The sequence below is a fragment of the Nyctibius grandis genome, chromosome 29 (genome assembly GCF_013368605.1).
Source record: "Nyctibius grandis isolate bNycGra1 chromosome 29, bNycGra1.pri, whole genome shotgun sequence".
NCBI classification, from domain to species: domain Eukaryota; kingdom Metazoa; phylum Chordata; class Aves; order Nyctibiiformes; family Nyctibiidae; genus Nyctibius; species Nyctibius grandis.
In genome coordinates this window covers 276,770-385,094 of record NC_090686.1, presented here as the reverse complement: position 1 = coordinate 385,094, position 108,325 = coordinate 276,770, and the positions used below count along the sequence as shown (strand labels likewise).

The 108,325-nt window shown below is 57.8% G+C and overlaps 1 protein-coding gene across 1 annotated transcript; it reads right to left on the bottom strand.

Annotated features, from left to right (window-relative positions):
• Positions 1 to 39,353: 39,353 nt before the first annotated feature.
• Positions 39,354 to 99,871, bottom strand: MID2 (midline 2). The gene is made up of 10 exons (XM_068419843.1): positions 99,790 to 99,871; positions 82,139 to 82,860; positions 56,290 to 56,385; positions 52,596 to 52,703; positions 50,466 to 50,614; positions 49,877 to 50,004; positions 48,668 to 48,811; positions 44,939 to 45,100; positions 43,211 to 43,418; positions 39,354 to 42,013 (listed from the first exon to the last, which is right to left on the bottom strand). The coding sequence occupies exons 2-10, from the start codon at positions 82,802 to 82,804 to the stop codon at positions 41,611 to 41,613; spliced, it is 2,064 nt and encodes a 687-aa protein (XP_068275944.1). The 5' UTR covers positions 82,805 to 82,860; positions 99,790 to 99,871; the 3' UTR covers positions 39,354 to 41,610.
• Between the last annotated feature and the right edge of the window lie 8,454 nt (positions 99,872 to 108,325).

The following is a 108,325-nucleotide window of genomic DNA, read 5'->3' as shown; positions in this document are numbered from 1 at the left end:
GATGCTCGGGCCGGCGGCGGGGCCCAGGGGCGCATCCCGGCAGCCGGGACAGAGGGACCGGTCCCGGCGCGGGGCGGGGCGGGGAGCCTTGGGGCCGCTGCGGGCTGTCCCCGGCTGGACCCCCGGCGCCGGCACCGCTCGGGCGGGGGGCACGGGCGTCCCCGGTGCCGGCTCTTCCCTCCCGCTGCCCTTCGCGGGGCACGGCCCCCGGTGCCGGCTTTCCCCGCGGCAGGGCTGGCGTTCCCACGGCTCCCCGCCTGCTCCGGGACGTGGTGCGGGGCTGCGGGGCTGCGGCTCCCCGAGAGCAGGGCAGGAGCCCGGCAGACGCGGTGGGGAAGGCCCGTTACACTCGCGTTTTTCTGGTGTTCCTCACCCGTGGATGTGCCTGGCCCGCAGCAGCCGCTCTCTGCCTGTCCCCCGGTCCCCAGCACACACTAAAGCCAATATTTGTGCTGGCCCAGTAGCAAAAATTCCTCTCTTTGAAACGCCTGTGAGCTGCCATCCCTCTGGGGGTACTGGGATGACGCAGAGATGTCCTGGGTGCTGGTCTCCCTGGTCACTGCACCCCTTGGGGGGCTCCCCAGCCCTCAGGCAGCCCAGTTTGGGCAGGGCCTGGGCAGGGTCGGAGCTGGGGCACAGCAAAGCCACCGAGCAGAGCTGTGGGGCTGCCCTCTCCCCCAGGGAGGGTGGGCACCTGGAGGGAGATTTCACTGCAGCCTCCACAGCCTCTTGCCTCACATCCTTGGACTTCTAAGCTTCATTTTACTGCCACAGCGGGTCCGTGCATCACCCTGGGGCCACGCTGGTGAGTGCCGCAGTGCTGTGCGCCCCTGGCTGTGTCCAGGCCAAGGGACAAGCCCGGAGAGGATCGGGGTGCCCGGCCCAGGGTGATGGGTTGGGTTTTCCAGTCCTTCGGCCAGCTGCTCGCAGCGAGGCCCCAGCCGAGCGCAGGAACTCGGCATCCTGGGCAAGAGCAGCAGTGAGGGCAGGATCCCCACCAGCACTTGAGGAGCCTTTTGCTCTTCCCTAACCAGGCTAAATTTGACAGATTCTTTTTGCTCTGTTCTTCATGCCAAGATTTTTTCCTCTTCAGCAAGAAAAACGTGCATTGGCAGCAGTGACAGGCGTCACCGATGCATTCACGTGCGTACTGCCTGGGAAACCACCCAGGAGCTTTGCTGAGGCACGTCCCCTGCCAGCACCATGCAGGTCTCTGCGTGTTGCAGATGGGGAAACTGAGGCACGGGGTCACAACCTGCTGCGAGGTAAAGAGGGTGAAGTCAGCCCGATTGTCTCAGCCTGGTCAGTCCCTGATCACAAGTCACCTTCCGGGTAAGGAGAACTTCTGGAGCCCATCAGGATCACTGGGACTGGTCTAGTGGGGAAGACCGGGCTGTGCCGAGTGCGGGGAGCTCGCTCCGCTCCGCTCACCTCCCATCCCCAGCCTGCCCGCCCTTCCCGGCACTGACCTCTCCTGCTGCCAAACGAGAACGAACACACACAATGTGCCTGGTTTTGTGGCTTTTCCAACAGAGTGGGGCTTATGTCAAGATTTCCTTCCAGAGCAAAATTCAAGAGCCGGGTTCAAACCGTCCTCCCCAGCAGCCGCCACGCTCGCCCGGGCACAATCCTGCCGGCAGTCGGGTGAAGGCAGGGAGCCCTCCTGAAACACGAGTACATCCCATTTTCTTCTGGTTCCCTCTCGCTCTGCCTCGTGCTGCAGGTTGGTTACAGCAGCAGCGCTGAGGTGTGCAGCGTCTGCTTCGGCTCGTGCCCAGCTCTCGAGGCTGGCTTAGCGACTAGGAGGATTTTAAGCCTGGTAAGTGACAAGGGTTTTTGCTTTTGCTTTCTGTGTGCCTTTGGCATAATTTTCAAGCCTTTCTCTGCAAGTGGAGAGGACTGAACACCTCGCCATCGAGTGCAAGTCAGGTAATCACCTGACTCTGGGAGGCAGGGGATTCATAAAACCATCACACAGCACAAGAGCCTTAATAAATCACAAAACCTGGTTGCTTAGCGAGTTAAACTGCCTTTTTTTCTAAATGGAGTGTGTTCTCCTTAAGTCTTCTGTCAACTATTTAGCGTGAGAAAACTAAAACGACTCTTCAAGTGTGAAGTAAGCTGAATGATGAAGTCACCACATTATTATGATGATCATTACACTAAGAGCAGGGCTGGCCGGGGCAGGAGGGCTGGAAATGGGCAGCCACAGCCCTGCAATAGCTCTGGAGCTGCCAGACAAGCCCCACGGGAGAAATGCCGTGGGGAAGCGGTACGGCAGCAGCGGAGCCGGGTTATTTCCCCCCCGTTCTCTGCCGGGGCCGGACCCGTCGGCGCGGGCAGAGCCAGGCGCTGCTCCGGGGATGCGACTTGCTGTAACGGACGGGCGAAATCCCAGCGCACGGAGCCACGGGCTCGGGGTCCGGTGGGAAGCGGCTCCCTTGGCCGCCGGCCGGGCAGGAGCTCAGCCAGTTCCGCACACGCTGATCGCAACCAGCTGCCGCAGGCGAAGCCCTTCCTGCGCCGGCCCCGCTCCGCCCCGCAGCCGCGCGTCCCCTCGGGGCAAGGGGACACGGCGCGCCCGGGGTGCTGCCGCGGGTGGGCGGCTGGTGAGGGGGCAGGGGACGGGGATACCGGGATCCTGGAGGCGGGGAGCAGGGGAACCCGACCTTTCTGCTTCTGCGCTGCTCGCCCCTGCGCCCCGCGCTGCAACAGGCAGCAGCGTTTGAGCTATGAAATAGTTGCCAAAGCGCAGCGGCTCGGGCAGCTGCCGGCTTGGCCACCGCTCCGCTCCCGGCCAAGGGGAGCAGCGGGGAGGGAGCGGGAGGCACGTCGGGGAGCGCAGAGCCCCGAGCCTCGCCCGGCCGCCCTCGCCCTGCACCTGGTGGAAGGCCGAGCCGGAGCGGGGGCTGTTTGGCAGCGAGGGCTGCCAGATGTCTCCTACGGGTGGGATTTCCTCCGCGCTCTCACTTGCTGGGGTCTCCTGCCAGCTGCTGGGCAACCACCCAGCCTCGGGGTTTGCTGCAGCCTCGGAAGGGTGGCCAGCTGGGCAACCTGGGTGCCCGGTGCCCAGCGAGCAGAGGCGGGGGCTCCCAGTGCCCCCCCAGTGCCCACTGGAGGGTGCTCTCTGCCAAGGTTTGTGCCGCAGATGCTTCGAGCAGCCCTTAGCGCAGCAGCTGGGGAGAGAAAGTACGGTGGAGGCTGGAGCGGTTCTGCGGGGACCTGCAGGTGAAGTCCCTTCCCCAGGGAGGAGGCGGTGCTGGGCCCCACCGGCGCAGCGCAGGACCCTCCCCGGAGCCAGCTGCTGCCTCTCCTTTGCCCCCCGCCGCCTGCGCTGATTTGCCCTCCCAGGCCTTTGCTGCGGAGTGGCGGAGGGAGCACGGCTGCTCCATGTGCCCCAGCTGCGCGTGAACAACCCCAGCCCAGGCTGCATGGCCGTGCCTCTCACCGTGGCCTTGGGGCACGCCACCTTGGAGCCTGTGGGCTGGGCTCCCAAGTCATCTCTTGTGGTCCCTCTGGAAAGTCCCTTTCCTGCTCCTGCCCCAAACTCCAGCAGTTTTGCAGCCTCCCTGCTCGCTCCGCGCCTCCCCTGGGACTCCCCAACCACCCGACGCAGTTTTACCGAGCAGCTCCCAGCACGGGCACACGGGCTGCGGGGGCCGTGGGTCTGGTCAGACACAGTCCCGCAGCCCGGGACACCGAGGGCAGGACAGGGGACAGCACCTGGGGTCAGACTTTTCTTCCGTGCAATCCCCTTTATTTACTGAGTTACATGCAAGGTCTCCAGATCATCATGAGCAGCATGAAATATCCCCACCCAGGCAGAGGGACCGCAGCTTCTGCCTCCTCCCTGTCCTCCTGCTGAAAATTAATCGGCAGTTAGATACTCCAAGAGCATCTCCTACAACCAGGTCTTGTCACCGATGCCGTTTGCTACCAAAGCTGGATACAGCATCGCCTGTTCTTAGCTCACACATGGTCCTAATCGTTATAGTAGCTCTTTTTCTCTTTAAATTAGCTCACTCCTGCCCTGGCAGGGGCTGCTGCACGCTTTGGAGCTGGGCTTTGCACTCACTGAAACTTGTGTGTTGCACAAGTGTGTTCGTTGAAGTGGATGTTCAGCCACAAACTCATCACGCAGTTCCCTGGCTTAGGTTTCTCTGAGGTGCTTATGGGTTGTTCTGGATTCAATTAACTTCCCTCTGTGTCATCTGCGAACGGGGCTCTTCTTTCCAGCCCTTTCTCCTTTCCAGATCACTGCGGGAAACATTAACGTACGCAGCGATGAGATCCATTGTGGTAGAGTTCATGAAAAATTGAAGATTAACTCCCCGTAGTTTCCTGTCTGAGCCGTTTTTTCCCATAACGGCGTCCTCCCACCCTCTTGCCTGTCTCCAGTGCTGCACCTTGCTCAGCCCTCTGGCTGGCCCAGACAAGCCGTCCCTCCTCCTGGGAGCAGGAGCAGTGTCGGGGGTGTTTTGGAGAGACTGATACATTTTCCTTCACGGAATCCATGTCATCCCATCTGTGCTCCATTAGTCTATTTTTAATCACAACTTGAAAACATTTTCCAGGAACAAATACAAAGCTTACTGGCCTGTAATTCCTCTAGTGATGGTTTAGGTCCAGGTACAAGCTCTGCTGCCAGGTGGAGCAGGGGCTGCGTTAAAGGGGTGCATATTTTTGAAGGCAGATCAACGATTACGGTCGCCCCCTTTTTTAATCGCTTCGTTACACCCTGTTGAGTCACCATTGGGCACCTCATTGGTTTCCTTGAGCTAAAGGCTGGTGATGTTCCCCGACCCACTTCAGTGTGCTGAATCCCGCGGATGCCCCGTGCGAGGGTACGTGCGTGCGCTCGGCGTCGTGTCCTTCCTGCTTGGGAGGCTCCGTTGGGATGAAGGGCTGCACTTAAGCCAAGGAATAACGTGGATTTCTTAGGCTGTTCTGAGTGCAGCTCGTTGTACTCCCTCCAGGTTTCCTTCGACGCTGAGCCCAGCGCGTGCCGGTGCTCGGTTTGCAGCGAGCTCCTGAGCCACCCCACCGACCTGGGCTGATGCAGGGCACCAACAAAGCAGGGCTCTAGGGGGGGGTCCGTGGGGGATCTCCTGGGGGCTTCCTCCCACGGAGGAGGCATCTCTGTCGTACTCACGTGTAAAGTGCCCCAGTGCTGGGGGACAAGGTTGTGCAACGCTGCCCGTGGCCGGGCCGGGGGGGTTTCTGTGTCGGTGGCACCCCGGTGCCACCAGCCTCTGCAAAGGGACAGCAGGGCACCAGGCTGTACCCGGGGCGCAAGGCAAGGGCAGTGCTTTAAACTCTTCTCTGTGCTGTGGCCGCTCTTTGGAGGCAGAGGAATCAAGCTCCCCCTTTCCCAGGGCGTCTGACAGCGCAGGCCCCCTGCCTGGGGCTACCTCACAGAATCACTGAATCACAGAATCAATGAGGTTGGAAGAGCCCTCTGGGATCATCGAGTCCAACCATTGCCCTGACACCACCATGGCAACTAGACCAGGGCACTAAGTGCCATGTCCAGGCTTTTCTTAAACACCTCCAGAGATGGTGACTCCACCACCTCCCTGGGCAGCCCCTTCCAATGGCTAATGACCCTTGCTGAGAAGAAATGCTTCCTGATGTCCAACCTGAACCTCCCCTGGCGAAGCTTGAGGCTGTGTCCTCGTCCCTGTGACACCCCTCTTGTCCTGTTCCCAACAGAAACAGGAGGTTGTGCGGCTCCAAGAGGGATGCACGGATCTGCTCTCACCTGCCTTAACAAGGAGGCACAAGGTTGCCCTTAAGAATGAAAATCATCCTGCGCAACGTTCAGCAGCGCCTGGGAAACGTCCCCTTATTCAGACGATCCCTCTCAGTATCAAAACGTTAATTAACAACTTTGCAAAGCTCAGCTGTGTTTCCTCCCCTGTATTTTGCAGCATGTTGCTAGTTAATCTTTGGGGACACAGAACTCATTACTGGATGTGCTGGCAACGATGAGCAAGTGCTTAAATAAACTAGTGCAAAATAATAATTATCTGACAAAACCCGCAGGCAAAATTCAATCTGCGGGGCAAGAAACATGGTTCTTCCAATGGATCCGCTGTAGGTACCTGTGTCCCTCCCAAGCAGCGTCGGACAGGCCATGCTGTCGCTAACGTAGGTGTTGACAAGGTGACATAAGGCTGCTCGTGCATCGGCTGTGTCACCGTGAGCTCCGGGCCCCAGGCCATGAGTGAGCGCCGGGATGGCGAGCTGTGAGGCGGGGAAGTTGGCAGAGGAAACGTGTGACAGCGCTCAGGGACCACCGATAACTCGTGGGTTGCAGTGAATAAACATTGGTGAGGGATCTGGAAAGAGAGAGGTGCAGGAGAGTGCTGCGATCAGCCGAGGTGGGCGCTGGACGCATCCCGAATCAGCCCGAACGCACCGGGGCTGCCAGGGAACCGGGGCAAAGCAGCCTCTGAGCTGCTGCTGGGACACGGAGTGCAGAGAAAACCTTTAAAAACAAGAGAAAAAGGAACCAGTGTGCACAGCCCGGTGCTGGGGTCGGCGGCCCTGGGTGCGAGCTAGGACACGCCAGGCATGGAGCCCTCCGCCTTGAGGGACAGCGGGAGGGGGATCCTGGTGCATCCATCCAGGAGGGAAGCACAAGAGGGAAACTGAGGCACGTTGGGCGCCGAGCCTGCGATTGATGAAGAGACACTTGGTGTGTGCAGAGAGCCAGCGCCACGTGCCAGTTGTGGCCGCTGCTGCTGTCCCCAGAGGTGCACACTCAGCCCTGGGGTCAGGCGCGTCTCGGGGAGATCAGGCAGACGCCAACGCCTCGAACGCCCGTGTATCGCAGGCGTAGCTTCCCCGTGGATCCTTCAACGTGGGACGTGCAGCAGCCCAAGCGTGACTTTACATTTATATTCCGTGGCTTCAGCCCTCTTCGTATCTAAACTTTGGATGTATCGTACGTGGCTGCAAACAGCCGAGCAGCAGCAGCCCATGTACAATGCAGCAAAGCATTTAATTAAATATGGGCTAGTTTATATGCAACATATATTTCAAAGACATCCTAAATTACCAACATATTTTTTGCCTGGCTTTGTATAAATATTTATAGGGCCCGGGGGGTGAATTCTTCTCCTGGAAATAAACAGTGTTACTTTTCGATATTGAAATACATATTTCTAGAACAGAACTGAATTATTTATTCTCCTCATGTGGGATGTGTCCAGCATCAAAGCAGGCTGCAGGGGGGAGCCTTTGCCTCTGATCTCCATCCTGGGTGGCTCTGCAGAGCTCTGGCTGGGTGGCCCGGCGCGGTGGCTGGGTGTGATGGTGACAGCTTTTGGGGCCTGTCCTCTGGGTGTCACTGTGCCATCGCTCGAGAAACGCTCAGCACTGCTGCTGGGGAAGGGATTTGGCCCAGCGAGGAAAGGAAAATATTTCTCATCAGCGCTGCTGATGGCCAAGGCTTTGGCTTGCTCTGGGCGCCCTCCAGCTGCAGCCCTCACCTCCTCCTGCCGCGGTCCTTCGGGAGCCCCGTTGGGGGGACACCCCCCGTGGCCTGCCGGCTCTGCTGGGGACCCCTCCTGCCACCGGCTCTGCGTGGCACCCACACTGGCACACGGTGCGCTGCCGTGCTGGCCTCGTAGCAGGTCTGCTCATCTCCAGCTCTCCGTGTCCCACTGGAATGGCTTCCATCCTCCCCGGCGGTGGGTCTCGCTTGGCCCAGCTCCTGTAAGGCGAGGGCATCGCCAGGGGTGTTTGCCAGGTGCTTGGGGCTCCATTAATGGCTCTTCATGGTGTGCAGGAGCTCACGGGCTGGAGACCCTAATGGCACCTCATGTTTTCCTCTCCTATTGCTTCACCTCCCTCACCCAGGGACAGGGTAAGGCAGCAGCTCTTGCTCTGTGGGGTCAAACAGTGTCCACACCAGCCTGCCCGTGTAATTCAGTCACTGGTGGCAGGTAGGGTGGTGGGTGGGGTGGCAGGTAGGGTGGCAGGGAGGGTGGCAGGTAGGGTGGCAGGGAGGGTGGCATGTGGGGTGGCAGGTATGGTGGCAGGTACGGTGGCAGGTGGGGTGGCAGGGAGGGTGGCAGGGAGGGTGGAAATGCCTTCCATTTCCTTTTACAAGCAGATCCACCCGAGATGAAAGCTGGTATTCATGATTCCTTCTTCTACCTTGCAGCAGTTATATCTTTTACGGCCCAGTGGTTTTGGCCATTTCAAACTCAGGATTCCTGGTGAAAACAGCCCGAAAAAGCATTTGATGATTTAACTCTTGACAGTTTAATTCTTGGTCCCCAGTTGGCAGTAGCTGGTTTCGGTTTCAGAATTAGCAATTGTAATTGATAGCTGAGCATGGGATAACTACTCCTGGATTGAGCTCCTGTCAGCCTGCCTGACAGTCCCTTCAGTCACGAGATGATTTATGCCAGCTCAGGGCTTCACAGGTACGATTCTCCCTTTTCCTGCCTGTGAGCTGCTTTTATTTTATTCTCTTTGCCTCTTACTCTAACTCACAAATTGATGCTCATCTGCTGTCATTTATTTGTGTTAGCTTAGGATGGAGTGAACACAATGCTTGTTAGGGAGACGAACACAAGCACGAGGCGTGTGCGCACACACCTGGGGCTGGGGCAGAGACTCCCCGTCCCGCAGCTCCTGCTGGAGGGGAGCAGAGGGCACGGGTGGGACACGAGCCCGTGTTTCTGCGGGGCTGCTGCTGTGGCTGGAGGAGCCCAAAACACAGTGTGTGGGGCGGGACAAGGCACCTCGGACACGAGCCAGAGCCGTCCCGAGTGATGGGGTTTGGCTTCGCGGGTCTGTGGTGCTGTGAAAGCTGCTGCGTCCCTGCGCAGGGGTCAGCCACCGCAGCGGGGTGGGGGGCTTTCACCACCCAGGAGCGAGACCTCCATAGCCACAACAGTGGGCTCAGTGCCCCAAAGCAGCCATGGGGCAATCGATGTATTAGGAAGAGGATGAAGAACAAAACAGTGAACACCATCATGCTGTAGCACAGCCCTGGGGTCCCGGGGATGTGTCAACTCCACGGCGATAGGAGGCATGGAAATGTTGGTGGGGTGAGCAGCAGTGCGGAGCACCCTCCACACGAGACAGGAGCGGGGTGTGAGGGGCATGGCTGGGGTGACTACACATCCGTGGGCATCACCTGGCACTGGCACAAGTTAAAACAACTGAGAGACACCATGCTCCTCACACAGCCCACAGGTAACCCATGGAGCTCCTGACCACGATTTGTCCTGCCTGACTTCCATGGTGCTCTTGGCACACTCTGTCTTCCAGCTCCAGACCTCCCATGGGCGGTGTGGTGTGCCAGCCGTGGGGCTGTGGCACCACGAGCCTTGGAGGCAGTCAGCCAGGATCTCAGAGAGCATCAGGGGTTGCCAGGCTCGCCCCCGGGCAGGCACCCAGCCTGCAGGGCAGGGCAGGAGGGCGGTCAGCGGTGGCGGAAGGTGTCCTGCCCAGACATCCTTGGTTAGATGGTTTGCGGGCTACCAGGTTGGGAGGCTGGCGAGCACCTCGGCCCAGAGGCTCTGCCCCATCCGCCCCGAGGACTGGAGCTGTGGTGTGAAGCTTGGCTGGGGAGACTGCGGGACGTCACGCCAGCCAGCCCTGTGTCCTGGCCGTGCCTGCAGGCAGCCTGTGGTGCTGGCAGAGCTGCTGGCTCGCTTTGGGCTGTGAGGAGGTGCTGTCTGCTGGGCAGGGTGCGGTGGTGCGAGCTGTTGCCTGGACGTGCTCAGCACAGCCCAGAGGGAGCAGCGTGCTCCCACGAGGGAAGGCTGGTGCCCTGGCTGCTGAGGCTGGGTGCCTGCAGGCTGCGGCACGTCCCGGCTCCAGCCCCAGCTCCAGCCCCAGCTCCAGCTCTAGAATCACAGAAACCCAGAATCACTGAGGTTGGAAGAGCCCTCTGGGATCATCAAGTCCAACCATCGCCCTGACACCACCATGGCAACTAGACCAGGGCACTAAGTGCCATGTCCAGGCTTTTCTTAAACCCCTCCAGAGTTGGTGACTCCACCACCTCCCTGGGCAGCCCCTTCCAATGTCTAATGACCCTTGCTGAGAAGAAATTCTTCCTAATGTCCAGCCTGAACCTCCCCTGGCGAAGCTTGAGGCTGTGTCCTCTTGTCCTATCGCTAGTTGCCTGGGAGAAGAGACCGACTCCCACTGCGCTACAACCTCCCTTCAGGTAGTTGTAGGCTGCAATAAGGTCACCTCTGAGCCTCCTCTTCTCCAGGCTAAACACCCCCAGCTCCCTCAGCCATTCCTCATAGCCGTTCCTCCATCCCCATCCCCATCCCCAGCCCCAGCCCCAGCCCCACCTCCAGCCCCAGCCAGGGCACGCGGAGGCAGCCCCTGCCTTGCAGGGAGCCCGGGGTGGCTCAGCAAGCAGCAAAAGAGGCACCAGAAAGCACTCACTGTCGCTAACACAAAGCCAAAAAGCAAATAAAGGGCCCTTTGTCCTCCTCCTCGTTAGGCTGTGTGTCTCCCCGGTGCAGGGGAGGTAATTACCCATTTTTTCATGCTGGTGTGGGGAGTCTCCTCTTTCCCTCCCGCCTGCCCCAACACCTCATCCGCAGGGTTAATTGATGTGCACAATGGATTTCTTCTTGCCATTCCCCTTCTCTGCAAGGGCTCCATGTTGTGGGTTTTTTTTCTTTCTTTTTTTTTGCTTGTGGTGCCCACTCAATTAACCAAATAGGGGCAATTTTGCCTCTAGGGAAGGGATTATTCCCCAGGCAGTGAGCAGCTCTCAGAGACGCACGCAGACCCAGTCCCCCCCTGCCAGCCCTGCGGGGCCAGCGCAGGTGGCTCGTGCTGGCCGTGCAGGGCCGGCCACCAACGCAGAGCAGGGCACGCTTGCGGGGACCCCTCCTACTACTGGTAATAACTAATTGGGAAGATGTTATTGAATTAATACTATGGATGCCCCTCCTGAAGGTCGGGCTGGGAATAAAGTCATGTGATAGCATTTATGTTAATATTAAAATTAATTACCTGCTATTTTTATGTGTATTAATGATTTGTTTGTGATGCTCTTTATAATAATGGGAGGCCAGTGACTGATCTACCTCTGCTCTTTATGAATGTCATTAAAAAGAAAGCTCTGTAAGGCATTTGTTCACAAACAACACCCACGAGGATCTGAACCTCAGGTGGAAGGTGCGATCCGCACTGCTTGTTAAATGTCATTCACAATCACGGGCTCCCGCGTGATCTACATCAGGCTGCTGGAGTGGGATGTGGTCTCCAGGCGCGTTGCTGGGGGAGTTGCAACGGGAGGCGCAGAGTACAAGCGGCCCTCTTGAAGGTGACAAGGACCTCACCCCCCAGCCGTTTCCTAAGCGCACTGATACACGTGTTCTTTTAAATCCCGTGGCTGCAAGATGCCTTGACCTCTTAAAAGCAGAAACTGCAGCCTCAGAGCAAGGACGTGCCAAGCCGGATTTCTGCTGACACACTCTCCCGGCAGCCCCTCACCTCTCAGGCGTCTGCCAGCCCACACTGGTGTTTGAGACTTTTCACAATCTCCGTATCCAAGGGGGACGTTTAAACTCAGCGGGTTTGTTTGTGAGAACCTCCCGCAGCTCTGAGCAGGAAGGTCACCTCCAGCTCACTGCCTGTCACTGGCCGTTTGGGGCTGAGCTCTTGGGAGGTTTTGTGCAGGAGATGTGTCACTGGTGGGCTGCAGCCCTCCGGGTGACAGTGGAGTGCTCTGGCTGCGCAGCATCTGGCAGGCAGAGCATCAGGACCGTCAAGTCTCTTCCTTCTGGCTTCTCCTCCAGCCACCTGCCCTCCTCCGTAGAGATCCGAGATGTCACTGCTGATTTCAATACTCCCTGTTTATGGGGTGCTGGTGCTCTGGTGGGCTGGAGCCCCTGTGCTCCCAGCTCCAAGGAGAGCCCTGCTCAGCGCTCATCGGCTGGTCCTGGCTCCCCAGCAGCACACCCCGTGTTGTCCTTTCTTTGCCACCCCAGCTGGGCCACGTTTGTGTCCTCCACGTATGCGGAGGTGGGCGAAGAGCACTGCATGGGGGGGCTGCAAAGGCAGCACTGCCAAGGGCTGTGGGTCTGGGGGTCTGTCTCCATCCACCCCGACTCCACTGCTCCTCTGGCATGCAGCCCTCAGTGTCTTCTGATAAATACGCACATTTTTTTTTTTCTCATAACCTCTTGGTTTCTTTTGCCCAAAGGGACTGTTTTTAAGATTGATCTTTTCCCAGCCTCCTGCAGCCAAGGCGTGGAGGTGAGGTTTCTTGCAGAACAGAGATGATGGCAGCCTTGTAACACGGCTCTTTCCATGTGAGGTTGGTTGTTGAGACCCAGGAGTATGCAGGGCTGCATCCCAGTTCTGCTTGTTTAGGATCTCTGGAAAGCCAGGTTTGGAGCTAGCCCACCCCAAGGCTGCTGGGGGTGCAGTCATTGAGCTGGGCTTAACCAGGCTCCAGGGGAGGCAAGAAGCACCGATGGGGATGCGGCACGGTGGGACCTATTTCACAGGGGACGGGGCTGTCCCTCTCTGCTCTGCCCAGTGCCATCAAGGCCACTGAGCAGGAGGATGCATGGGGCTGCTCTATGGAGGCATCTCGGAGCTCCTCCTCGTCACTGTGTCATCCGCAGGAGCGAGAGCACCATTGCCTCAGTCTTGAGGGAAACAAAAGATCAGAACAGGCTTCAGAAAAGCCGCTTCTCAGCAGACTGAGACTCTGAAAAAAGAAATGGTTTTGCATAGAACTGAAGTTTTTGACTCTGTTTTAACCTCTTCTTAATGTTCTAAATACATTTTAAGGCATTTTTTTGGACTTACTCTGGGGAATCTCTTCGGGAGGGGCTCTGACATGAGCCATTTGGCGAGATCAGCAGGGATCTGTGATTTATTCTGGAGACAAGCTTGCGTTTGTGATGTTAAAACCTGTTGGAAAGTCTCACCTCTCTCTCATTCCCCTAGAAGATGTCACCTGTCCCCTCCCCACCCCTCCGTGCTGTGAAAATTTGGAAGCAGCAGCGATTGTCAGGCGCTGCCTTCGTGGCACTTATTTCTGTCACTCTTCAGCTCACCTGAGTCGTTCTGCTCTTGGCAACCGCGGTCGTTCCTCATTTACATTAAGTGATGCCCAGGCACCCCAGCAAGGTCAGGGCTGGCAGAGCCCCTGCCACGGACGACGTGCGGTCTGACAGACGGGCAGAGGAGCAGGAGACGAGCCGTGGAGGAGCGCTCGCGACCTTCCCTTTCGAGGCGATGGGGTACAGTGGCTTATGCAGAGAGGGAACAGTATTCTCTACGTCGGATCAGTATTAAATATTTCACAGCTGACGAAGCCCCGGCGTGCGTTAGCATATGGCAGAGCTGCCTCAGTTTTGGCTACTGCGAGAGGATGATTAATTAGTAAGACATTTTTATGTATGAAAGGAAAAACATTGCAATCCTTGTGGTTGGCAGCGTGCTGATGTTTTACATTTCTGTAAGGAATGGGAGGATATGCTCGTTGGCACGCTTCCCTGAAATGTTTACCAGTAAACATTTATCCTTGTTTTCTTAAATAAAAAATTGCATATTACATGTTAGAGTAATAGCGCGTTGGAAACGGGCCCTTTGGAAGGGAAATGGGATGGCGTGGTCTGCTGCTGCAGAAACGCACTTCTCTGACTTCAACTGCAAATATACAAACTGTGAGGAGGAAAGTGAAGCCTGGAAGGGGGGAGGAAGTAGGGAAGAGGTTTGTAGCAGAGCCATTAAGTGCTTCACGAAGGGGAAATGGAAATGCAGGTGTATGAGAGCACCGGCAGCACTGGAGAAGGGATTAGGGGAGTGAGCCACAGTGATAGCCAGTGATGAGACTGACGGCTGAGCCCAGAGGCACTGCAAAGCCTGGGGCTTGTGTCAAGGCCACGTCACGTGCCATTTGTTAGCGCAGAGCCTTCGCTCCGGTGAGAGGAAGATGGCTCCAAGGGACAGCTCATCACACGTGCATTTCTGTCCCTCTGGTCTCAGCAGGAGTGCAGGTGGTGCATGAAGGTGCCCAACACCAAAGAACAAAACACAACAGGCAGCAACGTCGTCTGAGCACTGGACACTCAGCAAGCTTGGTCCCGAGACAGAAAGTCTCCCCGCAGTGAACATTTGACTCCTGAAATATCAGAGGCCAGTGTCCTGGGCTGCAGAGGCTGTGGGGACAACAGAGCACAAGCTCACCCTGGGTGGGGACCCTGCATTCACCTGCCCTGGGATCCTCCTGCAGTTTCTGTGCTTCTCCAGCTGCTGGCTCCTTTTGTGACCCCGCTCCGCAGGTCCTCGCCCCGGCTGTTGAAGGAAGAAGGCTTTCTGTGCAAACTGAGCACAGGTCCAGCCTACCCCAGCCCTGCCTCCTCACAGCCTCCTCGCTGGTTTGGAGTGCATCAAAGAAAACGAGTGGCTTTAAAGCACTGACGTACTGTTGTAAGGAGGCTCCGGGTGGCAGAGGCAAGCTCAGGTACCGTATGGCTTGTGGGGTGGAGAGAGCAGCAACAGACAGCAGGACTTACAGGGCAACAGGTCCCAGAGCCTGGGAGAACCACTGGCCTCTGCTCAACAGGCGAGGGCTTTCAAACCTCCCCCAGGAACTTGTGAAGTCGTGTGCTCAGGGAGAGATCTTGCCTTTGTGAGCTCTGTGTGATGGCCGGTCCAACTCCTGTGTCAACGATCTGATCTGGGGTCAGACAGCACCAATGCCTAAACCAGCAACTTCTCTCAAGGTAAAGTGTGTCTGAATTTAGTTTCCTGAGATGGAAAAAGGTCAGCCCTCCCAAAGCAGTTCTGCAAAGCTCCGACTGCCAGGACGCGGCTCAGAGGATTGGCTGCTTTGTCTTTGGGTTAGAAAAGCACGCAATTCCCTGTCAGCTCAGGAACACGCACAGTAATTAACACACAAGGTGGCCAGAGCAGGTAAGCCCTCCAAGCTGCCCACAGACAGCGATCATAGAAGGCGGCACAAGGGAAGATGCACTTTAGCCGTGGTGTTGCTGGAAGATAAATCACCGGAGCCCAGCTTGGGAGAGGCTTGGACCGGGAATCCACCGCAGCTGCCTGAGGGACCACCAGTTCATGTCTCCAGCTCCTCTCCACCGACCACCCCACCCTCCTGCACAAACGCCGCTGCAGAAATACCCCTCCCCTTAGTGCCCCTGGGAATTTAGCAGCTCTCAAGGTCCATGGGCAAGGATTTCTCTTCGCTCGCTTCTCCCTTGTTGAATAAGCAGTGGCAAATTAGGTCATGTGGAGATAAATTGAGCATTAACTGTTCTCCCTTCAGAACTCTGCTGCAGCCTCCCCGGGGAAATAAAAACTCTTTCAAAATGTGACTTGGATCAGATTGCTTCCCCTCCGGTGCTGGAAACCTCTGGGCTTTCCAGAGATGAGCGGCTGGGAGAAAGCTCCTGGCAAAGAGCTGGGCTTTGGGGAGAGGTAAGGGCGAGCAAGGGTGGGCGAGGGTGCTGGAGTCTCCAACCTGCACTTGCAACCCTCGTGTTGCTCCCCACCATGCAGCTCTGCAGCTGCATCTCATGGCTCTGCTGCATCTCACGGCTCCGCTGCAGCGCCTGCTGCCAGCTCCCTGCTCACCCAGCGGCGTCTCTTCATGCAGACCCCAAACCACAAAGTGCTATTTCAGGCCTTCAGAACATAAATATATATAACACTCAGAGGCAAAGGGCTGAGCACGACTCAGATTGTCCTTCTGCTGTGATCTGCCTGTTCCAGGGAGGAAAGGCAGAGTCCCCAGCACAGCTGATCCGTCCCCAGGTCATCCTCATCCCTGCTGCCTCCACTGCCGCCCGTGTAAGATGATGGTGGGGGCCCGGGGTGTGAGCGGCGCAGGCAGCGCTGGGACATGGGGCAGGGTTTCCCCTCGCCATCCCTTGCCATGCAGGCAGTGTCCCTGTCTGAGCTGGCTCCTGGGCTGTGCTCCGGCCTTCGCTCTGGAGAAGAAATCCGGGCTCCAGCTGTGCTGTCCCTGCGTGCTCCCCGAATCAGTCCTTACAGCACCCTGCAGGGTGCACAAGTTGGCAGCTCAGGGAGGTGGGATCAGTGCCCTTCGCGCTCTCCTGCAGCCCCTCTCTCTCACAGCTGCTGCAGGTCCTGGAAAACGCTTCTGAGATGCCACACGCTGTGACACAAGGCGAGTGCTCCAGGGACTGTCCCTCCCCCGTGAAACTTTGCGTGGATCCGGCCTGTGCTCATACCTCCACCCCTGCTCACCGCACTGCCCTGGCAGCAGGGGCACCGCGGGGCTCGCCGAGTCCTGCCCTGCCCGGGGCACCCCGTCCCTCTGTCTCACACCGAACTGCCCCAGAGATGCCCACTGGGCACTGCTGCCCCACGGGAGTCCCAAGTGCTTCGCAAATCGGAGCTGGGAGCAAGAGCTGGGAGCAAGAGCTGCTCTCTGTCGTGCTGCCGTCAGAGCAGTCGTTTCTCCCAGATTAAGGGGAGTCTGTCTTTTGGCAGAACACCAACACTGGCAGACAGGAGAAGAAGCATCTGCTAAATCAGACCCACGCAAAGCTTTCCATGTGTCGAAGATTCAGCCCCAAGCTGAGTGTAAACGCACCGAGCTTCAAAGGCAGCTGCATGGGGCGTCACGGGATGTGCAGATGGAGCAGTGAGGAACATCTCCTCGCTCCAAAAGCACCTGGGCTGGGACTGCTGCAGCCTCCTGTCCCTCCTGGAGAAACCCGACCTATCCAGCCAAGCCCAGGGACTTTGGGATCAGTATTTCCTAGGCACAGCTCAGGCAGCGATGGGCAAAAGGCGGCAGGGAACGTGTTCCTAGGACCTCAGGGGCTACCATGAGACAAGGCAAGGAGTCTGGTACTGTGCAAAGTGGTATCAGCAGGAATAACGGGATAAAACTTGGCGAAGGCTGAGTGCCAGGGAAGGGCTCCAGACAGAGATGCCCCCGCTCCCATGCTCCCACAGGCAGCAGAGCCTTCCCCTGCACGGCACTGGTAGGCAACGGCTAGTTAAGGGCGTGTAATTTGCTGCCTGAGTGTTTATTGCCAGGGGGAATTATCCAGATTAACCACAACGGTTACTATAAAGTTCTGTAATAAAAAACCTAAATGAAATAAAAGATGGTCAAGTGATTCACTGATGGAAATCCCTCCCCTGCTCCCAATGAAAGCGCTTGCTGTAGTCTCCCTGGCATTGTTTCTTTCAGCTCCCTGACTTTAATCCATAAAACACCGTTACGGCCCGGAGGTATCTTGCAGGTTGGGAGAGCTGGGAAAGGGATAACTCCTGCCAGAGAAATAGCGAGGCACCCTTCAGGGTCAGTGAAGCTCGGGTAGAGCTGGAGAGGAGCTGCTCTATCCGTGCAGTGCGGGGCACATGAGAGAGACGTGTGGTTTTTTGATGGGGCTCTTCAAACATTTTTTTCTCAGCTTCCAGGTACTTCTGCAGTGAAAACTGGAGGCTGTTAAATCCTTTCTAGGTGGTTGCAGCAGGTTGAAAAGCTCATGTGTGTCCATAAGGGGCAGTAAATGGTGCCTTCTTCCAGCCAGCCTGCCTGCCAGCTTGGCTTCTGTGCTCCAAAACACCGTGTTTTACTCCAGAGAAGCCTTGCCCAGTGTCCCAGCACTGATGGTCCCAGCACTGATGGTCCCAGCGTGCCGTGTTGCCTACTGTGTGTGTCCCCCCTCCCTTGGCCCCTCAGATCAACAGTGCTGAGAGCAGGACCCCGTCCCGCACCTTCGCCCTGTGCCAGCACCAGCACAGGGGAGCCGGCAGCATCGCATGGACTCAGCCGCAGGAGCCTGGCCCGCTCCGTCACCCCGCCGGGGACCTCTGAGCTGTTCTGGAAATCCCTTACATTTGGCTCCTGCACTCACAAGCTGTTTGCCAGCAGCCTAGAAAGCCCCTCCGCCACCGGCAACCAGAGGACCCCTGTGCTGCACAGAGGAGGAGAAAACCCTGCGAAAGGGGTCTAGGTACCTCAGGAAACAGCTGATACCCTCTAAAAAAAGATTGCATTTCTTCTTGATGCTCTTCACCTGATCCTTTCCTCCCTCTCTTAAATCACCACACTCAGGTAGTGCTGGACTCCCAGAGCAGCAGCACTCACATGCTCTTACAGCTTCTTTGGGGGGGGCTTTGACCCTCCAGGTCAGGCTGAGCTGCCGTGGGCTCACAGGTAGCAGCATCCTGCAGCCCTGGGGGCTTAAAGCAATTCTTCCTCTGCCACAGGAACCTCCTGGGGCTTATCCCCTTCCGTGGTGCCGTCCCTTCCTTGGGGAGGTCGTGGCAAAGAGGAATGCAGCAGCTGAACAGGAGCCCAAGGAGGCTGCTGGAGAGCAGGCTAGCCCAGAGTGAGGGACCTCTTGTTGCCCCAGAGTGCCTCCAAGCCCAGGATGTCTGTCGGATGTGCCCAGGACGCCCAGGCTGAGCAGCAGGACGTGGTGTCGGCAGAGAAGGATGCTGAAAAATCCTCTCTCCTCATCCTGGAAGTCGTGAGAACCCCGGGGCATCACTGACCACGCGTGGCCTTTTGGGAGATACCCACGTTCCCTGAAATGCAGCCTCCTGGCCAAGCTGAGATGTACTTTAATGAGACTTGAGCTGGAGCAAAGCCGGTTTGAGCAGCTCGTTGGTTTTGCTCAGTTATGCAGTGCTAGGAATGGAGAGGTGCCAAGATTCTGCCAGAAACAAATGTATGTTTGCACAGATTGAAAAGGTTACCTGGTTCCACTCCATCTGAGTTGGGTTATTTACCATAAATATGTTTGCACTGGAGTTGTGAAAATTAAGGCATGTTGATTGAAAACCTTAGAGCAGATGTTGTCTCAGCATCCCCCAGGAAACTGTCACAGTCGTCTTCTCTTACTGTGGAAGTGACACTTGCTTCAGAAACAGTTTGGGAAACGAGTGTATCGCTGAGGAGGGGTTTGCGTTGTGTTGCCAGTGCAATATCGTATTCCTGTTTGATGCATTAAGCAACGTGTAAAAAATTAATCAAAACAGCATTTATTATACATGATAGTGAAGAACAGAAACAAACAGCAAGGGCTTCTGCTCCTCATTAACTGCCTTAAGGATGGCTGGAGAGAGGAGGGAAGTGCCTGTGCTTAGCAAAAAGGCTTGAAAATAGAAGTGCTGTCATCACTGACCTAAAAAGGCTCTGGCACGGACCGTGTGTGAGGTCCCACTGACAAACCCCGGCGGTGGGCAGCCGAGGGGATCGTCACGCGCTCGGGGTCTGTGTCTGCTGGGGTCCCCTCACGCCAGCAGCGAGCCTTGCTGGGTTTGGCTGTGGAGTTTGTGCCGGGGCACAGCGATTCATCTTGGGCAGCGGGTCTGACGGTGTCATGGGGTGGGGATGGATGGGGGAGACTCCACGGGCTCCTGCAGAGCCAAGCAGGGGGGCAGCGGGTGGCATCGCCACCGTATGGTACCCCCATGGCTGGCAGGTGTGATCTGCCTCGCTACAGCTGGGCAAGTGTTCACAGACCGCTTCTTACTCCCGTTTTATTTTTCCATGGCCCCTATCAGCCGTGATGCCCTGGTCTGGGTGTCACCCAGGGGAGTGACGGGTGGTGTCAGACGGACGACTGCCGGGACAAGTGGGCAGGTTTTTATGGAGAGGGTGAAAGTCCCAAGTGCAGGTGGGAACTCTTCATGGAGCCAATAAAGGGACCAGGCTCGCTCTTTGTGGTGTGCACAGATGTTGTCGAGGCTGAGAGTTGAAAGCTGAGCCCAGCTGAGCGCAGCCTGGATGGCTCCGTGATCCCGAGGAGCCGGCAGCAGAGGGATGGGGTGGCCGGGGTGCTCCTGTGCTGTGTCCCACATAAAGGCTGCCCGGAGCCAGGCCCAGCCGGGGCTGTGGGACGGTGACCCGGGTGAGCTGTTCCCTCGTCTTAAATAAACCCGCTTCGCCCGCCTGCCTTCTCCCCACGGCGTGTGGCTGGGGCTGCAGCCCTGGGTCGGCGAGCGGAGAGGGGAAGGCTGGCGTCACAATGCTTATAAATTGGGTAATATTTGAGAAAAGGCAAGGCGGTTAGAGAGAATTTTTTTTCCCCCAGCAGTAAAAAATTACATGGTAACAGAAAAAAGGAGAAAGAAAGAAATGAAAGGAGAAAAGCTGGTGGGAGGAAAATGGATCTGGAAGTCGGGTATCTCTGTGTCAGGGGGAAATCATTTTCAGAGAGAAAATTATTGCAAAATACTGCGTGAATAGGTAAAAACCCTGTCAGACAGAAAATAAAGGTAAGGGAAAGGCTGGACTGGTTGCAATTGTGACTGATTTTGACTGTAATTTTGTAAGGGTAGGAGCTGTTGGAGCAGGGTCTGGCAAGGACTGAATTCTCTTGCTCATAGGAAGAGCTCAGTGGCATGCTGCTAGAAAATGACTTATTCCTTGAAAAGTGGACTTTGAGTAAAGTTATTCAAATACCCAAGGTAGGTTGAAAAGTGTAACTGTTTAGGGGAAAGCTGAAATATTTAATTTTGAGATTTTTTTTAAAGAAAATAAACCCATTATTCTTTTGAAATTAATGTTCTGAAATGCAGCATGGTTTTTTTTTCAGATTAAAATGAAACAAAATCCCTCCAAATGAAATAATAAAACCTATTCTGGATTTCTCCAAAATGAAAATGTTACAATTTTCTTATTGAACTAAAAGCGTGTTTGTTTTTTTTTTTATTTTCTTGGTTTAATGAAAAATAACTACCTTGCAATGCTCTGGTGCGCGTGTGCTGTCAAAGCACGCGGGGGGAGTGGGTGGGTTGGGGCTTACTGCAGAGCACGAGACCTCTTTGTACTGAAGGGGAGAAAATGTTGAAAACAGACATGCCAAGAAAATGAGAGGTTATTTGTCAGCGGCTTTGTAGGTGCTGGCCGTATCGCCAGGCTTTTCATTGGAAAATCAATAATAATTGTGTCCTCTACACGCTCGCCGCGGCCAGTCGGTCTCTTGCAGACCAGTGGAGATGAGCTGGGCTTGCTTTGTTTCTGTTTTTTTCCATATTTTGCCTCAAACCTGCACTGACATGGAAGCGAGCAGCACTTCTTGACAGCTGCTGGGTTGCATTGCTGTTGGGTTTGCTGTTGTCTGTATCTGCGTGGCAACAGGTACAATTTTCCTCGCATTTAATTTCAAATGACTGTGCATCTCCACGCTTATCCCCTGTTCTTAAAATTAAAGAAAATCGTACAGATGGTGAGCTGGTCCCCAGGGGAGGGTCTTTCAGTTTCACCTGGGTCTCTGTGCACCCACTCACAGCTTCACAGACATCTCGGGTGTGACACTGTAAAGGCTGTTGCTGGTGTGCAGTGAGAGCCGTTGTGGGTTTGCGTGCCTACATGGATGATGGGGTTTTTTTTAAAGATTAGGAAAACATGCAGCTTAAATCATGGTGGGGGAGTCTGAGAACACGCAAACCTTGACAGAAGATGCCCCGTGGCTGGCTGGCTCTCCGTCACTTCTTGATGTGTTGGAGTTTTCCTTGACCACACACTGATGCCTGCAAATGGGCATCAGAGAACTGATCTTTCCAGAGCCCATTGCCCTCTGCAGACAGCCAGGGTGAGAGCTGGGCACCAGAACATACAGATTTGATGTTGTTTGACATGATCTGGAGTGTCCCCGTGGGCATCCACTGCCTTTCTGGGAGCCCTTGGGTCTCCCATAGAGCCCATGGAAATGGATAGGACATACTAAGGCTCCCACAGTGGCACAGGACTCCCGTGTTTTGGTCCCTGGTGTTTTCTTGGAAGTAAGGTGGCCTCTAGGGACCCACAGAATTTATTTCGGGATGCTGGCTCATTTAAGACTTGCCACACAGCTTGGTATCTGTCAGGTGCACGTTTTGAGAGCGGATCTCACACACGCTACTGAACAGTATTTTGCAGTTGCTTTGTTTTTTTTTTCATCCTGGAGATGCCAGACATGTTCAGGTTCAGCTTAGGCTTTGCTCTGTGAAGTCAGGTTTAATACCTATGTTTACTGCCTCTTTTATAAGGGATGCAGTTCAAGCGTGAGTGTTCTGCCCCGCAGGCGCGTTGTGCTTTCAGGTCAGGCAGCGTCTGCTCTCCTGGCGCAGACTGTCCTGCCAGCCAACAGAGGAACAAGGTCCGGAGAGGATTGCTGTGCCTGTCCAGGCTCTCAGGCAAGCCACCCAGTATGCACCGGTGTAAGTGAGCTGCAGTTAGTCTGTAGTGAAGGCCATTATTTGTGTTCAGAAGAAAAATAAATGTCACTCGACCCTGAGCTGCTCCCTCTCAGCAAAGCACCCAGGGAATATACACCCCCAGGGTGAGCACTGAGCTGTGAGAAACCCGCACTGGGTCCAGCATGCTCCTGGACACACTGCTGCGGCACGGGGCTGCAGAGGACCAGCAGACCCTGGCGCTGGTGGAGTAGGATGAGCCCAGCTGCTGCTTTGCCCGATCCGAGGGCTTCAACAGCCTCCTCTGAGCTGAGGACAAATCCTGCTCCAGGTGACAGAAGCAGTCTCCTTTCTGAGCCACCTTTCTCAGCACTTACCATCCCTCCCATGGCTGGACCGTTCTGCGTGTGCCACATTTTCATTAGCCAAACGCACGTGGACAATGTTGTAATTGGCCACGAACGTGCAAAGTCTCCTCCTGTTGCTCCTTAAACCTGGGGCTTGTGGTTAAATCCCAGATCCTGGACTCTGCATGAAGCTCTTGTCTGTGCCTCGTGCCCACCCCCACACACGTATGCTCACGGCCTCGGCATGATGCTGCTCTTCTGCCGTGTACCGCAGGCTCTGCAGCTCAGCAACCCCAGCAGGAGACCATGCCTGCGCTGGGAAGCTTTGGTGGAGGTGAGGGAAGAAATCTCAGTGGTAGTAACAAAGAACAAGATATCTGAGGACACATGCAGCCCTCCATGGAGCTGGTCTGACAGCCTGATGACAGGATAAACATCACTTGTGAAACAGGTCATGAAGTTCCTCAGCAGTGCTGTCAAGTGGTTTGGACCTCGGCTGCCTGCAGGCCCCGAGGACAGTGCTGCCTCGGTGTACAGCGCATGGCCAGTGGATTCCTTATGCTGACTTGTATATTGCTGTATAAATGTAAAAGACAGCCATACCCGCCGTCACCCAGCTGTGCCCAGCCAGCCACACCATCTGTCCCTGCCCGGGTGATTATTTTAACCAACACTAACTGGGTTCATCAGATTTCCGGAAGTTTTTTGTGAGTGCTGGGAGCTGAGTAGAAAGCCCCCCCTGCTTGCCAGCTGCCTGCCTAGTCTGGTGGCCAGGGGGCCGGCATGTGTGAAGCAGAGAGCAGCCAGATGTGAGCAGCTCGCGTGAAGCAGCTCAGTCAGCGAAGCACCGGCGTGTGCTGTGTTAATCCTGCGCTGGCAGAGAGCGAAGAGCCAGTGCAGGTGGGCACTGCCAGGGTTAGTTTATGGAGGCGAAATGCAATCGGCTGGGTTACAAATACTGAACTAAGACCTCAGGATGTGGCAAAGGTGCTGCAGGACCGTATCAATGCCTAGGGAGGACTCCAGAGATGAGTTACAGGGACGGTGCCGTGTAGCGCTGGCTCAGCGCTGCGGTGGCACGCGCTGCCTTGGGGAGGGACAGTGCAGGCATCCTTCACTGTGTGAGCCCCCGCTGTCGCTGCCAGTGGTTACGCACCCGAGAAGTAAACATCTAAACTCTTCAATAACAGACAGTAGCAGGCAGACAAATTTCCCAGAGCTGGGATGCCTTTGGGTATCTTCACAGGATCTGAGCTTGCTGCTGGGAATGGGGCCGGTTTTGTAGCAACCTGTACATAATGGAGGTGTTTTTAACATTTCTAATTCTGCTCGTCGCCACTGGCTGCGAAGGATGTAGCAGAAGAGAATCAGCTATGCCAAATGACCAGAGATCCCTGGATCTCACTGGAGAAGGGATGGAGGGCCAGCAGGAGCAAGAACAGCACTGCATCCTCCAGGGTTTAAGTTCCCCGATGCTGTCGAGCCGCAAAAGGAGCGTGCCGGACACCGGCACCGTCTCTCAGGCTTCCTAGGCAGTTTCTCCCCTTGCCAATCCCAACACAAGCGCTGGCTTAACAATGCCATTTTTGTGTCCTGCCCAGTTAGGCTGACTCTGAGACAGTCCATCACGGCGTAATCTGCTGAACATACTATCCGGGGTGATTTTATAAAGCGCTGCCTTGCTACGTGTTATGGATGGGGAATGTCATTGGTCGCAGTGTCATTCTTCAAGATCTGATGGTTTGAAAAAGATACTGTATTTGTGCTAGAAAACGTGTGATAAGACATTGCTGTTGACCTAGAAGGCGATGGCAAGGCTTTACGCTGCTGGTAAACAACACGCTCTGAAGCACAAGGTGTCACGGCGCTGATCAAAGGGCTGTCTGTGCGCTCAGAAGGGTTTCATAGATCTCACCAAAGTGATGCTCCTGTCTGCACATCACAACCAACAAGCATCGTTGCAAGGGCGCGGGTATGGCCCCAGCTGAATCAACAGAAAAACCCAAACCTGCGCTAACTCTGGCCTGGGGAAGGGCAGCATCTGTTTGCAGCCTGGAGGTGCCTGCGTGAGCATTAGTGAAACGCTCCCGGCAACACGGTTGGAATGGAGTTATCAGGGAAGCGAAGCTTTCCCAGTTGGCAACTGCTGTGGTGTTTGTGCCTGACAAATGGGCAACATGTGAGTAATTATCTAATTAACCTCTGCCCAGCAGAGGCAGCGCAGGGGAAGTGACACGTCCCTCCCGCTTCATTGAGATTCACTCTGTTTCCTGCTGGATTTTGGCAAATGAGAAGAGGAGAAACACCCTCCCACTGACCGTGGTGGTGCCAGCTGGTGCTCCCTGGTGCTGGGGACGCTCGCTGGGATGGCTCCCAGCCCTCTGCCAGGACCAAGCCTGAATCCACACTCGGAGCCAGCCGTTCCAGCTGCGGTGCTGTACCTGGGTCCCATAGAAAAGACCCGTGAGACTTTGTAATCTGAGGGGATAACAGTGGCGACATAAAGAGGGTGTGGGGGCATTGCAGTGCTGGCTGGGCACTGGGAGCTCTTAGCAGAGATCACACAGAGAAAGAGTGTTGGAAGCAGTGCCGTGGCCAGTGAAGCAGCAAGAAAACCTCAGCCCCAACGTGAGCAGATCCGCAGCTCCCGAGAAGTCCCATCACGCCTGGCAGGACTCTTGCAGGTTTCCCAGGCAGTTACTGCAGCACTTGGTGGCCATCTGCATTATAAAAACATAAGAAACCCCCCGTGTTTTGGCCACATGTGTCTCAGCCCAGCCTCAAGTCTAAAATTGTGCCTAACGGGTGTGTTTCTGCTCAGGACCACAAGCTGGGCACCAGGACTCGGGCACAAGCATCCCCTCCCGCCTGGCGCTGCCACCCCACGTTTTTGAGCTGGACAGGAGGGGACTGCTGCTCAGGACCGTGGGATTTCTTGCAGCAAGCATTTTCTTTTTCCGTGTGTCAGAGAATATAAAGTCCTCATCGTTCTTTGCCAGATGACGCACGGGTTCAGAGGCTCTTCCCCAGGCCTTGCTCATCTGTCTCCCCTCTGAAGGAAACAATCCATCCTTTCAGACTCTCTTCATGGCAGAGTGTTTCTGGACATTTATCTTCATTGTTTTTTTGCTCAGAGCCACTTGTCACCCGGTGACGTCCCCTCTGGGAAGGGGCCACCCGCGCCACACACAGCATTTTCCCAAGGCCGTTTCCTCGGCCGGGGTAATGGCTTTTGCTTTCTCAAGGATTCTGCTGTGAAACATGGCAGAAAGGCTCTTACTGCTTATGTCCTCTCAGACTTCACGTGTTAGAGCCTCTGGAGTACTTATATCAGATAATTTTTAGCTGCTTTGCACCCTTCCGTGTCACGGGAGCTGCTTTTCCCGTGGTGCGTTATTATTCCATTATTTTCAATAATAGATCAGTAATGGGGCCATTACTCACCACAGCTGCCATCTGACCGCTCTGTTGCCAGGCTGCTCTCACCCTCTCCTCGGTGGGCTGTTGCAGTGCTCCTCAGCATTCCAGCACAGCACCCTTTGGGGGGGGCTTCACGGGGACTTGTGAGCCCGGCGGTGGTGGGATCAGCCACGACGAGCAGAGGAGGATCCACCTGAGCTCTCGCACGTGCAACCTGCCGTAACGGGGTGCCCAGGGGACTTGAAGTGCCTCCCTTTAAAGAGAGGAAGGACTCTGCTTCCCGGCCAGAATCGGGATGGATGCGGGACCTCATTTAATGCCAAGGAAGGAGGGAGCCTGAGGGCTGGCCAGGTTTGCAAATCCATGGATGTGCCTGTGCCAGGGCTACTGCTGTGCAGGGCAGCTGGGGCTGTCACAAGCCTGGGAAGAAAAGAAAGAACATTTTTCTTAAACACAAGCCCTTGCCATAAAAGATGAAAATATTAACTGAATGTTCCCAGAACTCTGTGAATATCTGCATGTTTTAATGAGGAAAGTTACAGCTATGGCTCATGCGGAAAAAATGTCACCTAATTATTTCTGGGCAGGAACAGCACTTCCTGATCTGTGCTTTTCTGGTTTAAATATAATGCCCCAGTGCAATGTCATCAGCAGAAGACAGAGTGGTTAAAATCCATCCAAGTCATGCTTGCCAGTGCAATGACAGCGCCCTGATTTCCTTTCTCCATCGATCTGTGCCATTTGTGTTCCTTGTGTTTATGGGAAGATCACAGCGGAGGGGACAGCTGTCCCCTCACGCAGCATCCCCTCCAGCGCCGCCTCTCCCACGAGGAAATAAACCCCACTATTTTTCTATTTTATTCCTTTTTTTGGTGAGGATGAGATAAACACCTGAGCAATAGCCGAGTTAAAGGCTGCTGGCCGCAGGAGGAGGGTTTCAGCACATCCAGTGGGCAGTGAGCAGGGAATAAACAGGAATTAGGGTGCTCCATGAGCCTCGTGCAGATCCCTTTAATTTAAAAATACAGGTGCCTGAAGGTGCGTGTGCGGCTGCAGAGAATCCCCCATCCGAAAACTGCTGAGTGGATAAATGGTGTGAAACGGTTGGTACAGAAAGCGACTCTTGGCATTTTCAGGAGGAGGAGTTACAATGTCTCTTCATTTTAAAAAGTGCTTGAAAGTGAGTTAAAAGGTCAGCTGAAACTGAAACAAAATTGTTTGAGGTTCTCTAAATATGTGTGTGTGTGTGTATATATATATATATATATACACACACATACATATATAGAGAAAAAAAAGGGAGACAGAGAGAATTCTGATTTGATTTTTTTTTCTTTTTGCCTTAGGTACATTAATTTTATTTCAGCTTTTCATCTGGTTTTGTAATAAGGCTTTTACTCCTTTTTTTTTTTTATTATTTTTTTGAAGGTGTTTCTGGGCTCAGGATACAGCTTTCTCCACCTCTCAGCAGCCTGGGGAGGACGGAAGGAGACTGGCACAAAATCTGAAGCTGGCAATGATAGAAAGTGCCTGTGCTAATGTTTGTGTTACGGAAGAAAATCTTTGTGCAACGTGAGTGTACCCAAAATAAAGGGTTACACGACGGTGCTGTGAATGTGTGGCTCATGTGCAATTACCTCCGTCAGGGAGGTGTTTTACAGCACAGGGCTGAGGCATTGCAGCTGCGATGTTATTTCCTTCCTGGATAATTCTTCCAGTCATTAATTTTAACAGACTTTTATCGTCACCTGATCTGACCTCCTGCGTAAGGCAGGATGATAAATCATTCATGGGCAAACGCTGGTTTAGTTGTGGTGTTATTTACTGAGGAGCTTCAATTCCCGGGGCGAGGCTCGGGCTTTTCGTGCCGTTCGCTGCGAGCAGCCGCCAGTCCCAGTTTGTGCTGTCTGAGCCTCGTGGGTGGAAAATCTTCAGTGGAGACTGCACTGGGGACTGGAGTGGGGAGTTACGCTCGGGCTAGAGAACAGTTCCTGCTCAATTTTCATAGAATCACAGAATCAGACTGGTTTGGGTTGGGAGGGACCTTAAAGACCGTCTAGTTCCAGCCCCCCTGCCATGGGCAGGGACACCTTCCACCAGACCAGGTTGCTCCAAGCCCCATCCAACCTGGCCTTGAACACTGCCAGGGAGGGGGCAGCCACAGCTGCTCTGGGCAACCTGGGCCAGGGTCTCACCACCCTCAGAGCAAAGAATTTCTTCCTAATATCTCATCTAGATCTCCCCTCTTTCAGTTTAAAACCATCAGTTTCAAGACTTCATGTCTCTGCGAGCACCTCCTGAAGTACCAGGCGCCTTCCTTGGAGCGATCGCAGACCCAGAACCAGAGGCGCTGAGCTTGGGGTTTTGTGTAAGGACCAGGCAGCTGCTCACAGCCATCCTCTCCACCACCCCTCTGCAGCACCAGCACAACAATTTCTCTCCCTGTGCTGTGCGACACGTGGCTCGTGCCTCCCCACGCTGGGTGACGCCTCCCATGCCCTGCGAGCCGTCGCTCCCGTCGCACCATCCCTTAGTGTAGGTCGAGCAGCTCTGCGGGATGGGGGGGATTTAGGTCCCACATTTTATGGTGAGTTCAAAATGGGAATGTGCTTTTTTCCACAACCACCCCTGTGATGGTTTGTATCCATTTGAAGCACATCTCTTCCTAGGAAGCCATGGTATGCTCTTAAAACCTCATATTGGGTTTTTAAATGGGAAGGAGATAATAATGTAATATGGAAGTTCCCCTGGCTGCCTCCGTTTGTACAGTCCCGCTCTATTTACCGTCCTAATGCTGTGCTGAACTATTTTACCATGGTCTGTTTTCTTCTGCATAATTTCATTTAAATTCTCAGCCACCGGCTGCTCTGGGTGCATTAAATATGCTTCAAACTCTCTCTGCCTTCGAGAACTCTTTCTCCCTCTCTCCCACAAGCCCCTCTCGCTGTTCCTGCACCTGGGTGAAACCAGGGGCACGGCTCAGCGGTGCTGAAGGCAGGGTTAAGGTGGGAAGAGACAAGGTCAGCAGAGGCTTGCAAGGGCAGAGCAGTGTGAGCAGCTGTCTGACAAGGGCACTCTTTGGAAGGAGCCGTGACGAGGGCACTGCTTGGGAAGGAGCCGTGACGAGGGCACTCTTTGGAAGGAGCCATGACAAGGGCACTCTTGGGAAGGAGCCATGACGAGGGCACTCTTGGGAAGGAGCCGTGACGAGGGCACTCTTGGGAAGGAGCCGTGATGAGGGCACTCTTGGGAAGGAGCCATGATGAGGGCACTCTTGGGAAGGAGCTGTCTCTCCAGGTGCACAGACCCTGCAGAGTGCTCTCGGCTCCGCTGCACCAGGGTCTCCTGCTCTCCTCCGACCACGGGGCTCTGCAGGACCTGTCCATACCAGCCCCAGCTGACTCAATGGGACAAGGACCAGCCCAGCACTCCTCCTCCTCAGGCAATGGATGTGATGGCTGATCACATATTCCAAACGCCTCTTTCCCCGTCAGTACTCATTTTCTTGCACAGGAACGTTCGCTATTCTGCAGCTACGCTGCATTCCAACCACGCCGTTTCTGCCTCCAACGTATTCAGTTCAAGGTCTTTTCTCTAATAGCAGCGGTTTTACCTTTTCAAAATAGTTGCAAAGAGATCTCGCTGATGACTCAGGAGGTGCGAGGGGTGGTGCAGGGCAGTGTCATCATGGATGTGAATCTTAATGGCAGCCTGCAAACCTTCAGGTGGATCTGCGAGAGGAGATAATGGTGTTCCAGAGTACACCCCTCTGCGTTACGTCCCCATTTGCCATTAGTCCTGTCCACACTTGGAGATTAAAGAGAGACCAGTCTAATTAAAGCCAACATAAATTTGGATCTCCTAAAATATGACTGATTAATAATGTATTACGCTCTAGCAACAAAGAGCTGTAAATTACCCAGGCAGGGGCACAGCTGCCGGCTTGCTGCGTGCCACGCTAAGGGCTGCCAGTAACGCCTGGCTTCTAAATCATGTCTGCTTGGGTTCATCTCCAATAGACTTAATTCTCGGCGTTCAATAAATAACGCGTCTGTCTGAAACACAGCAAGTAATTCATTGCCTCCCCTGTAACTAGTAGCTCAAAGATCTTCATTTAAAGCTCTTCATGGGGGAATGACTCTCTCATGTGTTAGGGATGGTTATGGAGTCTCTCATTTTCAAATGACTGGGTAAAACCTAGCCCTGTTTAAATCTGGCCATTAATTAGAGGAAGTAATTGCTGCTCCATGTCTCTTCAGTCACTCTGATGTGAGCGGAAACAGTCGCTTTGGTGTGGTTGCTGGTGGACAGATGCCCACAGCACACAGCTCTAATTGGGTCCCAGCCCCGGAGAAGAGGGGACTGAACAGAAAAGGAGCCTTTCAGGCTGCTCTGCACGTCCACCCAGCTGTGACAACCCCATCGGCTGACTCCAGTGAGCCTCGGACTCCTCCTCCTCCGTCACGCAGAGCAGTGACTGGGCAACGCTGCTACATCTCGGCTGCAGAAACGCAAGCCCTGACGCTAAGCGGAGGCTGGAGTTAATGAATGGGAAGCAGGATTCAATGTGCTTTAGTGTCTGTTTGAAGAGTCGGGAAACGCTGGGACTATTTAATTGAAAGTAACTGTACAAAACCCAGAATTAATTCTTATTAAACATCCACAGTGACATTTTCTTACATGGAAATTAAACAGGGATTAAGGTGAAGCCTCTGAAGAGTCTCCTTGTTGTGACCAAGAATATTTTGAGGCACCAGACTATGTTAAATTCAAAGAAATGAGCTGATCTGGGTGCACCCTTATGTTTTTCCCTCTCTCTGTCTTGCTGCTCAAGCAAGCAGAGGGAGCTGGAAGTGCTGGGGTGCCCAACAGAGATGCTCTTAAATGGTGTGCCTCCTCCAAGCCCTGGTATCCCACCCATGTCTGCAATGGGAGGGGAACAGAAATGCTTTGTAAAGGAAAGCCTAGATAAAAGGAGAAAGGTAATTTTCCCCCGTTACTCCCCAGTGCTCGTGCCCATCCTCGGGAGCCCCCAGTCCCTGCCCACCCCTGGGACACCAGCGAGAAGTGTTGATCTCTGGTCCAGGGAGGGGGGTGGTGGAGATGGAGCTGTGAACCCCTCACACCTGCCGTGCCAAGGCAGACAGGCAGCCATGGTTTGGGGGACCTGTGTCCAAAAGCAGAGGGTAAATTGAGAGCGAAACCTTCGTTTCAGACCCCGTCTGAGCTGTCAACACCTTTGAGAAAAGAGAAGAGAGGGTGGGAGAGTCACCGAGAGGGATGCAGTGTCACGGGAAAGGAGCTGCGTGGGGCACCTTGAAGACTCCATCCTTCTCCAAGTGCGAGCTGGGTGAGCTCTGGTCACTGCTGACGCGCTGGGGGAAGAGCCAGGAGGGAGCAAAGGAAACAGAAGCGAGATGGAGTGCACTGTCCTATGGACAAAGAGCATAACCTGCTGGGAGATAAAAACTTGGCTGGAAATTAGAAGTTAGCTCTTGCCCATCAGGGCAGGAGATCTCCTGTGGGAGTCATATGGGCAGAAACCTGATTTTTTTATGATGGTACTTATTAAGTTTCTGAAAGAGGTTGTATGACGCAGTGCCCAGAGCTGGAAGAAGATGACTGCCACCCGCTAGCTCCTTTCAGTGCCAGGCTCCTCTGCTCCTAACTCAGCTTCCAGGTTTGTCCATCTCCTCATCCAGTGTGCTATTCAATTAATTAAATATTCTCTCCTACTGATTGCTGGCTGAGGGTGACACACGTTTAATGAACAGCTGCAGGTCCCTAATCACATTGGCAATTAGGAATGTAATTAGAGCACTTGCAAATGGTTTTCATGCTGATAAAACATGACAGAATAGAGCACTTTCACTCACTGTCAGCTGCCAGACAATCTGTTACCCATCTAATGGCAATTTAATTACAAATTCCTTCACTACCTTTGTTCTTGATCCCTCAAGTCTATGGCTTGACCAGGCAACTCTTGGGTTCAAGTTCAATGCTGCCTGACATCATTGGTCTGGAGCTGCAGATGGAGAAGCCTGGGTTAAGAAGAGGAGTTTCAGGAAAGGAGGTCCAAGATGTTCCTTCCTGCCTGGCTGCTGCTGAACCAGGTAAGAGCCTGTCCAGAGGGGCACAGACTTGTCACAGTGATGTTTCTCAGAGGGCTGAGCTTAAAAACCCATGGGAACCACTTTTGGAGGAGGTCCCGGCTGGCACAGCAGCGAGCGGAGCGAGGGCAGGGCTGGAGCACAGGGCAACCCCCCACCACATGAACCAGCGTTGATCTACCTGGGTAAAACATGATGCTTTTGTGCCATACTGAACCCTGGCCCTTGAACGCAGGAGCCCCTCGCATTGCTGGCCCAGCCCTCCCTCCTGCCCCCCTCCAGGGACTCACGCCTCTGATCCAATGTGGCTTTTATCCCGTGACCCCGTTTCTAGCTCCTGAACGCCCTTTACTCCTCTGGGCTTTACTCTGGAGCACAAACCCTGCTCGCTGGGAGCTGGCATAGCCACAGGACAGACTTTTTCTTCCCAGACAAAGCCCTGCTGAGCTGAGATGGTATTTGGAAGTCTCAGGGGAGAGTCCTACAGGGAGGAGCCCTTCAGGACACAGGTACATGCATCCCGCACCCAGGGCTAAACAATAACCAGCTGTTCTATCCCCCCATTGTCCCCTCCCCGACCAAGAAGGGGAATTGGGAAAAGGAGGGAGACTCGTGGGTTGAAATTTAAACAGATTTCATAAAATAAGAAAACCAATATCAATGCTAATACAAATCACACAAAATTATACTCAGCCCACAGAGTGGTGGCAAGTTGCTCCAGGTACAGCAATTGTTAAGAAGGAGAAAGAGGGAGGGGAGAAGAAAGTAGAGCCAAGAGCCCCCATCCCCCCGAGCCCTCCCATTTATAGTGCCCCTGAGGTCAATGTCCCAGCACTGATGGCCTCGATCTCCAGCCCACAGCTGGGCACACACTGAAACAGCGTGGAACAGAAAAGTGAGTCTATACATTTTATCCCCAAAAAAAGGGGACACTGGGCCAGCCTGGCTGGGGGTGCAGAGCAGGGCTGGGGGGGCAGAGCACAGCCGGAGGGGCAGAGCTGATATCGGGGTTATAAAACACAGCAAAGTCTGGAGAGGAGCAGACTTGTTGTGACAGACTTTCCTCCAGGGGCTTTTTGCTGAGAGGGCGGTTGTGTTTTCAGTGGGGGGTTTTGTAGGGGAAGGGGGCTCGGGCTCCATCACGGTGTGAGGATGAAGGCACCAGCGTGTCTCAGCTGTCTCGGAGGATGCTGCTGTGTGTTTGTGCAGTCGCCGTGTGCTGCCGAGCTGCAATAACACTGTAATTTTGTCATCAACAGCACTTCCCCTCCGCTCTCAAGGTGCTGTGTAAATGTTAAGTGTGTTTAATTCATTATCAGGTAGAGGAGGATTGAGAAGCACGTTTTACAAATGAAGACACTAGTCGAGAGAAGTTATTGCCATCAAGGTCGCATACTGAGACAGCTGGGGACAGAAGGGAGGGCTTCTAATGACAAGTGAAGGGCAAAGATCTGACAACCAATGGCCACATTTTTGGTACGTAAAATATCAGAGCGCAAGTGGCATCTAAAACATTGAATCGACCAGAAGTTGTGATGCTGCCTCATAACCCGAAGCAGATGAATTCCCAGCTCTGACGGGCCTTGTAGGAAGTCTGCAGGTGATCACAGAATCAATCAGGTTGGCAGAGCCCTCTGGGATCATTGAGTCCAACCGTTGCCCTGACACCACCATGTCAACTAGACCAGGGCACTAAGTGCCATGTCCAGTCTTGTCTTAAACACCTCCAGAGATGGTGACTCCACCACCTCCCTGGGCAGCCCCTTCCAACAGCTCCCTCCTGGCCCCACGGCTGCAGGCAGTTAATGAGGGGCTGTCACGGCAGAGGCGCCCGCATGTTGGGAGCAGGATGGTGCTGGAGCCCCCACCCCACGCACAGGCCTGGGCAGGGCTGCGTCACCGGGATGCAGCGCAATGCCACAGCACCCAGCTGATCAAAGGCAGCGAGCTGGAGCGGCACAGGCCCTGCCAACGAGCGCACCATAACGAGGATTGTCACACGGACAGCCTCTGGGAAGAGACTCCCTGGCAATGCACGTCAGCCTGCTCATCTTTGTAGATAAAAAAGGGCCAAATTCAAGCTGGAGAGACAGGAAAGCAGGGGCTGTGCGAAGGGAAGCGCTCGGCTGAGCGTGGCTGGGAAATGGAGGGCAGGACGTGTTCCTGGGCACAGCTGCCGGGAGGTCTGGCAGGCGATGGGGCCACGGCGCGATGTCTGTGCTCACAGGCCGTGCCTGGGGACCCGCCGAGCCCCCGCGGTGCAGCCCTGGGTGTGCTCTGCACGCAGAAGCACCCACAGCACCTGGCACCCGAGTGCCCCAGCTTCCCTGTGCCCCAGGGCACTGCTGGCCCCCGGAGCGTGGGCAGGGCTGGGGACCCCACTGCACTGCAGGGCACTCGGGGGGAGCTGTGGTTCGGCGCTGGGGGTCCCAGGTACGCAGGGCTCGGGGTCCCCCTGCTCCCCATGGCCCTCTGTGCCTTTCTGGGGGGGGATGTTTACTTCTCAACCCCCTGGGAGCTCTTGCCTCCTGGCATCCTGCAGCTGACCCAGTTCTTGCTCGTTGCCATGGAGAACCGGGCTCGTTTCCATTTAACGGGCTTTGCGCCGCTCCTGCCTTGCCCGCGCGGGCCGGCTCCGGGGCCGGGGGATGCTGCGCCGAGCCTTGACGTGGTGCTCCCAGGAGAAGGGCCAGGTGAGCTTCGCAAATGCCACCGAAGGGCTGGCAGACGGTTCTTGGGGGCCTTTCTCCAGGTGGGTCGGCACGTGTTTCTGCCGCTGTCACATGGGGAATCGCTTCCAGCGCTGCCTCGTCACGCAGCCCCTGCCACCCGCGCGCCCTGCGGCTGCTGCTGAGCCTGCACGGCTGCTGGCTGCCGAGCTGCTGCTGCCCGGTGATGCTTAACACTCAGCTTGCACCCCCCGGGACGCCAAGAGGAAAATAACCATCTAGGAGGGTCCCACAATGCCGACTGCTCTGCAGAGGCTCGGCTGCGGCTCGTGATCCTCTCCCCACGCAGAGCCCAGGTCCCGTGGCGCTGGCTGCACAGCAGCATTGCCACCACTCCTGTGCCAGCCTCCCCCCATCTCACCCGCTGGTACGCACTGGTGGTGGTGGCGATGTGCTGGTCTGGGGCAGCAGGCTTGCTGATTGCACGGGCTCATTTCAGGAATTGTTCATCATTCCGTAGCCAGACCAAGAGACTATCTCTGCAACACGTTAAGCGCTGCTTTGACATGGCTAATGATCAAGAGCAGCCAATTTTAGGGGCTGAGACTTGAGATGAGTAGTTAAAATCTCAATTAGAGTCCTATTAAGGAGGACTAATTTGGGGCAGCTCAGACAACGTAGCACCGACACTATAAATCATTCACCCCATGCAGTCTATGAGCGGCTCAGGGGTGTAATTTTCTGTTCTGTCCATTTAATTAAACTGTTGGTGGTTTTTTTTTTTTTAACCTGGACTGAATTCACCAGTTAAAGGAATGTTCATTCATGGATGGAGGCACTGCCGCTTTGTATTCCTGGCTGGGATTATCACATCTCAGCGCGAGCCATTGTCGACAGGAGACAGGAACAGATGAGGCAGCCTCTTGATGTCACTTGCTATATAAAAATAGTAATTTGTCCTGTCTTTGCTTTGCAGCTTCCCAGAGAAGGGACGGAGCCGCAGGGCTCCCATGAAGTCAGTGGGATTTTTGAGCTTTGGCAAGGGAGTTTTTTTTTAAATTTCCCGTTTCATGTACTCCAGAGGAAATAAAAAAATAAAAAGCCAACATCAACCTTCCCCTCAGCCCGCCCCAGAAGTGCCACTAGCCCTGCCAGACCCATGTGACAGCTGAGAAACCATCCTCCTCCCGCATCCCCCAGCTTGGGGTCTCTGGATGAGCACCCCTGGCCCCAGAGCCCCGCGTACCCGTGCTGTGACAAGTGACCTGCGCCGGGGCTCTCACCCCTGCCCTGTCCCCACGGAGCCGTCCCGGCAGACCCGGGCTCTGGGCATCTCAGACCCCTCTGCCCCGCGTGCACCCACCGTGGCCGGGCAGCTTCCCTCGGAGACACGGCCGCAGCCACCTTCACTGCACTAACAGCTTGCAGGCTGATTTTTCCCCTCCTGGCTGACTCGAGGAAGCAATTTCTGGTTTGATTTGTGGCGCTTGTGACATTGAAGCCTCGTGTGTTTAAAAGCGCGTTCCTGGAAAGCAGCAGCAAAGCTCATTTCATCTTCCCAGGGAAGTCTCTTTCTTTCTATGAAGCAACCTGCCGTGTCAGTAATGGGTTTAAATTGCTTTTCACAGGTGCCCATCAACAAGAAAGATTGTTTCCTAGAAACCAGAGGTTAATGGCGAAAGGTGCCAAACAAAGCAAGAAGAAAGAGGAAAAAGCTCCTTCCTGCTCTCTGGGTAGCACCAGCTGCTTTGTGAAAATAAAGGCGACCAGCAACTACATCTTTTTTACAGAGTAAAAGCTCCTTTGACTTCCAGGAGCTGCGGAGGGCGAGCCCCGGGCCGTACCCAGCTTGCCGGGAGGGCTGGAAGGAGCATCCCGTGCGGGGGCTGGCTGCACTCACCCAGCGCTGCCCTGGGATGCTGGAGGGTAAAGCAGGAGCAAGGCAGGTCCCACGATGCCGCAGAGGTTCTGGGCACAGCCCAAGGACACTGCACACCTGCCCAGGGCAGCCGTCCCAATATCGGCGTACCCCGATATCTGCCCCCCCTCTGCCCCGTATCCCCCCAGCCTCTCCCATCACCCCTCCCTGGCACCAGGCGGGCTGTGTGTGTGGGGCCATACGACACAACCTCCGCAGGACCGAGCCCTCCGCTCTGCTGTCCCACCGCCCCGGTGCTCCTCATGCCCTTGGGACCGTGCCTTGGTCTGGTGGGTTATTCTGGGGATGCGGGGTCAGGGTCGGGCTAAGGAAGCTCAGCTATGAAAGGATAGCTCAGAGGATAACGTGCACCTCTCACACCTCTCCGACAGGTCTCATTTCCCTGATTAATGCAGTTGTACAGGGACAATAAAGCAATCTTCGGAGTTCCCCTTCGTTACTTGTGGTGGAAGGATGGGGAGGGAGCGACTCACTTGTGTTCCCACCCAAACCCTCCCACCGGCTCCTGCTGAGCTGCCCACGGAGCCTGCTCCGCTCTCAGGGCTCTGCCCCATGCGGCTTCACTGGCTTCTCATCCCCACCCTGGGTGACATTAAGTAAAGGCCTTTTGTGGTGCTGATTTATTGCTACGCCCGTGACTCGGTGACCCTGAGGTTCACGGTCTGTGTTTCGTCAGAGGGTTGGAGAACACCGCTGTGATTGTCAAAGAGCATCCCAGGACCAGGGATGGCAAGTGCCGCACAACCTCCGCCACACAGGGACATATCCATAACGTATATATATTATATTATATTTTTTTTTATATATATATATATATATACACACATTAACAAAGAAGTTGCAAAAAAAAAAAAACCCAACAAAAAAGGGAAAAAACATAACAGGAAGAACAGCCCTCCCCCAAACCAAACCCGAAACAAGTTATGGTACACATGGCAGAGGAGAGTCCGACCAGGAGTTCACCACATCCCAAGTCTACACATGGAGGCAGCAGCAGCCCCAGCACCCCCGGCCCCCCGCCCGTGTCCTGTCCCCCCCGCAGGGGCCGTGGGAAACGTGTTCATTCATAACCCGGGGCTGTGGAGCCTGCGGTCATCACACGCCAGGCGGCTGTCACCAAGGGGGTCACTCGCCCATGGGCGGAGGGCACGGGCCCCCGGCAGCATCACCCACCAAGCAGGGATGGGGCTGCTCTCCCACCCTCTCAGTAGTGCTTGGGAGGGCTTTGCTTCTCCAAAGGCAGGAGAGGGCACGGTGGGTGACTCGGAGGGGGCTCCCACCCCCGGCACCCCTGGGCCCGCAGCCACACCAGCTCCCCGCTCCCGGCCCAAGACCCAGACGCGTGCGGCGGGGAAGGGGGGGTCCCACCGCCATTAGTGCAATTTCATCGGGTGCAAACGTCACATAAACGGCTCGTGTGCTCTGAGTTAACGGGTGCGCTGGGTCCTCCAGCAACCAACCAGTCAAAGCGGTGCCAGCGCTGGTGGAGAGCTTGGCACCGGGATCACAAGGGCTAAAATCCATCTCCAGGGCTTGGGCAGTGGTTTGAGGTTGATACATCATGAGCAGCCCCGGACGGGACCGGCACACGGGGAAAAGACTTTAATGATAGCCCCAAGCGGCTTTGAGAAAACATCCCACTGAAAACGGCAACTCGCCCTCTCAAAATTAACGGGGTTTGTGTGCTCAGCTGTGGGGACGGCAGACGCGACCCTGCTGCATCCCGACCCCGCTGCACCCCGACCCGGCTGCATCCTGACCCCGCTGCATCCCGACCCGGCTGCACCCCGACCCTGCTGCACCCCGACCCGGCTGCACCCCGACCCCGCTGCACCCTGACCCCGCTGCACCCTGACCCTGCTGCATCCCGACCCGGCTGCACCCCGACCCTGCTGCACCCCGACCCGGCTGCACCCCGACCCCGCTGCACCCTGACCCCGCTGCACCCTGACCCCGCTGCATCCCGACCCCGCTGCACCCTGACCCTGCTGCATCCCGACCCCGCTGCACCCCGAGCCGGCTGCATCCCAAACCTGCTGCACCCCGACCCCGCTGCAACCCGACCCGGCTGCATCCCGACCCCGCTGCACCCTGACCCCGCTGCACCCTGACCCCGCTGCATCCCGACCCCGCTGCACCCTGACCCTGCTGCATCCCGACCCCGCTGCACCCCGAGCCGGCTGCATCCCAAACCTGCTGCACCCCGACCCCGCTGCACCCCGACCCGGCTGCATCCCGACCCCGCTGCACCCTGACCCGGCTGCATCCCGACCCCGCTGCATCCCGACCCGGCTGCATCCCGACCCCGCTGCACCCTGACCCTGCTGCACCCCAACCCGGCTGCACCTTGACCCTGCTGCACCCTGACCCCGCTGCACCCTGACCCCGCTGCACCCCGACCCCGCTGCACCCCGACCCCGCTGCACCCCGACCCGGCTGCACCCCGACCCCGCTGCACCCCGACCCCGCTGCATCCCGACCCCGCTGCACCCTGACCCTGCTGCACCCCGACCCGGCTGCACCCTGACCCTGCTGCATCCCGACCCCGCTGCACCCCGACCCTGCTGCATCCTGACCCGGCTGCATCCCGACCCCGCTGCACCCCGACCCGGCTGCATCCCGACCCCGCTGCACCCCAACCCGGCTGCACCTCGACCCTGCTGCACCCTGACCCCGCTGCACCCTGACCCCGCTGCACCCTGACCCTGCTGCACCCCGACCCCGCTGCACCCCAACCCGGCTGCATCCCGACCCCGCTGCATCCCGACCCGGCGCTCTCGCCAGGGCCAGAAGCAGCAAACGGAACGACTCAGGGAGATGCATGACCTGCCGCAAGCCCCTGCCAAGCACCACGGGGAAGCAGCCTGGAGCAGAGGCAAACCCACCCTCCACTCGGCCGTGAGGTGGCAGGTCACCTTCGCCATGGGTGACACCCGCCTCCCTCCCCGCGGCGACAGGCAGCCGGCCACCAAAACCGTCAGGCATGTAAAGCAAGGGACGCTGCGCTGAGAAACAGGCTCTGCTCACGCCCAAAGCTGTGGGCTGGCAGCTGCCAGAGGAGCGTCCCCCAGGCCGGGTCGCCGGCGAGAAGCACCCACCTTTGGACAGGGCCAACTGGCTCCAGCCTCTCCCACTGCCCTCAGGGGGACAAGCCTTGATGTGCTGCCACCCTGCCTGACCTGGCTGCCCACCCCTCCGAGGCTGGGCTCTGAGGTAGTTCCCCAACAGCCAGGCCCAAAACCAGCAAGGAGAAGGCTGGCGGAGCGAGGTCTCGGCCCAACAGCCCCCGTGCGATGCCCTGGGGCACCTGGCAGCACCCCGTCATGGGGAGGAAAAGGAGTTTTCCAACAGTTTTCCAACACCACGGACCAAAGCTCAAGCACGAGCCCCTCCTGGGCCACCGTGCTGCCTGACCTCGCTTCCCCGGGCACCCCCGCCCCACCGTGCCGCCCGCCACAGGTGCAACGGGGACGTCTGCATGCCCACCGGCTCCGAATCGTGCCACGGACCCCCGGCTGTGGGTGCCCACGTTGGGTCTCTGCTTCCTGCGACACAGGGACCCACATGCCCGGCCCAGCTCCTCCTGGCTTGTAAGCAAACGTGGAGACTGAAGCTGGGCCAGGGGACTTGGTCCTTGTGGTTACTGGGAGCACTGGTGGCAGCCAAAGAGCTCCCAGCAACCAGGGGCTGGAGCCCCTGGAATAGTTCAGTCCTTTGCCACAGAGCAAATGGGATGGCTCCACGCTCACACCACCGTGGTGGAGAACAAACCAAGAGCCAAAATTTGGGGTCAGCAATCACGATTTTGGGTCATAAAGCACAGAAATGGCCTTTGGGCAGGAGCTGGCCCTCTGCTCAGCACGGGGAGGTGGTTTTTTCTGCAGGGACACCAGCCACGAAAGCAGGGGAGGTCTGCACACAGCTGCACGTGGCGGGCACAGCTGGACGGACCCTGCGCCGGGGAGAAGCATCTGCCAAACCTCTGTGCTGGGGCAAGATGCACCACGGCTTCTCCTTGAGGGTGGGGGCATCCCCGACTCCTGGTGAGCTCCCGAAGGAGGAGACACAGTGGGGTGGGGGTCCTGGCCGGCTGCCCTCTGCTGTGGGGCTGCAAACCCAGCCGAGCACAGGCAACACGGCCAGCAGTAGCACGCACACGGCTGGGATAGGCAGCGGGACTGTCCTCAGCGCTGCCCTTGCTCTCGCAGACCATCCACCCCGCAACCATCATCCACGCAACCACCATCCATGCAACCACCATCCACCACGCAACCACCATCCACGCAACCACCATCCACCCCTCAACCACCATCCACCCCTCAACCACCATCCGCCATGCAACCACCATTCACCCCACAACCACCATCCGCCCCACAACCACCATCCGCCCCACAACCAACGCCAGCGCACACCAAGCGCAAGGGGTCCATGCAATTATCCACCACAGCAGAGATGCTGCCAGACCGCCGCCAACCAGAACGTCCTTTCCCCAAAATGATGCTCAGGTCCCACTGGGCTCTCGAGACAAGCTACCTGCGGGCTCCAGAAAGCCAATCCCTCCTGCTCCAACCTGCGCCTTGCAGGGACACACGAGACATCCCGCTGACCACAGCAGCACCTCAGAAGGTCACCCCAAAACCCACCCCAGCCTTTCCAGCGCCCAAGGGAAGACAAGCCCATCCAGGTGACAATCTGCATCGGGAGAGGTGGGAGCACCCCTCCACGGAGTTGCACAAGCCGCACTCGCGCACAGGCGGAGCTCGCCAACGGGAGTTCATTTTCAGCCGCGGTCAGAGGTTCTTCCTCTTCCCCCTTCAGAAGACCATGGAGCTGCACGTGGGAAGGTGCTCGCTCGCTGGAGCGTCACGGCTGCGCGGCGGCTCTCTGGCACAGCTGCCCAGGCTCCCGGCCACCGACTCCGACCGCCGGCACCCGCCAGCATCGCTGGTGCCGCCGCGGGGCACGGGCAGGGCTGGGGCAGCCTAGTGACAGGCTTTCATCCCTGACACGTACGGGGACTCCTGGGGCCTGCAGTTACACTCCTGCTGCTCCGGGTAATCGATGAAGTCCGGGGCAGGCAGGCCCGAGAGGATCATCAAGGATTTGTTCCAGATGGTGAAGGTGGGACACACCGGTAGGATGAAGGAGACTTCGAACGTGTGGAGGTGGAGGGAGTTGGCCGGGTCGTAGAAGGAGAGCGCGTTGTTGTCATAATCCAGGAGGACACCGAGGCGCTTCATCTGCGGGTGGACCTCCACCAGCATCTCCTTGTTGTTGTGCCTCACCACGAAGTTGTTGTTGCAGCGGGAGAAGACCCAAGACGAGGAGTTCTTCCCGATCCACTCATTCTTGGGGGCCGACTTGTAAGCCACGCCGATGGCGTACCTGCAAGGGAGAAGCTTCGCTCAGCGACCTTCAGCGCCAGCGCGGGACGAAGCCAGCCCCGACGGCTGCTGCACCCCGCGCTTTAAAGCTCCGCCAGATCGCAGAGGCAACACGGCAACAGCTTTACGTGGCTGAAAAGCCGCTTGCAGAGGCCTGGCTGGCAGCCCCTGGGCACGCTGCCTTCATCCCCCACCCAGCACAGGGGGGCCGGGCTTTTGTAGCATCCCCCTGGGGAGCCTGGACCAGAGAAGAGCCACGAAACCTCAGCTGAGAGTCACCACGGCACAGGAGGCACCAGCCAGGGCTCCTCACGCTCCCCTGAGCCTGGTGGCTTCAGCGGATGCCAGGGTGGCCTGAGGTGGGGAGAAAGCTCTGTTTCTGCTGATGGGAGGGAGACGTGGACTCGCCCTCCCTCAAGAGAAGCAGCTCGTGGCCATGAAGGCGGCCTCTCCCGAGGCAGAGCCACACGGCAGCAGCACGGGGTGATGGAGAGCAAACGGCAAGCAAAGCATCACCCTCTGCTTTGCCCCGCTGGCCCCTCTGCCACCACGGGACAGGGATGTACGTCCCTATGAGCAGGAGGACCCGCTGCTTGGGATGGCTTCTCCTGCCAGCCTGCAACGCTGGGGTATGAATATAGGGTGAAACAGAGCGAAGCAGGCGTGGGACAGGCTCCCCCTGAGCCGCCTGCCCTCGCAGGGGTATCCCAGTGGCTCACCAGGCCTTTGTGAACCTCCCCTGTCTCCTCTGCTCAGCCACGGTCCGCCTCTGCTCAGCCTCCCAGCTCAGCCTTCGCACCCACGCCTGGCCCAGCTGGCAGGACCTCGCAGGAGAGCCCAGGGGAGGGCACTGCACGTGGCAAAAGCAGGAGATTCAAAGCTCCGTGGCACCTCTGCCCCGCCGTCGGGGTGGGATGGGAGCCCTGGCAGGCATTAGCAGGTTCAGCAGGGGAGGCGAATGAAGATAGGAGCTTCACCTTGCACCCTGACTGGATCGGACCCAAAAGCTTCTGGCAGAGAGGAGAAACTCATAAACCTCTTGAAAGCCACAGCCACCCAGATTTAACCTCCCGACCACCTCCCTGTCCACGAGCAGCTCTGCCAAAACCCTGGCCTTTAACCCTAGTGTGTCCCACAACATCTCTGGGGACGTTTGAGAGCTTCTAGGAGAGGGAGGGAAGCCGACGGCGCTGCCTACCAGGTCGAGGATCCCACCACCACCTCCCAGTAGTGGCAGCCGCTGTCAATGAAGATGTTGCCCGCCGCGCCATAGCATCCCGTCCCGCTGAACCTCTCGGGTGTGTGGCTCTTCTTCAAGGAGCTCTCGTCCTTCTCCATCTGCAGCCCGTCATTGGAGATCTTCAGCTTCTTGTGAGCCATCTTGGGGTCTAGCTTAAAAGGCTGACCTGTTCGAACAGGACACACGGATTAGGATTTATGTCTGTTACCAGCATTGTGCAGGCAGAACGTGGCAGGAAACATCTGCCCCAGGCTCTCTGTGCATCCTTCGTGAGCCAGAGGTTCCCCCGCCAGCCAAGGACATGGGATTACAGATGCCCAGCAAGATGCTGAGGTACATCCACGTGCCTTGCACACCTATTGTCACAGGCTGCTCCGTAAGCCATCGGTCCTGGGGCTGCTCCCGTGCCCCTGGTCTGGGCAGTGGCTTCCCCAGCCCCACTGGAAGGGGAAAGCAAGTCGGGGCTTCCCACGCCTGCCAGCAAACCACCCCCCCGGACCCCTCCTGGGGTCCACCAGTGAGAAGGGGGGAGCAGGGACGAGAGCAGCACCCACACCCTGGGCTTACACCCCAGCCCGGGAATCACCCACCTTCCCGGACCAAACAGCAGGGAAGGAGGTGAAACTCGGGAACGCAGAGAGAAACGAGCTCAAGAGCTGAGCTCTTGCCCCCGGGGAGGAGCCAGACGGGCGAGCGGCCGGGCTGGGCAGCACGGACCCCTGTGCGAGGGGCTGGGGACCGCCCGGGCTCTCCTTACTGCGCATTCCCCCTTCAAATGCCTCGTTCCCCACCAGAGCAACTCCCTTCGCCCTGGAAGGCTCCAACCCTCGGTGCCACGCAGCCTCGCCGCAAAACTAACCCTCACCGGCTCCCGAGTGCGGGTCTGCAGCAAACTGAATGGGGCGGCTGCAGCAAAACACCCTAAATAACTGCAAACAACTTAAACCCAGGCGCTGGCAGCGGGAGCAGTCCCCGGGCTGGCTCGGGGGACAGTGCCACGGCGCACGCCGAGCCGTGCCCTCCTGCACGATTGAGCGTGGGAAAAGGAGGCACAGGGGAGGGCTGCGCCCGGGCCAGGCAGGGATGGCCCCGGGGAGCGCTGGGGGGACGCAGCCCCGAGCAGAAGCCCTGAGCACCGTGTTTTCCCCCTCGACAGGTCCCTCCTGTGACGTTCCCCCCTCTTCCATGGGAAGGGGCTTCCCTCCTCCTACTGCGCACCCAGGAACTCCCTCCTCGCCTGGACGGCTCCGGCTCTGCTGCCCTCTGGTTTTTGATGGAATCTCACTGTAATTTCCCTGACCATGTTTAACCCTCCTCGGCTGTCCCTGGGGCAACGTGAAGCACAACCTCCCTTCTGCTTCGCGGGTGGCTGCGAAGCCCCATCCATGGCCACACAGACACTGTTCGGTCTCCCTACAGCCCCCCAGCATCGCGACCCTCTGTAAGCAAAGCCATGCTCAAGCACACAAGTGCCCTGGGACCCCACACACGGGCCCCAAAAAGCCCAGTGACACAAAGTGACCAGGAAGACGGACCTTCGCGAACCCCTACAACCCCAGCTGCCCCAGGGACCCGCAGGGATGGGTGCTAATGGGACCAGAGAGATGATGGAGCCCCGGCGCTGCGGGGGGTAGCAGGGGGCCATCCCTCGAGGCGGGGAAGGAGCTGAGGCACCCGGGCACGTACTGTTCGTCTTGAGCCTGGCGGGTTCGCTGTGCCGGCTGCCCGCCTGGTTTATGGCCTTGACGAGGAAGATGTAGCGGGTGCCGCTCTGGAGCCCGTGGACGGTGTAGTGGTTCTGCTTGATGTTGGGGACGATCATCCAGCTGTCCATGGAGTTGTAGAGACCTGCGGTACGGGAGAGGGGGGGGAAGATTTATTCACAGGGAAGGACAGAACACCAAGAGCACGCGCTGCTAATGTGGAGCTCACCGACCTGCATCCCTCAGGCTGATGCACCGGGAGTTAACAGTGCCTGAAGGGACATTTCCATAGATGATGAACCCCAGCAACTCCAAGAGCCTTTTTTATTCTCACATGAAGGCAATGCCGGGTCAGGCAAAGCCAGGGGTGGGGCCCTGGCATCTCGAGATGCCGCCACGGGAAGTGATGGGGAAAGGGTGCGGAGAAAGAGGAGCTTGGCTGGAGGCACGGGCCGGTGCCCGGGAGGAGGTGACGCCACTGGCATCCCCTCGCGTCCCCTCGCTCCTGCAGCACACCCTCCCTGCGGCTTGGGGGGCTGCAGCGGGCAGTGCCGGCAGCAGGAACGGATGTGTGTGCACCCGATCCCCCCCCTGCCCGGTGCTCAGGGCTCCGGGGTGGGAAGCAATAATCGATGCCCAAGGGATGCCGATGTGCCGGCTCCCTGGGCAGACTGCTCTGCAAAGTGGTTCAAAGAAAACGACAGCTCCTGGCGAAGGGAGCGGGATCCGGACGCTTGGAAAACATCCACGAGCCTGAACTCTTCGTGGAAAGGGAAAGGAATTAAGAGCCCCAAGATCTCGGAGGCACCAAGCCCTAACGCTGCAGCAGTTTGCGCTGCCAGAGCTGCCATGCTGAGGGTGTTGTGGTGTGTCTGATGTGGGATGACACGGCGCCCAGGGAAGGAGAAAAGCACCGTGTGGTGCCACCGACGCTGTCACTGTCACTGCTGCCGGCACGGCTGGGGTGGGAGCAGCCTGCAGAGCAGCCTCGAGCAGCCATGGGATGCTGTGGGCTCCGGGAGCAACCCCCAGTGCTGGCACCAAGGGGCCGGGGACAGCGAGTGCCCAGCACCATCCGCTGCAGCTCTGGGCTCCCAGAAAAGGGCTCTGGGGCAGCCACCCCAGCACGGGGCTGCGGCTTTACACCGAAAGAGGGATCAGGAGGAGGTGCAGCAGCAGCAGCTGGGGTTTCAGCCTCCTGTTGCCAGTGAACACGCACACGGCTGGATGGCAGAAGCCTGGAGAACGCCCCACACCTCCTTGTCGAAGGCATGTGTCAGGGTGTGTGTCATCTCCGGTGGCTGGCTCAGCCAGAGGACACGGGTAGGTTGCAGTCACTGTCAGCCTGGATTTGGGTTAAAATACACGTGCAAACAGCCTCGAGGAGCAGAGCAATGTTAGCTGAAGTGGAAAATAAAACAGATGTGCTACCGATCGCATCCTCCCGCAGAGCTGCTTTCACAGGAGCACACAGCTTCCAGACGAGCCCTGGTAAGTGCCGTCTCCCCGCAGACACGGACCAGCTTTGGATCCCTCATCGGAAAGGACACGGGGGCTGAGGACAGTCTGAGAATGACTTGGCCTCCCAAGCAGGTTTCCTTCCCAAAACAACCAACAAGGGGTTGGCCTTGAAGACTGAGGCTTCTACCCTTGCCAAAGCTTAAACCAACCCTTTTTATTGCAGCTTTCGTCAGCCATAAAAATGTCCGACTCCCGCCGAGCTCTTGGCTTTAAGGCGCGGGTGAAGGGGAGGGTTTCCGCAGGCCAGCTGTGTGCTCTTGGGCAAGGCATTTCCCTTCACGGGAGCCCCAGCCCACTGCTCCCAGCGTCTCTTCACGCCTGAGTTCAGCCAGGACTCAAACGCTCTCATCACACAGACCCGACTGTGTTATTCCAAGTGACAATATATTACCCATTTTCTCCTCCGAGATGCTAACTGATGATTTCTTTACTCCTACAAAGAGCTACCAGACGGCCACGGAAGACACCCCTGACGTGTGCCCCCCGGGCTCCCCTCCAGAGCTGCCCTTGTCATCCGTCACCCCTGCGACCCTGCAGCCTTCCCAACGCCTGTACCAAACCCACATGGCCCCAAAGGCAGGCAGCAGACGAATTCCCAAGCCCCTCAATGGGCTGGAGTCCAAGCCACGTGCCCAAAGCGGCGTACGGGGAGAGGGGGGAGCCGGACCCTTCCCCGAGGGGCCGGGGACAGCCCCAGGGTGAGGGCACAAGCTGCAGCGGGGGAAATCCTGGTTGGAGAAGGACAAACTTCTTCGAGCTGAGGGTGGGGAAGCACTGGAGCGGGGCTCTGAGAGCTGGGGACTCTCTGTCCTTGGAGACGGTCAATGCTCAAGCAAGCCCTGGGCGACCTGGCCCAGCTCCACGCCAGCCTGGCTCACGCAGAGCTGGTGCAGAGACCTTTGGGTGTCCCCCCCCGCCCAAACAACGCGGTGATGCCACTACGGCCCACGCTCCCTCCCCAGCTGGCACGCACAGGGGGGATGGAGGCTGGTGGCCTTCTCGGGATGGAGCCCAAGAGGTTGATGAGCTCTCACGGGCTTTCAGAGACGAACAAAACGCTGGAGACCACATGTTGGAGCTGGGGGAGGAGAGAGGAACCGAGCCGGGGCAACCCAGCTGCTGTAGCAGCGAGCACCCGTAACCAACCTCTGGCCCAGGGGCAATAAATCATCTTGTTTTCCAAAGCGAGGGTAGAGGCTGGGACGCAGGTGTTGTCAGCTCTGGAAGCCACAAGCAGTAACTTTCCCTGGCAGCTTCCTGCGTATGTTAAAGTGCACTGAACAGCCTTCCCGTGCCGACACCGCGCCTCCAGCGCCCGGCTCTTCCTGACCAGGAGACACGCTGACGGCGGCCCAAAGAGTCCCCTGAAGCTCTTCGTCAGCACTTCCTACAACTCCCTACAACTAAGGAAAACCAGGAATAAAACTGTCTTGCAAGAGCTGTGCTGTGGGGATGCTGTGCTCTTCCAAAGCACGACTTCGGGACGGACAAACTGGAAGCTGTATTTTTGTTCTCCCATTAAAACATCCATATTTTTTTCTTGTACAAAACAAGCAGTTTCCCTGGATTCTCTCCTATAACCCAGCCCCTAAATTAACTTCCCTCCAGCACACAAACCCCCTCTCATTTTAGGAAAAGGGCAGTGTTACAAGAAATCATAACAGGTACATATTTCTGACACCCTGTTCCTGTGTCCTCTTGTCCTATCGCTGGTTGCCTGGGAGAAGAGGCCGACTCCCACTCTGCTACAACCTCCCTTCAGGTAGTTGTAGGCTGCAATAAGGTCACCTCTGAGCCTCCTCTTCTCCAGGCTAAACACCCCCAGCTCCCTCAGCCGTTCCTCGAAGGTCAGACCCTCCAGACCCTTCACCAGCTTAGTTGCCCTCCTCTGGACTCGCTCCAACACCTCAACATCTTTCTTGAAGTGCGGGGCCCAGAACTGGACACAGGATTCAAGGTGCGGCCTCACCAGTGCCGAGTACAGAGGGACGATCACTTCCCTAGACCGGCTGGCTGCACTATTCCTAATAGAGGCCAGGAAGCCATTGGCCACCTGGGCATACTGCTGGCTCATCCTTTGTTGCAGTTTCCTCCCCCAATTCCCAGCCTTTAAACCTGCGGATTCTCCCCAAGGACCGTTCTCTTCCCACCCGGCCCACGGCCCCGAAGGGAGCCGCGCTCCGTCACTTACTGATGAAGTTGGCCTGGCCGGTGAAGATGGTGTACTGCAGCTCGTAGGAGCTGACGCTGAACTCGTCCTCCGAGCTCCAGTGGACGGTGATGGTGTCGTGGGAGGCCGTGCAGAGCTCCTCACGCACGGATGGCGGGTTCGGCGCTGCGGGGGGCACAGGGAACATGTTTCTGTGAGTTTGGGCTTTCTTTTCTTAACGTACCCGGGGCTTTTTGGCTCCCTTAAGGCGGGGAGAGGGGCTTGCGCAGGGAGCAGAACCTCTGGACACGAACAACTGTCCCATTTTATCTGTCACTGTGTTTCCCACTTAACTAAACTTTTTAGTGCAATAACAAAGCATCCAGGGGCTGGTGGGTTTGCAGGCGTGCCAGGACAAGGGGGCTTCGCTGCCGCCTCCCTCAGCTCTGACACCCCCACCCCGAAACAAGCCGAGAAGCCACTTCAAAATCCAGCTATTTCTCAGCACGTGTTCTGGAATAAGTATTTTGTCCCATAACTGTTCCAGACACGTTCATTGCTAATTTTCACAGCAAGTTGATCTGCTTCACAATGAAGAGAATCAGATTGGGGTGAGTGAGGATGTCCTTGCCTCTCCAGAGCTGTCACCCCTGGCCCTGGTTTGCCAGCACGTGGCACGGCTGTGGCAGGGCTGCTCCCGGTCACCCTGGACGAGGGCAGAGCGGTGTTTAGCCTGTGCTATGGGCACCAAGGTCTCTGCCCGCAGGAGGTTGGAATTTAGCACTGAGACCCACAAAAAGGGCAGCAAAAGGGAAATGCTAAAGCATGCAGGGCATTAGAAGTACAATAATTGGTTAATTCACCGTCCCCTCCCTGTAATCCTCCCTCTCGGCTCCTCACGGGCATCAGCCTCCTCCCTGGGCTGTGGAGACCATAATTTTTGACCTGCTCTCCAAACTTTTCCACCTGCCCTCCCGGAGAGGTGGAGGGCAAACAGGAGGACAGGGACACATCACTGTCCTGGTGACAGCACGGCCTCTGCTCTGCTGCAGCCGACCGGGCACTTTTTACCGGAGAGAATGAGTGGTGACATGGTTTGCTTTAAAATACGCCTGGCAGACCTCGGTGGGGTGAAGGGGGGCTGCGGGGAGGACGCGGGGTGCAGGGGGGCTGTGGGGAGGACGCGGGGTGCAGGGGGGCCGCGGGGAGGATGCAGGGCGCAGGCAGCAGGGATCACGCCTGTGCACTCACCGGTTAGATAATCCAGCCCCTCCAGCAGCTTCTTCTCTCTGGAAAAATCTAGCGCAAAGTTTTCAAAGGCATCATTAAAATTGATATCTGGTATCAGAACTTGAGAGGATGCAGTTGCCATGGCGACCCTGGGAGAAAAGAAGAGCCCGTCAATGCACGTCAGGGCGCACGTCGCTCCCAACACCCAGCAGCGGCAAGACGGGGGACCGAAAGGGTGCAAGCAGCGGTTATGTTACACGCTGTTGGAAAACCGCCTTGTACCCACCAACCCCTGCCCCTGCCCCAGGAGGGTGGCCCAGCCTGGGGACAGGTCCCCCAGAGAGGTGGGGGGCTCCATCCTTGGGGGATCCCATCCCCGACTGCCCCGAGCTCCCTTCGGGTTGGCATTCCCACCCCTTTTTCCCCCAGGGAAGGGTGTTTGCTCCCAAGGAGATGTTCAGTTCCATCAGGACCCGCCATGCAACTCCTGTCCTGCAAGGGATGGGGACCAGTGGCAGCCCCGAGCCCAGCACGCTGGGGGGTCTCTGGGCAGGGACCTGCGACCAGGGGACAACTCCAGTGGTGTCCCGAGCCCCACGTGCCAGCCCACCTCTCGGCCACGTTCCTGGCTGTCTGCAGGAACCGCGCGTGGTCGTTCTCCTTCAGGATGTGCTCCGCCTGGTTGATGAGGACCGTGGAGCGCTCGAGGCACTGCCGGCAGTTGGCGACCTGCTGGGCCAGCTTCCGCAGCTTCATCACCTGCGGGACAAGTGGAGGGGAGCAAAGGCGCTCAGAAGCCAGCATGGAGCTGGGAAAGCGCTGAGGAAACCCCATCCTAAGCCAGGGGCTGCTCAGGGGAAGCGAGGAGCGGTGAAACAGCACGGAAACATCCCCAGAGGCTCTGGGGAGGGAGAGCGGCGACGCACAGAATCACAGAATCAATCAGGTTGGAAGAGACCTCTGGGATCATCGAGTCCAACCATTGCCCTGACAAAACACTTTCAGTGTTAAACTCTGCTTGAGGGTGGGAAAGCCCCAGGGAAAAGCCCCTGTGCTGCACTACGGGTCCCACATGTGACCAAAGGACGCATCCTTGTGTCCTCTCTCCGCTCCCCCCGTGCAGACGCGATGCTGTCCCCTCTGTGCCGGCTCTCGGTCCGTTTGGCCGGGAGAGGAGCGCTCCTGCAAAGCAACCCAGCGCAGGGCAAGGAAACCCCAGGCTGGCTCAGCCCCAGCAGAGCTGCTGGAAAACATCATATTTGCAGCCACAAATCGTTTTGCAATTAAAGGTGAGGTGCTGCAGTGAGACGGGACAGGAGTTACCCACAACACAGGGAAGCAGGAGCTGAAAAACCAGCCCAGGCACTGGTTTGCACCCAAAAATAGGGCACGTGGCTTGGCCGGGCTCTGCTCCATCCACACAAGCGTCCTGCGAGCCCTGCACGGCCCGTGCCCGGGGCCGGGGCTCAGGGCTCTGCCGCGTCCAGTGGAAACTCAGACCTGGCCCGGCCACCGCGCGAGAGGGGACGTGAAGTGACCCCAGGGAAAGGCACCTCTGACACTTGGGTCCGTTCTCTGCAAAGCTCTGGGGGACATATTTTCTGGTGGCTTAAGAAAGCACTGAACAAGCCGTTGAGGAATAAACACAGAGAACAGCTCTAACGGCACCTCGTCTCTCCTCTGCAAAGCGTCGCTTCTGCTGGTGGCTCTGGGCACTGCTCGGGGCCTCTCTCCTCCACCCAGCTGCCAGCTTGTGGGGAAATAATATCTTGGAGCCTTCCAGCTCCCTGCCAAGCACGGCTGAAACTGGACAACACGGTCAAAAGACGTTAGTGGAGAGGGTGGGAAGCGAGAGGCAGACAGACAGATGGACCAGCAGAAGGCACCGTTACATAAAATATGTTCCCCGAAGGGGCTGGGATAAAGGCACGTGTTCCAGAGCTTCCACTCCTGCGGGTGGGCTCCCTGCGTACGCCAAACCTCTGCCTGCAAAACCCCCGTGCCCGGGGCGATGCTGGTCCCCGGCTGAGCTACCAGCGCTGCGAGGGACGCGGAGCTGGGCCCGAACACACGTTCAGCTCCACGGGAGAGGCGAAGGGCTCGTGCCCGCGCGCTGTGAGCGCCCACGGGCACCGCTCGGAGCTGCAGCCGGTCCCTCCCCGCCGCACGGAAACCACCGGGACCAGCCAGGACACCTGGAACCGCTGGAGGAAGGGTCCAAAGGCCCCCTCAAAGGGAAGGGTGAGAAGCCAGCTCCCTACAGCCACGCTGCCGTGCAGGGCATGCAGCCTCTCCTCATCCGCAGCGCAGGCTCGATGGCCCCTCCACATTAATTCTGCATTATTATATCAGCATCGCAGCGCTAGAAAAGCCCCGAGGAAGCTGTCTGGACTGATCCAAGCAACGGCATCCATCTGTCACACTCCTCACCGCGCCTTCCCTCCTCCGCCGTGTCAAGCACACGCCTCGTCCTCGGCAGAAGAGCCCTGGGGCAGCAGCAGCGAGGGACACCGGGACTCGCACACCCACAACTCTGCGTGTCCCGATGGCTGCCCAAAGCAATTGCTCCACGGGCAAGGCAACGCACGCCACTGGCAGCCCCTCCGTGTGTGGCTGGGACATCCTGGTCTGCCGAGCTGCTGGGCTGTACCCCGAGAGGAAGGACAGACCCTGCAGCGGCCACCCCCCGGGTGCAGGAGGGGACCCTCGAACCCCGGACGCGCGAGCCAGCCCTCCTTACCTTCGTCTCCTTGATCTTGACAGCGATGACCTGCTTGCGCTGGCGGATGATCTCCATGAGCTCATCACACTCCTCCATCAGCTTGGCCTCGTGCATGGCTGTGTTCACCTGGCCGGGAACAGCAAAAGCACACGCCGTTAGGGGTGGGGGGCTGACGATGACACAATCAGACTGGACAGAGCTTCCCAAAAGTCACCCTCAGGTCTCATCAGCTATTGCAAACCACCCTGGACATGATCTGGCCTCTACCAGATCAGGTCTGGTCTTCTTGTGGCCTCTGCCACGTGGACGGTTGGCCAATTAATAATTTTCCTGCTTAGCATCTACCAAAACATGACCATGGGGAGATCTCAGATGCTCTCCCTCTGCTGCTGACCAGCAAGACACCCACCAGCCAGGCAGGGCACTGCCAGCAGTCTGCGTGGCTCTCAACGTGCTTTTGGGGAAAGCAGTAAGGAGACACTCTTGGTCACGGAGGGACGGATGCTGCAAACCGGGGAGACCTGGCTCCTCCATTCGGGTTGGACTCTTGAGTGACCAGTTCTGAAGCTTTGCTCTGGAAGATGCTGCTCAAGATGGCCTGCTCACCCTTGGAGAAGGGGCCAGCAAACCCTCATCACCCCAGGCTACAGACCCATGGTCCCTGGCTGAGACAAGGGTGGGGGGCAGCGAGAGAAGTCAGCAGGACACGACGGCAGACTTGTCCCATAAGACTTCAAAGAAGAGCAGAGAAGCCCAAGCAGGAGATGCACTGATGATTTCCTTCTTCATAGACCTCCCAAGGCCACTGGTCCTTCTGCACGGACATCACTGCTATGGGCGCAGGAGCTATCGGTGCCAGGCTCTGCCATGCTGGTGCCAGGCAGGACGCTGGTGACCCCAGGGTGCAGGAGCCCTCCCGAAGTGGTCAGGAGCTGAGGCACTGGAGGATTTGTCCGGATTGCAGCTCCCCCAGGTAAAGCCGAGCTGGTGCTGCCGGCGGTAGGGCAGAGCCTTCGGAGAGATGGGGTGATGAGGGTGCAGGTAGCGGGGGGTCAGCAGGCTGGGGACATGGGGGGGTGCCACCCTGCCCCTCGAACAAGCCGAGGTGAGCATGGCATCAGCCCCAGGAGGCAGGAGGGAACAGGGGCTTGTTTCTACAGAAAAGGCTGCATGGGTCCTGCTTAATTTCAGCTAATGGAGCCCCTTTTCAGGCTTCAAACACCCAGGGAAGACCAGCATCCTTGGGGGGACGGACAGGAACAGGGGGTACCCTTCAGAGGAGGGGAACTGAGCCCTATTGCTTCGATTAAACGGCACTGAAGGACACAAACAGGCTTTCTTCATCTTGTGGTCTCAACACAGCGTGAAACAGTGGAGCAGTCTGAAGGCAACCCAGAGCTAAACCCATTCGATACAGGATCTTTTTTTAAAGCTGGCCAGCAGGTTATGTAACGCTGGAGTGGGAGACAGGCGATGGTCTGCAGAGATAACACCGCCGAGAAAAACAGCGGGTCATCTCCTGAAGGTGCTGGGAGGCGGCGGAGGGGGACGTCAGCGCCCAGGCGAGGAGCCTGCAGCGGCGACCGCGCGGCCCCGCAGCCCCGGCATGAGCGCAGGCAGGGATGTGCATCACCCGCATCGCCCAGGAGCACAGAACCAGGGCTGTCTGCGAGGGTTTGCAGCCCCGGCACTTGCTGCTGCCAGGAGGAGGGAGCCCTGGGTGCCAGGACTGCAAAAACAACAGCAGGAGGAGAAGGGGGGGAGTCCTTTAGCAAGTACCACGCTTCCCCTCCAGAAATCCTGGGCTCCTGGTTAAATTAACCCTAATTCTGAAAACCTGCCCAGGGCAAGAGACCTGCAGCCCAGCCAGCATTCACGTGCCGGGAGACCGAAGGCAGATGAAGCTGCAGAGCCCGCTGCAGCCCCTTCCCCAGCCGCCTCCTTTCCCACCAGGAGCGTTATTGAGGCAGGGTCCCAGCCCGGAGGGGTGGGTTCAGACCAACCCGGCTCCGGCACAGTTTGACACTGGCCAAACCACGTCTTATTCGCATGAACTAGTTCCCAGGTAAATGCTGCATTTGAGGGTGAAGACTCAGCGGGTGCTACGATTGTAGGAAAGCTGGGAGAGGGGGAGAGCTTTTAGATATAAGAAGGGGGGAAAAATACTTCACCCTTCTCAGTGTGTGTGGGGGAATGTGCTAGGGACCACACAGCCCTACAATAAAAAGCAAATGGCAAAACCCAAACCTGGCCAGAGCTCGTGCTGGAGCTCGTGGAGGGAGGAGGACCGAGGCGTGATTCACGCACAGCCAAACCTCCTCCTCCACACCAGGCAGCCAGAGCCCAGGACCCACCCCACAGCGCTGTCACCCCCAAAACCAGCAACAGGCTTTTGGCCACGCAGCCAGGCAGCCGTGCTGCAGGGGACACGAGCCGGCGTGTGCCTAGGTCAGCCCTGCGGCTGCGTGGCATGGGGGGCCACCGCCACACCGCGCATCTCCTGGTGCCCTCCCTGGTGGGGACGTGGGCTTGGCACCACCTCCGCTACCCCGTCGTGTTTGCTCAGGCACTGGCAAACCCCCGGCTCCCTGCCAGTGATCCCTGCGGCAGCCTGGTTGTGTATCCTCTGGAAAGGTGCTGCTTCAAGGAACCGCTGCTTAATTCAGCGACCAAAAAAAATCAATAGCCCATTAAGAAGAAACTCATTGCAACAGCCTCTCTCCATGTATCACTTCAGTAAACAAAGCTGCAAACTAATTTGCTATTAATTGGGATGTGCACTCCGAAACAACAGCGAGGCATGAAGTGCCTTCCTCCTCCCGCCGGCTCTCTGCAGGGACGCATCGCCGTGACCCGGCTGCGGGGCCGCGGGCAAGCGCAGCGGCACTGCTGGCACGGGCTCCCTCCCCACGCCAACAAAGGGTGATTGCGCACCGGGAACAGAGGGCTTTACAGCTCCAGTGGTCAGAACAGCAAGGTCAGCCCAGTCCCTTTCTCCTGCAGCGCTAAAGGTGACCTCGTCCCCTCCTCTGTAATCCCCTGCACAAAGCCCTTTCCGCTCGCTGCTGGCTTAAGCCTGAACGCGGCTGTTCTGCTACAGAATCCAGCGCTCAGAGATTGTGATCGCAGTCCCCGACAGCAGGGAGGGTGCAGGGAGGTGAAGTGCACACGTTTGGGAGGAGGAGGGGAAGCGAGGGAGATGACGAGCTGCTGCAGCCTGGGAGAAAGGCTGGAGCCAGCCGTGCCCTGCCAGGGGAGGCTGCTGTGATGCGAGGAGGCAGCTATGGGAGGGGTAACCCTGCTTCCCCTCCCCGAGAGCTGAGCTGTGTTTGCACACCCGGGGTCACCCAGGCTGCAGCCAAAGGCACCCACCGTGCCCCGCGCACAGCGCAGCCGGCAGGTCCTCCCTTCCTGAGCCAGCCCAGCAGCCCGTGTCTCTTCCCAGTGGCTCCCAGTCACGCCACCCTCTCCTTCAGACCCCACAGACCCCCAGGAACTGTCCCTGTGTCCTCCATCATTTGGGACTAAACAATCCCACCTCCCACCAGCCCCTTGGCACCAGCGATGCTTCCCACCGCCCGCTCACCTCTGCTCCAGGGCAGCCCCCGGGGAACTGACACAGGAGCAGTCCCACGCACCCGGCACTCGAGCTGGGAGCTCCCCAGTGCCCCATCCCCATCAACCCCCCGCTCCCGCGATTGCTCTCACCAACCTCCACTTGCTGGCAGATCTGTATCAGCTTGGCCATCTGGTTTTCCAGTTCGCTGTTGCGTTTAACCAGGTTGGTGAGATTCGTCTCCAGGGTTTGCTGCGAGTCCAGAAATGGGAGAGGAGAAAGAGAAAAAGCAGAGAGATTAGCCAAGCCGGCGCGCTGTCCCCAGTCCCCATTAGCAACCGTGACCATTCACCTCCAACACGCTGCCTGAGGGAGCGACAGCTTGAACAACTCTGGGCAAAGCCTCTTGGGTCTCCTGGAAGCTCCTGCCCACACTGGTGGGGTGTGTGAGCACTCAGGCCAAGGCAGGGGGCCGCCGAGCTCGGCACCGCGGTGGCCCTGGGAAGGTTACTAGCCAGAGGTGACAGCGCGGTGTCTGCCCTGGGCTGCTCCTTTGGATGCGGCTGGAGAAGCCGGGTGGGTTGTGTTCCTGCAGCAAAGCTGAGTTTCTCCTGCGCTCCCTGGAAAACCTTACAGGCAGCCAGGAGAACACCAGGAGCATCCGAGGCCCTCAGAACTCTTCTTGAACCCCTCGCTGCTGCTGAACCCTCCGACAAGGTGGGAGAGACCGGACGCGCCGTTCCCCGCGGTTCTGCCACGCAAGAAGCCAGCGTGGCCATTTTCTTCCTTGGTTTTGTTCTGCACATGGTCAGGAAGCCAACCAAGCGCCTGCTGAACCATCACAGGGACTCCTCTCCTCTGCAAACCGTCTCTGCCGGAGCCACGCTGGCAGCTCCGGCCCGAGCCACGGGGACTGTGCGGGCAGCGGGGCGAACCCCTCATCCCACCGCTGCCGACACCGGCCGAGCTCAGCCAAGCCCTCCCACCACGTCCCACCTTTCATGAGAGCACGACGAGCTGCTCTGCTTCAACCCCCAGCCAGAAGCCTGCCCTGAACAAACCGCTGCTGTTCTCCACCCCTGCTCTCCCCTCCGCATCCTCCTTCGGTGCCGGAGATAAAACGCCCCAGGGAAGGTCGTGGCCCCCGCCCCAAGCTCCCAGTCCCCCGGCCCCGCTGCCCCTCGCCCATGGGAGTGGGTCGCAGCCCGAGGGCACAGGGGTCCCCAGCAGCACAGAGGAGGAGCCCACTTGGAAAGACTGCGATACCTGTGGCCACACAGTGGACTTGCACTTTTTTGGCCATCAATAATTGAAGTGACACCGCATTTCCATTAAAATACACGGTTCCACTAAGGGGAAATGTTTTATAACAAAGTGCTCGCTACCTGTTGCAATGCTTGTCGGGAAAATGATATCCTATTAATATTTTAAACTCCAGGGCTGGAAGAGGGTCCCTGCGGTGTTTTATTCATCCTCGGCTAGAAACTGCGGTCCGAGGCTTTCACCAAGGCTCACAAACACGGCCCTTCCCCGCGCGCACAGCTAACACGGGGGCCAGCTAGCCAAGGGGACGTGAATCACGGCCACGAGGCACAGGCAAAGCATTCATTCCTGAAAAACCACCGGCTCCTGAAACACTCAGAGCTCATGTGCAACCCTGCGAATCGCCAGCCAACTGCGGGTGAGGCAGAGCACAGAAACGGGCTTGAAAAATGCCATAAAACCCCGGGTGCCTTCACTAAATGGGGAGCGCCTCGCATAGCAACGCTGGGTCGATAATGAAAAAGCCAGCTGCTAACAGCTCCTGCCACCCTCTCTCCTTATAGCTCAATATTATTAAACACAATTTGACTAAAGCATCGAACATTTAACTTGCTAATTATCTTCCTCATCCCCAACCCGGCTGTGCCGAAGTCGCAGCTTTGGAATTGCAGCCGATGTGCTTTAATGTCGCAGGGCTGTGGAGGGAGGGCAGGGGGAGGAGGTGGGCTCGGCGTACGCTCTTTGAAGCACCCCGAGTGTTCCAGGGGACAGCATCCCCCTCCCCACCCACAAACACGCACCAAACCTGCCCCGCACTCGTCCCTTCGCTAAGCGCACGCCGATCCCACAGCGATGCCGAGGCATCCGCGGGGTTTATTCATGGTAATGACGGCTCCAGCAGCAGGCACCCTCGCCCGCCGCTCTGGGTCTGCAGGGCTTCCTCCGACTGCCGCAACCCCTCGAGCAGCGTGGGGAAACGCCGATGGAACCGTTTCCTTCTGCCTGATTCGCTGAAACAAATAAAATATACTAGAAGCTTTGATTACACCAGCTGGTTGTTTTGTAGGTGTATCTAAATAGCAGTGATTATAGAGGTTGTTTTTTAATTGCATTATAATATGCTCATAATTTCCTCAAACATTCACCTTCTGGCCTGAAATACAGAATAGTTGATTTCTCTACAATGATAGAATCACAGACTGGTTTGGGTTGGGAGGGACCTTAAAGACCATCTCATTCCAACCCCCTGCCACGGGCGGGGACACCTTCCAACAGACCAGGTTGCTCCAGGCCCCATCCAGCCTGGCCTTGAGCACTGCCAGGGAGGGGGCAGCCACAGCTTCTCTGGGCAACCTGGGCCAGGGTCTCACCACCCTCACAGCAAAGAATTTCTGCCTAATATCTCATCTAAATCTCCCCTCCTTCAGTTTAAAACCATTCCCCCTCGTCCTGTCACTCCATGCCCTTGTAAAAAAGCCCCTCTCCAGCTTTCCTGTAGCCCCTTCAGGCACTGGAAGGTGCTAGAAGGTCTCCCCGGAGCCTTCTCCAGGCTGAACAGCCCCAACTCTCTCAGCCTGCCTTCACAGAAGAAGAGAAGTGGGAAGAGAAGTGAGAAAGAGAGATTAAAAACATACTACCACCGTGTCCTTGAGCAGAAGACCCCGGCGCTCAGTGGGACGAAGGGGCCGGGTGGCCCCGGTGATGGAAACCCCCTCGCCCAGGGACGGCAGGGCCGGGGAGGGAGAGCGCAGGGACATGGACACCGTGGGGAAGCGACCAGAGGCAAAATAAATACAGGGGGCACGCAGCCGAAGGAGCTGGATAACGCGGTGCTGATGGGCAAGCGCTGATGCTCGTATTTTATTCAGTCGTGCATGATGAGCGACAACTCGATTTTCCTTTTTCTCCCAAAATCAAATAAGCAGCTGAACCAAACGTGGATTTCTCCATTCCTGCTGCCCTGCTGGGCGAGGGCGCACCCCAGGAGCCTGGCCAGACGGCACGGGAGGGTGTCATTTGGCTCTGCCTTATTACAGGGCCGGCTTTCCACATTTATCCTCGTGCAAAGGCAGCCAAAGCCGGGCAGTGGTTACTGTCAGTGATTTATTTAGGGCTTTTCCCATCGTCCTTATTCGTTCCTAACTGCTTTCGACAAAGGCCGTGGGTCCCTGCTCTGCTCCCCCCACGCACCACAAACACAAACCACATGTGTGTCCATCAACACACGTGCACGCACACACGCACCGAACTCAAACTGGCTGCACAACGCTTCCCCGCGCGCCTGCTGCCCGGCCCTGGGCCCTGGGACACGGGTGTCCCCAGGGCTTTATCCCCGTGGACAGCTTAGCCTACACCCACGGTCGGACCACCCTCCGCCCTCCCCTTCCCTCACCCAGCCACCCAACGGAGCTGAGGGCAGAGCTCCCTTAACGAGCACTTCTGCCCAAACCCAGCAGAGCTGCATATGGCTTATTTAGGTCCTTCAGTGTTTACGTCCTTTAATCTGTTCAAAGCAATTCTTCTGCTCTTGGATATTATCACCGTGCTCTGCATCGTCGCAGAAGTGTGGAAAATTGTTTAAATATTTTATTAAATTCATCCTGACTGTTACAAGCCAGTTTTTCTTCCTGAAGCCATCTAACCATTATCTGCTTGTTTGAGCTGTCCTATTTAAACACTCCCAGACTTCACTCCCCGTTTCGGGCCGCGTGCTTTTCGGCTTAAAGGAATGTGATTTTCAGACGACTTACTAAATTTGCTACATTTGATGTAGAAATTCCCAGGCTACGGTGAGTCCTGAGCTTATTTGTTTATCTTCCACTGCTTTTATTTATTCCTTTAAAAAGACAGAGCGGAAGGAGATTTCCACTGCTCCAAGCAATGCCTTTTTCCAGGAATTTTCCTCAAGTGAGTAATTTCTAGTTTCTTCCAAACCAGCACCAGGAGGTCTAGAGAGGTGCTTTTCCGATGCTCTGTGGTGGTACCACGGCAGCTGCGTGTCCCAAGGGGTGGAAGGGCTGCTGGGGAACAAACCTCCCCACCTTCCCCGTCCCTGAGCCCACGCACGGGGCTGGGTCATGGCATGCTGAAGGAGCCAGAGCTGGCAGCAGCCCCAGCAGTCCCTCCCCAGCCACAGGCCACCCACGCCAGCCCCCGAAATCCCCAGGGCTCCTCTCGGGAGAACCTCAGAAGCAGCTCTGCCATCCCCACGGGAACCGAGCATTGCCTGCATCCCTGCTCCACTGAGAAACCCCATCTGCCAGAAAAATAACCCATTAATAATTATTCTGTTTTATTCTGCCAGTTACGCAACCATGACAATTGAGGAGAGAGGACAAAAAAGGAAAGAAGACCCCACAGATGCCCACCTGCTCCTTCAGCCCTCACTCTTCAGCCCTCGGTCCCTTCGGGCTCCTGGCTCTGCCACGCTGCCTTCCCTCCTCACCGTCTGAGTCACAACCAAGAAAGCTTCGTTAGTCAAAAGCTCGCTCGCATTCACCCTCTCGAAACTGGAGAGCACAGTTATATGGGAAGAAGCATTACCAGCAAATCTATTTCATTTTCCTATGTGAGATGCATCCCAAGGAGCCCCGAACCCATCCCGTGGCCATCAGCAACACGGGGCTTGGGGCAGGGCTGGGGTTCGAAAGGTCTGACGGCCTTTCCAGATCAATGATATCACCTGAAGAGCTCAAACACCCCAGCTGAGGCTGCAAAAAGGGAATCTATATGCAAATTCGTGTTAGCACTTAATAAACAACCAAGCTTCTGCTGCGGAAGCGAAGAGCTGAAACTCAACGAGCACTCACTCAACAGAAAGTTCAGGAAAGTGCCAGGGGAATGCACAGAGGATTCGTACATTTCCGAGGAACATCTGGTTTCCACTCAACAATAAAAAAGACGCTTTGTGATTTTCACCAGATAGATAACGGTTTTATCAAAGATTCTCTAATTACTTCATCCAACTCCTGTCACACCTCCCAAACCAAATCAGCAAAATTCAAGCAAAAAGTAATGAAAAATTGCCAGGAAGGTCCCTGCCATCCCCACTTCTCCTCGCTTCCTGGGCTGCACATCAATATTTAGATTCAGCTGTTCCAAAGCTGAGTAAGAAATGCATAAAATGAATTAGAAGTAGAATTCACGCCTAAACACCGGGGAGGTATGTTTTGAATTACAAATACAAAATTAGCTGGAAAGTGAAGCTAAAGCTCCTGCATTTCAAATTATTGCAGAGAATGTGTTGAATTCTGCAGAGATCAGAAAGATGCAGCATCGGAGGTTGACGACAAATGACAGGGGAGAAATCAGTTCAAGGGGAGCTTGGCGTGTGTTATGACCACAGCCCAGAGTTTGGCTTTACTAAGCCAAAACACTGCAGAACATCGTTTCAATCTAAAATATTAATCAGTAATAAAATGCATAAATTATACCTCCACACTGCCTGTGAGTCCTGCCTTGGGCATTGATTTGCTCTCTCACCCTCCTTGCACTGGTGGCTTTTATTGCCTCCATCGCCACGGCACGTCCCCCCGCCACGGCACGGGCACTCCGCTCTGCTCCCGCGGTTCATCGCTGCCCGTTCCCTGGCACAGGCAGCGTCCGACAGCGGGATGAGGGGTCAGGAGGAGGACGGCGCTGGGAAGGGTCACGAGCACTTGGTGCCCATGACCAAGGATGGGGAGCCCTGCTGCAACCCCCCGGCTGCAGAGCCCCGCACACAGCTCTCTCCTGGCGGGAGGCTGGAGGGCAGATCTAACCCACACCACGTCCCTGAAGCCTCTGCCCACAGCAAAGCCCCATCCCAGGCACTGCAGCCAGAGAACAGCTGTCAGACAGCTACAGTGGAGCAGGAGCTGCCCGCTCCGGGGCTGCAGCGCCCACACCACCTCTGGGGTGCACCCACCCATGGGCACCAGGGCTCCGTGGCTCCGAGCTTGGCAGTCAGAAGCACCAGAACAACCTGCCCAAGGGAGCACCCCGCCAGGACCTGCTTGCTACAGGTCAGAGCCCGTCCCGGCACAGGGCAGGAGAGATGTCGCCAAAGCTGTTCCAATATTCCCTCCTCCAGCCCCCAGCCGCTCCCACTCCCCTTTCCCAGACCCTTCCACCCTCACGCCCGCTCCCCCTTTCAGGGTCTCGTGCTGGAGGGGGCACAGAGCCGGCTGCAAACGCACGATAATGAAGCACAGACCCTACTGCTTGGTGCCTTCCCTCTCCCAGCGTGCCCTGAAAAACTCAGCTCCCAGCTCTGAGGATCAAACACGCTGATCAAACGCTCCAGCAGCTGGTTTTTAATTCCCTGTTGCTCCGACTCCCGCGCAGACTCACGAGCCTGTTCTCCTCCTTCCCCCATCCCTGCAGCAGCAGCCGCGGGAGCAGAGCGGGCTGAGGCACCAACAGCAGGCGTGAGACAGCCAGGAACGAAACGCACCTCTTCACCCACCCCTACGCTGAGGGGTTTATCTCAGTGTAAAACCTCCGGGAGCCAGGTGGGCAGCGTGATGGGCTGGCCCCGGGCAGGGGACAGGGATGCCCATGGGACCTGGCGCCCATCACCCAGCCGAGGATGCTTGCTTGCAGGGGAGAGACAACCCAAAGGCTCCCCAGGGGCCCTCCTGGCGTGGGGCTTCCCGAGAGGTGAAGCCAGACGAGACGTGCACAGGGCGAGGGAAAGGATTAGGCAGCTTGCAGGGTCTTGCAGGGAGCGCTGGAGGGACCTCAGGCGTCTGCGCCCATGGCAGCCGGGCACCGCTCCCACGGCACGCCAGCGGGGAACTGCCAGAGACCTGCCCTGATGTTTAGACCGTTATTCTAGTCCCGAAATAGATGTACAGGCACCTCGCTCCACGTTTAGACTCACAAAATCCTACTAAAAGTAGGGGATATTCAAAACCATAATCCCCTCCGACGGCAGCACGCCGGGAGCGAGCAGGAGCCCTCACCGGCTTCGGGACAAGAGACTGAAAAGTTTCCATAAAGTCAGGTTCCCCACACTTGAGCTACATTTCTCCTCAAATTTGAAATATTTAAGCTCTTGGCAGCAGGAGAAGGGGAGACAAAAGACCAGAGAAGCTCCTACAGACCCCAGAGCAAAGCTCTCCTTGCTCTATTTGGGGGGCAGGATTTTCCAAGGGTTCCCCTCCTTCTGAGGGAGAACCTGACGGACAGGGGACCCCCAAAACAGGGAAGATTTCAGACGGAAATGTCCCCAGGAAAGCTGCACCACTTGGTGGCATCACGCTCAAAAGCCTGGGTGAGGGGGGACAGTTTGCCTAACGGGTATCGCGACGATTAGAAGCACCAAATTATCTTCCGCAGCACACAACAAATAACACTAATGGCAGGGATAATGTCAAAGCAGAATTACACTGGATTTTAAACAGCGCTGATAGCACATGTTAAGCAGACATATAATTAGCACTGTGGCGCCTTGATAATATTAATAACACAGCTAATTATACTGATATAAATAGCAAGATTAACCATCACAAAACATCAGTATCGGGCTTTGAGAGGCATCCCCAAACCTTGCCACTGTTTGTCAGTGCTCATGGCTGTAAGAGAGAGCAGCAAAACATTCTCGAGGGCTCGATTCACCCTTCGCCGAGGCTCGCTCCTGCCCAGGACGGTGGCAGCTTCCCTTGGCACCCCTCGGCTCCCCTCGACACCCCTCATCTCCCCTTGGCTCCCCTTAGCACCCCTCAGCACTCCTTGGCACCCCTCATCTACCCTTATCTCCCCTCAGCACCCCTCGGCACGGAGCAGGCACCAGTGGCAGGAGGGCCAAGCCCAGCGCTGAGCGATGCGAAGTCCCCCCCCGATCAAGAACATGCTCGAGCACCCCGAGGGACGTTCTCGGAGCCTCTGTCCCCGTCCAGCCCTTGCGGTCTTATTCACTTCAGATCTACACCGCTCCACTGCACAGCTCGTCTGCGGGAAACACACCCGGCTACCTCCCCTCTAATAACCCGAAGAGAAATGAAGAGAGGCGACGTGAGCCATCGCGGGAAAACAGTGTTGCATCGGCGCATTGGCTGCGTCCCTGCTCACGGGAGCAAGAAGAGACCCCGAGGCGGATATAGCAAGGCTGTGCAGAGGCAGGATGGTGACAAATGGGGACAATTAAGCACAAGGAGCCCCTTGGGAGCCTGAATCTCTCATCCGCAGTTGTCCCCTGCCATGGCAGGGCTGGCGGGGAGCGTGGCATGGCGGGGGGGGACCGTGGCAGCGTCAGGGCTCTCCTGCTCACCTCCGTGTGCACAAGAACAAATTTGAATAGAAAACAACAGGGTGAGCTGGGCAGAAGGGGCACAAACGCAATGCCAGTGGAGGCTGCGGTCTAAATAACTTGTCCCAGCTTCCTGCTTGGCGCGGGACTCGCCTGCGCTGAACGCGCTTTCCACCTTTCTGGCACCAGCACACGGAAGCCTCCGAGGCCACGCTCCAGAGCTCGTTTAGCCGGGCTGTTCCACACTGCACGGGGAACTTGCCCTGAATTTTCCCTGTCTCGCTCCAAGCCGCGCCGTGGGGAGCAGGAGCCGCTGAGGGGCTCGGGGCTCCCCCGGCTGCTGGGCAGGAGTCAGGGCCACAGGAACAGGAGCCAGGGCCACGGGAGCAGGAGCCAGGGCCACGGGAACGCTGCGCGCCGGCGCCAGGCTTGCTCCCTGCCTCCCAGCCCCGCTCTTGCTGCCAGGGCACATCGCACGCTGCCAAGGCAGGACGCAAACCCTCGGGTTTCTCTTGGAAGCAGATACAACGCGCCAACCAGCCGCCCGGGATGGGGCTTATTTTGGCTGATCTGTTGCTTACGTTAAGCCACGGTGAGACTGTTAAAGCCAGAGCTGGAGCTGCTGAGATGGACGCACACCGGTACAAACTCAGCCTGGGGGTAAACGCACCGACTTCAGCAGGGTTACGCCGCGAGAAGTCTTTAACTCCTTGTGCGGACGCGAGCACCCCGATCCCGCTCCTTCTGCCTGCTTTCTCCCTTCGCTGCTGTTTTGCTGCTGGAAACGCCAACAAAAGGCCTAAACCCATCAAAAAGTCGCCAAAAACATCACTAAGCAATGGGACAGGCGGCAGTTTTGGAGTTTCTCCTGCGGCCAGAGCCTTAGCGCTGCTTGGGGACCCCTTTTTCCTCTGCAACGTGTCGGATGCTGCAGCGGACTCTGTCAGAGGCGCGTAGGGGACACTGCGCTTACAGACCCTGTGCATCCCCGCATGCTCCCCTGGGCTCCCCGGCCAAATGCCAGTGCCAGCCCGGGCGCAGAGAGCCTTTTTTCACCTTATCCGGCAGATCTCAGGCACCAGCCCCACGGGTTACACAAGCTCCGACATCTCACAGCAACAGGCACGAGAGAAAACGTCTGAACAGGTTTTTCCTTCCCGGAGAAAACAGCCCAGCCCGGGCTGCCCGAGGGCCGGGGACACGCTGCGGCGCTGGCAGATGCCCCAAAGCACCTGAAGACAATCCAGATAAAGCAACTGTGTGCCAGCCCTGCCTTCGGCCAGCCCCTGAGCCCTGCTGATCTCCACAACGCCACGACCCCACGGCACCCACCGAGTGCCCCGGGAGCACCCACGCCACTCCACGCTGCTGGAGGGGCTCTGCCAAAGGCCATCTCTGAGAGAAAGGCCCAAAATCAGCCAAAGACGGACTCCTCAAAAAGTTACAACATCTGGAAAACGTGGAGGGAGGGACCGCTGGAGCCTTCAAGCCAAGCGCAAGGGTAACTGCTCATGCCAAAGCCTGTTTCAGCTGCTTTAAACTTGGCTAAAACTTCACCCAGTGAAGTGTAAAGCTCCCATCAGTCCTTATTCCCTCCTCAAGAAAAAAACACATCCGTTTCTGACAATGAGAAAAGGAAAAATTCTCTTTCCTCCTCCACACTAGGAGGGAAAGCCCTAAAATTTCAGTTATTTCCCTAGAAAACTTGAAGGACCAGTGCTCTCAGTCACGGCTGGAGTTTGGAGGGCAGGGTTAGCCATTCTTCTGGAAAAGACCCAAAGGTACCAAAGCGATGAGCTGCTGCGAGGCTTTGGGGCATCCCCCGGCGTCCCCATCTCTCCAACCCCGCAGCCCAGGCTCTGCCACCCCAGTGCCACCGCTGCCCTCGCCCCGGGCACTCCCCGCTCTCCCCTTCCCTCCTTCCCAGCTCAGCTCCTGCCGCCTCTGCCCAAAGCAGGCAGGACGGTGCAGACGCCCACCCGCACTGCCCAGCACCCCGGGGCACGGACCGCTGGCGCAGCCCTGGCACCACGGGGGAGCACGGCGCCCAAAAGGAAGGACAGCTTTTCGCCTTGCGAGAGCTAAAGCTCAAACAGCCCAGGGCCAGGAGGCTGCTACGGCGCCGAGCCCGGGCGAGCCCCCGGCCCGGGTGAGCCCCTGGCCCGTGTGAGCCCCCGGCCCGAGCATCACTTGCGCGCAGCAGCGAGACAAGAGCCCTCGGAGGGGCGTGCGCATCCCCGCGGGCAGCTCCCTGCCCCAGCAGCCCCACCACGGCAGGAGGAAGGCGCAGGCTGCCAAGCCCAGGCATCGAGCCTTGGTGAGTCAGGGCCCCAGCGAGTCACGAGACCGGCTGGAAAATCCCAAGAGCTTCAGAAAATAAATGACTACCCCGTGGGCACTCTTTATGTGCCTCCTGGTTCTTGTGGCAAGCCTTTGGAGTGAATTTGAGTCAGCTTTTGAGCTTCTCTCCCAAGTCTCAGAGCAACACACAAACCAGCCCTGTGATGCTTTATTTGCCGTGAAAGCCGAGGCTCTCGCGTCCCCTCTCCTCCCCGGGGTGGGCTGCCCAAGACCCCACGTAACTGGGATAAGCGCTTGCACCGGTGGCGCCGTTTGCCCCGGCTGCAGCCCCGCTGGGGACTGGGAAGGCTGGAGCGTTACTGGCCTTTGCTGGGAAGCAGCTGGGCAGTGACGGCACGGGGAGCGACGCGGGGACCTGCCGCAGGGCACCCCAGCTCCGCGGGGCTCGGGCTCCCTGCCCACTCCCGCAGCCCCCTCCCTCTCCAGCACCTTCTTTCCTGCACATTCACCAATGGGTCAAAAGACTCTTTCAAAATTTACCAGTGTCACGGCACAAAAATAAAACCACCACATTGATCTTCCTGGCAGAGCCCTCCACAAAGAGGGTTACTCAGAAAACCTTTATCTAGTTTTCTTTTCTTCCCGTTATTTTCCCCCCAGTCCCCTCATCTTTCTTTAAAAGCTAATCTTCACTAACGGGAACTTTTTGTTCCCTCTGACACTGCTAATATATGTGTTGGCCAGCCTGTCTGCGAGCATACATCTTCTGTGAGAGGCCTTTTCACCGCCTTTGAAACCAGAGCGATTAGGATTTTATTTTCAGTTTTGGATGGCAATGCTTTACAACAGTTTACAGAGCAGTTATCCAGCACTAAGTAACTCTCACAAACAGATATTATTATAGGTGTAAGGGATCTTTTTGCTTACCCAAAAGGAGTTATCCAAGGTTAAACATAGCTCAGCTGTGGATAACTTGAAATATAAACTCAGTTGGGCCTGACTTGGATTTAAATGATGTCAAACGCCGTCAATTTTATGACTCTCACTTCTCCCTGCTCTTCCCCACTCCCCTTGTGCCCCAGCCCAGCAGGGAAGGCAGCTCAGCGTGGGGCTGACCCCTCCGGCAGGACCACCAGCAAACGCCCGTCATTAGGGAAGACCCTGATGTGTACAAACCCATCTGCCCTTGCCTCGTCACCCCACAAACAACCCCCAAGATCCACAGACAGTGATTTCAGCCGAAACAGCCTCTCCACACAACCCCAGCAGCGGCCGTGCCACCACCACGGCGATGCTCCGAAGGAGCCACGCACGGAGGCATCGCGCTTTAACAAGACAAACAAAGCCGAAGAGCCACCATATCCCCGCGGGAGGAGAAACAGCGACATCCCCATACACCTTCCCTTCTCCTGGGCAATAAACAATTAAAATCGTGACAGCTTTCATGGCCGCCCCCCCACCGTAATGCTTCCCCAGCCCGCACCTTGTGTCCCCCCATCCTCTCCACTCTCAGCAAATGCCTTCAGCCCTTAATTATACATGAAGGGAAGACTCTGCATCACCTCATTATGGAGGCAAACTCAGGGCAAGGATCCCTAAGCTGTTTTTAAAGGGTCCATTGCAAATGCAAATGAACTTGGGCTAAGGACACCGATTCATTCATAAATGCCCAGAAACCGCTGCGTGTCCAAGCAGCAATTCTCCACGCGTCCTCCACCCAGGAGAGATGCTCAGCTCCTCCCAGCCAGAGCACACGCTGCTCCAACAAGCTTCTTGGCAAAGCCTGTTGGTAAGAAAGGAAAAAGAAAAAAAGATAAAAATGCCGGTGGTTCTCGGCCTGGATCATAACCGCACTGCTTGGGGTGTGTTTCAAAAAATAACTGTGCAAACCCCACGGTGTCCCACTGCTGGGGCTGGCCGAGCCCTGCTGCCCCGCGGGGAAGAACCTTCTGCTCTGTTCAAACCCAGGCTTTGATGAAAGGGGCAGAAACCCCCCCCAGCCTGGCCCTGGCCACCGAGCTGGGGTCAGGGGAGGCTGGGGAACGCTCGCTCCTGCCTTCGTGCTGCCAAGCCCCTTCCAAAGGGGATGGGGGAAAGGGGCTGGTTCCCACAGCAGCTTCCCAGCTTCCTTTCCCAGGGCTCTGGTCCAATATAAAGGGGCTTTGTCCATGCTGCGGTGTGAGAACCGCACGGCTTCCTTCGCCGGGACAGCACCGAGCAGCGCCAGAGCAGAGGAGCCGGTGTCACTGATAATTTATGAGACAATTTATATCAATGATGCACTCGAGCGCTGCACCTCGCCGGGGGCTGCCCGGTACCAGCAGGCTGAGGAAGCTCCAGGACTCGCTCAAACCCTGCAGCGAAGGATAAAACACGGACACGAGGGCTGGAAAGCAGCAGGGAGGTGAGAGGAAGGCATCAACGTCCCAAAACGGGACGTTTCAACGGCTTGCTGGGAAGACTGGCCCTTCCCGGCCTCCTCCCCTCCTCTTGGCCCTCCTGCTCCAGCACGTGGCTGCGGCGGCACCAACACGCTTACGTATGGCGTTAATTAAGCCTGAGTGGAATATAAAATAAATCAGCATCTCTCTGATGCACAACCCCCAGCTAGCGCAGCCTCAGACCGGAATTCAGAAGCAAAATGAGAGAAACAAAAAAAAAAAAAAAAAGAAAGAAAGAGAAAAAAGGGGGAAAATTGATTAAACTCCAGTGAGTGACGTGTTTAATTGCTAAAGTGGGTTTGGGATTATTCCTTTTTAAGCTTTTTTTACCAGCCCAGCTGGTGACATCCTCTAATACCCAGAGAGCAGCAAACAGATTGCAGGAGACTATTCACTCTCTCGCTGTGCTCGCTGCTAAAAAAATAAATAAATAAATAAAATAGATCAAAGAAGTGGAAAAACCTTCTGGTAATTTTTTTTCCCCCTCTGTTTCCCAACTGGTCCCAAACATATTTCCTGCTGGGACTGATGAGGAACACTGTCAAATTAAAGAATCAAGTGGCATTAGATGAAACAGCAAGGCTAGTTTTTAAGCAAGGGATGAAGTTTTTAAGCAAGGGATGACGCGAAGGGTTTGAGCAAACCCTGCCCTGGACGGATGCACGGGCTCCCAAGGCAGGCGTGCAAAGGGGGTCCCTGCAGAGGATGGAGCCCACGGCCTCCCTGGGGACCTGCCTGGGCTGTGCCACCCCCCTTCACCTCCCTCTCCATCCTGAAGTTCAACGCTCGGCCACGCAGAAAGACAAATCAACAGCTCTGCCCTTCAGCAGCGGAGCTCTGGGCTCCGGGGACGGCGCTGCCCGTTGGCGGGTGCTCCTCTGGGCCATCTGCTTTCCAACGTCAACCTCACACAGTGCTGTGTTAAACATGGGAAACTGAGGCAGTGCAATTAAGAATGTGCCACAGGCAAGTAAGGAGTAGGGGGCTGAATTGCCATAAGCTGTTTTGGGGGGCTTGCAGCCCAAAGTACAGATGGCAGAGGACAGCCTATCCCACTAGCATGAGAAGGACCACGCGGCCACGAGAGTGGGCTCACAGCCAAGGACGAGGGGCTAGGACAGCACCCACGCCTACGATCTTCAGAAATCAAGTTAATCAATCTTGGCAAAGACTAAGTTCTTCCTCCAACTCAAAAGGCTCTTCAAGGCAACAGGAGGCTTCAGGGGAACAGGGAACTTCTCCAGCCCCAGAAGATGGTCATCCCCAGTAGCCCCGTCCCCCAGCCCGTGCTCGGGCAGGACCCCCGCACCCGTCCCTGCTCCCAGCAGCAGCTCTGCTCGCTGAGGGGGGAGCGAAGTCCCGGAGGAGCAGCAGCCCGGGCCAAGCACTGGGAGGTGGAGCAGCAGCTCCTTGCAGCCCACCTTCGTGCTCCAAACCGCCGGCGTTCCACAACAGCACAGACCTCACAGCTAATGTCCTTCGTGAACGCTCGTCAGACCAAAGTGTGGCACGAGTGAAAAGCTGAGCCAGCCGCTGCTTTGTGAGACCCGATTCAAGCGGCGTGAATGGCTCCTGGTGACATCTGTGCGCAGGGGACAGCAGAGCTGGGCGGGCACAGCCAGATGATTCCCCTCGCCCGGGCAGCACCAGCGATGCTGCAAACCCAGCCCTGCCTCTCCGCCGGGCTCTGCCCACGCACGGCACATGCTCGGCAGTCAGACAAGGGGCGTTTGCGCTTTTTTCCACGATGGAGTGTGAGCTGAGACTTGTGAGCTTCACGTGGAAAGGGCTGGATGGTGCTGAGATGATCCAACGGCCTCCGGAGCTGACAGAGACGGGGTCCCAGGAATGATATAACTCCTTGAAGCTTCTGCAGCAGGTCTGGATCTCACTGATGGATGCGCCAGCAGCATCGGCAAAGCACGGGAAGAGGCCACTGCCCGAGGTGCAAGCTCCAGCAGCCAAGCCGGCGCTTAAGGAGTCAGGGAAGATAAATCCCTTCTCTGGACACAGAGCGGGTGCAGGTCTCAGCCCCTAGCCCAGCAATTCCCAGCAGCTGCACCTCCTTCACCGGCCCTGCCGACCCACCGCGGTCCCCGTGCCCCCCGTGAGAGCATCTGTGAGGGGGACACAACGAAAGCCACCATGCGTTTCCTACCCCTCACACGCACAAACAACCTTCCGCGCTTGTCCTCGCCATGCGCGTTCAAAACAAAGTCAGTAGGTTCACGTTCAAACAGCGTTCCCAGAGCGGGGACCCCTCGGCCCAAGCTCCTTTCTCCACGACGCCGTCTCTAAGCGCCTTTCGCTCTTCCAGCCTGCTCGGATCCCTGCCGAGGACCCAAGTGTCAGCAGTTTCTGGTGAGAAAGGCATTGCCATCAGGAGCCAGGTGTGGCTGAGAAGAAATTCGGACTTAAACTCTCGTGGCTTTAACCTCGTGGTCAGCCTCATAAAACATCAGCCCTCCCTGGGCACCGCTGCGGGGCTGACAGCTTCCCCTAGCCCCTTGCCCAGAGTTACACCTGAAGATATCATTACAGAATATCCAGCTTTAAACATTTGCACCCAATAAACCCACAAACCTCCATCCAGCATTAATAAGAAAATGGTTCCCACACCAGTTATCCAGGAAGAATACTGTTTTAAGCAGTATGGAAGTACTCAGGGTAAGTTATTTTGAGATAAACCTTTAGGAACACCCTTCAGAAAGAGCTTTCAGTTTTGTTAACGCCACGCTGCAGACCCCGCTGCCCTTGAACCCCCACTCTTGGAAGCGTCTCCTTCTTCACAGTACTGGGAGAGCCTCAGGCAGGACATAATTCCTTCCTTGGGAGGCCAAAGAGGGGGGTCAGGTTTGGTTTTTGAGGTTTTACTTTATAGGCTGGATTTTTATGGATCACTCCACCACGAACGTCAGACGGCTGCCAGGACGCGGAGCTGCAGTGGGCGTCTCCATCGGGCTCCTTCACCTCGTGACCATTATTTTCCAATCCTCGTCATCATACAAATAAATAAATAAAGGCAAACAGCACACGCTGAAAGCCAACCCGTGCACGTTTTCTCTCAGATGCCGGATGTTTGGTTCCCAGAGAAACAAGGGAGGAATCTAGACTTAATGCTCTGGCACATCCCGTGCGGCACACGCCTTGTTGCACATTATTTTCTGAGCTTATCCCATAAACCGGAGACGCCTGTCAGAGCAGAAGGGGGTTCAGCAGGCTCACACGGATTCAGCTGCGTGTGAGCTGTCAGTTTTCATCCTGACTTTGAAAACTAAAATGCCCGAATCCCAGCCCCTCGCAACCAGACGGGCCTCGGAAGGCGCCGGGTGCCGCATGAAACCGGCACATCAGCCCCCCAAGCCACACAGCTCACACGGACACGGGAAGCACCCGAAGGCAGCCCTAATCCTGCTGCGTACGGCCAGAGCCCCAGGAGAAAGGCAGCTCAGGAGGACCGACTGCCTCATCAGTTTAATTAGTAAGTAAGAACCCCCTCTCGCTGCGAGCCCAGCGCTGTCCCCCAGCCCGGCTGCACGGCCCGTGGTGGTGCTTCCATCTGCTGACATAGATGCTCTACGTTACACCTCAGTAGCACAGCAGCTACGTGCTGACGCTGCACATCGTCTGGCATTACACAGCCACGACATCCTGCACGGAGAGGGCTCTCCAGCTGCTACAGATGTGGCCTCTGAGGGACCACCCAGCCAGGAGCTCTGAAAAAATCTCAGAGGTGCAAGAACTTGTTCATCTGGAAACCGGTTCAGGAGATTTTGGGGACACACCTCTGCTTTCCTCATTGCAGACATACCTGTTTATAGATAAAGATCAAAACGAGATGGGCTGATCCACCAGCCATTCTTGGGATCATTTAGGTTGGAAAAGGCTTCTGAGGTCAAGCGGGTGGTCACAGCGCCCATCACGAGCCGGAGCCTGCCAGCTCTGCGGGACGTGCCCAGCCCCACAGCGAGCGTGCACCCTGCAGCGATGGGCTGGGCTCCCTGGAGACGGCACGCTGTGGAGGAGAGAGCCAAGGCAGGAGCCAGGACGTGTCAGGGACCAGCCTGCGGCCGGCTGGGAGGACAGCACAGGTAACCCTCACGTCCCTCAACTCAAGGTCCCAACATCCATTTCTACTCCCAATACAGGAGGAATTTTATCAGCAGGTGTGCTGCTATTGTACATTAATTTCTATAAAAGAGCACATCAAACTACCCTGATAGGATATTCAAAGTAGGTCTTTTAAAAATGCATGTCAGCTGTCATGGTAAAATCACTTCATAACACCTGTAAGCCTATTTAGGGGTCTAATGTGACAATAATAGCAATATTCAGCATCTCCGAGCATGACTTTGAGCCTGCTAAGAAATTCACGTGACGCTCGCCCCAGCGCAGGCAACCGATTCTCCAAATTACTTAAAGACACTGAACGTTCCTGGGACACATTTTCCAAGCGAGAGAACACGCTGCGAATCGCTGAGCGGGGCGTAATTAACTGAGCTATGCTAATTCACGCTCGTGAATATTCATTATGCCCGTCATGCAATATATCCTGGATATTAAACAACAGCTACTCAGGGCAGGAATATTAATCTTTTGGCAAAGCTGCTGGTTGTTTCGGCGAGCGGAGGGACAGGGACGGCTCTTGTCCCCGGAGCCGCGCGCTGGGCGAGCTGGGCTGGTGCCTCAGCAGCCCGGCACCCCCGGAGCTGCGAGCTCGCCGCCCCGTGCGACTGGGTCGGGGTGTGACACGGAGCAAGGAGGAAAACTCACAGTAAAAGCTCAGAAAAATAAGAAAACAGCAAAGAAAAAGGTAGCAGGAGCGTGCTGGAAGCAGGAGCACCACAGAACAGCTGAGAATAAACCATCTTAAACAGCGTCCTGCCCTCGGGTGAGGTTCAGGTCTGCAAGGAGCAAAACTGTCTCACAGGGAGCCAAGGAGAGGGAGCACGAAGAGAAAACGTACCCGAGCACCCCAAAGAAGGGCTCCCCGCAAGGCAACACCGAGCATCACCTCCCACACGGGGAATCCCACACCGCGGAGACCTTCCGTGGGGTCCGGAGCTGCACTAATGCTTTTTATTATCTTTTTATTTTAAAAACCTATTCATGAAGAATTGAAAGAGCTGAAGTTCAGCTCACACCCTTAAAAACATCACGAAACAGACGCCTTGAGATAACGGCTTGCAGTTGTGTCAGGAAACAAAAGTACCTGTTCTGGGAAGGAAACCGTGCGCAAGGCGGGGAGTTTTCCCTGCTAAAAGTTTATATCGCGGAGAAACAGTGGGAGAACATGGGGAGAAGAATCGGGATTAAATGGAAATTTAGAAACTGCAAAAATCTGAGGCATCCAGAGAGATGCTGTAAAGAAAACTATAACATAAAAGTATCTGTATTGTTAACAAGTCTGTTGGCGGAGGGGGGAAAAAAAAAATCTGTTAAAACACATGACAAGGGATGACTGGAATGAAGATTAGGTTTGATGGGAACATAAATTGGCTTCAAAAACTACGGGGCCGTGGCTCAAGGACTGGCAGAGATTTGTTTATGCTGGAAAGCAGCATGAAGTGTTAGATCCGAGAGATTGCTCCCCCTCTGCTGAAAGAGCACTGAACACCCGACTGCTAAACCCGTCACCCCGTGCCCATCCCCTTTGAGGGACCCCTCCAGGAACAGCCCAGGGGGACTTCGCAGGGGTTCAGACAGCACTTTTCACAGTGTTTGAACTCATCCTTTCAGGCCCAGAGCAACCACCACCCGCTGGGGTTGTGCAAACCAGCGTCAGGAGGAAAACCCACGGGCACAACCAACGGGGCAGCACCTCCCAAACCCCACGCTGACCATGATCATGGCACCGGCACGGCCAGCGCGCTCGGGGAGGTGGCCACGGCCAGGTCAGCACCGAGGTGCCAGCACAGCCCTGGGCCACCACACCGCGTTTTGAGCCCTGTTTATTTACAGAACGATGAAAAAATTACATCTGCAAAAGAGCATCCTCGAGCTGGGTACCCGGCAGCATCGCAAGACCCCATGGCGCAAAACACACCGCAAAACACACCGCAAAACACCGGGACGGCGGCACCAGAGGGATGGTGGCACCAGACCAGATGAAGGCCCCCGGCACCGCACTGCTCTCCAGACCTCATCTGACCACTGCCCGCGCTGGCATCTCGCCAGCAGCCCACAGGGCAGCGGCTAATTAAAATTAAAAGCAAACCAGCGTTGCAAATACTACTCATAAGGAGAGCAAGGGATGACACGGGGACATTAGCGTGTCCCTGCAAGTGATAATGTGGGCTGAGCATCCTCCGGCCCCATCCTTAGGCGTGAGTAGAAATGTGGCCCATGGGCTCATCGTGAGCGTGTTGTCGATGTTGATGGCAAAAGGTTCGGGGACTTTTGTTCCTCTTCCTTGTGATTTGCAGGCATATCTGACGCTTTGCTGTTGCCACACCGAAGGCCCGGAGGAGCCCTCAAGCTGGGAGAAGCCGGGAGGCTGCGGCAGGCGCGGGCACCAGCTGGTTGCAAGACCGCGGAGATGCGGTACTCAAATCAGCTGCATCCTTTGAAAACCACCCCAAAAGCCGGCCACAGAAGATGCTGACGCCCTCGGTAGCCCCTCTCCCATCCAAACCTGGCAACTCCCCGAGCGAGCCGTCTCCCAAAGCACAGAGCTGAAGGGCCGGGGCTGCTGTCTGGATCCCTGGACATCCCACACGTGCCCTCCCCTCGCTCCCCTGGGCACAGCCGCTCACCTTCTGCCACGTCCCTTAACCGAGGGACCTGTACCCAGTGCCGCCAGGCAGTGGGGCAACGGCATGTTCCTTGTTGCCTTCATCTTCCCAAGCCAAGCCAACTCTCCAAGCCCACCCGCCCCACGAGCATCCTCCCCAGCAGCACCCTGCGCCCGCAGCTGTCGCGTCCCACCGCCTCTACGCTCACACAGCCAATAAGAACCACGAATTCAGGTTTACCAAGCCCAACAAGGGTGAAATTCATTCATATCCTTAACCATCACCTTCATCGCTCCCACCACCACAGACCCAGTCTGGAGCAAGCCTCAGCCGGGTTTGCATCTCCTTCTCTACGTGGGTCTTGAAGCGAAGCAGCAGAAGGGTGGGGGTATAGGGGCCGACAGCCACACCACAGCTTGTCGCTGGTAACAGCCCCCCATGTTCTGTGTAGGAGGCACAGTACTCACGATCGTAACCCTTGCTCTCAGCTAACTCTTCTTTGTGTGGGGGAAATACATATATATATATAAAAATTCAGTTTAGCCCCATGGCAGTACAGTAAATTATAAATTAAGCAGCAATCTCAGTGACTCACACAGCGCAAGTGAGAACACGCTCACAAGTCCCAAGGCGAAGGAGTCCTGGATTGCAGCGCGAAGGAAGGGTTTTTTCTCGTTTTTCTACCCCACCACTCTCTCAAGAGCCTGGGAATAGCTATCAGCTTTCTGCACACCATTTGTCTCGCTCAGGGAGTTTGGGGGTTTTTTCATCCCGAGTCCCACTCACACAAACCCACCGGAGGCAGCGCACCTCTCTGAAGCATAACGGGCTTCCCACCTGGCTTATTGCTCTTCCTTTAGCAAAGAGCGGATAGAAAAGCGTTACAAAAAATATCTCTCTTTTTTTTTTGGTATTTCCAGCCTGTCAATCAACAGAAGCCTCAGCAATGGCAAAAGAAAAGCCTCCTGTGAGCTGGCCCTTCTCCGGGCCCTGCAAAGGGAACAGAGCAGATGGAGAAGCAGAGGACAGAAGCGAATAATTAAGGCAAAAATCCTTTCCCTGAAAACTCCTTCCACCACGAATCGCAGCAGAGCTCCTCAGTCGAAGCCTTCCTCACTGTAATCTCTGCCTGGCAGGGAGCTGCTGCGCAGCGTAACCTCGCACCCGGCGCGGGCAGGACTCGGGGCAGGGCACCGCTCCGCACAGAGGATCCTAATTACGAGTTTCAAGCAATCTGAATTCATAATTGGCCAAGATTTTACCCGGCAGATAATGCTCTGCTGTCCTAGGCGCTTGCTTTATCTAGGTCAAGCCATTAGCTTTGCTCTTAATCTACATACATTTTTAATTTGATCTTTCATGTCGATTTTCAGCCAGCAAGCCGGGCTGACGGACTTCTTCGCCACTGATTGCGTTCAACAGCTCGACCCTCCCTGAACACACGGAGAGGGAAAACAAGCACCAAACCCCTGATGCCCGTTGGCTGCTCATAGCCAAGCTCTCACGTCCGGAGCGCCCGCGCTGCCCGTCGGGCTGGGAAGCGGAGCCCGGGCCGTGCCATGCCAGAAGGGCTGCCCAGCGCGGCAGGACGGGCAGCCCAAGGCTGAGCAAGGACACGCCGAGTGGCGCGCACCCCAAAAGACACACTCAGGTGGCACCCCAGGACCTCCGAGAGCTCGTGCCAGGGGGCTTTTGGGCAGCCAGTGACCTTTAAGGTGAGCTGCAAGAGGACGAGAGATACGAAGATGCCTTCAAATGTGCCACGTTAATTCAGGTCCGCTTCCTGAAGGCACCACCCGGTTCTCCTCCCCGCCAAGCGGGTACTGGAGTCACCTGCTCTGCACAGACGTAATTCCATCACCAAATGACTCCTCAGCCGGCAGCATGCCGAGTCCCTGCCTGCAGAGCCCAGCACGTGCCCTCTCCCAGGGCTCTGGCTGCGCTGCCCAGCCTGGAGCAGAGACACCTGCACCCTCTCACCAGGTAAATACTAATACGAATGCCACCTTGCCCGGCGAGGAGGAGGGAAGGAGAGTTTCCTTCTCACCCACCGCAGCTGTAAATGAATAGAAGGCGGCAGCACAAGGCAAGCGCTGCTTCTGGCTGAAGGGACGAGGCTGTCAGCGCAGGATTACCCGAGGGTCTCGGCACCGCGGGTCACGCTGCTGCAGGACCCGCTCGAATAGGTCACTGCAAGCAAACGCCAGAGCCTCGGAGCAAGCGGAAAACACGGGGGGAAATCCAAGCGCTTAAAAGCACAGCGGCTCTGGCTCACCTGCCCACCGGGTCCCTCGGGCATCACTCGCTGCCTGCCCTCGCCCAGGTACCTCATCCCCCGCACCCGCTTCAGCGCAGCGCTGGGAAACAGCCGCTCTATCGCGAAGCACTTTTCTACCCAAAGAGCTGTTTTTCCCTTCCCGCGTGGTCTCCGTCGCTGACAACCCTTGACGTGGAGCCTTCCCCGGGAAGGAGGATGCCGCTGCATCCACCCCAGTTGGGAAAGCTCCTGCGCCCTGTGGGAGACCCCAGCGCTCCAGCCACCGCCCCGTCATACCTGGTACCCTCTTAAATTCAGACGCTCCCTGACGCGGGCTCCCGTCTCACAACGAGGGCCGGGCTGCGAGTCCCAGCGCAGGGGAGGGGAGCTGGGAAAACCTTCTCTGTCCATCTCAAAACCAGGTGGATGCTTTCGCCGCAGACAATCTAGCGGCATTGGACGGCCAGGGTTGAAAATACCTGCAGTTCACCCTGCACTGTCGGCATCCCGGCGTTCGCAACATCCCTGCCAGTGGCTGTTCGAGCTGGCAGACGCCAGCCCACGGCCGAGGCACAGAGCACGGCAAATGGAGCCGCTGCGATGGACGAGCCAACTCATGGGCTTGAAAGAACCAGGTGCCCGGCTCACACTTACCGGCTTCTTTATCATATAAACAAGGGGAGTTGAAGATGCACAAAATAACGAGCCATAATATGTGTTAAAGGGATTAAGGATGGTTCCTAAAGCCCCTTGAGGTGTACAACACGGTATGGACAGATCGCTGCAGAGCCGCCATGGGAGAGCCACGCTGCAGGCACACACTAGAGATTTGTGATGTCAAACAAGCTGGGAGGGGAAGGGGTCACTGGGAGATGGTTCAGGGTTTAAACACAGCGGTGTGGGTTCCAGGCATTCAGCTCTTCTAAAGAGGAAAAAAAAAGTCCCCCACCAAAGGCTTTTGGGGAAAGCACAGCCCTTTCGACAAAGTGAAATTACTCGCTTCAAAACCCAATTTTCTGTCAAACCAACCGACTTGAAAGGTGCTTCCAGCTCGCTCCAGCTACGGGATCAAAGCTGGGGATTCAGAGCAGCTGCTCACAGCTCGGCGCCCAAGCGTAGCGCGCATCTCCACGAGCAGGGGGGCTGCAGCGTCCCTCGCCAAGGACTTACGGAGGGAACGGAGGGGGCAGAGCCCTGCCGCGGGCACGGGGGCTCTGGGCAGGGCAGCGGGAGCAGCCAGCTCCGTCGGCCGCAGGTCCTGGGCAGCAGCGTCCCGCCAGCCCCCACCCCAGCACATTTTTAGGGATTTCAGGTATTTCAGATACTCGCAAGGATTTCAAGTACCATCAGAGAGCGCGTTGTGGTCTGAGCTATAGGCTGAGCCTTTATGAGGACAACGACACAAAGCACTAATGCAAATCTTGGCTGTGCTGGTGAAGCTCGGCATCGACCCCGTGCAGCTCTTGCCGTGGAGGCAGAGCATGAGGAAAACAGGACGAACAGCACAGACAGAACGTTCCCAGCAGCGGAGAGCTTCCCTCCCTGTCCAAAATCAGACTGTTATTTAACAAAAAAATGGTGTTCTGGCAACCTGCAAGACTTGGCTGGTTGAAGAAGCAATTTGGGTTCTCAAGGGTTTTTGTCTTCAGATGACTTTGCCTCGTTAGCTGACACGGGCCGGGTTAGGGGGAAAATATTAAAAGGGTTTTAATTTCTATCCCCGGCTTTCACTGCGTGCAAATGTACATGGCCATTTCTTTCTAACGTTTCCAATTTGCTAATTGAGACATTTCCTCATGGAAAAAGAATGTCCTGGGCTACGGGCCGGGCTGCTGGCGCTGCTCCGCACACCGGGGCAGGCTTAGGTGAGGCGCGACGCAGCGACGAGAGGCACGTTGGGGTCTGGAGGTGACCACCGGCCACCGTGGAGCCGGCTGCCCTGCGGGCACCCACCGGCACCGGCACTGCTCGGCAGCACCCGCTGGCAGGCAGACCTTGAGGCTGGACCGCGGTGGGACAGAGTGAGGTACAGGACATCCTACGGCGTGTTCCTCCTGCCGCTGCAGATGTGCAAGGCACGTCACTGGGCAAGTCACAGCAGCTTGGGAGACTTTTGGACAAGGGCAGGTGGGAAACCAGCCTGGGAAACTGGACATCTAGGAAGATTTCTTTCCAGGCATCAGGTTGTTTTGTTTTTTTTTTAAAAAAAAGGGGGGAAAAATAATCTGGCCTGCACATAAAAAATAAAAAAGTCTTCCTATTTTTGCTAGAGTGATAGAAGGATTTCTTCTGCCCTCAAATCACAAGAGTGGACAAATCGATTTCGTTCAAAACATTAACAAGACAAAAAGCCAAGAAAAGCACTTTTGGGTCAGAAGAAGCCCAGAACATTCAGGGAGAGAGGACAGAGGAAGAAGCAGCTGGAAACACATGGGAAAGGTTATAATGGGAACATGACTGCTGCCACAGCTACAGGCTCACCGGCGTGACCTCTAATGGGACCAGCTATATTTTTTTTAATATTGAAAAAAAAAAAGAATTAAAACCATTTTGCAGACTCATGCGGAATGCACAGGGGATGGAGAGGGATTTCTGACTTTATATAGGTCAAACATCATCCGTACGGGTTCACATCACATTCAGCACAACCACAGCCACTGCATAAAAAACGAGCTTCAAACCGCCCCGGTGGGACCCCTGGGAAGTCGGCTCCCTCCAGCCTGAGGAGCAGCAGAACACAAACCCCTTCAGATCGATAGGGGCTGTGAGCGAGGGGGGTGGGAGAGCAACGGCCCATTTCTGCTGCTTCAGCTCGGGGGAAATTAGGACGGAATACGTGGGCTGTCGTAGGGAAGAGGGTCCCCACCACGGGAGCTCCCCGCTGCTGGGGATGCAGCCCAGGATACGGCTGGCTTTCTGGGCTGCGAGCGCACATGGCCGGCTGACGTCCAGGTTTTCACCCACCAGCATCCCCAGGTCCTCCTCCAGAGGGCTGCTCTCAACCCATCCACCTCCCCTCGCTTCCCAGGGTCTGGCCCTCTCCTCTCTCACAGCGGAGAAGCTTTGAGCAAGCCGGCTCAAGGAGGACATGAAAGGGCTCCCTGGAGCACTTCCCAGGGCAGAGCAGTCCCCAGGCACGGGCAGAGCCTGCCGGGGAGGTTTTGTGGGCAGCAGGAGGGTTCCCACGTGCGGCAGGCTGGAAGGCTGCAGAGCCGCCTTCCACAAGGATGTGCCCACAGCCCGACCCGTCCTGCTCCCATCCTGACCCATCCTGCTCCCATCCCAACCCGTCCTGCTCCCATCCCGACCCGTCCTGCTCCCATCCTCCAAGGGGGCTGAACAGGCATGGCCCAAGCGCAGCAGCCTCAAGGAATGATGCTCACAGGTACCCCGGGCCACTCTTTGCCACCCCAGCTCTCTGATGGGACAGGACAAACCCTGGCAGAAAGCCACGCTCCTGGGGCAACAGCCACAGGGCACCTCGGTGCCCGATGATGTTTCACTGCCCGGGCAGAAGGTCCGATGCCTGGGCCTGGCACACACGCCCCAGCAGGAGAAAAATAAGATAGCAAAGACTTTGCTCTAATTGTGCGAGCAAGACCCAGCCCAGCCTCCTGGTAGCGGCGACCTGGAGGAGCCCACCAGCTCCATCCTGCCGCCCACGTACCCTTCAGGAGTTGTTTGGCTTAAATAACTTGGGGCACCCAGAACCAGCTTCTGCTCTGGCCACCGTCCCTTGGCAAACACCAGCCTCGCTGCAGCCACGCCGGGCGCTTACCTTCAGCTTCTCAAAGCGGTCGCTGAGCGATGCCACTTGGTGGTCCCGGTGGCGGCCCACCAGTTTACATAAGGCACAGATGAGCTGGTCGTCAGCGACACAGTACATGTTCACCTTCTCGTTCTCGTGCTCCAGGCACGTGAGTCCTCGGAAGTGCGCGTCGGGCACGGGCTCCACCAGCCGGTGGCTGGTGAAGGGCTTCTTGTTGGGGTGGGTGGCCCGCAGGCAGCGGTCGCAGTAGGACACCTCGCAGGTGATGCACGTCTTCACGGCGTCGCGCGGGGGATCCTGCTCGCAGAACTGGCAGGCGATCCTCTCACCGGCCACGGACATGGTAGGGCTGTTGCGGTACGTCCTCTCGCGGCGGCTCTCGCTGGGGGAGTTGGGGCCGCTCAGGGATGCCTTCTGGAAGCGGTCGATGATGTTTTGCAGGGTCACATTCCTCTTGAGGCCCTCCAGGCCCCGGTGGTTGAGGGAGATGACATAGCGGCACGTGGGGCACTGGAAGGCGGTGATGGGCTCAATGGACTCGCTGGAGGAGCAGCTGGACACCAGGATGCGGTGGGCGCAGCTGAAGCAGAGGCTGTGGGCGCACGGCAGCAGGAGGGGATCTTCGAATAACTCCAGGCAGATTGGGCAGGTCAATTCTGACTCCAGTGTTTCCATCTTTAGTTAAAACAATCCTGATTCAGCATCAAAACCCAGGGAAGGTGGTCTGGTACCTGGGAGAGAGGAGAGCAGAGACGTGAGACAGCGGCTCGCCCGGGCAGCTCCTCTCCACCAGAAACAGGCGCCCGGGACAGCCAGGCACGTCACCCCTGCAACACCCCAGCGTTCTCTGCACCCCAACGCTGTCCCCACTGCCCAGCCAGGCTTACGCCCACGCATCGGTGTGGCTGAAGCATCCCACCCTATCACCCCCCTGAGCCGGGCCACCGGCTCGGCCCAGCGCCCAGAGAGGCTGTGCGGGACCGGGGAGCTGCTCAGAGGGGAGGGGAGAAGGGGCAGCAGCAAGTTCCTCTCCATCACCCCCCACCCCAGCCAGGGAAGAGGACTTGGACAGCGAGGCTGAAGATGAAACCACACGATTTCACGTTTGTTTTCGTGAGCGCTGCCCAAGCCAGGAGCAGGGGCCATGCTGGTTTCCCACGCATAAAGGCTCTGCCGCACAGCAAAGACAAACCCCTAACTATCCCCTCTAGCAGCCACTCAGTCCTGTCTCCTCCTGGTGAAGGGGAAAAGGTGAATCAGGTCCTGGAAACTCTGAGCAAAGAGGGTCAGGAGCTCTAATGTACCGTCCTCCTGCCTGTCGTGACAGCTCTTCCCAATTGCCTGAAATAGGGTTTGCAAGTGCCTGGAGGAGACCTTGAGCTCTGCCCTGCATCAGCTCGAGGGGCTTATCAAATTAAGCGACTGGATATTCAGATATGTTAATGCTGCAGCAACCTCATCAAGGCCTGCCCAAATGCAGCCTCGCACACACGTACACACACACACACTTCTCCCTCCTCCCCAGTACAGACAGTGGAAAAGCAGCTGCGTCCAAGCAAGCAGAGGAGCACGAAGGCTCCCCCCAGCCTCCTCCCTGTGCTCTTCCCAAGCCTTGGAGCCCATCCTGGGAACGCGGCGGGGAGGAAACGCCGCTGGCCGCCTGCCCGGGAGCTCTTGCACACGCTGCCGCCGCGGCCCCCGCACACCCGGACCCGCAGGACCAGGGGTGTCCCTCTGCACGGCCATCACCCCCCATCACCACCGCTGCAGCTCCCTGGCACGTCCTTTGGGGCACTCGTGCTTTGAAAGCTCACAGAGTGCCTTTGAGTCAGGGCTGGGCCCTCGCCTTGCCGGGATGCTCTGGGCAGAGCAGCTGCCTCGCCGTAAGGGCCCGACGCTCCCGACTGCACGTACAGCCCGGCACGGGGAGCAGAGCCCCTCACCACCCCGATTCACCACGGATCCTCTCCAGCCAGCACAACACGAAGGAGAAAAAAAGTGAAGGACAAGAGCAGGATTTGTTTCAGACTCTGATCAACATCAGGAAAATTATTTAAAAATAAGGATTGGTGCAAGCAGCTCTCCAACAGCCCCAGCCGGGCAGCGGGAAGGCCGCGCATCGCCGGGCCGGGCTCCCATGGAGCGGACGCCGCACGCTGCGGCGAGCTCCCACCTGCCTTCAGCGTGCCCGGCTTCACTGCCATCCCAGGCGGAGAGATACACAAAGTCTAAACAGCCTTTCGCTTTGTTCCTGAGGGCCGTTCTTATGTTAATCTTGTTTTCCTTGCTGGGACAACATCCCTTAGATCTGAGATAACCGAGAGGAGCCTCAGAAGCCAGGCTGGAGCGAAGCAGCGACGAGGACGCTCGCCCAGAGACGCACCTGGGCGAAGCAGCCGGCGCTGCCTTCGAAGCCTTTCATGCCTCTTACTTTGATGTTCGCTTTGATGTCCAGGACTGACGTGGCACGAGGAATAGCTGATTAGATTAAAATCTGCTTTGTTTAGAGTCATTAACTCCCTAAATATAAAAGCTATGAAGCATTAACACTGTTTACAAACAGCCCCGTGTCCCTCGTGCCCCAGGGTCAGCCGGCCCCGGCCCGCGGGGAAGCGCCTGGCAGCCGGCGCTGGGCAGGGCTGCGACTACGAGCAGCAGCGGTTTAACAAAGCCGTAACATAAAAACAAACATTTTTGTGGTGGAAACGCCTGGGTGGGATTTCTCCCATTGCGTAACTCTTGGAGGCACGCAGTGTCCTCGCAGCGCGCCCGTGGGGTGCCCTGGCTCGGCTCGATGGCAGTGTCGGGCAGCTTTAGGTGGGTGCTGGCTGCTGGCGGGGACCCAAGCTGCTGGGGGTCTGTGCCGCAGGCGAGGTGCGGGCAGAGCGCCCACCACGCCATGCCAGCCCCGTGCCATGGAGTTCGGATACCAAAAAATCAATACAGAATCACAGAATCAGCCAGGTTGGAAGAGCCCTCTGGGATCATCGAGTCCAACCATCGCCCTGACACCACCATGGCAACTAGACCATGGCACTAAGTGCCATGTCCAGTCTTGTCTTAAACCCCTCCAGAGATGGTGACTCCACCACCTCCCTGGGCAGCCCCTTCCAATGCCTAATGACCCTTGCTGAGAAGAAATGCTTCCTAATGTCCAACCTGAACCTCCCCTGGCGAAGCTTGAGGCTGTGTCCTCTTGTCCTATCACTAGTTGCCTGGGAGAAGAGGCTGACTCCCACTCCGCCACAACCTCCCTTCGATACATCGTATCTGCCTTTAAAACCAATGGCTGCAGCTTCTTTCCATTTCTTGGGCTTGGCCACAACTGCACCTGGGGGTTGGTCCCCCTGCCCATGGGCAGACACAGCGCAGGGAGCACCGCAGCTCCCCTCGAGCCCTGCGAGTTACGGGTTGGATTTATTTAGGATGCAGTTGTCAGCGCTCTGCAGGCACCAACGTGTAACTGCTGTGTAACTGCACACGGTTTATCAGGCTAAAAGACCCAGGCCCATCCAGCGCTTGGCTTCGCTGCCATTTGGCAGTGACAGGTCCATGTGCCTCGTGCATGGTGAGCATCAGCCTTTGCCGGGCCAGGCACAGCAGCACCCACGTTCCTCAGCCTTCACAGAGCATTTAAACCCAACAACGTACGTCTGCAGGTCCCATCATCCCCTCCAGCACCCCCCGATCTCTGCCAGCCCTCACTTTTACCAGGGTTTGTGAATTCCGCCTGAAATTCCCCCCAGTCCCCCCAGCACCAAACCCGGGCACGGCTTTGCCAGCCCTCCAGAGCCCCACACTGCAAACAAAAACCCCTCTCTACACCTGCCTACGCAAATGCTAACTCTTCAGGTTGATATTTCCACACCAAGTCTGATTTCTTTTTTCCCCTTTTTTTCCCCCATCCTCTTTTTTTTCTCCCCCGAAAAGCTTCAGCCCGAATTGCTCAGCCACTTCCAAGAATGAGGCTTAAAAAAAGCTATGTTGCTCCACCCGTACATCTAAAAAAGAAAATAATAATAAAATATGGCAACCCTTTCCTTAATTGGCTCCACGACAGCAGGATATAAAATCTGGGCAGCAGTTGTCTGTGTGCTTTTTGTTGTCCTCGGGAAAATTAGCTCGAAACTGGATTGCTGCTCAGGGAAAAATAACCCCCCCATCCAGCAGCCCCGCCACATCCCGTCCCCAAAGAGCCCCGGCTGCCCAGCGCAGCCCCAGCCCCTGCTCAGCAGGACCTTCCAGCCAATTTAGACCCAGCTCCAGCTCATCCAGCCAATTTAGACCCAGAGCTACCTATTTTTTCCGTGCTCACCTCACAGCCTCGCCACGCTGGTGCGTGAGGAGCTGCTGTGCATATTTAACGCTAAATTTCAAGCTTAAAGCCCCAGATGGCACAGAGCATCCTTGGGCCGGGCCGCCGCTGCAGCACGAGCCCCTTCGCTTGCTCTTTCCTCCCAGTAAATCCGAACACATCGAACAGGATTTGGCCTTTCCTCCCACAGCTCCTGCCTGAACGGTTTCCGTAATAACTCAGCGAATTTGTCCAAGGCTTTCTGAGAATCCAAATAACTCATCTCCCAACTGCTCTCCCCAACCACCTTATCGCAGTACTGAAAACAGATTAAAAAGAGCCCCGAGTCCACTGGATTTCCTGTATAAAAGCCACGTGTTGTCCTTAACTCATCACACCGAAGCGCCGGCATTTCCACCACGAGCTTTAATTATCTTCTCAGCCAATTTGCTCGGTGCTAAAAGCAAGCTGGCTGCTCTGTAATCCCCACAGTTCTTCGCGTACCTCTTTAAATGAAGGATGGAGCAGAGGAGGCTGCGCTCCCGTGCTGCAGTTGTGTTTAATGAGAGATTACTTTTGCCGGCAGTTCAGCCGCTTCATTGTTAAATTCCTTCAGAGGAGCTGGCTGGACCCACCGGGCGCCGGCGATGTGCTCTTTCATTTCTCTGTTTGCACAGTGCCTTATTCCCCCGGGAATCATCTTCATCGCTGCCGATGGTGTCTTGACTGATGGGATGAAACGGTTTCACTTCACCACAACACCCTCCTCCTCCCGAACATCTCCCGTCGGGCTCCGACCTGGGAAGGGTCCTGCGACCCACTCCCTGCCTGGCACAGCTGGCGGGTGCCCCTCAAACACCCCTGCAGCTGGCACAGCTGGTTTTGGCTGGGTGCCCCCCACCCCAGCCTAAAAAGGGGATTACTCCCAATGTGTAAACTCTGCACAAGCCTTAGTAACCAGCACGCAGGCGCTGCCCCAAGTCAGGGCGCTCCAGCCCCGCCGTCAGCATCACCGGTCCAGCACCCAGTGTGCCCAGCACCCAACACGCCCAGCACCCAGCACTCCCTGCCATCCCTCCCCTCCTGCCAGTGCCGGAGCTGAACACTTCCCATTGTTTTAAGCGGCTCATAACACTTCTTCAGCTGTGCGGAAACCAATCGATGATGCTATTTGTTCTGGTGATGCCGTGAAACCTCCCCACCTGCAGCTGCCCCCGGTCTGCCCGGTGGGAAATGAAGAGCCACACTCCTGCGGGCCGGAAAACCGGACGTGGGAAGGGCTCATGGCAACAGGAGGGCTTTGGGCCAGACGTTAAACCACCAGCTGGTGATGTCCTATTTGTCTGCCTGACAGGACTGCAGTGTAGGATGAAGCACGAAGGTTGTGGCGGTGTTTGAAGCCAGTCGTGACTGCACGAGGACACAAGCCGTCGCCCAGCCGTGCTCCCCGTGCAGCGGTTACTGGGTGCCAGCCTTGCAGCACATCGCTGGGATTCCGTGGAGATCTGGAAACCCCAAACCCCTCAGCACCCACAGCAGTCCTCCGCTTCACCCGCAGAGGCAAAGCCTTCGGCGTGAGCCCAGCACTGCTCACGCTTTGGAGGAGCTCAGGGAGCAGAAGCAGCTCCAAGGAGCTTGTCTGAGGGTACCCGCATGGGGCGAGGATGCTCCGGCCAAAGCCCACGAGGTCTCTACCAGGGAGAGACCTCACCCACCTCCACAACATCAGCGAGGCAAGCACCAGAGCTCATCTGTTTTTTCCTCCAGTTACATCCTGGTTGAAGGGAAGATTTTAGCTCTTTCCCACAAACAGTGCCCGGCTCAGCAGCTCGGCGAGGTGACAGCTCCCAGCGCACTCCCGCAGGACCTCGGCACAGCACGTGCCCACCGAAGGCTCCCATGGGATCCGGCATTTGGCGTTTACGTGCAAGGCAGATCAGGTAGAGGTTTCCTGCAGTTTGCTCACCAGCTCTGACAGCCCCGAGAATCGCACCACATGGATCTCTCAGCAGCTGGAGCAGTTCAAAGGAACCCCACGCAGCAACGGGGCACGTCACCTGCCGGGAGCCTCCGGGGGCACTTCCCCCCGCCATGCGTGGGAACCTTCCCCTGCTGCCTCCTGCGGTGGCCTGGGCACAGACAGGACACAGAGATGTGGGGGCATCTCTCCGGGCCCCTCCGATTCAGCAGGTCCCTGGACTGCAGCACAGATGCTTTTGCTTCCTATCGAACCCCGCAGCTCCCCAAGGCCCGCGGCAATCAGTCAAACGTGGGACGGCAGCAGCCAGGCTCACCCTCCGGCAGGCAACTGCGCCTCCTCTCCACGCACCGTGCTGCGTCTGTCTGTCCGTCCGTCCCAGCCTCCCTGGCCGCGCGTCTCTGCCTGGCACCACCAGAATCCAGCAGCCCCCTCTGCCAGCGGCTGCCACCGCAGCCAGGGGGTCACGGCAACACCCGGCAGCCCCCACCCGCGGTGCCAGAGCCCGGGGCATGTGCAGGCGCCCGGCTCCGAGGGCTGCCGCGGGAGCAGCCCCACCTTCCCGAGAGCGGCGCAGATGCCAGCGAGCCACTTCCAGCCTGGTCATTGAGGAAAGCAGCTGGGGACTTGGCACGCCACCAAACTGGCACGTCCCCCTCTCCCGCAGCCCCGCCATCCCCCTGCAAACCCTCCTTCCCCTGCCCGCCAAACCCCCCCTCTGCCCCAGGTCTCCCCACCTCCCTCGCTCCTTCACCTCTCCTGCAGTTATTTGCTCTCCTGCCACCCGGGTCTAACGCCTTCTTCCCCGCTGCCCGGCACGGCCAGCCGCTGCCGTAGGGCGGGCGAGCGAACCCGGCCCTCGTGCCAGCACCGGCAGCTCCTGAGGAAAGCCCCGCGCCCGGCTGGCTCCTGCCAGACCACCCATGGCGGCAGCTTTTTGATCCGAGCCGCTCTCCAAGGGCACCCCGCAGCTCTGCGTCCTTCCCCTCTTCCTCACCGCCGCCTGCAATGCAGCTCCAGCCCGGCAACGTCCCCGCAAGCAGCCAGCGGCCCCGACCCCGCAAGGACGAGGGGAGGGTAGAGCTGCAAATGCGGCGCGGCAGCAGCCGGTGCTCCGTACCACCCTCCCGGGCGCGGGAGCAAGCCGTGGCGTTCATCCCCGGGTGGATGCTGCACGGAGAGGCACCTCTGTGCAGCTGCAGGCAAAGCCCCGGCTGATGCAGCACCGTTGGGCGCTGCCAGGGCCCGCAGCTGCCAGCTGCAGGGCCCCACACCACCCACCAGCACCCCGCTTTCTGCCTGCACCAACCGTGAACGCTCGGCTCCTCTGCTAAACCCGACAAGAGGCGAGGCAGCACAGGGGGCTATGCGCAAACCCCCCCCACCCCGGTGCGGCAGGCGGCCGAGGAGAGGCGTACGTGGAGGGCGAACACCCCCGGTCTCTCCGGAGGCCGGGGAAGCAGCAGCCCACTCCAGCGTCCGCAGCCCCGGCACCGTGCTGGGGGACGAGCATCTTCCGGGGACCGTGAGCCACGCCGGGGTTATCCCACGCCAGGGCCACCAAGCCTCAGCACAGGACACGGGTGCTGCTCGCCCACAGGGGAGCAGGGTCTAAAGATGTGCCAAGAAATGACCGTAGCGAAGGCGAGGTCGGGTTCAGGGCAAAGTCCGCTGCAGGAGAGCGCCAGGAGAAGACGCAGCCCCAAACGTGGGGAGGTCCTGGTGCCGCTGCAACATGAGCGTGGCACGGCGAGGAGTCACCCGCCACCGGAGCTCCCGGGGACCCTCGGGCTGTGCAACGTCGAGGCTGCTACTGAAGGGACGTTTATTGGGGGACAGAACGCAGACAGATCCTCAGCCAAAGGAGAGAGGGGCTCCTCCTGCGCAGCGCAGCCCCATCCCACCGCAGGCACAGAGCCCGAGCGTGCCAGCCCGGTGCTCGGCACCCCCCTGCCATGCTCCCCAGCCCGCACAGAGCGGCCCCGGCAGCCCTGCGCCGGGGAGGGGAGAGAACCGGAATGGGGCCAGGCAAGCCAGGGAGCTGCCGGCTGCACCAAGGTTGGTGCAATGGACCCCTCGGCCTGACTGGGGCTGCGGCATGCCCCCGGACAGAACCTCGGTGCTCTGGTAGCGCGTGTGCCCCGCCGCCGCGCCAGCCCCGCAAGCCCACGGAACAGCAAGCTGCAGACGATGTCGCTCCGGTCCCATTTTGCCACTCCGACCCCCTGGCAGAGACCCCAGCCCCACACCCCGCTAACCGGGGCCGGGCAGGTCAGCCCAGAGCAGCCGCCCCAGCCTCCAAACCCCAAACCCACCGAGCGCGGCGGATGCGGCGGAGTCGGGAAATTCAAAGGCCATTGTGCTGCTCGGTGCAGGTTTAAATATATCTGCCCGGGCTCCTCGGCGCTGCATTCCTGGCGCAGTGGGTAAGACAAACAGGGCTTCCTGCAGGAACTGCGGACAATGGGGGAACAATTAGCGTTAATCCCCGATGCAGAAACAATGCAGGTAGCAGATATTTGGGACTTTTACACCCTCCCTCCCACCACACTCAGGAAGAGGAGCCCAGGCTGGTGTAACTTGGCTGAAAGACACAAACTCTTTAGAAGGAGGGAAGCAATATGCCATGGAGCTGAGGGACCGGCGTGGGCTCCACCATCGCCCGGCACAGCGGGGCTGGTGCACGAGGCACGGGTTCGGAGACAGGTTTTTCCCAGCGTAAGCGGCTCCAGGCACTGCCCGGGCTCACGCAGGGGGCTGGGGGCACCCATGTGCTGGGCTCCAGCGCGGAGCCGCCGCACCTCTCCTCCCTCCGCAGCCGGGCCAGGGATGTCGGAGCTCCTCCGTGGCCCCAGCCACCACCCCTTCACCTCAGAGAGGGACAAACCAAGGCTCGTTCTCAAATCATGGCAGTTTTGGAAACCACCTCCCTATGCCGGCCCCTTGGGAGCACTCTGCGCTGAGCCAGATTTCCCCGCCACAGAAGGACAGAGGGACGCAGCGCTCGCTGGACATTCTGCCAGCCCTTTAAACAGGTCATCTGAAGCCTTTCAAGATGAAATGCTCCTGCACTCCGAGGTGGCTCACACCATCAGCATCCCTTTGGAGAGGGCTCTCCAGCCCTCCAGCACTTCTGCACATAAGCACTTTTACATTTCATCGCAAAAATTAAATAAAAACAAAAAAAGGACCCATTCAGCCAGCTCAGCTTTCCCCCGCCGTATCCCACCTAACTCTGAGATTACTTTGCAACTGTATTTGCACCTCTCCACTGCCACGCTCGGAGCCCTGGGCCCAGGCTCACGCCAAGGCGCCCCGCAGCCAGCCCCCGCCCTGGGGCACCCCACCACCGGAGCAGCCCACTGCAGCGCGGGAAGCGCACACAGGGCACGACCCAGGATGCAGCCCTGGCAGGGCAGGGGCGATCGGGAAGCCCTCCATGTCAGGAGGGCAGCAGGGGCTTGGAAGGAGGTGGGACAGTGAAACCCAGCTTGGGAGCCACCAGCGAGGGGAGAGCAACTGCAGTGGGCTCGAAAAGAGATACAGGGGAGCAAGGACATGGTGCTGGGGCAACGGGAGTAGAGGTGCCAGGAGAGAAGGTAAGAGACAGAAGAGACAAAATAAGCCCATAGTGTGAGCAAGGAACAGGAGGGAGCATCTCCAGAGGGCGTGAGGTCCCGGTCCGACCCCACAATGGCTGCGGGTGCCAGGGAGGGAGAGCAGCGGCGGGCAGGGAGACGGGAGGGGGTGGTGATGCAGACGGCTCAGGAAGCGGAGGAAAGGACCACGATTTCGAGGGAGAACAGGGAAGCCAGGAAGCATCAAGTCTGGATTCAGGGGGCTGAGAAGAAAAATCCCAGAGAGGATAATGAAGAGGAGCCTGTCCCTGGAAGGGGCAGCCCTCACCAAAGACGAAAGCGGAGATTTCCTGGGAGGAAACCAAACCTGGGAGGTGAAGCACAGAGAAGCAGGGGCTCAGGAGAACCTCAAGCATGGTCACGGGGCCAGCGGAGATCCCAGAGGACATCTCCCTCCCACCAGCTGTGGAGGAGAAGGAACACACCAAGCAAAACGATGATCATGGCCAGGATTGCTCGTCACAGAAAAGGCCCCGAGCCGTGCAGCTCAGCACCTACCACCCTCCTGCAAGGCAAAGCCCAGCCCGTTCCTCCCTCCTACAGGCACAAACGCTTCCAGCACCAGGGAGCAAGAGATGAAGCCACTCGCAGCCAGGGAAAACCTCCAAGCAAAAAAACTCAGAGCACATTTCTGGGAGGGGGAAAAAAGCAACGCAGTCAGAGGCACCAGCGGAGAGCGCCGAGGCCAGGCCCCAGCACGCCACAAACACACCGGGATGCAAAGCGTGAGCCAGAAGAAATCTGGATTAATTTGCTAAACAAATGCACTGGTCTCGGCTCATTCTCCAGCACCCCGCTGCAGCTCAGACCCTGCGAGCAGAGCCTCGGAGCCGGCCGGGACCCTCGCTCTGTGCTCCGACCCCGCTACAAACCGCCCGGCTCCGGGGAGCTGCGTGCAGCAAGGGGAAGGTAACGCGAGCGCTAAAGCAAAGCGATCACCGGAGAAGCCCTTGGCACCGCAAACGCTGTTGAAGGAGCCTGCCGTGTTTACAGGGAGGGCTCGGAGAGAGCCGGCGGGCGTGCAGGCTGCTCCCGGGGCTCCGGCGGCTGTAAGAACATCTCGGATGCTTTAAGAAAAACAAAATGCCTTTACGTGGCCTGAGCCAATATATTTCTGCAATAATTTAGAGTTTCTGGATTTCTTCTGCACCTGGAGCATCCCACCCCTGCGCCTCGAGCATCCCACCACCCCCTGCACCCAAAACAGACAGAGGCAACCGGGGAAAGGCAGCACTTTCGCCCCACTTCGGGGGCACCCACAGGCGACCCTCAGGCAGCCGTGCCGGGCTCTGCACGAGCTGCAGCTCCACAGCGGGAGGCACAGACACCCGTGCTGGCAGATCCTGAGCCCCAGGGACACCCGCAGCACCGTCCCTGTGGGCACGCCGGTGCTGAGCTGGGGCTGTCCTGGCAGTGTGGGGGGGCACCACATCATTGCAGCCAGCAGAAGGCTTGTTCCCAGGCGTCAAAACCCTTGGGTGACCCTGAGACCAGCAGTTTCAAGGCCAGAAGTCCCCTCGAACAGCCTGATCACACGCGTAACAGGGGGCACCACATTTTGCCCCCAGCTCAGGTTTGCCTTGGCATGTCCCCCATTGCCTGGACGCCTTTGGACCCTGACAGAGCACATTTCTGGAGCATCACTAGCTCTCTCTTTCCAGCAATTCATCATGCACACCATTGAAAATCCACGCCTTGCTTCTCTCATCTGAATTCCCCTGCTGCTCCGGGGGAGCTGAGCAGGCAGCAGAGCTCGGCTGACCATGCAGAACAACTTAGACACCACTGCTGCCTTTACGGGCGCTGGGCTGAAAGATTAAGATTATTCCTAAACGCAGGATGCTCTCCTTGCTCAGCTCGCCCGTAACCGCCTGGAAGAGTTGTCCTCCCTCTGTCGGGGCTCCACTCGGCCCAAGCAAATCCCTGCAGGGAGGGACATCCCCTCCACCAGGATAAATCCCCCCGTGCAGGACTTCAGCAGCCTGGATCCACATGTGCTTCCTTGCAGGGGCAGTGGGTCCAGCTCCGGAGCCTTGGAGTGCTCCTGGGAGGGATGCTCAGCTCCGGTGCCTGTCCTCTGCGGGGCTGCACGGCTGCCCCCGCGCCGGGTACCAGCGTAATTAGATGGTCTTACCCTGCCTCCTTTTGATCAGCCCCGTTACACAACCAGATATAGCGGGGTTCTTCTGACTGCCCATGAAACACGCTCAACTCACTCTGTGCCTCTCTGAAGAGCAAAAGCTGATTTACCCCACGCCATCTCCGACTCGCTGCACGGCTGCGTGTCCCAGGCGTGCGCCCGTACGCGTCTCCCCGTCACCCCCGCGCGGATCTCAGCCCGCTCACGCTCACCACGCCGTGCCCGAGCCCCGCTGCAGGAAGCTCTGCCTGCTGTCGCAAGTTAATTTTTTCCCCTTCAGTCAACCAGCTCAAAATTGGGTTTGCGTATTCAAACGAAATTTAATTTCCAGGCCATTACCCTACTGCGGTCTAGCTCCCGTGCCTGCAGAACGAGGAGTAAACAAACAGACCTGGCAATTCATTTCCCTCTCAGACACGAATTCCAGTTACAAACAATAGCACTAACGTTCCGCGGAGGCACGCAGCCCCCTACGCTGCGGGACCCCACACCACAGCCCGGGGAGCGGGCAGAGCCCCAGGACTCCCAACGGCCGCCGAGCCGCTCGCGTGCCACGCTGGCACACACCGGCTACGGGCTTTCTTCCGCAAAAAGCAGCTCTCGGATGTGCCCTCGGTTTCCCACTGACGTAGCAGGCTTCCTACGATTTCTCATGTTGGTTTTTCACCTTTTCCCTCTCAAGTAGAGACTCTAGATGTAGAAAATACAGTTTTGAGACCTGAGAGCTCGCAGCATCCAACTCTGCAACAGTGGGGGGAAAAAAACAACAAAAAAACCCTACAAAAACCCCAAACAACAAAACCCCCCACACACAGCAAACCCCCTTTCTATTCAGTCTCACTACTCTTAAATTTTGAGAGCAAAAAATCCGGCCTCATTTTTAATCCGCACGGGTGAGAGGGGTCATCCCTGCTGACCCACCGGGCACTCCGGATGAGGATCACGTTCGAACCAGATCCCCTCCGCACCCTCTTCCTTCCGAAGCGCGGAAATCCCACAGGAAGAGCCCAAAAGGAAGCCCAACCGGCCGCCAACACCCAGCCAGGGAAGGGCAGGTCGCTTGCAGCAGGCTCCCGAGCACGCTCCTCCGCTCGGACACATCCCAGCCAGTGCAGTTCTGAATAACCACCATGGTTTTCACCGGGAAACACCCTCCGAATCCCACAAGCCAATTCCACTCCAATTTACACGACGCCTCTGGCTCAGCACAGCCCAAAACGCAGCTGGCCCGTCCCCGGGCAGCCTGGCCGAGGCAGGGAGCAGCCGCGGAGCACCCCAGGCTCTTCCCGAGCACCTGGGTGATGGGGCAAGCAATGGCACCTGCAGTCATGCAGCGTCCCCACCCTGGTCCTGGGCTCTGGTGTGACACCGGGGGACACTGGGACAGCCCTGTCCCCTACAAACGTGCCTGTGCAGAAGGGACATCACGGGAGGAGGGAAAGGGGGACATTGCCGGCGGTGGGGGACACACCAGAGGGACGACAGCTTGAGCCCGGCTGCGAGGAGGGCTCCAAAGGCAGAGGCGCAGGGGAAGGGGCGGCAGAGGGGTGTCCCCTGCCCGCCCGGGGGCACGCCAGGGCTGTTTGCTGGGGGAGGAAGCCGAGCCCAGCCGGTGACGTGGGGACCGGGGAGCTGCGTGAAGGCAGAGCGGCACCACAGAGCTGAAAGGGGGCACGGAGAGAAGACAAAGAGAGGTCCAAGCTCAGACGCGGGCATGCCTGGCCCCCCACCCCGAGACCCTGCACCAGATCCGGGCACAGCCCAGCCCCGTGGGGCAGGGTGTCACCCAGCACAGAGCAAAGGGGCACAGAGTAGCCAGGCTGAGCAGGGCAAGGAGCTCCAACCCAGCGGACTAGGGGCAGCTGGGCACCTCAGGCTGCTTGTCACCAAGCCCCGTCCCCACGCTGGGGGGGTCCCGAGGGGCAGCACCCCGCTCCCCTCCCCGCTGTGCTGGTGGGGCTGCCCTCATCCCCCAGAAGCAAGTCAGGAGTCCCCGCTGAGAAGGGCAAGCGTGTCCCCATCCCTGCCACTGCCTCCGGGACACGGGACCCACTTGGACCCGGGGCCTGGGGCTGCCCGCAGGGGCAGGGTGAGGGCAGCCCCCGCGCAGGGACAGAGCGGAGGCAGCGATGGGCCTGGTGCTGCCAGCGAACACAAAAAGCTCTTTCCTGAGAAGGGCCAGTGTGTCCAGCGGCACAAAGGAGCTATTCTGCTGCCGGCTGCTCCCCAGCCTGCTGGGGCTGGGGCGAGGAACAGGGCGGAGGGCAGGAGGGCAGATGACGAAGCCACCGAGGCTGCACATCTCACCAGTGCTGGCAGGGCCCCCCGCCTCCACCCCGCGGAGCCGGGGCTGCAGCGTGCCCAGCTCTGCCCTGCGTCACCGCCCAGGATGGGGCTCAGCACCGTCCCCCTCTCCGCACCCTACGGACGAGAGGCAGGTCCTGGGCCGCTCCAAGAAGAGCCAACGCGGTGTTTTACAGCAGCCACGCGTGAGAAGGCGGCAAAGGGTCCGGGAGGCGAGACGCTCCGTCCCCGCGGCGCTGGGGCTGCAGAGCCCGGCGGCAGCCGCCCTCGCAGGGCACAAGGCAGCGTTCAGCAGCACACAGATGCCCCATTCTCCTGGCCGTGACCTCCCTGCCCTGGCATTCTCGGGACCCCGGGCGCCGCACCCGCAAGCAATCGTGCTGGAAGAGGCAGCCGAGGAGGCCAGGCTTCCCCGCCGCGTCCTCTCGTTAATCAGAGGCTGCCAGAGTTGCTCATTTGCAGAAGATGACGGTGAAGCCAGGCACTCATTAAGCTGCAACATGCCCTCCTTTTCCAGGGGAAGAACATTAAAAACAAGCAAAAGCAGCAGCACAGGCTCAAGCCCTGGCGAGGGGACCAGACCCCGACCCCAAACCTCCCCAAGGCTGTTCGTCCCTCCCGAGGAGGTTGCTCAGGAGAGCAGCTTCTGCAGTCACAAACCCTCCTGAAGCACTCTGCTAGCTCACCCGAAGAGGGGAGCACCAGCCTCAGAGAGATCTCAAGCGAGCGAAGGTGGGCACGTTATCGGAAGCAGTAACTCCCTCCAGAGGTACGAAATAATCACACTGCTTATTAGGTTTGCTTAGAGAGCCGGCTGTGCAGTCTGCAGAGGAAACTCCGGTTCCAGCCGCTGGGATGGGACAGCCGAGAGCCACGGTCTCTCCAGCGACCGGCCTCCGAGATGTGATGACTCCCAGAAGTCAGGAGCTGACCTGAGAGATAACGGGCTCAAACCCCCACCCTCTGCTTCAGACAGCGCGGCAGCCCCAACCACTGACTGCACAGAAACCCTCTCAGAGACACAGCCCAGGGGGTCCAGGGTGAAAAACCCAAGCGCAGGTTTGGAAACACATCTCCCCGTCCCTGAGAGATGACGATCGAGAGACAAGACAACCCCGATTTTAAAAATAAGGCATTTATCAACCTCACGTGGTCTCACGGATGATTCCACCCTGCTTACAAACACGTGTATACACGCAACGACACACAAACTGCCAGCACAGCACCCCCCAAGCTGTGCCAGCGAGGCCACTGCCACGCAGCCGCCTGCACGCGCGCTCCTCGAGGGAGGGCATTTATCACCCGCTGCAGCTTCATTTCTTTTTCTAAAGCAGCGTTTACAAACAGGCAGTGCAAGGCCCCGGACCCCGGCCGCACGCAGGCGCTGCTTTCACCCGGTGCCGCAAAAGGCTCCGCAGGGCACGGACCCGTCTCTGATCGCTTGCGAAGTGGCTGGCACATCCAGGGCTCTGTAGCAATAACAGCACCTGCCTGAACCGATGCAACCACTTCTGCCGCTGACGTTCGCTCTTCCCCCTCCTGTTCCCATCCCACTCGCTGTCTTTTCCCAGGAGCATCCTCAAGGAATAGACCCTTGGGTGCGAGAGCATTCCAACCCCGCTGCCCGGGGCAGGGAGACCCCCGCAGCCAGCCTCCCTGCCTCCCGTTTCGTGGCTGCTTTTATCAGCCCTTCGTCAGGGGTAAGGGCCGAGCAGGAGTTTGGAGCGTGCTCCCAGCAGGCGAAACAGCAGCGTCAGCCACAGCGCAGAGCCCCCGGCGCCTGCAGAAGCGGGAGGGCTCTGCCCGCCACGCAGCCCCCTGCGCCAGCTCCGCCACAGCCCCCTCCAGCACCGGGGAGATGAGGAAGGGCACCGCTGGTCTGATTGTAAGGGCCAAGGAGAGGCTCAAGCCCCCGCTCGATGCCCTGCACGCAGGGTGATGGGCTGGCAGTGCTCCCTGGCTGCCCGGCAGTGACGTGGCCGCTGAGCCGATGCCACCCGGGAGCCAGCAGTGCCCCAGCGCTCCGCGGGCACCGGCTGCCAGCTCCGGTCTGGCTGCGGCAGCTCCTCAAGCAGAGCCGGTCTCCTTGAAGCCGCTTTCCGACAACAAAGGCTCAGCCAAGGGCTCGCTCGAGAGCGCGAGGAGGCCTGGGCGAAAGCCAGGCAGGGCAGGCAGAGCCGAAGCCATTAACGCCCGGCGTGTCAAGACTTGAGGAAATGATGGAGCAACAAGAGCCATTTGCCCTCTCCAGAAACTCCACAACCCGTTCAGCAGAATGGCCCTTTGCCGCCCGCGCTGCTTTACAACCATCTTTAGCCGTGCACATCAGAGCAATAAAACATGCAGTCGATACGTTTTTGGAGGCAAGACACATAAATAAAGCGCGAGGACGAGGAAATGCAGCTCTCGCGTGGCACTCGGGCGCGTTTTCTAACAGCTCAACAGATTCTCAGCGCGAGCAAAACACGCTCCGCTTCAAGACTGGCAATAACATCTCCGAGAACGCAGGCAATAAAACGCCAGAGCGATATCCCAGGAAATACTGCCCGGCCTCTCGGTGCAGCGGAGGGTTTGCGTTAGCCCATTTCTTCCCTCTCGCGCTGCGAGAAGCCTGCGTGGCTCCCGCAGAGGCCGGGCTCGGCAGAACTCCTTACCTTTTAACTTCCATTTAGCTAAACTTTATCACGATAAACCCGTGCCACGCTGCCGGGAAGGAAGCCGGGCGCAGCCGGAAGGCAGCGGCCCCGCACCGGGCTCCCCGCCGGCAGCAGCGGGAGCCTGGAACCGAACCGTGCGGGGATGAGCACGGAGCCACCGGGCTCGGGGGCAGGGCGGCTGCGACACGGCTTACGTGGGAAAATCGGGGGGGCCGGGGGGGTGCCGGGCCGTTAAAGCGGCTGGAGGGAGAGAGCCGAGATGGCGCAGGGGGGCGAGGAGTCCCCGCTGCCGCCGGCCGGTAACGAACCGCGGCGGCCCCGCAGGACGGGCCGGGAAGGGCGTGGGGTGCCGGGTGCCCCCCCCGCTGCCCCCCGCGGCAGGGGGACCGGCGCTGGGGCCCCCCCCCATCTCCTCACCGAGCGGCGGAAGGTGCCGGGCGGGTTCGCAAACGCACTTCGCAGCCGGGAGCCCCGAGCGGGGGCGGCGGGGAGCGCCGGGCGCCGGCTCCCGGGAAGGGAAGGGCAGGACCCCCCCCCGCCACTTGCTGCGAGCCCGGGCAGGGCCGCGCCGGGGCCCCGCGCTCCGTGCCCCCCTCCCCCGGTGCCCGGGCCCGCCCCGGTACCCCGCTCCCCCAGGGCCGCTACCTACCGGCGGGCTGCGGCAGCCTCCCCGCCGCTGCCCGGGCATCTTGGAGGCGGCGGCGGCGCGGGGGAGACGGCGGCGGCGGCGGAGGGCGGGGGGGCGGCGGCGGCGGAGCGCGGGGCGGGGGGGGGGGCGGTGCCGCGCGCGCTCCCGCCCCCCCCCACCGCCCCCCCCGAAGGTGAGGCCGCAGCGCCCGCAGGGTCCCGCCGCGGGGTCCCGCCGGGGCCGGGGCAGCGCCGCGACCCCCCCAGGCCCTTGAACAGGGGGGGAGGCCCCGCCGGGGGCTGGAGCGGCCCGGCCCGGGGTGGGGAAGCGCCGGGGGTCGCGGAGCCGCGTGCTCCGGGGCACGCTCCGAGGTGCGCACCGGTGCTCCAGGGACACCGCGTGTCCCGCTGGTCGCGGCTCGGCCCCCCGGCCCCGAGCCCTGCAGCGTGTGTTCCCCCGGCAGCCGCGGCTGAGGGGGGGTCAGGCCGGGCGGGGGCTTTACTCCCTCGTCCAGCAGCGGGGGCGGCCCGGTGCCCCCGGGCAGGGGAAGGGCTCTCCGGTGAGGGTACCTCGCTGGGTGCGAAGGGCACATGTACGCGTGTCCACGGCAGTAACATCAAAGGGAAGCAAGGGAGGGCAAACCCAGAGTGTAATTTATTCCTCGGTAACACGGATACGTGCTGTACAGGTTATTTATATTTGAAGACAGCCCGGAGTGTTAAATGAGCCGTGGCTTTAAAATAAACATGAGGAGAAACATACCCAGGCTCCTGGTGCTCCTTAAGGTGAGACAGGGAGATCCTCACGGATGCTGGAGGAGGGTTTGGTACGCAGGGACCTGCAGCCGTTTCGTTTTCTGCCCTTAACGCACTGCGATACCCTCGTCACTGCACGCACACACACACACAAACGTGCTGTATTTTTACAGTCAGACTCTGAGCACATGGTAGCCGTCACGCTGTGACTTTCCAGTGGAACAAGACAGCTGTACTCCACGGAGCAGCGGAGGTCAACACCACAACCACGGCCAGCCTTGTTCTCACCTACTTCACCGCACGGAGGAATTACAAATCCTTTTCCCTAGGAGGCTCTGACAGCAGGATAGTTAATATTGGCCACTTATTCTGCATTAAATCCTATCTCTGCTTTTCTGGCAGTGAGAACACAGCCTGCACAGCTCCGGCCAAGTCACGTAATTCATAGCTGCCCTGGGATCGGTCCTTGTCGTTTGCATCTGTGCAGCCCGAGTGAGAAGAGAACAAACAGCCAGATCAGAGCCTGGTGCGCCTGAGCCTCCTTCGGTGAGACAGGCAGGACATTAAAGCCCCTTTCCTGAGCTCACTGCGGCTAGCAGGCCGCGGCAGGTAGCCAGGAGCTGCTCAGTGCACCCTGTGCCAGTGGCTGGGGTGAAGCAGCGAGGGTGACAGCACAGATGTGCAGCCCCTGGACGAGGCACTTCGGCTGCAGGAGAAATGAGGCCACTAACAACTAGCAGATGGCTGGAGATCACAGCAAACACCATCACCACGGACTGCATGGGGAACAGCCCGGCTGCACGGGGCTCTGCGCGGTGACCGGGGCTGCCAGGGAGCAGCTGCCGGGGGATGCTGGCAGCTCCGCTCGGACCTGAGCTCAGAGACTCTCCAGCTTCCTCCCACAGCACGCCGGTGAGACATAAAGCCCAGACAGCAGACAGCGGTGCCCAGCTGCGTAGTACCACGGTGTCACACCAGCTCCCAGCTCTGGTGACAGCCTCACCGCAGAGGGTGAGCAAGCTGGCAGGGTTGGAGTGACACAGCGGGGATCAGTCCCATCACCCTCCTCTGCCCCCCAGGAATCGGCTGCTGCTGGTGCTCACGCTCGAAGCTGGTGCACAGCTCTGTAAAACAGACCCAGTGCTGGGGCCTGAGATGGCTGGGACCCACCACACCACAGCTCAGTGACAGAAGTGGGGTTTTTTGGGGGTGTTTGTTTTTTTTTTTAAAGTACCCAGACAGTTTTCCTAAGAGATCACCAGCAGACTCACAGCTTGATGAGCGCTGAGAGTAGTTAGCCCTCTGCATTAAAAGCTGGAGGCGTCGGGGTGACCTTGGGCAAATATTTACAATTACAGTGGTGCTGTGTGTGTGCATGTGTCCAAAACACAGAGGGATCAGGTTCAAATGGCACTTTAATTGAGCGAGCAGGGCAGCAGGAGGGTAGAGCTCGTTATGTTAATGTGCCAACCACTCCGGGGTGAGTCACATTCATGAGGGGTGGAGAGATCAGCTCCATTTGCCCACCAAGTCCTTTTGGAGTGGTCCTTCCAGAGGGCCTGTGCATTTGGAATAGGGACTGTCTGGATTTTTGTGACGTGCAGCTCGAGCGTGGTGCTGGGACTCGGGGAATCATTATTATCCTGCCCAGGGCTGGTGTGCGTTAGCGTCCGCATTCACAAACAGGGAATGGGGACGCTCAAGTTGCACCGCATGCCTGGGATGCCTGGTGAATAAACAGCACACAGTTATAAAGTAGGATTCCCCCTCAAGAATTTGTTTTTACAGTGGAAAGCACAGAGGGAAAAAAAGCCTTTTAACTTCTGCATCCCTCTTCCTGCTCTTCTGAAGAGCAGCTGTAGAGACAAGCAGGGATGGATGAATTCCCCCAGAAAAATCTCTTCTCATTTTCTTTTTATATTTTGATGACTTCATTCTTCCAGCTTTCATTAGCACCTCCTTAATCTCCAGTTCTTCCCCAAAGGCATTCAGTTCTTCCTCCTCGCTGGGAGCAGCGGCTCCCGGTTCGGGGATGGGAAGTGGATGCTTTGCACCACCTCACGTTGAGGCCTGGAATTTCAGAGCCTGAATCCAACTCCAGCTCTCTCCCGTGATGGGATCAGGCCTCGCCTGCCCCCAAACTAAACTCTTCTGTCTTAGCACCCACTTGCCCAACGCCTCTTCGCTGAGACACCCCTCACCTGGGAGCTGGCACAGGAGAGGCCAGACATGAAGCCGGGAGCTGGAGGGAAGCAGGAAACTCCCCACGACACCTGCAAGAGCTGCTCCTTGTTTTTGAGGCTCCTGGGCAGGGCTTGGCAGGTGTCTCCAAACCCTCCCCTTGCCATGACAAGCCCCATTCCTCCCCATTCCCAGGCTGGGCTGGGCGGGCACATTGCACAACATGCCCCCGCTGGGTCTCCCCTGCCTCATGCCAGGGTCAGGGCACAGAGCCCAAAAGCTGCCCTCTCTGTGCTCACAGAGGGGCCTGAAGCAGTAGCACATCCCTGGGGAGAAGGCAGGGGTGGGCTCCTGCATATCCCTGGCAGGTCACGCCAGCAGCCAGAACCCTCACCACCGAAATACAGCACAAGCTCTCTGGTCTGTATTTCTTGTTTCAGCGAGCCTTCGCTGACCCCGAGAGCCCTGCTGTACTGTAACTGCTTCCCCGGCAGTGGCTCCACGGTGGACCTGCTCCTCAGCGAGCGGAACAGGTTCAGCTCCACAGGCTTTCCACTGACGCAGGCTTTGCAGGGAGCAGAGGAAGCAGCACAAGTGCTCACTATTTTCCCTTCTAGCTTACAGACTGGTGCCCAGGAGCTCCCGGCCTGACCACCAAAGCCAACAGCCTCCTGGCTCTGCTGGGGGTGCGCAAAGAGAGGGTGAGAGCCCCCCCCAGCCGCCCCTGGGGCTGGCAGATCCCTGCAGCCGCAGCCAGAGGCATCCGCAGGATGAATGTGCTGATCAGCCCCATGGGGCGCAGCGTGGCTTCACCCGACAATTTGGTTTGCCCTGCTCAGGCTGGTTTTTAAGCCCAGAAAACGACTGGAAAAACACCTGGGAGCCCTCAGACGGTGAAGCTGGGCACCCAGAAGGGCAGTCGCTGCCCAGCCCCTTCTGCCTGCACATCGCAGCCACCTTCCATCGCGCTTCCCTGGCTCCGCAAGGCCCCCTCCTCACCTCCTGCAGAGGATGGATGCCGAGGGAGCGGGGCTGGGGGTTTGGGGAGTGGGGCCGCTCTCCGCAGGAACCTCTTTTGCTTTTTGGTGAAATGGGAAAATACCTGGTGGGTACAGGCAGAGAAAAGCAACGTGACACGGTACAGACTGCTCAGTGCCAGCCAGGAGAGCGGGGGGTTTGTCTCTGCAGCCTCAGAAGAGCTCCCATGTGGAACCGGCCGCTCCTCTGCTGCTCCTTCTCCAAGTTCCCACGCTGGTGCGGAGCCTGGCGAGCACAGCGTGACTGGGGCCAGCAGATCTGCACACACACTCCTGCCCTGCCAAGCACCTCGGGCAGAGAGAAAGGACCCCGAGCACCTCAGGTCAAGCACGCAGAGGGATCACACGCTGTCTGTGCTTTTTCCCCAGTCTCTATGGGCCGTGGGTCCCAGCTTGCAGATGTTCATGTTGGAAAACCATTTGCTATGCATGCAGAGCACACGGATAAGCTATAAGCTCCAGGGAAGCACACGTGAAGACACCTGGAATTTTGCATTCAGCACAGCATTTCACCAGCGCTCGAGAAAAACCTGCCTAGAGCCTCATGTTGGAGAGCAAACACTGAATTGTTGCATGAAAATGCTGACCAAAGGGTACAGGGTCCTGGGAAGAAACTGCCGAGAATCTCGTAGTTAAGGAGCACCTCGCCATACATGTGCATGAGGGGAACTGGTGTGGGGTGGAAAGCTTCACTGCCCGGTATGGACAAGCTGGTCCTTGTAGCCCTGAGAACTGGCTTTTAAAGACGGTGGTAAACCAAGCCCCAGTCTGACACTGGCACCTCGGAAGCAGGTAGAGCAGCGAGCTGGGGGTGAGCACAGCCCTCTCGCTGCCGCACAGCCCAGCTGCAAGGACTCATAGCTGGGCAGATGTTCAGTCACTCCATCAGCACGTGCCATCTAAAAGGGACAACAGTGGCTACCAGCTGCAGTGGCAACCGAGGGCCAGTAACTAAGTACAACTGGAGATGAGCGGTTCTCAGGCCACGAGCCCCCCTGCGAGCAGAAGGGCCTCCTCACTCACCTCGAGGGAGGTTCTCCAGCCTGCACGAACAGGGCTAGAGCCCCCCCGGGTCACAGAGGTTTAACTTTTGAACCCCAGGCCCCTCCACACCAGTCCTTAGCGAACCTCTTCCAGGGCACAGAGAGAGTGAGAGTCTTCCACCTGCTTTGAATGCCACTGGTCCATCCCACACACAGCACTAGCGTTGGCAGCCTGAGCTGGAGCTGTACCAGCCGCCCGGGTAGGAAAGGTGCCCCGACCCATCCAGCCTCGCACCCAGGGAGACTATTTTCTTTCCCAAACCAATCAATTCAGTAGGAAATAAAGCAACAGGGGAGTGTTACACCCGAGGTCAAACGCTGCAGAACGTGACACTGCACTTGGCGGAGGGCTGTCCTGCAAGGAGCAGGTCCGTGCTGCTGCAACGTTTCCCCAGGATCTCGGTTTCAGGCTGTTGGAGCTGCTGTACAGAGCGCCCAAGGGGAACGCTGTCTCCCAAGGCACAGAGATTTCTCAGGATTTTTGCTGAGGTTTCCCTTTACCCATCCAAAGCTGGGTATGAGAAAGCCCCCCCAGACACACACACGCGTCCTAGCGTGGGCACAAAGGGGAGGTCACGCTCTGCACCTGCCAAGCACGGCGTGGGCTGCTGCCACGCAGCCCCAGAGCATGGCACGCTGTCTCCTGGGATGCTTTGGGGCAACCTCTGTGCCTCGCAAAAGAGAACCTGGCTCACAGCAGCCAGCACAGCTTCCCCCCTCCCGTCGGCCCCGGCACCGTGAGACCAACCCTGACCCCACCACGCTGCGGGAAATGTTCCCACGCATGAGGAGCGGCCCTGAAATGTTCACTTGCATCTCTCACTTTCAGCCTCACACATCCACAGGTAGCACACACCCCTCTGCCAGCCTTTTCTCCCTAGCATTAAGCTAATTTAGGAGTTAAAAAAAGCAAATATGAGTTTAGCCAGACCTGGGTCAGGCTTATAACCACAATAAAAGCAACAGACTCATTCCAGAGCACTCAAAACTTACCATTTCCTCAACAGCCATCAACTACGCTCCAAGGACCTTGAAGACCTCCCAGCCTTCCAAAAAGCAAAGCACTGCTCCCCCAGCTTATACACCCCCTCCCCACCCTGCAACACTGTTTTAAATCCTCCTGGAGGGTCCACCCGGGTCAGGCTGGGGCACTCAGCAGGGGATTTCTCCTCCTTGTTCACACCTCATCAGCTGGGAGGTGAGTCAAGGAAATGAATGGGAAGCTTAAGGGAATTTAAGGAGAAACAAATCATCGCAGATCTTCCCTTGGAGTTCAGAGTAATACCTTCGGGTAGGGGCAGGCAGGTGCTGGGCAGAGAGTCGGAGAGCTGGGGCTGAGGTTTGCCAGGGCAGGGCTAAAGCCCTGTTTCAGCGGAGCAGCCGCCCGTCCCTGTGCGTGGTGACACCGGCTGCCCCGAGCCTGCGGCCCCAGCAGGAAACGAGCCGTATTCCTAAAGCCCTGTCTGTGTTAGTGGGGTAGGGGAGGGAGCAAAAGGCACGTTGAGCTCATTTACTAAATTAGGATACGAAACTAGAGGCTGCTGCGAAGGCAGCGTGGGCTCAGAAATCACCGTGGGGGATCGCCACTGGCTTCCCGCAGGATCTTCCCCAGAGGTTGTCCAAGGCAGGCAGGGCCTCCGCCGCAGTGCAGGCGTGGGGATGAGCCGGGTCCATGGTGGGGGGACTCAGATCTTTATCGGGGGTGCGGGAAGGTGCTGGAACAGGCAGGCAGCGAGCCTTAGGAACAGGCACCGCGTGTGTCTCATGGGGCTGAAACCCAGAGAGAAGGTGGACACAGGCTTGTGGCTGGATAGCTTTGATAGTCCACACTTCATTCCTGAGCTGTGGCTTTTCGCCCCGTTGCCAGCTGCAGAGCAGCTCTTGTACTCGCAGTGCCTCCGCTGGCTTGGGGGGTTGGGATGTCAGGACCAGAGGTGGGGGTCATGGATGAGGAACACGGAGCATGGAGGATGCCTCTGCTGCTGGAATCCCTTCTGGGTTGTTGTGACACCGTGAGATGCTGTGCACCCACCTCTGGATCATCTGCCATAAGAAATGCTCCTTCCACAGATGTCTCAGGAACACGCTTTAGCACGTGCTTTTGCAGAAACCCCAGATCACACAAACACCGCAGCGGAGTTTGGTGTTGACATGCTGACCCTGAGCTCTTGTGTCATGCCAAGCTGAAAGGGCCGCGGCCACCCTGGGCATGGGGAGAGGAACGGGGGGGCAGCACCGGAACCCTGCTCTGGTGCCAGACCTTGCCTGGCCTCCAAAGGGAGCCTGGCAAAGCGGAGGAGCACCGCGGACAAGAGCTGGAACTACGCAGAGAGGCTTAAAAGCAGTCGTGAGACCCCAAAATCTCAGTCGCTCGCTGAAGCAGAGGTTATGGGTGACTCCAGCCCAGCCCATGAAAACCTGCGTGGGGAGCTGACGCTGGGTGGGAAAAGCTTCTTTCATCTCATACAGGTCTAACAGGAGAGCGGAGTGGAAGTTTCACCCAGCAATTCAGATGAGAAACACGACGCACACTGCTCATTACGAGGGCCATTAGCTATTCAAACAATTTACTGAGGGATGTGGTGGAATCTCCATCCCCAGAGGTTTGAAAGTCGGCCAGATCGCTCGCCTTTCCCAGTGAAACTGGGCCCAAAGCAGGGCTAGCCTGTGCCACAGAGCACCCAGGGCACCCCAGCTGCCCTCACCCCGGGAGGGGTTGGTGGGCCATCCAGCTGACATGGCAAAACAAAAACATTTTTAACTTGGACGGAGATAAAAGGTAAAATCTTCACATCTGAGAGCTCTGAAGTGTTGCTGTTGAGGTGGTTTATCTCCTTGTTTTCCTGAGAGGCTCCTGCTAGACTAGAGACTAAACCAATGTGTGGCTATCCGAGGATCTCAGCCTCCAGCCAGCGCCAGACTCCTGCAGAGCAGGGGGCTGTCTATCTCACATATATATATATATTTTTAAAGCTCCAGAGCCGTGGGAGTATTTTCATACCTCCCCTTCAACTTACAAAATCAGGCGAGTTTTCAGCCTTCCCAGCAGCTCACAAATGAACACAAAGAACATGGATATAAATTTTTAAAGATAAAAATGACCCAAATCCAGGCAGCTGCTGCAAGTGTCAGCAGGCAGGACCCTGCCATCCAGAGGGCGGCAGCAGGCAGAGCTCAGCACCCTCCCGGGGTGCTCTGCAGGGAGGCAGAAGGGGGGGACCCGCCGGGGTGCGCAGGGTGCTGGGGAGCACCGGGCTGGCTGTGGCCTTTGCAGAGCGTTGCCACATGCTCCCAGGTCCTGTCTGTCCTGGTGGGAGCAGCAGCACAACCGGGAGAGGTCCTGGGGAACTGGGCATGTGCTGAGCCACGGGCTAGGAGATGGAGTGCCACCTCGATGAGAGCCGCTGAAGCTGAGCTGAGGAGCACGTGTGCCTCGTCCCCAGCTCTCATCTGTCATCCCCAGCACGTGCAAAGGTGTGGGACAGGGGCAGGGGCACAGCCCGGGGGTCACCTCTGGGGGAGCCGTGTCAGGGCAGGGACC

What these genes read in the sequence shown, in the direction of transcription:
- MID2 (XM_068419843.1), bottom strand. Translation starts at nt 82,804, where the DNA reads ATGGAAACACTGGAGTCAGAATTGACCTGCCCAATCTGCCTGGAGTTA. An exon ending in CGGCCAGGCCAACTTCATCA is followed by an intron (nt 45,101 to 48,667) that starts GTAAGTGACGGA and finishes CCCGTACCGCAG; the next exon opens with GTCTCTACAACTCCATGGAC. An exon ending in GTGGTGGGATCCTCGACCTG is followed by an intron (nt 42,014 to 43,210) that starts GTAGGCAGCGCC and finishes TCTCCCTTGCAG; the next exon opens with GTACGCCATCGGCGTGGCTT.